Source organism: Nicotiana sylvestris, chromosome 7 (genome assembly GCF_000393655.2).
Source record: "Nicotiana sylvestris chromosome 7, ASM39365v2, whole genome shotgun sequence".
Lineage (NCBI taxonomy): Eukaryota > Viridiplantae > Streptophyta > Magnoliopsida > Solanales > Solanaceae > Nicotiana > Nicotiana sylvestris.
In genome coordinates this window covers 5,995,659-6,116,407 of record NC_091063.1, presented here as the reverse complement: position 1 = coordinate 6,116,407, position 120,749 = coordinate 5,995,659, and the positions used below count along the sequence as shown (strand labels likewise).

General features: G+C 36.8%; 7 protein-coding genes and 2 long non-coding RNA genes across 10 annotated transcripts; 4 read left to right on the top strand and 5 right to left on the bottom strand.

Annotated features, from left to right (window-relative positions):
* Nucleotides 1–17,018: 17,018 nt before the first annotated feature.
* LOC104232752 (small ribosomal subunit protein uS3z) lies at nucleotides 17,019–20,348 on the top strand. The gene is made up of 6 exons (XM_009786018.2): nucleotides 17,019–17,199; nucleotides 17,287–17,434; nucleotides 18,312–18,483; nucleotides 19,619–19,673; nucleotides 19,751–19,882; nucleotides 19,993–20,348. Exons 1-6 carry the CDS (start codon nucleotides 17,170–17,172, stop codon nucleotides 20,170–20,172), a joined length of 717 nt encoding a protein of 238 aa, XP_009784320.1. The 5' UTR covers nucleotides 17,019–17,169; the 3' UTR covers nucleotides 20,173–20,348.
* Nucleotides 20,349–27,714: 7,366 nt separating this feature from the next.
* On the top strand, nucleotides 27,715–32,478 carry LOC104232751 (thermospermine synthase ACAULIS5-like). The gene is made up of 10 exons (XM_009786017.2): nucleotides 27,715–27,848; nucleotides 28,186–28,252; nucleotides 28,358–28,452; nucleotides 28,779–28,881; nucleotides 29,302–29,390; nucleotides 29,606–29,762; nucleotides 30,668–30,743; nucleotides 31,233–31,291; nucleotides 31,383–31,519; nucleotides 32,325–32,478. Exons 1-10 carry the CDS (start codon nucleotides 27,715–27,717, stop codon nucleotides 32,407–32,409), a joined length of 1,002 nt encoding a protein of 333 aa, XP_009784319.1. The 3' UTR covers nucleotides 32,410–32,478.
* Nucleotides 32,479–35,485: 3,007 nt separating this feature from the next.
* LOC138872463 (uncharacterized) lies at nucleotides 35,486–42,799 on the bottom strand. The gene is made up of 2 exons (XR_011400845.1): nucleotides 41,967–42,799; nucleotides 35,486–41,753 (listed from the first exon to the last, which is right to left on the bottom strand). It is a non-coding gene; the product is annotated as an uncharacterized lncRNA (long non-coding RNA).
* A 674-nt stretch (nucleotides 42,800–43,473) lies between these two features.
* LOC138872704 (uncharacterized) lies at nucleotides 43,474–44,019 on the top strand. The gene has a single exon (XM_070151114.1). The coding sequence runs from the start codon at nucleotides 43,474–43,476 to the stop codon at nucleotides 44,017–44,019; it is 546 nt and encodes a 181-aa protein (XP_070007215.1).
* A 7,495-nt stretch (nucleotides 44,020–51,514) lies between these two features.
* LOC138872598 (uncharacterized) lies at nucleotides 51,515–51,987 on the bottom strand. The gene is made up of 2 exons (XR_011401039.1): nucleotides 51,876–51,987; nucleotides 51,515–51,635 (listed from the first exon to the last, which is right to left on the bottom strand). It is a non-coding gene; the product is annotated as an uncharacterized lncRNA (long non-coding RNA).
* Nucleotides 51,988–56,531, bottom strand: LOC104232749 (glycerophosphocholine acyltransferase 1). The gene is made up of 8 exons (XM_009786016.2): nucleotides 56,170–56,531; nucleotides 55,933–56,022; nucleotides 55,132–55,189; nucleotides 54,913–55,013; nucleotides 54,285–54,380; nucleotides 54,104–54,197; nucleotides 52,762–52,999; nucleotides 51,988–52,574 (listed from the first exon to the last, which is right to left on the bottom strand). Exons 1-8 carry the CDS (start codon nucleotides 56,251–56,253, stop codon nucleotides 52,208–52,210), a joined length of 1,128 nt encoding a protein of 375 aa, XP_009784318.1. The 5' UTR covers nucleotides 56,254–56,531; the 3' UTR covers nucleotides 51,988–52,207.
* Nucleotides 56,532–80,074: 23,543 nt separating this feature from the next.
* On the top strand, nucleotides 80,075–83,975 carry LOC104232748 (protein PLASTID MOVEMENT IMPAIRED 1-RELATED 1). 2 transcript variants are annotated; one of them, XM_070152740.1, is made up of 4 exons: nucleotides 80,075–80,123; nucleotides 80,222–80,330; nucleotides 80,450–82,629; nucleotides 82,737–83,975. In XM_070152740.1, the coding sequence occupies exons 3-4, from the start codon at nucleotides 80,465–80,467 to the stop codon at nucleotides 83,914–83,916; spliced, it is 3,345 nt and encodes a 1,114-aa protein (XP_070008841.1). In that variant the 5' UTR covers nucleotides 80,075–80,123; nucleotides 80,222–80,330; nucleotides 80,450–80,464; the 3' UTR covers nucleotides 83,917–83,975. The 2 variants fall into 2 exon arrangements, with proteins under 2 accessions (XP_070008841.1, XP_009784317.1); XM_009786015.2 differs by lacking the exon at nucleotides 80,222–80,330 and having other exon boundaries at nucleotides 80,076–80,123.
* A 1,090-nt stretch (nucleotides 83,976–85,065) lies between these two features.
* LOC104232747 (PHD finger protein ALFIN-LIKE 4) lies at nucleotides 85,066–89,347 on the bottom strand. The gene is made up of 5 exons (XM_009786014.2): nucleotides 89,029–89,347; nucleotides 88,833–88,865; nucleotides 87,443–87,671; nucleotides 86,842–86,977; nucleotides 85,066–85,562 (listed from the first exon to the last, which is right to left on the bottom strand). The coding sequence occupies exons 1-5, from the start codon at nucleotides 89,123–89,125 to the stop codon at nucleotides 85,317–85,319; spliced, it is 741 nt and encodes a 246-aa protein (XP_009784316.1). The 5' UTR covers nucleotides 89,126–89,347; the 3' UTR covers nucleotides 85,066–85,316.
* Nucleotides 89,348–90,226: 879 nt separating this feature from the next.
* On the bottom strand, nucleotides 90,227–94,967 carry LOC104232746 (alpha/beta hydrolase domain-containing protein WAV2). The gene is made up of 8 exons (XM_009786013.2): nucleotides 94,530–94,967; nucleotides 93,576–93,611; nucleotides 93,359–93,437; nucleotides 93,196–93,250; nucleotides 92,996–93,112; nucleotides 92,385–92,549; nucleotides 91,368–91,629; nucleotides 90,227–90,715 (listed from the first exon to the last, which is right to left on the bottom strand). The coding sequence occupies exons 1-8, from the start codon at nucleotides 94,765–94,767 to the stop codon at nucleotides 90,690–90,692; spliced, it is 978 nt and encodes a 325-aa protein (XP_009784315.1). The 5' UTR covers nucleotides 94,768–94,967; the 3' UTR covers nucleotides 90,227–90,689.
* Nucleotides 94,968–120,749: the final 25,782 nt, after the last annotated feature.

The window sequence follows — 120,749 nt, the reverse complement described above, 5'->3', positions numbered from 1 at the left end:
AGGGAAGTGTTGGTTATACCTCATAAACAACCGCTTGATTCCGTCTTACAATACTACAGAGGTCAATGGGCCCCGCGCTGCGTTGATTTGGTGCTTTGTAAATGGTCACGACTTCGACGTGGCCAAAGTGATGCATGAAGAGACATTCGTCCGCAACCAAGTCAAAAGGTATGGGTTCTTTTTCCCTTCTTTAGTTACTCAACTATGCAGGGATGCTCAGGTTCCCGAAAATCTAGCTGTGGATGGGTTGGTGAAAAAGGAAGGCCAATTCCGTGCTGATAAAGTGACCACGGGCAAGGAGCCGAAAGTAGTAGAGGAGGAGGCGAGAGGTGGCCGGTTTGCGAGTAATAGCTCTGATGATTCTCTTGATGGAGAGGATGTTGAGGAGAACATGGGGACAGCACCGTAGGCTTAGGAGAAAAATGTGGTAGCAGCAGGACCATCTGGGACGGCAACATCTTTAGGAGCTGCCCGGGTGTCCCGTTTTACTGCGATGGAGGCGGAGATGGCTGGTTTGCGAACCTCCATGACTGATTTGGGCACTCGAGTAGACGCGGTAGCTGACCGACAAGGGAAGTCGGAAAAGAAATTCATGGGCTGGCTGCGAGCTCTGGGTCGTGCGTGCCACGTCAACCCAGACACCGTCTCTGACCAGGAGTGAGCCTTCGGGGAAGTTCCTTTACCTCACTGATCTTTCAATTTTTAAGCTATGGGGACATGTCTTTATTTTTAAGTGTGGGGTGGGGATTCCTTCATTGTATGTATGTGATTGTATCAATTGACTGTTGGTTTTGTTTTGTTTCATTTTGCTTTGATAATTTTGATGTCGTTAAGTAGGAATCGTTAGTTTAAAATAGATATATGGCTCATCCCGACGATGGATCCCTATCGACGGAGTTCTTGAGGGACTGAGTCGAGAAAAAAAAAGGCAAATACGTAGACTCTTCCTGATGACGGATCTTTTAGACAATTTTCTTGAGGGAAGTTAGTTTAGAGAAACACCAAAAAGATTTTTTATTTTTTATTTTTTTCTTAGATAGTGTAGCAACTCCCCCTTGGTTTTTCTTTAGGCCACGGTTCTTTTCCAAGGGTTTAACTTGAACCAGGTATAGGTAGTTTTCTTTTTATTTTGTTTTCTTTTCGATTTGTAGATTATGTTAATGGGCTACGAGCTAGAGAATCAAAAGAGAACCCATAGAGTTGACACACCTGAACACGATAGACCCTAGAGTCTAACGCTTAGTCTTATTTGTTGAATCTCACTAAAGTGCCTTAATCTGTATGTTTGTTGCTGAATTGAATGCTCATAACGGAGCGTCTTGATGAGCTGATCTGGAATAAGTCCTATGCCATGTGTGGTGAGGTTTTTGTGTAGTCCATGTATTGTACTTGTGTCTAGAACTTGCCCAGTATGTGAGTTGAAGCGAAATTTTAGGTGATGCTCGGTTTGAAAAATGATTTTAGGCTTTCTTTGATCTTTTTAAGCTTAATTGCTTGTCACAAATAAAATTTGTCCCTAGTTAACCCTTTTGAGCCTATGGACTTTTGTTTGGCACCCGCATTACGAGCCTATACCCTTTTTGTTCTTAATTGACATTGTTTTGATCCTTTTACCTCTTAAAGCACTTTAATTGTAAGATGAGCGCTAAAAGGAGTAAGAAGGAACTAAGTGTGGGGTAGCTTTTGAGTGGAACCAATAAAAGGAAGAAAGGTGCACTTGTTCTGTAAACTAATACACCACTAGCGGAAATTGAGTGAAAAGAAGAATAAACCGGAAAAAAAAAAGAGGAATACATTGTGTCTTGTTTCAGCTAGTGGGTATGAATTAATATAGTGCTTAAAGAAGAAGGAAGTATTTGTAGGGTGATATTGTTTGTGGAAGTGAAGTGGGTTGAAGAATTTGCGCTAAAGTTGCTCATGTGATGTGTTAAAGTGCTTAGGAGGGTTAGTCAATATTCCTAAGTATATCCTACCCGTCCCTTAGCCCACATTACAACCATGAAAAAGTCCTAATTGATTTTGGGTCGAGCAAGCCTACATTAGTAGAGATTTACATTAAGGGCAAGCTTATGGTACCAATTGCATGCATGTGACTTCTTTTGTGAGCGTGCGTGATTTCTTTGAGTATATGATGCGAATGTGTGGATTGAATTCAATTTCCGTTGATGTGATTGTGAGGGCATATGATTCGTGACAGAAAAGCAAGTCTTGACTTCTGTGTAGAGTACGTTGAGGAAGTATGAATATTGCATGGCACTTGAAGAGTCGACTTTTGAGGCTAGGATTGTTCACTGCTAGGCGTAATGTATGTAAATTGTTCTGGTGTAGGGCGTTAGGGGAAATGGTTGAGTGAAGGAACCTTTAGAATGTATAGTTTGATTGCTCGAGGACTAGCAATGAAGTAAGTGTGGGGTGTTGATAATAGGTTAAATCTAGGTAATTTGGCGATTGTTTATGCCCCCACTTGATTATATTCCAATATCATAATATGGTTAATTGTTGAAAAATAGGCTCTAATTGTGAATTGTATACCTTGCAGGATGAGGAGCTTATGTGATGCCTTAAAAAGTTATGATTGGAACCATTTTGGAGTAAGAAAGACCCCTCAAAGCTGAGTACGCTTGAAGATGAGGAAAAGAAGTTATGAAACACAAAACTGGACATGCGCGCCCAGGTGTGCGACCACGCTCCTTTTAGCGTGTCCATGATAGAATCTCAGCCAACTAGCGTGGCCAGATGCGCGGCCAGGTGCGCGGTCGCACTAGTCCAAAATTCGGGAAGAGTTATTTAGGGGGAGAATTGGAAATCTGGAGGAAAACTCACTTAACCTATATAAAGTCAAGCTCGCCCAAGGAAGAAAAGGGAAGGTTTTCAAAGTCTAGTGCAAGAAATAGAGAGGCAAGAGGCAAGGAGGAGATTTGACCATCAAGTTCTTCTTTTCTTCTCTTGGTTCTTGCTATTTGTGATGAAATTGAACCTATTTGTGATGAACACTAGTATGAGTGGCTAAAACTCATTGTTCTAGGGTCATGGGTGAAACATGAATGTTGTTATTTGAAGTTTAATTTGACAAAGTTGGTTTATCATATTGGGTTATTTATTGAATTCTGCTTTTAATTATTTTGCTGAGTAGCTAACAGTGAAATACTATCTACAAATCTTTAGTTGAACTCGAAAGTGGGAACCTTAGATTGCATATAGAATTAAATAGAGCAAGTTCTTGAACCCGGGCCTCGGGGAACGGATTAGCAATTGGGATAGACATATACCCAATTGCCTTGCTTGGTGGAAATACAGGAATTGTAAATGCATTCTTGTTAATCTTAATTCCATAAACATATAGGCATTGAGTTAACTTGAATAGGCGAGTAAGAACTCGACAAATTCTTATGAGTAACATTAACCCTGTCAATCAACAATCCAGATAAATCGATTAGTCATTTTAAGCCAAGAACATAACACGATTGTTAACTAGCCTGTGACCCTGGAATATCCTCTCCTATTGTTTGTTACTTGTTATTTGTTTGGTTAATTGCTCTAGTTAGATTATTGCTTGGTAGTTTAGGTGGTAAAACAATTACATTTCTATTTTGTAAAAAATCTCTCGGATAGACAAATTAATTGAGTTTAAATTAGTCAACAGTTAATCATAAGTCTTCGTGGGAACGATACTCTACTCACTACTCTATTACTTGACGATCACGTGCACTTGCGTGAGTGTTTTTGGTTGCAACAATAATATAAGTCTAAATAAATATGTCAATTAGTATCACGATTCAAAAGTACTTTAATTAAAGAGATACAAAACAATATCATACAAATAATTAATAATAGGAGTTTTTACCATAAAGTCGCCAATGATAATGTTTATCAAATAATACTTTACAACAATTTAATCTTCTTGTATACTACATTTTTTACTTATTGACGATGACATGCGCATGCAAAGCACATACACAAAGGGTATAAAATTTAACGGCAAGCAATTTAGCAACGGATTAATGACTAAGTTCGTAATTAAGTCTAAATTTTTCTGTAGTATTTGTTGTCAAATGAGGTACGCATTTTAATCACGCGCAAAGCGCGTACACTTAAACTAATTCTATATTAAAAGCACGAAGGCCTTTAGCGAAATGTTGTTCGCCTTTTTTTACCCTTTAATAATAAGTTTCACATTAGATAAAGTTGGAATTTAATTAACTTCCCTAATATCTAGCACTTTAAAATCAACTAAAATTTTGACTATTAAATATTTTCTTATTGAACTAGGTAAAAAGTCCTAATATTTAGAAATTTAAAACCGAATAAGATTTTACTTAAGTAAATTCTTTCCAACTTCATAATTAATTTGTTTTCGTTTGATTTCTTACGTTTATGCTTATTTTTTATTTGCTTTATATAAAGTTTAGGTTTGGCTTATATAAAGTTGTAGATTCCCATTTAAATTCTACCATTAAATCTATCTTTTCCTTAATTTTTTTTCTCTTATTTTAAATTGTTAATATATTACGTCTTATTTTTACTTTGGGGGAAATTACTATTGCATCTCTTTAATTTCATATTCATAATGCTAAAGTCTTATATTTAATATTATATATTTTTTCTCAGTTCCTTTTAAAATTATAACGTTGAACATGAAAGTTTTTTCATAATATATTTAAATTCTAAAAAAAAGGTCTATAGCTCTCTTTTTTTTGTTTGATTGTGCATAAAAAATTTGTACACCTATACCGAGTTACTTGAACAAAAGGTCTCCATATCTTTTTTTTATTCTATTTACTGATTAGTTAAAAATAAAGTAAAGAATGTAGTATTATTCTATTGTATACCTTTTTTTTGTTATACCTATATGGGCATGAATATATACAATAAGTGTTATTATCTTCTTCTTCCATAAGCCGATTTGTATATTTTTATACTTATTTTTTTTTAGTGTGTAAGAAGCTATAAGTGATTATTAGAGTACATAAAAATTTATTTTTCATATTATGCTAGCTGGCATGAAGGACAAATATACAGTTATGGACGAAAGAGTGGCCTCATTTTGCCTTATCAATCGCATGGAAACTCTAAATACATGCCTAGATCATTTGTACAAACAGACATTTTGGGTACTAAAAATCCAAAGTCAAGAGGAAAACAACTCAGATCGTCCGCTAAGGTCCCTAAGAAATTACTTAGTGGAAAAGGAAGTGATCGAGCGATAACAACCAGGAGCTAAATAAAGACAATATTTTGTTGTCCATAAAACTCGATAATATAAATGTGTGACGACCCGGCCGGTCGTCTTAAGAATTAACGTTCTGATCCCCTATTAACTATTTTTCCCGAGTCTATTTCCGCTATTTTGATTGCCGGGATATTCGGTTTTAAGTTTCTGAGAGTTTTGTGACACTTAGTCCCTAAATGAGAGCTTAAGTGTTGGAAAGTTGACCGTAGTCGGAACAGTGTGAAGACGGCCTCGGAATGGAAATCTGATGGTTCTGTTAGCTCCGTTGGGTGATTTCGGGGTTAGGAGCATGTTCAAATTGTGTGTTGGAGGTCCGTAGCTAATTTAGGCTTGAAATGCCGAAAGTTGAATTTGGAAGTTTCCGGTTCGATAGTGAGATTTTGATCCAAGGGTCGGAACGGAATTCCGAGAGTTGCAGTAGTTCCGCCACGTCATTTGGGATGTGTGTACAAAATTTCAGGTCATTCGGACGAGGTTTGGTAGACTTTTTGATCGAAAGTGTGTTTTTATAGTTTTTGGAATTTTTAAGCTTGAATCCGATGAAAAATAGGTATTTTAATATTGTTTTGAGCGTTTCGAAGTTTAGAACAAGTTTGAATGATGTTTTAGGATTGGTTGACAGGTTTGGTTGAGGTCCTGGGGGCCTCGAGTGTGTTTCGGATGCTCAACGGGTCATTTTTGGAACTTAGGAAATTGCAGAAAATGTTGCAGCAGTCAGTTCTGGCTTCCTTCATCGCGTTCACGAGTGGGTTCTCGCGTTCGCGAAGAGGAGCTGGGACTAGGGGAAAACCTTGGCCTTCGCATTTGGGAGAGCGCCTCCGCGTTCACGAAGAGGCTGGATGGTTGTGTTATGCGTTCGCGATTGAGCTTCGCGTTCGCGGAAGAGGAATTGGCCCGGTGGAGTTTTGTGCATCGCGTTCGCGTGGTGCCCGTCGCGTTCGCGAAGGTTCGTCTGTGCAAGGCATCGCGTTCGCGGAGTGAGGGACGCGTTCGCAAAGAAGGAAAAATGGTCAAAGTTATTTTGTGCTTCACGAACGCGAGGCTTTGACCGCGTTCGCGAAGAAGGAATTTTCTGGGCAGATATAAGATTTCAAAATCGAGGGTTTTAGCCATTTTTATCAAAACTTAAGCTTGGGAGTTCGGATTGGAGCGAGATTTTGAGGGATTTTCAAAGATATCGATTGAGTAACGATTTGTAACTCATTTTTGCTTGTAACCCATTAATCTAAACATGAATTCATCCTTTAATTTCGAAATTTGTATGAAAATTGGGGAAAAGTTCTTTTGCCAAGAAATTGAGTTTTGATTGGGGATTTGACATCAGATTTGGATAATTTTGGAATGGTAAGACTCGTGAGAGTGTGAGGATTCTAAAACTATAAATTTTACCCGATTGCGAGACGTGGGTCCAAGGGGTGTTTTGGTCATTTTACATAATTTCGCGTATTAGCTTAGAATTTAATTGTAGAATCAGTTACTTGAAATGTTATTTACATTATGCGATTGAATTGAATAGATTTGGGCCATTTGGAGTCAAGTACTCGTGGCAAAGACGTGGTGTTGGGTTGAATTTGAGCCGGTTTGAGGTAAGTGACTTGTCTAACCTTGTGTGGGGGACCTTCCCCTTAGGATTGGTATATTTGGTAATTAAAATTCCCTGTACGTGAGGTGACGAGTGCGTACTTGTGCTAATTTTTGGAAATTCGGTTTTCTTTAAATACTTACTAGTATGTTTCCTTTCCTGTTTTTATTACTTGCACTATTAAGCGTGTTGTTAGCTTAGGAAAGCATGTTTAAGTGACTTAATTGCTTCATTTGATTTAACCGCCTTACTTGAATTCTGTGCAACATGCTAGGCTAGAATCACTTATTGCCTTAATATGAATTTTGCTATTTATGTTTATCTTCCTGCTGCTGCTGTGTATTTATTTTGGGACTACGGATGTGGGATTCCGGTAGTTTTCCCTTGTCTGTTTACTTTGGGACTACGAGTTAGATTCCCGGTAGATCCCCCTGTACATTTACTTTGGGACTATGGATTAGATTCCCGGTAGACCCCCTGCACAGTTATACGGAACTACGGGAATGCACCCGGTAGATTCCCCTAGTACTGGGTATTTATATTTGGGACTACGAAATGGGATTCCGGTAGATCCCCGCGCACTATGAGTTGGACTACGGGACGGGATCCCGGGAGATCCTTCGGACATATATATGATGGACTACAGGATGGTATCTCGGGAGATTCACTGGATATGTAAAGATGGGACTACAGGACGGTATCCTGGGAGATCCCCGATTGTTACTATTGGTGATGAGTTGTATTTCCTTTCCATGTTTACCGTGTTTTGTATAATTGTTGATGTTTTGTATATCCTGTGTTATTTTACTGTCGTACTTATTTATATTGTTCTGTCCTATATTGTTGACCTTCATATTTGTTTAACCTCAGTAGGGCACTGACCTTCCTTGTCACTACCCAACCGAGGTTAGGTTTGGCACTTACTGAGTACTGTTGTGGTGTACTCATGCCCCTTCTGCGCATGTTTTTCATGTGCAGATCCAGATACCGCTGATCATGCCTACTATCCTTGAGGGAGGCGACTACTCTAGAGACTTCGAGGTATAACTGCCGCGTCCGCAGACCGAGAAGTCCCTTTTTATTCCTGCTTTTAGTATTTAGCCCTTCTGTACTTTCTGTTCTTATTAGACAAATTCCGGAGTTAGAGCTGTGCAGTATTTCTTTTTCTTAGCTTGTGATTCGTGGGTTTCCGGGTCTTGGATTTAGATATTGGTTTTGAGATCTATATAAATATGGTGTATGCCGAGCGGCACATTTAACACTGTTATTGCCTTATTTCTATTTTTAAATTGTTTTACTTTTGCAAGTTTTGGTTATCTTCCGCAAGTTTAGGCTTATCTAATCGTAGAGACTAGGTGCCGTCATGATGGTTCACGGAAGGTGAACCGGGGTCGTGACAAAACGAAAAAGGCCTAAAAATGCCACTCAACTTTCAGAAATAGTCTATCCATGTCATCTGTTAAAAAAATGCTCATTTCATGCCACTGTCGTTACACATTTGGCCCATTCATGCCATTATTGACTAACGACTCAATTTTTATTTGGTCCATCCATGCCATTGCCATTAGTCAATAATGGCATGGATGGGCCAAATGTGTAACGACAGTGGCATGAAATGAGCATTTTTTTAACAGATGGCATGGATAGACCATTTCTGAAAGTTGAGTGGCATTTTTAGGTCTTTTCAGATAACATATGATGCATTCAGGTGTAGAATCTAGATGCATGATTATGGGGAAAAAAGAGTAGGTTAATGGATGCTATTTTGCGATAGTGATTTTTTTTAATATGTTGAAAATAATTTTTACAATATTTTTTATTGATTAACAAAAAACAGTTTGAATAGACCTCTTATATCAGTAAACTTGTGTCTTTTAGAATGAACTTGAGAATATATAACTTTCCAATTTCTTTTAGTTAACTCTTAAATATCCAAAGTTTATATGTTCTTATTGAAACTAAAAAGAAAGCAAGTAATAAAATTATAAAATTGGGAGAAATATTAAGTTGAACATATTAATTGAAATGTCGTCTTGAGTAATTGGCTAAATAGGATCAACAATTATTATTCTCAATAATTATTTTTTGTAAACTTTTATTTTTTTAACTCAAACATAATTTCATTATAAAAAATATATAATTCATTGACACAGGTTACACGCGCAAAGCGCGTACTCTAAGACTAGTATTAAGAATAATACTACGAGGATTAGATCATTAGAATTACTAATTTGTCCTACTATTACACATAAATATTAATTAACATACTAAGATAATTCCCAGAAAATGGGCTTATTCTAATTTTAATTAGTCAAACCTAGCAACTATTAGATGCCATCCGCTATAAAAAGTTCCTTTTATACTTCCCATATGCTCTTAAGGGTGTTCAAACCGAATCGAAAAATCGTATTAAAGCGAAAAATCAAACTAAACCGATTAAACGTTTGATTTTGATTTGGTATTGAGTAAAAAAAAATTCAAACCAAACCAGCACATAAATTGTCATAACCCAAGCCCATGACACGTATTGTCCACTTTGGGCCAAGGTCCGCACAAATTTGTCATTTTGGGTTGCGCCACCTCGAGCCCTAAAAACGCGCGTACCATGTGAATTTATGTCATACCTTATATAGTTCTTCATTTTCCTCTCACATTCCAATGTGGGATTCACCTAAGGTGACATGTGCAACCCTTCTTCAAAAGCTTGCCATCCTAGAAGACTGTCAGTACCGTTTGACCCGCCCTCATCGACCCATCCTCTATCATGGACATCACATTGACCCCCCTTAAGGCTCAGTGTCCTTGCTAGGGTTTGCCCTACCAGCTTCTCAAAGATGTGGGATTCATCTAAACTCAATTGACCGCTGAGGTTTGCCCCCCCCCCCCATCGTACCGAGAGTGATTCGGGTCTGATACCTTATTTGTCATGTCCCAATCCTATGTCACGTATTGTCCGCTTTGAGCTAGTTAGCTTATGAAGAAGAGATGCACATGTCACCTTAAGCGAATCCGACATCAGAATGGGAGAAGAAAGTGAATAGCTATGCAAGGCATGACACAAATTCATATGGTATGCGCGTTTTTGTGGCTCGAGGCGGCGTAGCCCAAAAAAACAAATTTGTGCGGGCATGGGCCCAAAGTGGACAATACGTACCATGGGCTTGAGATCGTGACATAGATAAATAATTTTTGTAGAATCTTTTGTTAAAAAAATGTTATAAATATTTGGGATATTCTCACATGATGAAATATTTAATTGAACGAAATAAGCATCCATTTTTATATACTTTAAATAATAGTTGATTTTGGCTTGTCTCATCACTTCTTATCAAGTATTATTTAAATGCGTTAAGCTCTTTGTTTGTTCATAATCATATATAAAGATCTAATAAACTCTTGTATTATTTTTTTTTGAATTTGAAATGATATTTTATCGTTAGTTTTTAAAATTAGACATAACATATCCTTATTTTGGTTTTATATTGATTTTTATGTTTAATTATTAAAATTCTATTAAAGTTGAAAGCATACATCAACAAAAAAATTATTATTACACAAAAAAATCTATCATGTGTCATTAAAAAAATTTGCCCACGAGAATATTTTAATAGATAATATATTTGTCAATTTGTTTATTTTTTACTAAACAAGTATTAACTTATCAAAACTTTATTTATGACCCTAATAAAGTAAGATTGAGATACTATTCATGCAAAATAAAATAAAAAATCAAAAAAATTGATAAAGTTGACAAAATCAAACCAACCCAAAATGTTATACTAGTTGGTTTGGTTTAATTCTGATAAAAACAGAACCAACCCGATTTATGTATAGCCCTAACCATGTTACCTTCTCTATTATTCATGAGCGCACACTCACTTTGAAAATTTGAAAAGATAAAAAGCAAAAGAAACAAACTTTTTAATATATCATATATAGCTCCTTGTACTATACCACCGTAATTTTAATATAATTAGTTTCTTTTAGAAAAAAAAAATAACAAACTTTTACTCTTTTATTTATCATATATAGAAAAAATTATATAATTACGGAAGAGATGGAAAGGAAATGTGGTGAAGAAAATCATAAGATGTTTTCATCTTCACTCGGAGCTAAAAGAGGAAGAAACTTAGTTCCACCTTTCTAATATCAAAATATGGTTTTAATTTACATTCGATACGACAACATAAAATAAAGGAGTATTATCAGCGATAACTTAGCATTAACGGATAAGTAAGACAAAAGACGAAGTCGACCATGATATAACGACTGAAGGTCATTCTCACAAAGTCCGATGTCAAAAACGGGCAGCCAAGATGAGCATATAACGGTAGCATAATTCAGAAGTACTGTACTTTTTAGGGTTTTTGGGGAATATCCCTTATAAATAAGAAGAGATAAAGAACAAAAAGGAATCTTCAAAACTTTTGGAGAAAGAACACAATGTAAAGGTTGACAAAAGAGAATATCCAAAAGTTGTCTTATTTCGTTGATAATATTGTTGAAGCACACGTTGTTCAAACTTTATCCATAAATCTAAAGATTCCATATCCATCCCGACTTCTCACTTTTTCGCATAACAGACAGAGAAAAGGGACATCCCAATCATATAATAATTTGGTGGTAGATCCTTCTCATTACACTCAATGCCATTATTTACATTTATATTACACATTTATTCTATCATATTTATTGTCATTCATAGTGTATTAAATCCGCTATTTAATGCTCTTGAGCGCTACTTGTTTTGTGACGACCCGGCCAGTCGTCTCATGAGTTACCACTCTGTTTCCCCTATTTCTGCTTCTTATTGCTTTGTCTATCGGTTCTATGTGTGATCAGGTTGGTTGGCTCGGGTTCGAAAATGATTTGATAAGGTTTGAGACACTTAGTCTCTTTTGAAGAAACTTATGTTGGAAAAGTCAACCGGATGTTGACTTATGTGCTATAGGGCTCGGATGTGAGTTCTGATAGTTCGATTAGCTTCGGGAGGTGATTTGGGACTTATGAGCATGATCGAAATGAGTTTTGGAGGTTCGGAGTAGATTTAGGCTTAAATTGACGAAGTTTATATTTTGGTGATTTCCGGTTGGTAGGTGAGATTTTGATATAGGGGTCAAAATGGAATTCCGAGAGTTGCAGTGGTTCCGTTGTGTCATTTGGGATGTGAGTGAAAAATTTCAGGTTATTCGGACGTGGTTTGGTTGAGTTTTTTATCAAAAGCGGAATTTAGAAGATTTTGGGAACTTAGGCTTGAATCCGATGTGTTTTGGTTGATTGATGTCGTTTGAGGTGTCTTGAAGATTGGTACAAGTTTGAATAAGATTTTGGGATATGTTGGTGCTTTTGGTTGAGGTCCCAGGGGCCTCGAGGTGATTTCAGATGGTTGACGGAGGAGTTTGAGAGTTGGTGAAATTGCAGATTTTTGCTGCTTCTGGTATTATCGCACCTGCGAATTGGGGACTGCAGGTGCTACGCCGCATGTACGGAAAAACGGTCGTAGAAGCGGAAGCTAGGAAGATGGCAGGAACCGCAGATGCGGTTATAGGACCGCACCTGCGAAGGCGCAAGTGCGGAGTATTGACCGCAGATGCGGAGTTGGCAGTTTAAGTGATTTCCATAGAAGCGGTTCAAGGACCGCAAGTACCGCAGAAGCGGGTATATGGCCGCATATGCAAAAATGCCTGGGCAGAAGGTATAAATTGTGTCCTTCGCGATTTTGAGCTATTTTCACCATTTCTAATTCGGCTTGGGAGCATTTTGGACGATTTTGAAAAGGGGTTTTAAGGAACTTTATTGAGGTAAGGATTTTGGACCTAAAACTTGTTTCTATGGTATTATTTCACGGATTAGGCTTGTAATTTATGGAATTTAAGGATCAAAGTTTGGGAAAACAAGGGCTTGGAAACTTAGACATTAGATTGAGGATTTAAAGGACCATTTGAGGTCAGATTTCAAAACTTTTGATATGTATGAACTCGTGGGGAGATAAGGAATATATTGATGTAAAAATTATCGAATTCCGAGACGTGGTCCCGGAGAGGTCGAGCTTTGATAATTTCGGCATTTGTGTTGTAAATTGATTACTTTCACTTGGGCTTCGTTCCCTTAGCATATTTTGACGCTATGATTCTGATTTTGGATAGATTCGACGCGAGTGGAGGCCGATTCGAGGGGTAAAGACATCGCGAACTAGAAATTTGACCGGATTGAGGTGAGTAATGATTGTAAATGATGTTCTGAGGGTATAAAACCCCGGATTTGCACATCGATGTGCTATATTGAGGTGACGCACACGCTAAATGACGAGCGTGGGGTCGTGCACTATTGGGGATTGTGACTTAGTTCATCCCGAATGACTATTTTGCCGTGTATTTGACTGAAATCAATTTGCTATCATCATTATTTGGGCTGAATATCATATTTGGGCTTCGTGCCAACTATTTGAACCCTTAGAGGACTTTTATTGATATTTCCTCACTGTTTTGACTTTATACTTGAAGTCAGTCATGTTATATTTTATTGTTTTCTTACTCAGCCATGTTTACTCTGTTTTAACACTTAAATGATCTTTTAAATGATATTTTGGGCCGAGAATCATGTTTTACTATTGCCCGAGTGGTTTGTGAGGATTTTTGACTGAGTAAGGCCGAGGGCCTATATTGTGAGGAAACATTTAATATTGATTATGAGGCCAATGGCCTAGTGATGATGCCACGAGATGGCTTGATATTGCGCTTGGGCCATAAGAGGCCCCTCCAGGAGTCTGCACACCACCGGTGAGCGCGAGTACTCATTATGATGTGAGATATAGCCCGGGCAAACCTTTATGTGTTTATTTTCCTTAATTGCATGTCATTTACCTGTTTAAATTGTTGAAAAGGTTTTCGTGAAGTTTAATTCGAGTTAAATGACTTTCACATATCTTTCAACGGTGTGCTTTACGTGATTTCTTGCTTTCAATCCTTATTTATGATTATTACTCACTGAGTTTGAGTACTTACTTTACTCCCTGCACCCCGTGTACATATTCAGGCGCATTTGGTCCCGCTCTCGAGTGTTGATCTTTCTAGCTCAGGCGGATCTTAGGAGTCTCTAGGTAGCTGTCGGCATTCGCAGCCCGGAGCTTCTTCCCTATCTTATTCTTCATGTTCTTAGTTACTGTATTAAACTCTGTAGATTTCTCTGAGTATTCCGGATTGTTTAGATGCTCATGACTAGTGACACCCCAGTATCGGGCTGTGCTGGGTTGTATTCCGCAAATTATGCTATTATCTGCTTAAACTTTGGATTATTTTATCATGCCTAGACTGTTTCTTACTGTTTAATTGTTAAGTACCGAAATGGGAAGTGTCGGCTGGCCTTGTCTTCACGAGAGGCGCCATCACGACCGGGTCCGGGTTTAGGGTGGTGACACGTTTCTCAAATGCTCTATTTTATTCGGTCTAGAATTTATTAAGTTCAACTAAGATTCGCCCTTTAATTCATCATTAATTCGTTTAGCACTCATTTTCTCAAACAGCCCGCGCTAGAAACTATTTACGTTTGGTAGACGAAAAGTGTATAAAATTTATATAATTTTTGTATATAGCATAAAGTATGTATATATATACAGACAATATACAAAAAATATACAGTTTTTCAATTTTATTTTGAAAGCGGATATACAGCGTCATTTTTCCTAAAATAAAACCACACAGAATTAAGAAGGATTAACTAACCGTTCACCCAATTGCTTAAATTAAAAATAGTCAACGATTGTATAAAATATATTTAAATCATATATAATATGTGGTTAATCATATATAATTAATGTATAATTTATGTATACTAAGCTAGAAAAAGTAAACAATAAATTCAACCGGCTATTTGTGTCAAGATCCCCAAAATCAATGGTAAGAGTGGCACCAAGTAGTCACCCTAAAGGACTGCTATTTATATATTAGCCGATGCGTTCTGAATTTCAGCTTTTCTGTTCAATTTTTCAGAACGAAAGTGTCCTGAAATTAAGATTTTTAGTTTAAAATTTCAGACAAAATAAGTACTGACTAATATCTAAATAGCACCCCCGAGAATGGCTATCAGTGCACTTGTCATTTTGAATGTGGATTGGGTCTTAATTGGCCCAACGTATACTTGGATCTCGATGTATGGGGATAATTTGGACAAAACAACATGTCATGATCCAGTTTGTCCAACATAAAAATATTCTTTATTTTTATTTTCTGTTTATATTCTATTTAATTACCAAACAAAGCTTGATTTTTCTTAAACCTTATCATGGTTATGTCAATTTGGACGACCTATATAGTCCAAATTGACTTAAAAGTGAGTTTATTTATGCTTTGGTAAAATTAAATTAAAATTAGACGAGCTATATTTCATGAATTAAATTTGATACCTTTAAATTAAGGGAAAACACATAGATACCCGACATCTAGGACCCTATTTTTCCACCCTATTGATATATTTATAAGTAAAAAAAATTATTTTATATCTTGCATAACTGACATTAATTGTGTGAGATTTTCTTTCTCTTACAAGTTGATTGACTTAAATGCCACACACAATTAGTAACAGTGCTACAGAATAAATTTGGGATTTTTTCATTTCTATACACTATTTGAAATCTTATTACGAAAAATGTCCATATTTTGGTATTTACCTGACCTAAACACATTTTAGTTACAAAATGCATACAATCCACCTTAAAAGACTCCATTTTCCTTTTTTTTTCTCTCATCTCTCCCCTCTTACAACAAACAAGATCAGTGAGCGCCCTCAATTTCTCCCGTGTCCTCGCCTCCTTTTTCAATCTCTCTCTCACTTCATCACTTTTAGATCTTCAACATTTTCCCCCACATTTTCATTACTCAAAATATCACCTCATTCCACATAGATCCTAATCGAAGTTTCAGCCTTTTTCAGTAGAAAACTAGAAATCCCAACAAGAACTGACTGATCTTCTTACGTGGAAGCTTTGGAAGAATTCATAGCATTGGACGAACACGAAGATTCACTGTAGCAAAACGCTGAATTTGAGTTTGTTATACAATAAATTGTAACTCACAATATACAATAAATTATTTATTATACCACACGAATAAATGGGTATGAATATGTCAATGGATAATAATGAAATATTCACTTGTCAGTTTGTTAACATATTATGAATTCGTTTATATGCACACAATTTATGTTATACAATTTATCTACAACTTTCACACATGATTTCTACCCAGTTAAATACAACTATAATAACATACAACTTAAATATAGATTTTTATACAAAATTTATACAATATATCTTTTGTATATTTTGCATCCGATTTATACATAGTAAAAATAAATTTTATACAACTAATTATATATTATACAATTTATCTACAATTTTTATATATTATTTCTACTCAGTTATATACAACTACAATATCATACAACTTAAATATATTTTTTATGCAATGTTGTTCAACTTTCATACAATAGTTAAATAAATAAAAGAAAAATATATAAACAACATACTATAGTTTTTCTACAATTTATAATATATATCATGTCTTCAGTCAAAACCAAGTCTAATCTTCATCAAAACCCCTTCAAATTGAGATATAAACTCCAAACCATATTCCCAATTGTTTGCAACAACACCTAATCCAAACAAATAATGATTTTTGAAAATCTAAATTCGAATTCAAAGCTTCAAAGCTTTTTAATGGTTGTCAATGGTGAAATCGCTGCTCTCTTTTCCTTTGCTTTATATTACTGAAATTAGGGTTTGAGAGATAGAGAGAGACGTAGATAGAATTCCCAATTCTTTGCAACAACATCCAATTCAAACAAATAATTTTTTTTGAAAACCCAAATTCAAATTCAAAGCTTTTTAATGATTGTTAATGGTGGAATCATGGGTGAGTGCAAGATACGCAGGGGACGGAGGTGGGATGTGGAGAGAAACGTGGGGAGTGGAAGATATGTTAGAGTAATTTTAGAACACTAATTATTATCATTAATTTCCTTAAAATGTATATAATTGGGTATATAAAATATAATTATAGTAAAAATTTGAGTAGGGAGGATAATATAGTTTCATATAGTATATAAGAATGTAAAAATTCAAATAAATTTTTTCCCCGTAAGTCGCATGTTTCAATACGAGGCACGAGTGCGTTTTATAGGCTGGGCCTTCAATTGTTCTGACCCAAAAGAAAGCCCAGTAACATAACCCTAGGTTTGCACCATATATATAAACATGCCACAGAAGGCGAAAAACCCTAGACCGCATATTTCTGGCAATCCAACGCCGAAGTAGAGCTTAGTAGTTCTCGTTTGCTAAAGCTCTCAAACTCCGAAGGCAAACATGGCTACTCAGATTAGCAAAAAGCGAAAGGTTTGTAACTTTTGTTTTCACCATATGTGTATAGATATCACATTTGTAATTTATTTGAAAAGTTACTAATACATTTGGCCGGTTCAGTTTGTTGCCGATGGCGTGTTCTTCGCGGAGCTGAACGAGGTGTTGACACGTGAGTTGGCTGAGGACGGATACTCTGGAGTGGAGGTTAGGGTTACTCCTATGAGGACTGAAATCATCATCAGAGCCACTCGTACCCAGAATGTTCTCGGTAGTCCCCTCTAACTTTCTTCGTTAAGAATTTATGTTGCAGTTGTTACTCATTTTTGACGTATACTGTTATTTATGTGGCAATTTGTGTTTGATTATTTTATTGCTAGTTGTAAAGTTCTTAGTTATAATTATCTGTGTGTTAACTTCCAGATCCAATTGATTGCGTATGTTTAAAATGAAGTTTTGGCCTTATGGCATCTCCAGGAGTATGCTTCTGTATTAGTGGTTTGATCGAATAATAATCCCTCCGTCCCATTTTAAGTGATATAGGCATTTGAGTGGCTAAAAATCATTTCTTTAAGGTAAAATGACTAGCGTAAAGTCAAATTGTTTTGCATTTTATATGATAGATGTTTGTGAGGCAAAAAATTATTTCGTTAAGTTAAAATGACAAATTTAAAGTTAAATTGTTTTGAATTTTATATGATGTAGACATTTGTGTGTCTATAATAAATCTTATTAAGGTAAAATGTCAAGTTTAAAGTTGAATTGTTTCTTAAGATAAAATATATCATTCTTTTTGTGGCATATTAAAATGTAAAAGTGTCACATAAATTGGGACTGATGGGAGTATACTTTTGAGAAGATTAAGAGAAGATTTTATAGGGTGAAAGAAAATGAATAATGCTACTTATATCCTTATTAGGAGTACCTTTTTTAATTTTCTAAGTAATGGAATAAGCAAGGAGGAAAAGTGATGAAGAAGTTGTTCTCTCATCATGTATTTGGTCATATATTTCCTTAGATTAATTCAGCCGTGCAATACTCCTTCCCTTTGACAAGTAGTGTGTATAGAATGGATCTAAGTCTTGTTGGTAGTAATCTGAATACATTTCGCTTGTGCGGTTGATTATTGGTACATTTGGTTTTATTAGGTGAGAAGGGAAGGCGGATCAGGGAGTTGACATCAGTTGTCCAGAAGAGATTCAACTTTAAAGAGGGCACTGTTGAGCTGTATGCTGAGAAGGTTAACAACAGAGGACTGTGTGCTGTTGCTCAGGCTGAGTCACTTCGATACAAGCTCCTTGGTGGTCTTGCTGTTAGGAGGTAATTTTCTCTCTCTGCCATATGTTACCTTTTGCTTTGTGCTAGTGACTTGTGCTTTTCCACTTTGTTTTTCTAACTTGTAAGGAGATAATTTCCTCTCTCTGCCATATGTTACCTTTTGCTTTGTGCTAGTGACTTGTGCTTTTCCACTTTGTTTTTCTAACTTGTAAAAAATAATGATATGCTTGTGCCTTTACTTTCTGCAATGCTTTCCCCTGCTAAAATGTTAGTCTCTACATGTCTTCAATTTTTGTTCATTAATTTATGGTCCTGACGAGCTAAGGTTAGTAATGTTTGTATAATAAGAGCAGTGTCTTGGATCTCTTAGAAGGTTCTATGTCATCCACAAAGCAAATTGGTTTTCTAATACCAATCATGTGTCGGATGATGACTAGAGTTATAGTCCTCCATGCCATCATTCTCATCATGTAATTTAGTCTTGTGCAGTAATCTTGGCGAGGACATATTTGTAAAGATTGTTCTGTTGTGTTAACTTGGAACTAGGTGCATTTAGATATTTATAGTTCAATCGTATCTTGATCGCCTGTGCTTGTCATCTATAAAGCAAATATGTTTACCTTGTACTAAATTTGTGTCGGAAGATGACTATATGAGCTGAAGCATGCTAAAGACTTTTTCTGAGTTGTAACTTCTTACACCTCTGACCTTGGTTTGCAACATGCCTAATTTGTTTCCACGTGTGTTTCTATGTTCAATTTAGTCCTCCATGCCTCCTGTCATCCATAAAGCAAATAGGTTTACCTTGTACTAAATTTGTGTCGGAAGATGACCATATCAGCTGAAGCAGGCTAATGACATTTTCTGAGTTGTAACTTCTTACATCTCTGACCTTGGTTTGCAACATGCCTAATTTGTTCCCATATGTGTTTCTATGTGCAATTTATTCCTCCATGCCTCCTGTCATCTATAAAGCAAATAGGGTTTACTTAGTACCAAATTTGTGTCGGAAGATGACTATATCAGCTGAAGCAGGCTAAAGACGCCTGAGTTGTAATTCTTACACCTCTGTCCTTTGTTTGCAACATGCTTAATTTGTTTCCATATGTATTTTTTTTGTCTGTCTAGTTTAATTATTATTTGTGTTGCTCTAACAAGTATCCTCAAATATTATCAGAGCATGCTATGGTGTCCTGAGATTTATCATGGAGAGTGGAGCCAAGGGATGTGAGGTATGCTTCTTCATTTCTCTATATGCTCACGACATGACTAATAGATTGTACTAGTTCCTCACAGATACTTTATTCAGGTGATTGTTAGTGGAAAATTGAGAGCTCAGCGTGCCAAGTCCATGAAGTTCAAAGATGGTTACATGATTTCTTCTGGGCAGCCTGTCAAAGAGTATATTGACTCTGCTGTTAGACACATTCTCATGAGACAGGTAAAGTTTAGATCACTTAGCTCTTTAATTTTGCTGTTCCTGGTGATTGCTTTTTATTTATTGTGTCATTCTGGTTTTGATGTGATTTTGATTTTACTTTTGTTCCGTAGGGAGTACTTGGCATCAAGGTCAAGATTATGCTTGATTGGGATCCCAAAGGAAAGCAAGGTCCAACAACACCCCTTCCAGATCTTGTCACAATCCATCCTCCCAAGGAGGAAGAAGAATACAACATCCCTCCACCACCAGTGGCGCCAGTTGACACTGAGGTTTCTGTTCCAATTATGTAGACAGCTAGCTTCAGTTTCATCATCCTATAACAATTTTCCAAATACTGTATTTTGTTTAAGTTGAGTGTTAGTTTTGTTTTATCAACGTTGGGTACTCTATATAGAGACATGTTTGGAGAATTGCTTTTTGTTACATCGACAATCGTACTGCTTGAATTAAACTTTTGCTCTATCAATTTTGCCCTTTTTCCGTGGTGCGTTCATTTGTCTTCACTGTTCAGCAGTGATTACATCTGCATTAACTCATGGAGTTTTTTGTATTTTACACCTAGTGTGTGCTTGCAGCAATTTGTACTCAGTGTTTGGTTATATATTAAACTGAATTTTGATAACGGGTTTCAAATTTTTTTGAAAAAGAGTTCAATTTTGTAGAGTAAAAAATTTATTGCCCAATTGCACTATTTTTTCAAGTGGCATGTTCCAATTTAATTTCAAATTTCAGTTATCAGATTTCAACTTAACTTCTAAGTATTTTTTTCTTCAAAAATCACAATTTTTACGAACAAATGCAGTAAATAAGAAGAGATAGAAAGAAGGAAGAAGTCTTTTTTTTTTCACGTTGGTGTATCTTTCCATTGCAATTATATAGCCTTTTATAGACATAAAAAGTAAAGATGATGACATAAAGTAGGAGATTTAATCTTTAAGTTATTCACAACATGAGCATCCATGTACAAACTATGTTATTCACAACATGGGCATACAATGTACAAACTATTTATATCACTCCCCTTTGGATGTCCATGAAGATAATATGCCTCATTAAGAACTTACAAAAAAAAAATATTGGGATGTACACAATTATTTATATATGCATTGCTTGCTGCCTCATTAAAAACCTTACTAGGAAAACCCAGTGGGACAAAATCTTGGTTAAGGAAAAGAGTGCAGCGTGTAGTTATTCCCCCTGATGAAAAATCACTTAATGTCTCGAAGACGACGCATTCCAATCTTATATATTAGCTTTTCAAATATTGAGGTTGGTAATGCCTTAGTAAACAGATCAACCAAATTATCACTTGAACGAACTTGTTGTACATCTATTTTACCATTCTTATGAAGATCATGAGTGAAAAAGAATTTCGGTGAAATGCGTTTTGTTCTATCTCCTTTGATATATCCTCCTTTCAATTGAGCTATGCATGCAACATTGTCTTCATACAATATTGTTGGAATATTCTCTTTCGAAGAAAGACCACATGTTTGTTGAATGTGTTGAGTTATCGATCTCAACCAAACGCATTCTCGACTTGCTTCGTGAATGACTATTATCTCTGCATAATTTGAAGAAATAACAACCATAGTTTGTTTTGTCGAACACCATGATATGGTTGTACCTCCACTTGTAAATAAATAGTCTGTCTGAGATCGACCTTTGTATGGATCAGACAAATATCCTCCATCTGCATAACCAATCAATAATGGCTTGGATTCATTTGAATAAAATAAACTCATATCAATGGTCCCTTGGAGGTATCTGAATATATGTTTAATACCATTTCAGTGTCTTTGTGTTGACGAAGAACTAAATCTTGCCAATAAGCTTACTGAGAAAGTTATATCTGGTCTAGAATTATTGGCAAGATACATTACTGCCTCAATTGCACTAAGATATGGTACTTCGGCACCAAGAAGCTCTTCATCATTTTCATGAGGTCGGAATGGATCTTTCTTTATATCAAGTGATCTCACAACCATCGGGGTACTCAATGGATGTGCTTTATCCATATAGAATCGCTTTAAAATCTTTTCGGTGTATGTTGATTGATGGACAAATATTCCATCTTTCATATACTCAATTTGTAGACCAAGACAGAATTTTGTTTTTCCAAGATCTTTTATTTCAAATTCTTTTTTCAAACAGTCTAGTGTTTTTGGAAGCTCCCCAGGAGTTCCAATGATATTTAAATCATCAACATACACGGCGATTATAACAAATTAAGATCCGGACCTTTTTATAAAGACGCAAGGACAAATTGGATCATTCTTGTACCATTCTTTCAACAGGTATTCACTCAAGCGATTGTACCACATACGACCTGATTGTTTCAATCCATATAAAGATTTCTGAAGTTTTATTGAACAAGTTTCTCGAAAACTTTTATATGCTTCTGGTACTTTAAATCCCTCAGGTACTTTCATAAAAATTTCGTTGTCTAATAATCCATACAAATAGGCTGGAACAACATCCATTAGATGCATATCAAGTTTTTCTTGCTCTGCCATATTTATGAGATATCTGAAGGTGATAACATCCACTACAGGATAATATGTCTCCATATAATCAATTCCAGGCCTTTGGGAAAACCCTTGTGCCACAAGTCGCGCTTTATATCTAACGACTTCATTTTTATCATTTCGTTTTCGCACAAAAACCCATTTATACCCTACTGGCTTTATGCCTTCAGGTGTTCGAACTATGGGTTCGAAGACTTCACGTTTTTCAAGTGAAGTTAACTCTGCCTGGATAGCGTCTTTCCATTTTGGCCAATCATTTCTTTGTCCACATTCATTGATAGCTTTTGGTTCAAGATCCTCATCTTATTGCATTATTTCAACAGCAACATTATAAGCAAAAATGTTATCGATAAAAATATTATTTCGATTCCATCTTTTCCCGGTTGAGGCGTAACTTATTGATATCTCTTCATTCTCATTATTTTCAGGTACCTGGACCTCCCCTAATGTCTTATCATTTGTTACGTCTTGGGGCTCTTCTTGAGCCATTACCTCTGTGTTATGTTCACTTTGATCACTTGCTCATTTTCTTCTTTGAAGATTTTTATCTTTAAAACCGGTTGGTCTACCACGTTTCAAGCATGGCTTAGACTCATTTCCTTTAATTAATTGTCCGGCCGGGATATCAACTCGAATTGGAGCATTAGCAGCTGGAATATGTGACTTAGTCACCCTTGGTAGGTCAGTGAATGCATCTGGCAATTGATTTGCAATATTTTCCAAATGAATAATCTTTTGAACCTCCTGTTCACATTGATTTGTTCGAGGATCTAAATGAGACAGTGATAATGCATTCCAATCTATCTTTTTTTCAGCTGTTTGTTTTCTCTCCCTAATGTTTGATATACTGATTCATCAAAATGGCAATCAGAAAATCTTGCCGTAAATAAATCTCCAGTCATCGACTCTAGATATTTTATAATAGAAGGAGATTCATATCCAACATATATCCCCAACCTTCTTTGAGGACCCATCTTTGTGCGTTGTGGTGGAGCAATTAGAACATATATCGCACAACCAAAGATCCTAAGATGAAAAATATTTGGCTCCTGACCAAAAGCCAATTGCAATGGGGAGACTTTATGATAACTTGTGGGCCTTATCCGCACAAGTGCTGCTGCGTGCAAAATAGCATGACCCCATACTGAAATGGGAAGTTTTGTTCTCATAAGCATTGGTCTAGCAATTAATTGGAGGCGTTTGATCAATGATTCTGCTAGACCATTTTGTGTATGAACATGAGCAACCGGATGCTCAATTGTTATCCCAGTTGAAATACAATAATCATTAAAGGCTTGGGATGTAAACTCACCAGCATTATCAAGACGAATTGTCTTAATTGCATAATCTGGAAATTGTGCTCTTAGCTTTATTATTTGAGCCAACAATCTCGCAAATGCCATATTGCGAGTTGATAGTAAGCACACATGTGACCATCTTGTAGATGCATCTACCAAAACCATATAATATTTGAATGGTCCACATGGAGGGTGAATGGGCCCACATATATCACCCTGTATACGTTCCAGAAATGCAGGGGATTCCATCCTAACTTTAATAGTTGATGGTCTAATAATTAATTTTCCTTGAGAACACGCAGCACAAGAGAATTCCTTAAATTGAAGAATCTTCTGATTCTTCATTGCATGTCCATGTGAATTCTCAATTATTTTACGCATCATATTAGAACCAGGATGGCCCAACCGGTCATGCCAAATAATAAAATTATCTTGATTAGTAAACTTCTCGTTTACTACGGCATGTGTTTCAATCCTGCTAATACTTGTGTAGTATAAGCCGGAGGAAAGAGCAGGTAACATTTCAAGCACATATTTCTTACCGGACATTATTGTAGTAATATAAAGATATTCAATCTTTTCATCATTTGTAGTCTCAATATGATAGCCATTTTGGCGAATATCTTTGAAACTTAATAAGTTTCTTTGAGATTTACTACAATATAGTGCTTCATCAATAGCCAAATTTGTTCCTCCTGATAGTAATAAATTGGCTCTTCCAGAACCTTCAATTAATCTTGTACTACCGGATATTGTATTAACATTTGCTTCTTTCATTACCAAATAAGAGAAATATCTCTTATCTTTTAAAATAGTGTGTGTTGTAGCACTATCCATAAGACATATATCATCTTTATTAATCTTGAGTCCAACTGAAGATTGGGGAATTTTCATATTCTTCATAAAAAAAACAAAAAATTCATCATAAGAAATATGAAAGATAAACAAAAAAAAATAATAATTAAGAAATACGTTAGGAATGTAGAAACTAGCAACACATGATGCATTAGGAAAATACACTCAAGAAAAATAAACTAGTTGCAAACATAAAAATAACAATTTTTATAGTTTCATTCCCCAGTAAGATGATTAGTTCTTCAGTCAATATCCTCAAAGAAGTCTCCAGCTTCTAAATGAGTAATATTTGTTAGGCCTCCAAAATCATCATCTTTATATGCAAGATGTGCCTTAGAATCATATTTGTTTGAGGGACCTGCTTCATCATCATTATTTTGAAAGGTCAAGTGTGCCTCCACATTATTTTCTTTTTTTTTTTTTCTGAGGGAGGCTTGATAAAGTTTGACAAAATGATCTGGCGTACGACAAATGCGTGCCCAATGACCATTCATACCACATCGGTGACACATACTAGTTTTACTTTTTGAATGATTAATTTGAGAACTCTTATTGTTCTCCAATTTATTTCCACCATAATGACGATAATTGTTTCGTCCCCTGCCACATCCACGTTTACGACCATGTCCACGACCACGGTAATTATTTTGTTTTCTTTCAAACTTATCATATGTTGTTATAGCATTCACTTCCGGAAATGGAGCTGACCCAGTGGGACGGGCTTCATGATTTTTCATTAATAGAGTATTATTCTGCTCTGCCACAAGTAGGCATGTGATTAACTCAGAATAAACCTTTTTCACGGTATTGTTGTTGTAGCACCACATTTGAAGCGTGAAAAGTAGAAAATGTTTTTTCCAATAAGTCCTCATTTGTGATAGTGTCTCCACATAATTTTAATGAGAACTTATTTTAAAGATAGCAGAATTATACTCACTTACGGTTTTAAAGTCTTGCAGCCTTAAATGTATCCACTCATACCGAGCTTTCGGTAATACCGTAAGTTTTAGGTGGTCATATCGATCATTCAAATTAATCCATAATTCAAGTGGATCTTTTACGGTTAAATATTCAGTTTTTAACCCTTCATATAGATGATGACGAAGGAAAATCACGGTCTTCGCTTTATCCTGATTCGATGCTTCATTTCCTTGTATAATAGTATTTCCAAGACCTTTAGCATCAAGGTGAATTTCAGCATCAAGGACTCATGATAAATAGTTCCTTCTGGTAATGTCAAGTGCCACAAATTCAAGTTTTGATAAATTTGACATAGTGAAAACTTAATAAAATATGGCTCAACTTAGCGGGAGTTAAGAATAAAATTAGAGCTTCATGCTGATAACGTGTTATAAAATAAAAGCAATGCAGTAAAATATAAATAAGAAGAGATAGAAACAAGGAAGAAGTCTTTTCTTCTTTCACTTTGGTGTATCTTTCCATTGCAATTACATAGCCTTTTATAGACATAAAAAGTAAAGATAATGGACATAAAGTAGGAAATTTAATTTTTAAGCTATTCACAACATGGGCATCCAATGTAGCATCCAATGTACAAACTATTTATAACACTACTTATTTTGTTCATTTTTTGCAAACTTGGGAAGACTTTGAAGGAAGTGTGGGGTAGCTTATACGAAATTTAAAATGCTTATATAAATTAGTAAAATTGAACAAGTCGACCCCTACACTTTTGATTGATTAAGAGTTTTGTATTACAAGCAGAAAAAACTGAAAATCGAATTATTTACTACTCTCTTTCCATTTTTATTTGGCATGTGAATATTTGTTTTCCTAGAATGTTATGCTTTTCCAGCTTTACTTAGACTTGAGTGCTTCTTACAAAGTTTCAGTTTTCTTATTTTTGTCACTTGTGCAACTAAAATTCAAGATGTTTGGTATGGAATAACTGGGCAGAAAATAATGTAAATGGATCATCAAATTGTATCTATTTGATCTATTTGTTTATTTGTTTATTGTAACGACTACCAAGATTATATTTTTGTGTACTTAATTTTTTTATGCTTTTCATTTTCTGAGTGAAAAATAGGGAGTGAAATTAAACATCCTGGATTATATTTTTGTTTATTATGTTTGTCATTTGAAAAGTGAAAGTGAAATTAAATATTCTGGTGATTTTATTTTCCTATATTAGTTTGCCATAACTGCGACAATTTCCTCACTTCGGAAGACACTATTTTGATCGACCAAGACAATCTTTTATCCTTTCCAAAATCGTAAATAACAGTTTATAAATTATGAAGAAAAAATTATGAACTACTAAAATTTGTTGGGAAAATGGCCAATTTAACATTACGAAGCTACCTCTATCTCTCCTCAAGCATATATCTTAATTAACACAGCTAATTAAAACAATGAGGATAGATTTGAAAGCAGCAAAAATTGACGTCTTATTTTTTAAAATGTTACTTCCTTCGGTCAGCTTTAATTGATTTTTTTGCTTTTTTTTTTTAGTGGTTCATAATATTTGATTTTTTTTAATATCAAGAAAGAATTAACTTCTTTTTTTTAAAAGTGCCCCTAAATAAAGAGACTAAGAGTATTTGTTGTATTTTCCATGAATAAATTAAAGTTATTACAGTCAATTACATTGTTAATTAATGCTAAAAAATGGATTCTTTAATATATGTGAAAATAACAAAAAAATTACTTAAAGTGGACCTAAGGGAGTATGTACTTTATTAAAAAAAAATAACAAAGTCAGTTTTGTGAGATAAAAAATAAATGTTATCGGAAAGAATATTTACAACATAAATTGATTTTTTCGAATGAGTTGATTGTTGACGAATAAAAAATGGATGATGCATTCAATTTATTTTTCCTCATATCCTCCAACCCAAGTCCCAACCACCTACTCTATAGTTGGATTACTCAAATCCATATATTGCAAGATTTAGGACAATTACGTAACGAAGAATAGATAAAATAAAAAGTAGTAACTAATTCATTATCCAAAAATTTGACTTGATTTTGAATGTTCACATGAAAAATGGGATCAAATTTATATAATCTTCAATCCAGAAATAAATTTGAAATGATGTACAAGTTTTGACATGTATATATCTTTATATATTAATCAAATTCCATATAAAGAGAACTTTCATTTTATTTTATTTTTTCTAATTGAAGAATGGAGCAAACAATTGAGAAAGAAATTGTTCACTCAAATGTCATTTCTGAAAATTGTGAGGAAAATGGGGAGAATATTCAATGGTTTGAAGAGTCTCTTCAAGCTGATCTCAAATGGTCATTAGCTATAAACAGGTAATGCAACACTTGAAAAATTCTCAATTCAAACAAGAAAAAACAATTTCTTGCTATGCCAACAAACAAATCTAATCAAGGACATTTACTCTATGTTATATATATATATATATATATATATATATATATATATATATATATATATATATATATATTAGCCACTAGGCAGACTGTCTAGTAGTATATTTGCTTTTAAAAAAAAGTTTAATCAAGGGCAGAGCTACATCCCTTAAAGGATGGTCAATTTAACATTCATCGCCGAAAAAGTATAATGTATATATATGTGAAATATTACTTTTTATACATATATGTTGAGTCTAACCATGAAATGTTGCAGTGTCCTGTACAAAGGTACCACCAAGTTTCAAGATGTGGCACTTTTAGACACAAAGCACTTTGGAAAGGTTGGCTATAACCACCCCCACCTCAAAATTTAAATTAAAATTAAAATTTTCTAAACCTCTTTTAGGATTTTAATATATGGATATGTATATATGAATGATATGCAGGTTTTGGTGATTGATGGAAAAATGCAGAGTGCTGAAAATGATGAGTTTATATACCATGAAAGCTTGATCCATCCTGCTCTCTTACTTCATGACAAGTACTTATTTTTTTCGAAGATCTATCTTTATGTTCGTACTGAGTATAATCTATTTTTCGCTTTATATTAATTTTCATTTTGTGTTACGGCATAGGATGGTTAAGATCCATTTACTCTTAACTAGATTTTTCAGGTTTATGTCCTGAAAATGGAAAAATTCTTGGTACAAAGCAATCTACCTCACCTAGTGGGCGTATTTGGCGCGACTTTAAATTAGAATTGTTCTGTTCTGAATGTTGTTCTTATTTATATATTTATTTATTTTTGTGGATTGATGATCAATTTTTTTTTTTTTTTTTTTTTTTTTTGTGTGGATTGATGATCAGTCCCAAAACAGTGTTTATTATGGGAGGTGGGGAAGGATCAGCTGCAAGAGAGGCTCTTAAACATTACAGTATTGAGAAAGTTGTCATGTCTGATATTGATCAAGTATGATTTATGACCATCCTCTTCTATTTCTTTTTTGTGTCTATCATTTTGTTAATTAATCAATGAAATCTCAGTTTGGATTATTACTTGGCGAATGCTTAAATTAATTTATATATTTATTTCTTTATACATTTATTTATTATTTATTTATGCAAATATCCAACCAGATTTACTGTTTACTTTTCCTAATCAATGTATATAAATTATGCCCGATTAAATACACATATTATACATCCATCGGCTATTTTTAGTTTAAACAGTTAAATGAAGGTTATTAAATTAATTTCTTAAAATATATTCAATTATTTTGTTATAAATCTCATCAACCGACTTCATTATATTATAGTTAATCACTATATTTCCTTGCAAGTCAAAATATATAACTTGTGGAAAGTGTGACAAAATTGTGTATATTTGCAGGAAGTTGTGAATATTTGCCGTAAACACCTTACGGCAAATCAAGAAGCCTTTGCTGATAGTAGGCTTTATGTCATCATCAATGACACTAAGTAAGTTTAAAATTATCATTCTCCACCAAAACGTTGAGGTCATTTAATAAATAACTATATATACGTAATTTCAAATATAGGTGAAACTAATATATATAAGATAAATAACTTGTCACAATAAATTGATTTATATTGATAATATACTAAATTATTTATAGCGCTAGTATATATAAGTTAAATTATTTGTGTTAACCACTAGCTTGTGCATGTAAAAGGGTGGAGTTGGAAAAGAGCGAGTGGAAGTATGATGTGATAGTGGGAGATCTATCTGATCCTCGGGAAGGAGGGCCTTGCAATCATCTCTACTTTAAATCTTTCTATGAATGTGTCATTAAGCCCAAACTCAATTACAATGGCATCTTTGTCACTCAGGTTCTTTCATTTCTCTTCACTCTTTTCTTTTTAAATATAATAATCGTAATGCTGAGTGTTGGCCGGTTAAGAACTCTCATATTTAGAGGATGAAAGTAGCAGAGATGCGAATGCTTAAGTGGATGTGCGGGCATACTAGGATAGACAAGATTAGGAATGAAGATATTCGGAGGAAGGAGGGCGTAGCCCCTGTGGATGACAAGATGCGGGAAGCGAGGGTCAGATGGTTCGGGCACGTGCAGAGGAGAAACCTTGATGCACCGGTAAGGAGGTGTGAGCAGTTGGCCGTGGTGGGTACGAGAAGAGGTAGAGGGAGACCTAAGAAATATTGGGGAAAGGTGATCAGGCAGGACATCGTACAACTGCAAATTTCCGAGGACATGACCCTTGATAGGAAGGTCTGGAGGTCAAGCATTAGGGTTGTAGGATAGGGGTAGTAAAGTTTTTCTTACTTCATACCGGGGGTGAGGCGAGGTTGGATTAGGGTTGATCTTAGATGGCTTGTAGTTTATGTTGAACCCACACTATTCTTGTTGTTTATCTTAGCCCCGAGCCTTAGATTCTGGTTAATGTTATTGCATGTCATTCATCTTTTGGTTTTTATACTTCTGTTACTATTACAGTTTCTACTGGAGTTACTAATGAATTCTCTTTTCTTGTTTTTTATTTTATTTTATTTTCGTCTTTCTGAGCCGAGGGTCTATCGGAAACAGCCTATCTGCCCCTATCGGGGCAGGGGTAAGGTCTGCCTACACATTACCCTCCCCAGACCCCACTATGTGAAATTTTACTGGGTAGTAATTGTTGTTGTTGTTGTTGTACCGATATAGGTATCGGATAAGTTTGAACTATACAGAACATGTTAATAAAACAAGCAAAACTTACCAGACTTGTGATTTTTGCAGGCTGGTTTTGCTGGAATTCTGTCACATAAGGGGTTGTTCTCATCAATTTACAACACTACTAAACAAGTCTTCAAGTGTAATTCTACCATTTTAACACTTCATTTGATCTTGTTATTGGATGACCAATGTTACAATTCCTCTCTGCTCTTTATTTCAAAATGAGAATTGATATTTTCAGGAGAACAATACCAAATTCATTTATTTACTTTTGACTAAGTTTTATAAGATAATCTTTCGTTATATTTTTGGATCAGTGAATCACCTATCATTTAAAAGTCGTCATCTCATATTTGTCCTTAACCCTACAGGGTGGATTGACCTAGCCCGATGCAGCGTCATGTGAGACTGCTTCGTTGATTTTTAATATACTAAATATATATGTATATATAAATAATAAGTAATATGAAGTTATTTAGTACAAATATAAAAAAGAATACTGCTTATTATTATTATTATTATTATATTAATTTATTTATTTGTTATTTTCTCCAATGCTAATATTGCTTATAACAAAATCATGCGTATTCCACAGTTAATGCTTAGCTTAATGATGTTAATATTGCAGATGTTATAGCTTACACTGCTCATGTACCATCTTTTGCTGATACACGTGGATGGGTTTTGGTATAGTCCCTTATTTATCTTTTATTCAAATTATTCTAACCCTTTTTAAATTTCATAATCAATATCTTAATTACAATTAATTTTCCTATAGGCTTCGGATCAACCATTTAAACTAGATGCTGAGGTTCTTGAGAGCAGGATTAAAGAGAGGATTAATGGAGAACTTCAGTATCTTGATGCTGCTTTCATGCTCTCTCGTACTGTTATGAACAAGACTGTTGATACATCGTAAGTCTAGATAATTATTTTCCGATGTTTGATTATCTGAAAATATTTTTCAAAAATAGTATATTTATTAGGAGGGGACAAATAATTTTCTAAAATTATATGTTTGCTCCAACTAACGCTTAAATATAATTATTAATCTCTAATACTCAAAATTTTCGTCAAATACTTTCCAAGGAAAAACATAAGGGAAGCATTACACTGTTATTGGTGTTAACAAAATTTATCATCATTGTAGACAACATTTTACAAATATTTGCGACAACTGATTTTTATTACTTTACTAATTTGTTTTACTTGGATATTTTAGTTGCAAAATTCCGATTGAAGGAATGTCGAAATTTTGCATATTATGATGCAAGAATTGGAAGTCGAAGGGAGCCTTGACGTAACTGGTAAAGTTGTTGTCATGTGACCAGGAGGTCACGGTTCGAGCCGTGGAAACAATCTCTTGCAAAAATGCAAAGCAAGGCTGCTACAATAGACCCTTTTGGTCCGACCATTTTTCGAATTTCGCGCATAGCGGAAGCTTAGTGCACCGGACTACCATTTTTTTTAATGATGCCAGAATAGAAAGTCGATATACTATTATCTTTTAGGTTCTATTAATAAAAAACAAAAATAGTAGACAGGGAATTAATTGTCATTCAACATATTATTTTATGATGATGATTTGCGTAAATAATTTGGCAATATAGATAATTCAAATAAAGAGTTTAGTCATTAATTTGGCTCATTCATATGTTTGACAACATCACGTTTATTTGTTTATTAAATGACTAAAATTTATTTATTTTCCTTGTTGTAGGCTCCAGAATGAGACAAATATTTTAACAGAAGAGAATGAGAAGTTCCTCTTTGAACATGGACTGCTTGCAGCTGATAGTGTCTGAACAAAGTCTGATCAAATCCAGTTTAATTTCTATGAATTATTTTGAGTGTTATTTAGTACTATGACTGCAATGGCGTAGCCAGGAATTCCGTTAAAAATATTTAAACTTTGAACAAGTCTATAATTTTCTTTTGTCGATGAATGGTATACCAAATTTTTTAAATCAAACTATGCAACATTTAATTAAACAATAATTTTTTTAATAGAATTATAATTTTATAAATCAGAATTAAAATAACAGAAAGACAATATTCGAAATTTTACTAATAAAAGCAGGCATAAAACAAGAGGAAAAAGAGAGTCGAGAGGATTTATAGTTTGTAGAAAACTTTTATTTAAGAGATTTTTATAGAGCTTAACTTTCAAATTATAAGACTTATTTAAGAAATAACTTTTAGGTAAAAAATTATTTTTAAGTTTAGTTGTTTATTTTTACATAACTTTTAAATTTTAAATGTTATTTTATTAAAAAAATTCTTAAATTGAAAAAGAATCAAATTGATTACACGTGGTGGTCTCTAATTAGTTTTGCAAAAGTATGAAACAAAAATACTGCAATGAAATAAACAAAACATATTACAGAATGTTTAATGCATATATCTATGGTCATCTTTTCCCCTTTTAGTCCAATGCAATCTTTAGAACTGGACCAACCATCACACCTGATGAACCATAAAAATGTCTAATAACTCTCAAACACAAAATTGAATAGTTACAAGTCGAAAATGATGGTCCTAAACAACGGCCAAAAATGAATATTGATATAATATGTTTGTCATATATAAGTATTTGGGTTTCCCAATATTCCAAGCACGACAAACAAGAGCTAACTTCCAGTTCTTACTTGATAATTTTAAATCTAGACAAGCGGGATGAAAAACTAATTTCTTAACTATGGCTGGTCGAGTTACTCTGATCAAATCTACATTAAATAATCTCCCAAATTATATTATGCAATATATTCAAATTCCTTCAAACATTCTCAGTAAAATGGAGCAATATCAATGCAATTTTCTATGGGAAGCAACAACCACAAAAAAGGAAACTGCACCTTTTAAAATGGAAACATATTACTACACCCCGAGAAATAGGGGGCCTAGGAATCCAAAACTTGCGCCAAAAGAATAATGCATTAATAGCAAGTCTTGCATGGAGAGTATTTCGTTCTCACCTAGACCTTTGGGCTAAGATATTAATTTATAAATTCCTTCATCTTTTACCATCTGTATATTACTCTACAACTTGGTGTAATGTATTACGGGGTTGGGATAGCTGCCAACTAGGACTACCATGGAAAATAGGAACAAGTGACAATATTAAATTTTGGCATGACTGCTGGATTAAAAATGGGTTAACTCTTCGTTCACTAATTTGTAGACCATTACCTTGCCAACATCACTTGATGAACATTAACTGTATTTATGATGTTAATGGTTGGAAATGGGATATTTTACCTTTTGACCTCCCTGATAATATACAGAACCTTATAAGAACTCCATATATCTCAACATATAATAAAAAGGGTGACAACATCTGTTGGGCGCTGACTCCCAATGATAAATTTACAGTTCATTCTATGTACAAAGCCCTAGAACATAGTTCCAACGATAATCACAACATAGTTTCTAAATTCCAATGGATATGAAAACTTTCAATACATCCAAAAATTAGGTACTTCATTTGGCTTCTTAATCATAACAAACTTCCTACTTTTCAATTTATAAATCATTTTAACATTATCATAAATGCGGAATGCTCTTATTGTCATAAAGCTGATGAATCGACGACTCACAGTTTCCTAACTTGTGAAAATGCTAAAGCATATTGGAATAAACTAGGAATTGGAGGATATGTCAGCACCCTAATCAACTTTGATATGCCTCAGGAATGGCTTACTCCTTTAATAAATTACAAACAGAAAAAATTCCCTCACAACATCAATCCGCATACTTATGTGCCATTAAGCCTTTGGAATATTTGGAACACAGGAATAAAAATATTTACAAGCACCTGCATAAACCCGTTAGCATCAACTTCACTACTTAGCAGGCCACTGAATTTTGCTATCTTACAGCTTCTACTCATAAAATACAACTGTCACACCTCCTTTTTACCACCCGGAAGGGGATATAAGGGAGTTTTTTCCAATTTAAGTGACAATCAAAACGGGATAATTCATATAAAAATCAGAGCCGCCACTTGGGATAGTTTGTTGGTGTCCCAAGTCACCGGTTTAAAATTCCGAATCGAGGAAGGTTGACTCTGTTTTACAGTCCGCGAAACACAGAAATTCGGGTAAGAAATTTTGTTAACCCGGGAGAAGGTGTTAGGCATTCTTGGGTTCCGTGGTTCTAGCACAATCGCTTAACTATTAATAATTAGCCTAATTATCTGATTTATTACATATTTTAAATCTATTGTGTATTTTTAACCTTATAACCACTTTTATTTATTTAACAACTTTTCGATTTATGGAAATTATTTGAACGAGTCACGATGTCGGCACTCGTTATTTTTGTACATATTGCGAATCATGTCACATAAAATGCACCCGCGATTTACAACATGTTTATTATTATCAATATTCAAAGTTATGGCCGGGTCACATGAAATGTATACCCGAATTTGGATTTATGTATCATGACTATGCCACAGGAACCGTACTCATAGTTACAATGATTTATTTAATCGCGCCTAAAGCAAGCTACGAATATTCATAATTATTTTTCTAAAGCTAATTTGAGATTATTGTGGGGCCATGAGTCCATGAAAGTCATTTGTGGATCATGTGATAGAATTGATTAGTGAAATTATTTACATGGTTGATTTTACTACTAGCATGCTTATAACTTACTAACATTTATTAATTTGATTTGGAATGCAAGTAAATACACCAAACTATGGTTGGTTAAGGAAATGGGTTCGAAATTTTTTTGTCCCATATACTTTCAAAACCAAGCAAATAACCTTAAGGTAAAATCTGATTTTAGTCTTCTGCCCGGTAACCCAAATGACCCAACTTCAAATTAAACCATCGATGCACTTCCATTTTACTAGACTATACGTTGACCCACCCATTGAACATCGAACCAACCTTCCTGAATTCTAAACCACATTCAATTACAATAAAACCTTGTCCAACTAATCTAACTAAGAGATAATTGAAACACACACATAGAATCTAAAGCCATAATGTAACAAGCAAAATTTATTGATGATAAACTGATCTCCAGACCACAAAGCGGGCCGGGATGACAATTTGGCTTGGGCCAAGTGTTTCTCTTCTTGCAAAAATGCCAGCCCAATGGCCTCGTTAAGATCCACCGGTCTAAACGACAACACATCTGCTTTAATATCTGGGTGAAGCCCAGATGTAAAACAATGTTTGAGCATCGGTGGCGACATCTCCATTGTTCGATTTGCAAGTTTTTCAAACTAAGAAAGATACTCACGGACAAAGGAAGTCATCTGTAATTTAGCCAACAAGCTCTCTGGAGATTCTAGTGACTTGGTCCCAAAGTGATACACAACAACTTTGAGAAAGTGAGCCAATCCGCACAACTGACGATTGTGATACATCCACTGCTACCACTCCCTTGCTTCACCTTCAAGAAAGAAGGAACAAAGGTCCAAGCGGTCCTCATCGGCAACATGATACCTGTCAAAATATTGAGTAGCTTGCAAAGTCCAACTCTCAGCGTTGAGACCATCGAACTTGGGCAAATCAATTGGTGCTGGTTTATCACGCCGAAAGGGCATAAATGGTTGTTAGGCTAAAGTAGGAGTAGAATTTGGTAGTTGGGTAAAAGTATGTGGTGAAGGTGTAGAAGAAAGACCTAGGGTAGAAGAAAGAGGGCTGGTGGTGGGCGGCAGCGGTGCCGACGACGATGGACGCATAGATGCCAACTGAGAAACAATGTCCTGAAGAACAGTGTTAATGGACTCCAGAGCATTGGTATGTGAAACAGAGTCAGCCTGCAGTTTCTTAACAGCTTCATCTAGTGATTTCAAACGGGTATTGTGAGCTCCATCACCCATTTGTAGAGGGAGGGTCAATGAAAGCACCAAATGTACAAGCAAAATTATATTGATGATAAATTGATCTCCAGACCACAAAGAGGGTCTGTTCCTCAACTTCTGGGAGTAACTAGAGCAAAAAAGAAAGGAAAAACCGAGAAAAGGGAGGTTCCGGATCTAATTTCTAAGCTAAAGAATTATAAGCAAGTTTATCCCTAGCATTTCTGGTTGATTCTTCTCCTATTTATGCAACTCGGTGCAAGACTGTCATTTGTCTTCTTCTATAATGGCTTGGCAGAGGTTTATTCTCTTGGGATCTGGGACCACATAATGGTCCATATATTTGGGTGGATGTTTCTCTCTGGTGCTTGGTGTTGCGCCTAGGGCCATGTGACGTGTCATGCTGATTTGTTACAATGCCGCTCCCGTGGAGACGAACCTTACCCTCAAGGTTCTGATCAGGAAACTTACGAAGGAGAGTTTGAGAATCTTCCCAGGTGGCATATGAAACTGGGAGGCCTAACCATTTGGTAAGACATTGGTGGATCTGTTGTCCCCCTCTAGAAATGGTTCTACATTGCAACACATCTTCTGGGAGGAGAACCAAGGAAGAAGATTGATCCAAAAGGTCTATTGGGGTGATCTGGTAAGATGGATTGCCTAAACATTTTCGCAAGACTGAAACGTGGAATACAGGGTGAATTTTGGATGAAGGAGGAAGTGCCAGTTTATAAGCAACTGCACCCACTCGCCGAACAATCTGGAAGGGACCAAAGAAGCATCTACTCAATTTGGTGTGGCGTTGTAGGCATATTGAGAGCTGACGATAGGGACGAAGGTGGACATACACCCAATCTCCCACATTAAATTGCACTTTTCTGCGACCTTTGTTAGCATTGGATTCATACGATCCTGGGCATGGAGTAAATTGGCTTTTAAAATAGCCAATACTTCATCCCATTATCGAAGGGAAGCAGCTACAACAGGGTTTGTAGAACTGTCCCGGATATACCGGGAAACGATTGGCGGAGGACGACCATACACCACCTCAAATGGAGTAAGTTTAGAACTGTGGTGGTATGAAGTATTATACCAAAATTCTGCCCACGACAACAGAGAAAGCCGAGTAGAAGGAGTGTCGGATGCAAAGCAGTGGAGATACATTTCCAAACACTTATTAAGTGCCTTTGTTTGACCATCCGACTAAGGATGGTATGCGGAACTCATGGCCAATTGAGTCCCTTGCAGCTGATGAAGTTCATTCCAAAATTTAGATAGGAAGAGAGGATCTCTGTCTGAAACAATTGTTGTCGGAAAGCCATGTAGACAGATGAACTCATGAACAAATACTTCAGCAACTTTTTGACTGGTGAAATTAGTTGGTAATGCAATAAAGTGGCCATATTTGGATAGACGATCCACAATCACCAATATAACAGTGCGACTTTGAGACGATGGAAGGCCAGTGATGAAATCCATCGAAATGTCATCAAAGATCACATCTGGAATTGGCAAAGGAGACAATAAACCATCCGGTTTTAAAGTAGAATCCTTCATTTGTTGACTAACCTGGCATTCCATGACAAACTTTTGAACATCAGCTATCATACTATCTCAGAAAAAATTGGAGGAAAGGCGATGAAATGTGCGCGAAACTCCAGCATGACCCCAATCTTAGATGGAATTCAGTGAGCAATAAAGAGCGAAGTTTTTCATCCTTAGGTACCACCAAGCGGTTGCGAAACAAAAGCAGACCCTCATGAAATGAAAAGTGAGGTAAGGAGGTTGGATCCTTTACCAACTGTTATTGTAAAGACCTCAAATCCTTATCTGTTTTGTTTAAAGCTCGTAATTGGTCTATCAAAGCCATTTTAGTGACCGCTAATGATAGATCATGAAGAGCAGGAACGCGAGATAAAGCATCAACTGCCAAATTTAATCTCCCTGGGCGATAGTGGGCCTCAAAGTCATACCCAATAACCTTACTGAGCCAGCGTTGTTGTTCTGGAGTTTGAATTACTTGACTGGTAAGTGATCAAAGGTTGCTGATTAGTGATGATAATGAATCGACGGCCCAATAAATATTATCGCCATTTATGCACCACTTGGGTGATGTCGAACATTTCTCTATTGTAAGTGGAAGCAACTTGCATCCTAGAAGACAACTTTTGACTGAAGAAGGCAATCGGATGACCCTCCTGGGAAAGCACTGCACCAATACCTGATCCAGAAGCATCTGTTTCCACGGTGAAGACCTTAGAAAAATTAGGCAAGGAGAGGACTGTAATTGAACTCAAAGCTTGTTTTAGTTTGGTGAAAGCAAGCAATGCCTCATCTGACCATATAAATGAATCTTTCTTTAGAAGATATATAAGAGGAGAGGCTAATTGTGCATAACTTTTGACGAATCGGCGGTAGTATCCAGTTAAACCCAAAAAGCCTCTCACATCCTTAACTGATGAAGGTATAGGCTATGAGAGTATTGCAACTATTTTTTCTGGATCAACCTGAAGACCCTCAACAGAAAGAATATGTCCCAAGTAAGCAATGGAAGTTTGGCCAAAGTGACACTTCGAACGCTTGACAACCAATGAATTTTGGCGCAAAATATCAAACACAGAACCAAGATGTGCCAAGTGAGCATCCCATGACTGACTATAAACAAGTATATCATCGAAAAAAACTAAAACAAACTGCCAAAAGAATAGTTTAAAAATAGAGTTCATGGTTTCTTGGAAGGTAGAAGGTGTATTTAAGAGCCCAAATGGCATGACGGAAAAACTCATAGTGCCCGTCATGAGTGCGGAATGTCGTCTTTTCAATATCTGGTGGGTGAAGTCGGATTTGATGATAATCGGCCAATAAATCCAATTTGGAGAAGAATCGAGCGTTATGCAACTCATCAAACAATTCATCCATAGTTGGGATGGGGAATCTATCCTTCACAATGATAGAATTTAAAGCCCGATAATCTACACAAAATCACCATGTGCCATATTTCGTTCGAACCAGTAGAACATGGGATGAATAAGGACTAGAGCTGGGGCGAATGACACCCGTTCTGAGCATTTTGGATACCTGGCGCTCAATTTCTGCCTTCTGAAAATGGGGGTAGCGATATGTGCGTACATTAATTGCGCTAGCTCCTGGTAAAAGTGGTATATGATGGTCTTGGGATCTGGATGGAGGAAGTGATGTAGGTGGCTGAAAAACATTAAGGTAAGACTCAAGGAGTGAAGACAAGTCAGGGGATACTCTGATAGATAGGTGGTATTGGTGGAGTGAAGGTCCAAACGCAAAACATAAGAAATGGAATTAGTCTGGGAAAAACGACGAAGGATGGAAACATTTATCTGAGCTAGGGAAGAAATAGGGTCACCCACCCAACGAATGTGCTGGCCAGAAATGGTAAATTCAAAAGTACATTTGATATAATCAGAGAGGCTTGGCCACAAAGTGGCCAACCAATACACCCCCAGGACCAAATCTAAATTGTGTAAATCAATAACAAAGAAAGTGGTGGAAAAAGAGTATCCTTGAATGGTGATACAAACCACATGGATCACTCCCAAACAACGTAATGTTTGGACATTTCCCACCATCACTGAAAACTCTGAAGCAGGTTCAATGGGTAGTTTGAGTTTTCTGGCTACCCTGGGATGGATGAAATTGTGGGTGCTCCCCCCCATCAATGAGAACCTGAACTGGATTTCCTTTGACAGTACCTGTAAATCGAAGGGTAGTCGGATGTAGACCTCCGGCAAGAGCGTGAAGACTAATGGTAAGGAGGGAAGGATTGTCTCAGAGATTATCTGGTGGAGATGCATCAGAAAGTGGGGGTGAGGTGTCTAAAGGAGTCTCATCGGTGGTATCTTCTTCTAGTAGGAGAAGAAAGAGTTAGGTTGAGATGAACAACGATGACCCTTCTGCCATTTTTCATCATAGTTAAAACAAAGATTGATGTCACATTTGCGTTGTAGTTTCGCTTGTATAAGTTTCTTGAAAGGTACGCGACCAACACCGGGCAAAGAAGCAGCTGGAGAAGGTGATGACTGGGAAAGGGGCTGGTTTGGTTTAGGGTGAGCTGCAGTGTGATGGGCGAAAGGGAGGGGAGTGGGTCTATGAAACGGAGTGGGCCGGGGTGACAATTTGGGTTGGGCCAAGTGTTTCTCTTCTTGCAAAAATGCCAGCCCAATGGCCTCGTTAAGATCCATCGGTCTAAAAGACAACACATCTGCTTTAATATCTGGGTGAAGCCTAGATGTAAAACAATGTTTGAGCATCGGTGGCGACATCTCCATTGTTCGATTTGCAAGTTTTTCAAACTAAGAAAGATACTCACGGACATAGGAAGTCATCTGTAATTTAGCCAACAAGCTTTCTGGAGATTCCAGTGACTTGGTCCCAAAGCGATACACAACAGCTTTGAGAAAGTGAGCCAATCCGCACAACTGACGATTTCGATACATCCACTGCTACCACTCCCTTGCTTCGCCTTCAAGAAAGAAGGAACAGAGGTCCAAGCGGTCCTCATTGGCAATATGATACCTGTCAAAATATTGAGTAGCTTGCAAAGTCCAACTCTCAGCGTTGAGACCGTCGAACTTGGGCAAATCAATTGGTGCTGGTTTATCACGCCGAAAGGGCATAAATGGTTGTTGGGTCATTGGATAAATCTATTGTTGTGGTTGTTGGGCTAAAGTAGGAGCAGAATTTGGTAGTTGGGTAAAAATATGTGGTGAAGGTGTAGAAGAAGGACCTGGGGTAGAAGAAAGAGGGCTGGTGGTGGGCGGCGGCGGTGCTGACGATGATGGACGCCTAGATGCCAACTGAGAAACAATGTCCTGAAGAACAGTGTTAATGGACTCCAAAGCATTGGTATGTGAAGCAGAGTCAGCCTACAGTTTCTTAACAGCTTCATCTAGTGATTTCAAACGGGTATTGTGAGCTCCATCACCCATTTGTAGAGGGAGGGTCAATGGAAGCACCAAATGTACAAGCAAAATTATATTGATGATAAATTGATCTTCAGACAACAAAGAGGGTTTGTTCCTCAACTTTTGGGAGTAACTAGAGCAAAAAAGAAAGGAAAAACCGAGAAAAGGGAGGTTCCAGATCTAATTTCTAAGCTAAAGAATTATAAGCAAGTTCATCCCTAGCATTTCTGGTTGATTCTTCTCCTATTTATGCTACTCGGTGCAAGACTGTCATTTGTCCTCTTCTATAACGGCTTGGCAGAGGTTTATTCTCTTGGGATCTGGGACCACATAATGATCCATATATTTGGGTAGATGTTTCTCTCTGGTGCTTGGTGCTGCGCCTAGGGCCCTGTGACGTATCATGTTGATTTGTTACACATAACTATTACTATTAAATTGCAGTTGTAAGCTAGTAAAGGGAAACTGAAAATCAGTAAGTAAAACCAAAGAAAACAGAGCAAACCAAACAAATCTGCAAAATTATCGAAGAGCACAATATTAACTACTCATGAGCAAGAATGAACTAATAGAAGAAAAGGGAGCTTTATTGATAAATTCTAACCTTTTGCTACGTGCGGAAAAGCCAACAATTTCAATTTTGGAAATGAAAAGCAATGACGACCGGAGCATCGAGAACTCAACCAAACCTCCAACTTCGACCTCTTCTAACTCGACCAAAATTGAGGTGACAGAGTCGGACCTTGCTGGATTTATAGATGAAAACAATTGGTTTTGAGCTATTTCGGGGCTGATTTTTGGAGCATTTCAATAGCAGATTTCAGCTGAGTTCCCAGCTGATTTTCAGCCGCGTTTTGGCCGATTTCCATGTTGGTTTCAAGTGGAATTTTGAGGAGTTTCTTGGCAGTGTTTTGAGTCATTTTTGCAGCTGTTTTGCTATTGTTGTTTTTTTTGGCTATTTATGAAGGAAGAATTGGGTGTTTTTGAGGTGAGATTTTGGACTGATTTTCAGCTGGGTTTGCGGCTGGATTTTGTCGTATATTTTAGGCGGTTTTGACGTGTTTTGAGGAGCTGATTCGAGGGAAGAAAGTTGCTGTATTTTTTGGGTGGAGATAGAAGAGAAGAAGATGAGTTTTATGTCCTTTTTTGGTGAAGTTATGAAGGAAGAATTTAAATGAAAGACCAAAAAAAAGTTCAAAAAAGAAAATTAACTTGGCAGATCTATCTCCTCCCCTCCTTTCTCTGCTTTTTCATTTTTTCTTTCTTGTCCGTCTCTTCTCTGGGGTCCTCTTGAGTGCTTTTGTGTGTGTACTTTACTTGTGAGAATGTATAGATGAGTGAGTATGGTGGGGAATTTTGACGGATAAGAATGGAGTGGGTTTGTATTTTGTCTTCTAGTGGTGAGTGGATTTCATCCCATAAAATGAGTACAAGTGTATTTTTGAACCTTGGAGAATAAGAACAAAATTGAATTTGATTTTTAGAAAAAGAAAAAGAAAAACTAAAACTGTTATGAATAGAATTCTATTTAGAGTGAATGTCTATCTTGTAGAGAGTTTTACTTTGTGGCTAAGTCATTTTTCCCTATAAATAGAGGGGTCTTACCCTATTGTAAATCATCCCAAAATATCAATAAGAATTCTCTCTCTCTTTCTCTGCAATATTGTTCTTCTACTTTTATTGTTTTATAACACGTTATCAGCACGAGACTCTACCGTCTCAAGAAGATTAAGGTACAACTTTTCTCCTCTTTTAATTATGACTGATATTATGAAAAGAAAGTTCGTTGCCCTTGAAATTTCGGGCAAGAACTATATGACATGGATGTTAGATGCTGAATCCGTTTAGATGCAATGGGTCTTGGAGACGCCATTAAAGACAAAACTAAATCATCCACCCAAGACTGTGCTAAGACCTTGATTTTCTTGCGTCATCACCTTGATGAAGGGTTGAAAATAGAATATCTCACAGTCAAAGATCCACTTGTTTTGTGGAATGGCTTAAAGGAAAGATATGACAACTTAAAGTTGGTCACTCTCCCACAAGCACGATATGATTGGGCTCATCTGAGGCTCCAAGACTTTAAGTCTGTTTCTGAATATAATTCTGCAATGTTCAGAATTACTTCTAAATTGAAACTCTGTGGAGATACTATCATTGATTATGATATGCTTGAAAAAACGTTCACAACGTTTCATGTCTCCAATATGGTCTTGCAACAACAATACAGAGAGAAAGGTTTCAAGAAGTACTCTGAGTTGATTTCTCTTCTCCTTGTGGCTGAGCGAAACAATGAATTGCTCATGAGAAATCACGAAAATCGACCCACTAGGTCTACATCATTGCCTGAGGTGTATTCTCATTATGCTAAGCGTGGAAAAGGCCGTGGCCCTATTCGTGGTCGTGGACAAGGAAGAAATTTTTCTAGTGTAAATCACCCCCCAAAGAAAAATAACCACCAAAAGTGGAAAGGGAAAGATGAGAAGCCAAAGGCAATTGTTCAGAAACCGAATGTTATCGTTGCGGTGGAAAAGGGCATTGGACAAATATTTTGTCGTGTACCAAGACATTTGGTTGAGCTTTATCAAGCATCTCTAAAGAATAAAGGCCTGAAGCCAATTTTGTCTCTGACAATGATTTTAACATCACCCACTTAGATGTGACAGACTTCTTTGAGCGCCCTGATGGAAAAATAGACCACTTGATCGGTGATGGATCCGTGGTTAAAGATGATTGAGTAGTTTAATTTTTATTTTTCAATTATTCTTAGTAACTAGTGAATAAACAGCATGTAACCATAGTTCTTTACATGAATAGTAGTCATTAGTATTATTTATTTTATAAAATAGTATTAGTTTTTCTCGCATGTTTCTACTTATATTAAGAAGACCAAAATCCCTTATCATGTGCTCAATAATATACTCCGGTACATTTATGTAATGTTATAATTAACGTATCAATGTCGCATTGGATATTACTATATAAGTATTGCGTGAATACATATAATGTTACTGTTATTGTACGTATGTCGTAGTGTGTGCAAAGCAAAAATCATTGTAATATGATGCAATTGATCAATATATTTTATGTTTTCATACACAGTTGCACATTTCATATGTGTCTCATCATTATATATCACATTATAAATTATTTATTTACTTACAATTATGCACTTCACTGTTCTCAAGTATTTACAAGTAGTTTATTTTGATTGAGCACCAAATTAAATATGACACAATGTACATTTTACGTGACATGTCACATTGCAGTATATATCTTTAACTATATGATCACTATGCATAATTACTATTCATATATTGAATCATAGATTTAACTTTATTTCTTTTCTTTTTCTCTGAAAATACTAATATTTATTCATATATTTCTTTTGTATGTCAAACAATGGGAAGCAAATATGGATATCTCACAAAACAAACTTGGATTAAAGTTCAATTGTAAAAATATTTGTTTAGTTGATTCATGTACGACACATATAATATTCAAAGAGAAGAAATATTTCTCTCATTTAAGTATGTGTAAGGCAGATGTTACTACAATTTCTGGTAGTAGTAAATTAATTGAAGGCTCTGGAAGAGCTAGTATAACTCTACCTAAAGGAAAAATACTTATCATAGAGAATGCAATGTTCTCCTCCAAGTCCAAGAGGAACTTGTTGAGTTTTAAAGATATCTGGCGAAATGGATATCATATTGAGACAATAGATGAGAATAATCTTGAATATCTCATCATTACCAAGAATGTCACTGGCCAAAAGAGGGTTATTGAGAAGTTCCCATCTTTATCTTGTGGCCTGTATTGGATAAGAATTAGTGCAGTTGAGGCACATTCTACCGTAAACCAAAAGGTTACTGATTTCAATATTTTTGTACTTTGGCATGATCGATTGGGACACCCTAGATCAATTATGATGAGATGAATTATAGAAAACTCAAATGGGCATTCATTAAAGAATTTAAAGATTCTTTTAAATAATGAATTTTCTTGCACTTATTGTTATCAAGGCAAGTTATTTATTAGACTATCACTAACAAAGGTTGGAATTGAGTCCCCTGCATTTTTGGAACGTATACAAGGGGACATTTGTGGACATATTCACCCACCTAGTGGGTCGTTTAGATATTTTATGGTCTTAATAGACGCATCTTCTAGATGGTCCCATATGTGCCTATTGTCATCTCGCAACCTCGCGTTTGCAAAATTAATGGCACAAATAATTCAATTACGGGAACAATTTTCCGATAATCCAATTAAGTCTATTAGACTTGATAATGCTGCTGAGTTTTCAACTCAAGCATTTAATGATTATTGTTTATCAATTGGGATAAAAGTGGAACATCATGTAGCTCATGTTCACACTCAAAATGGTCTTGCAGAGTCTTTAATTAAACGTCTGCAATTGATAGCAAGACCGTTACTCATGAAAACGAGGCTGCCCACTTCTGTTTGGGGTCACGCCATTTTGCATGCAGCAATGCTAGTTCATCTCAGAACGACAAATTATCATAAATATTCTCCATTGCAATTAGTTTTGGGTCATGAACCTAATATATCCCATTTAAGAATTTTTGGATGCGCAGTATATGTGCCTGTAGCACCGCCATATCGCACCAAAATGGGTCCGCAAAGAAGGTTAGGAATATATGTTGGGTTTGAATCGCCCTCCATCATTCGCTACCTCGAAACATTGACGGGAGATTTGTTTACTGCACGATTTGCAGACTGTCGATTCGATGAGACACTTTTCCCAAAATTAGGGAGAGAAGTTGGTGAAACCAAACAGGAAATTTTGTGAAAAAATCCATCATTATCTTATCTTGATCCACGTCCCTCTATTTGTAAAAAGGAGGTGCAAAAGATTCTTCATTTGCAAAGTATAGCAAATCAAATGCCTGACGCATTTACGGATCTGAAAAAAAAAAATCACATATCCCTGTAGAGAATGTTCCAATCCGTATTGATGTTCCTGTTGGACAATCTTCTAGTGTCATAGCTAATGAGTCAAAAACACGCCTAAAACGTGGCAGACTATTAGGTTCCAAAGATCGAAATCCAAGAAAAAGGAAAATAAATGATCAAAATGACACTACGAAAGAATCTCATGAAGAAATCCACAATTTAATAAATTCTGAGATTCATGAGGAATCCACTAAGCCCGAGACTCAAGAAAATAAGGAACTATCAATATATCCAATCGATATTGAGACAAATTTGAATCGAGTGGATATAGTGGTGGATTATATCTTTGCATATAATGTTGCATCTAGCATTATACAAGAAAGTGAGGATCTTGAATCCTCAATCTGTTGGAGAATGTCGACAAAGACTTGATTGGCCAAAATGGCAAGAAGCAATCCAATCAGAGTTGAATTCACTTGCAAAACGTGAAGTTTTTGGGCATGTAGTCCAAACACCTAATGGTGTTAAGCCTGTTGGTTATATTGGGTCTTTGTACGCAAGAAAAATGAGAAAACGAGGTACAAAGATATAAGGCATGCCTTGTTGCACAAGGATTTTCACAAAGGCCTGGTGTCGATTATGAAGAGACATATTCACCGGTTATGGATGCTATAACTTTCCGTTATCTCATTAGTTTTGCTTTCCATGAAAAGCTTGACATGCATTTAATGGATGTGGTTACCTCCTACCTTTATGGCTCATTTAATGAAAAGCTTGACATGCATTTAATGGATGTGGTTTCCATGTTGTTTTCTCGATGAATTTAAAATGCCAAACGCACATAATTCAAAGTACCGGGAAATATTTTCAATCAAATTGCAAAGATCTTTGTATGGTCTAAAGCAATCAAGACGAATGTGGTATAATCGTCTTAGTGAGTATTTATTAAAGGAAGGCTATATAAATGATGCTATTTGCCCATGTGTTTTTATAAAGAAAACAACATCGAAATTTGTTGTACTTGCCGTATATGTTGATGACATAAACCTTATTGGAACTCCTATAGAACTCCAAAAAGCAATTGATTATTTAAAGAAAGAATTCGAGATGAAAGATCTCGGAAAGACAAAATTATGTCTTGGTTTGCAAATTGAACATTTGGCAAACGGAATTTCTGTTCATCAATCTGCCTACATAGAAAAGGTATTGAAATAGTTTTACATGGATGGAGCACATCCATTAAGTACTCCGATGGTTGTTCGATCACTTGATGTGAATAAGGATCCATTCCGACCTCAAGAAGAGAATGAAGAGCTACTTGGTCCTGAAGTACGATATTTTAGTGCAATTGGTGCATTAATGTATCTTGCTAATACTACAAGGCCTGACATAACTTTTTCAGTTAATGTCTTAGCAAGATATAGCTCTACTCCTACAAGGAGACATTGGAATGGAATCAAACACATATTGCGGTATCTAAAAGGGACTACCTATATGGGCTTATTTTATGGCAATAATTGCAATTCCGATCTTGTTGGTTATGCTGATGCTGGGTATTTATCTGACCCACACAAGGCTCGGTCTCAAACAGGTTATGTATTTACCTATAGAGGCACTGTCATATCTTGGCGATCGACTAAGCAATCAATTGTGGCTACTTCATCTAATCATGCTGAGATAATTGCTATTCATGAAGCAAGTCGAGAGTGTGTGTGGTTGAGGTCTATAATACATCTTATTCGAGACAAATGTGGTTTGAAATGTGACAAGTTACCCACAATTTTGTATGAAGATAATGCAGCATGCATAGCTCAATTGAAGGGAGGATTCATAAAAGGAGATAGAATAAAGCACATTTCACCAAAGTTATTTTTCATACATGATCTTCAAAAGAATGGTGATATCAATGTGCAACAGATTCGTTCAAGTGATAATATGGCTGATTTGTTCACAAAATCTCTACCAACGTCAACCTTCAAGAAGCTAGTGTACAAGATCGGGATGTGAAGGCTCAAGGATGTGAAATGATGCTCTCATCAGGGGGAGTTAATGCGCGTTGTACTCTTTTTTCCTTACAAGGTTTTGTCCCACTGGGTTTTCCTTACAATTTTTTTTTAACGAGACAACCAAAAGGCGTATTGTTAGATATGTGTACTCTTTTTCCTTTTCTAGAATTTTTTTTCCCATTGAGTTTTATTTTAGTTAAGGTTTTAACGAGGCACATTACTTCTTGAGTAGACATTCAAGGGGGAGTGTTATGAATAGAATTCTATTTAGAGTGAATGTCTATCTTGTAGAGAGTTTTACTTTGTGGCTAAGTCATTTTTCCCCTATAAATAGAGGGGTCTTACCCCATTGTAAATCATCCCAAAATTCAATAAGAATTCTCTCTCTCTTTCTCTGCAATATTGTTCTTTTACTTTTATTGTTTTATAACAAAAACAAATTAATGCCTAAAAATGTCCAAAAACGTGAGTTTTCAAATTGTGTCAAATATGGAATGAAGTCTCACTTCTTTGGACGAGTTGGTCAGATTTTACTGGCCTTTCGTTTTCACTTTTTCTTTTGATTTTTTTTTTAAAGTTTATAATTATAACAAAAATACTAATTACTCAATATTCACTTATTAAAACCTCTAACTTGAAAATTAAACTAGACTAGATGAAAGAATATATATATATATATATATATATATATATATATATATATATATATATATATATATATATATATATTTTTATTTTGAAACTTTCTTTCTTTATGAATGAAGATAAAATTAATACTCTAAAAACGTAACTTTTTTTTCCGTTTTTAATTTTATCAAATAAACCTACTAAAAAGCTAAAATATGTAAATTAAACTTAAAATTATTTACATACTAAAAAGTGTTGAAAAAATCTCGAAGGTCAAAAATTAGATGCTCACAACAACGACACATAAGAACTCCTTTAAAATAGATACCACTAAAGCCTAACATATATAAACTAAACACGGATGGAGCTCATTCATCTACTCAGCATAAGAATGGTATTGGAGGAATAATTAGAAATCACAACGAAGATTGGATTATAGGGTTTTTGGGCAACATTCCATATCAATCTATTACTACAACTGAGATATATGCATTATTAAAGGGACTTACTTTGGCTAAGCTTCATAATCTAATACCAATTCAAGTGGAAGTTGATGCGAAAGAGGTAATTACACTACTACGTACTGATAACTTAACATTTGCTAACCTATTAAATGATTGCAGGTACCTCCTATGGATGCTCCATGATTCACTGGTAAACCATGCATACAGAGAACAAAATCGATTAACAAATAAATTAGCAACTTTGGGAAGTCTTTTGGAAGGGACCTATAAAATGGAAGTTTTGCATCAGCCACCACATTTTGCTCAAGAAATTGTTGAAGATGACAAGCAAGGACTGCAAAGGATCCGTTCAATACCACAAACTGCAACTAATTTTCAAGATGAACCTACAGTGCATGGAAGGAACACTTATAATATCAGTCCAAGCTATATTGGCGGCTTCAGTAATAGCTCAAATAGGAATATAACTACTACTAATAGCTTAGCTTGTAATATAGGACCTACTACTGCTACTAACTTAGTTTGCTCTATGCCAACTGCTACTACAAATAACTTAGTTTGTAATATGGTGCAATCTAAGCACCTACATCTCTCTACGCATGTTTAATTAATATATAATATTTATTTTTAGTACCAAAAAAAAAGTATTTTATCAGACAGCAAATATATCATTTTGATGATGGGAACAGAGCAAGAATTTGAACTTGTATTTATACTGTGTCGTTTATTCCCAGCAATTAATTTAACCATTGATTTCTGGTATAACATTTTACAAGACTACAAAAATATGCAAACCTCTAAGAAAAAGAAGGTAACTATAGGAGCAAAATTGAACTAAGGTAGACTATAGCCTGCAAAAATTCTCACTACAAAACACCCAAAAAAAAAAACGGTTATGCGAAGCGATGATTATTGTTCATAAGTTCGTTTACGATAGGCCCGCAAAATTTTAGGTAATTCGGGGTCGGTCATCTGAATTCATGCAGATGACGTGGACTATAGCACACGAAAATTTAGAAATCGTCCTGAATTCCTATTTTATAGCCCTAAAACGCCAAAAAACGAGGAACGGTCATGACGAAACAATAACTATTGTTCATTAGGTCGTTTCTAATGGGCTCTTAAAATTTTGGGCGATTCGAAGTCGATCACCCGAATTCATGCAGATGGCGTGGACTATAGCACATGAAAAATTGAAAATCATCCTAAATTCCTATTTTATGGCCCTAAAACGTCAAAAAACAAGGAACGGTCATGACAGAATCATGAATATTGTTCATTATGTCGTCTCTGATGCGCCCGCAAAATTTTAGGTGATTCAGAGCCGGTTGCCTGAATCCGCAAATAACAAATCGTCCTGAATTCCTGTTTTATGGCCCTAATATATCAAAAAACAAGGAAAGGTCGTGGCAAACCCATGATGATTATTCATTAGGTCGTTTCTGATGGGCTCGCAAAATTTTAGGCGATTCGGGGCCAGCCACCTAAATTCATACACGAAAAATTGGATATCGTCCTGAATTCTTGTTTTATGGCCCAAAAATGCCAAAAAATAAGGAACGGTCATGGCGAAGCAATGGCTATTGTTCATGAGGTCGTTTTTGATGGGCCCGCAAAATTTTAAGCGATTCGAGACCAGTCGCCCGAATTAATGTTTCGTGTTTTATGAAACTAAAACGCCAAAAAACGTGGAACGGTCATGGCGAACCCATGACTATTGTCCATTAGTTCTTTTCTGATGGGCTCGCAAAATTGTAGACCATTCAAGGCCGGTCGCCCAAATTCATGCAGATGACGGGAACTATAATACACAAAAAATTAAAAATTATCTTGAACTCCTGTTTTATGGCCCTAAAACACTAAACACGTGGAAATGGTCATGGCAAACCCATGACTATCGTTTATAAGGTTGTTTCTGATGGACCAGTAAAAATTTTAGGCGATTCGGGGCCGATGGCAACATAAACACAAGACTCCAGAATTCCTTGTTTCTTAACTATACATTTGAGCAGATGAATAAAATTTACGAACTCTATGTTGCTCCAGTTGAACATAATTATATTTAGTTTTCTTTCAGTGAAGAAAGGAAGTATTTCTAAAAACAAAAATTGGTATGGATATATTCAAGTCTTCAGAAGTGAAAAGAAGCAACTAGTCGTAGTTTAAAACGAAGCATCAAAGAAAGTACAGCTTGTCATAGTTAATTTCTTCCCTCATGAAGAAGAATTCTATGGCATTTGAACCCAACTACTTCGGTTTCTACAATAAAAGAAAAAGGAAGTGTTATATAAGTAAAGCTTGATATGGAGGGGCAGAAAGAAATACCTTAACTCACTCTTTGCCAATGAGAAAACCAAAAAGAAAAGCCTTTAAGCTCAGGAAAGGCCACCTAGGTACACAAACTGTGAGACCGTCTAAGGGCAGCCCGTGCACAAAGCGTCCCGTAATCACACAGGGTCTGGGGATCGCACCCTAAAGGGTGTAATATAGGCAACATACCTTGACGCAAGCATCAAAGGCTAATTTCATGGCTCGAACCTATGCTCCAAAGCTCCCCTTCAAACTGCTAGATCGTCTGTCTCATGTGATTCAACTGAAAATTCAGAAAAAGTTCACAACTAAACTAATCTTTCCTTCACCAAGTATACCAAAGCACAAACAACTATTCAGATTTAATTCACAACGGAATGAAGATGGTTCATTTTTTCCTTTCACCAAATCTACAACTTGGAGTTCACAGAACTTAAACCTTTCATTCATTTGTATGTAAAGCAGGCAGAAATGTTAACAACTAAGTGTGATGATGGGACACTCCAAATCAGATAGTTCCATTATTCAGACTGGACTGTTTCAGAAGCATTATTAGTATCCGTTGCGCTCTCCTGCAAAGAAGTCTGATCGTTCTGGTTGGGGACAGGTGGCATCTTTGATTTTTTCTTTTCCTCCTTGAGAATCACTTGCCTGGGCATCACATCTAACATAAAGTTTCCACCATTCCATATAGATGCTGAAACCTTGAGTACTTGGAATACAACATGCAACTTATATGACAAAAATATGGGCACGGTGAGTGCTGTAGTTGCTAGCGTAAATACGGCCTGGAGCAGAATATACATAAACAAGCGATTCTGATCTCCAAGCAAACCACTGACGCGCCACCATATGTTGTTTGCTTTCTTTGCTTTTTTTGAGAGCTCCCTACCAATTGACGAACATAATAGAATCAACACCAACCACAATACAACAGCCAGGAAAAAACTAAACACAATGACCCATGATGACGTCCATAGACTAGAACAAAAAGGGACAGATGGAGAAAGAAAGGTGCATACACCCAAAAAAGACTTCATCATAGGCTGCAAAAATTAGACACTAAAATGGCTACCTGTAAGATGTCATAACTTCAGGGTCTCGCAGAAATCTCTGTCGGCGTAGGACATCTACTATGAGATAATAGAGAACCTGCCAGAGAAAATATGCAGCTAATGGGACCCAAAATAGCCAAGTCCAAAGGTAGGATTGGTTTTCTTTGTAAGGCCATGATGCTCGTGCTGGAGTACCTTCAGGATGCATAGCTCCAAAAAACTCAGGATCCCACCAGCGAATTGTGAAGAAAACCAACCCTGCAAATCAGAATAGTTGGAGGTAATCAATTTAAACAAGCCAAGAGTTCTTTAAAAATAAATTGGGGAGAAGACAGGTACACTTTCTAACTCATTGGACAAAGTAAGAACGATGTCAATATGTAATACAATGTCACATAAATATCTTATGATATCTGAACCGAAAGCTTACTACTTCCGGTAATTCACACAGTGCAGCACTAAAAAGAGATTAATGTTTTATATGATTTGCTGCAGCAGAAGTAGACAACTAGATAATTACGATTAAGAATCTCTGACAGACTTTGAAGTATTAGCTTTACTTGTAAGTGATTCACAGAGTGCAGCACTAAAAGGCAATTAATTACCGAGTGTTTGACACGATGTGCTGCAGCAGAAATAGAACAACCCGACAATTACAATTAATAAACTCTCACAGACTTAGAAGTATTAGGTTTCAGAGGGATTAAACATCCTCAAAGCATGGCATCAGGCATCCAAAGAAAACTAGAAGTACCTTTGTAAACAATTGACCTAGTGTTGACCAATACTGTACAATGCAAATTAAACAAGAAATTAAGGGAAAGATAAATTGAAAAAATCAAATATCATTAGCAAAAGGCACGATCATAACAAAAATTATCACAAATGAAAAACATGATGCAAACAGAACAAACTCTTCAAGAGGGGAATATTAGTAAATATCATTTTCCCACATCACCTTTTATCCTTTTCATTTTCCTTTTAAGAAAAATCTTTTGCACAACTAAAACATGGAAGCAATTATACCTTGAGGCAAATACTTTGGTAATGAAACGAAAAATAGTCAACACTAAGCTATGTAATCAAATAGCAAATGGGCAACCCAATACGAAATCTACTTCTGGAAGTTATAAAGCAACTCTGAACTCAAAATCCAGATCCTTAGAATGAGATCACGACTAAAATATGGAGATATGGCAGGGCCTCAATGTATATATAAGCATGCATAATCAAGACAAGACATTCTTTTTTGTTTAGAATGGAAGTTGTTTAAGTCCATACCCCCACTGCACTGGTTTCTATGTTTGAGCGCAAAAACTTGCTATTGCCGGCAATAGGAGAACAGAAGAATGTCCTACTTACCAGGTAAAAGATGTATGAAGACACTGACAATTTTATCAACTGAACTAAAAACTAAGCTACAGCGCCAAACAATCAATGCCCATGCTAGAGGCCCCTGCAGTTATATGTAAGAGGATAAAAATTTAAGAGTAGATAAATCTTAAAGTTAGTATTAAGGACCTTTCAAATATAAGATGTTTACCTCTGCGAACGAGAAACAAACCATAAATAGCTTCTCATTTGTAGGAAACAACAGAAGCGTGACTACAAAAATATTGTTTGCATAATAGCAAAAGTCCTGCACAACAAGAAGCCCGCATCCAATCATTTGTCTAACAACTAGGAATTACTAGACACGGGAAGGAACAGAAACTTTATTCCTATGTTTTAAAGATTGAATTCCTCGTCTGAGAGGTTCACTTGAGTGGCAAGGGAAATAGTAGGACTTGAAATTAGGGATTAATATCATAAAACGTTTCACGAATGTTATTTTGGAAAACTCATAATGCCGAAACACCAAATTAATATGCTGGTCCATCAGTGATAATTGTTATTTGCCTTTCTCCTATAATCATTATGTTTAATCCCGTTTCATTTAAGATCTTGAGTTTGCACGGTCTAGTAAAATTAGAAAAAATAAATATATAGAGTTTAAGAGCGTGCAATTACAACAGCCAACAACTCAGAATTTCATACTGCAAACTATAACTACATGAAATCTTTTGCATAGCCATTCAACTACACTGTTTTGCTTATCCTACATGTTATGAAACTGCCACTTGAAATATTAAGTTAAAGAACACAAATTGTACAGGTGAAGCTGGGCTTACCAAAAGATAGTAATGCCATTTCTTGTATCTGTAGTAGATCCATCTCAGAGGAACGAAAATGACATAGAACAAACAGTAAACATATCGAACATCCTGTGGCCCTGATCATTGAATCAGCCATTGAATAGTCAAAAAGAAAGCTAAAACAAACTACTAAATTAAAATTCAAGAAGAAGCAATTAGATAAAGCGAATAGCTAAGACTAGACATTTCACTCACTTGCACCCAGTATAAAGCAAAATGCCCCAAACCCAAGAACACCCATCAGATGTGTCACCTGCAAACACCATGACTCCAATTAATACAACTTTAAAGAAAACCTGTGTAATACTGCAGACAAAGATTCAGCTCCCAAGGCTTTGATCTAGTGGTAAGAGCATAGCTTGTGATGTGTTGCTTAGGCGCATGTCACAGGTTCAAACCCTGCTGCTAAGATGTCCATAAGGAGTCAATTGGCACCCCTTCACAGAAAAATTACTCTGTGTAGATACGTCAATTTTTTTCTATGTATAAATAATATATGTTGAATCCCCTTGGACATTTCATGTGTTCACTTATATATTTTGCATTAGTAAATATCCTAGCACCGCCACTACCTATTACAAACAGAAGCCAATTGAGAAGCAAGGGCGGAGCTAGAGTGTCTATGGGCCGAACCTGGTAGTTTTGGTCCAATCTTGTATTTATCTTTGGAATCTATTGAATATATCCAAATTATTAATTTAGAACTCAGTAACTTAAAAAGAATTAGAAACCTAAACCATAAGTTAGGGATTACAACCCAGTAACCTATGGATTAAAATCCATAAGTTTCAAATTCTGGCTCCGCCGGAGAAAGGTAGGGCGGGCCCATTATCTACCGAGGGCCTCGGGATTTCTGGTGTATCAACCAATATTGTAGACAAATATTTGGTTTATGGTATTAACTCAAAACAGAGAAAAATTCACATAAAACGGCAGAAAAGCAGTATATGCATGTAACTGTAAATTGCGTGTGTAAATGAACTTTGATATACAAACCTTGTTAATAAATCGTTCATGTTCCTCAGCTCGTTTCGCGATCTTATCAGCTTGTTTTGACAAGATCTGTTTCGTCTTCTCCTTTGTTTTCTACAAACAACAAAAAAAAAAAAAAATACAGATAATATATATACCAACCCATTCAATAATTCCTTCAAACACGTAAACTGCAATAAAACCCACCACGAAAAAACACAAATTCACGCACAAAAACACAAAAATCTATAAAATACGTACCTGGGATCGATCTTTGAAACGTTGTTTGACCTTTCCAAATGACTGTCCATTGCTATCATCCATTGATTCTTCGTTGCTTGACATTTTTGTTCAAAATCTAAAAGCTGATGTTGAAGCTTGAATTGATGTGGTGCGCGCGGTTCAATATAAACACGGATTCGCTCTGCGTTATCTCAGTCTCGATTTCAGGAATGCTTTAATTGAATCAGAGAATTAATTAAACTTTGATGATTCATCATTTCTGTTGTTAATCAATCTGGGAGTGCCTTCTTTAGCAAAAACTGCTTATTCTATTCAATGCTTTGACCCCTTTATTTTGTTGATGATTTGCTTTTTTTCAGAGCACACAATCCCATGTACACACGTAAGGCATGATATCTTCATTTATTTATTTATTTATTTTGTTGGAATTTATTTTAAATAGGAAAAATGTCCAAATTCTGAAATTCATCCTTATAATGTTTGAAATTGCCCAATTTTGTTCTCGTTTATATTTTTAGTTCATTTATATTTTTGCCATTACTCCCTCTGGTCTACAATAAATGACTAATTTGTTTTTTTTTTGTCCAAAATAAGTGTCCATTTATATAATCAAGAATTTTATTTTATTTTTTTAAAAAAAACTTATGTATGTATCCCTAAAATGTCATTTAATCCTCACATTTGAGAAAAGAAGTAAGTGTTACTATAACTATGTTGCAATATTTAATTAAGGATAGTTTAGTTACAATATCTATTTTTATCTAGAATTTAGTATTTCGTTAATGGATGTGCCCAAAGTAAATTGATCACTTATTGTAGACCGGAGGGAACGTAAATTATCTTATATTTAGCATTATTGGAGCTCTAATATCGAACCGGTGGATTCTGAATATCCAAATTATTTAAGAAAAAAGATACAAATTTATAAGTTTTGACTATGATTTAAAATTATTTTCTGCTTGAAGCTCTATAAGGAGTCGAGGGTAAAAAAGAAATTATTTTTTGATGGTGAGAGCAATATTAAATAAAAGAATTGAACTAATAATAAAGTTGCTTAATTCAAAATATAAAAAAAAAAACAAATTTAGCCTTTTTAAATAAGTGTATTTACATTGAATCTCAAAGTTGCAAACTCAAAAACAAAGGCCAAATATCATTTCATTAAGTCACTTATCTGAGGACTAACGTTTGGTAGCTGAAAAGACTAGGAGCTTACATATAAGGTGTAGAAATCTTTCAATAATGTGAAGTTATTTGGGAAAAATCGTACAGATTCAGTCCAAAACGAATAAAATCACATCATGTTAAGAGTATCTATAAACCGTTTAGCTCATATCCCAAGTTCAGCGAGACGAGTATGATGGCGATGGCAGAGTGATGGTGCAAGACTATATTTGCTTACTCTCACGAGCTTGGAGACACGCTCATAAAAAGAAATTAGGTTGTAGGCTTCGATTGTCATAAATACTCTAACGATGTGGGTGACACATAGTGAATCTCTGAAATTGACTTATAGATCGTGGTAATGGCCATGTGGAACGTTGTTCGAGGGAAAGATTGTTGGGTGTACAAACAAAATCTCGCATTGAGCACTGAAAAGATTGGAAGCCTCCGTATAAAATGTAGAGATCTCTTAATGATAAGAGACCTTTTGAGAAAAACCGCCCGGACTTGATTCAAAACGAACAATATCACACATGTTAAGAGTGTCATTGTGCCGTGTTAGCCCAACATCTTAAGTGATTAATTATAAAAACCGACTTAATATTTGAATATAAAACTATGAAATTTCGTATATAATTATACTGTCCTTTTTTTTCTCCATTAAATTTCGTGTATTATTAAATTATCCCATCAAGGATAAGTCGTCTGTCTCGAACTAAAAAGGTTACACGTCAATTATGGACAGGTAGTCGTGGCCCCATAAGGGAGCAAAATGACAATGTAGAAATTGGTAGATGACTCGATTGATCTGTTTCCTATACAAAAGAATCTGATTAATTTATTCGAATATTTGATGTGAATATCTGACTAATGCTTCACTTCCATTTGAAAATAATACTATGCATTATCTATAAATAGTTAAAAACTAAGCAATTGTGCAAGCTAACTATTCATGCTCTAAATTTCTGCTGATAATCGGACTACAAATATTTGAGGAGTTTTTGACATGAAAAAAAAATGCATAACGAGTGAACATAAATGGAGTGCGTGGTTTCCTTATTGGCCAACCAAAAAACTTTGGAATGAAGAAAAAAAAAACACACACACACAAATAGTTGATCGAATTTGTTGTTTGCTTTTTTTAGTCAGTATACATAAATTATTGCATATGATTATATATATTATACATATTTTATATATACTGACGATTTTTGTTTAAGCAGTTAGGTGAAAGATTATTTAATGGAGAAATTCAAACATAGCCAGATTTACAAGTGGTCATTCAAAAAAAGCCACAGTTTCAAAGGTGACCGAAATTTAACTACTTTTCATGTAAAGATAAATCTGAAAGAAAAAACTATTCAAAATTCGGAAAAATAATCCAGTATAATATACTGGAACTCCAGTATAATGTGCTCCAATCTCTAGTATATTATACTGAAACTTTCTGCGTGTTGGAGTTCCAGCATAATATGCTGGAAGTTCATACACAGGTGCACCGATCTCCAGTATATTATGCTGGAAATTTTCGTGTTGCAACAAAATGGTGGTTATTTTTCAATGACTTTGCAAACGTTGACTATTTTTAAATGATCAGCCCGAAAACTAGTTAGCCCGTGCTATTTTTACTTATTTAAGTTAATAATTTAAAAAAAAAATAGAGTAGGGGATCTTCTAGATTTGAAGTTTCCACATTCCAAGGACAAATCTCTTTAATTTACTCTTTATCTAAATGAAAAGAAATACGAGGAGAAATTGGGTCCTGACTGACAACAATAACTTCTGATTTGTGTTTCTCCAAACCCCAACGAGACATTAAAAGCTCACAATCTGCTACAGTAGAATTCAATTCTCAATTAAATCGAAAATGGCTTTTCATCCTAGTAATAATAAATACCTTTAATGGGAAAACGACTTGCATTCATAAAAGGGAAATTTTCAGAGACAAATCCGGAGATCTCTAGAAGCTTTTTATCAAACTTGACTTCTATTGGATACAACAACAACAACAACCCAGGAAAATCTCACAAGTGGGGTTTGGGGTGGTTAATATGTACGTAGACCTTACCTCTACCCTAAAGGGATAGAGAGGCTGTTTCCGAAAGACCCTCGGCTCAAGATAATAAGAAAAATAAGAAAAACAAAAGGGGAGAATATTAGTTTCACCATAGAGATCATAGGAAAAATAGGAACCTAAAATGCATAAGAAAAATACAAGGCAGAAATGATGGCTAGTATATAGATCTAGCACCGAAAAGAGAAAATATTAAGACACGACAATGGTCCTAGTAATTTTCGATTAAAACCTTATCAGACTAGGCTCACAATGGAACAAAGTAACGCAAGACTCAACTAGCTCCTAGCCTACAACTGTAATTCCGCAAGACTTCTATTGGATAATGTCCACTTATTCAGTTGCATCGTACATTTGGATTACAATGTGCTAATTTGGCCTTTTGAATAAGCCCACTATTGCCATAGCCTCTATCAGATTCAAGCCCATATTAGTGTGCTAGAAGCAGCTTTTGAAGTAAAAATTGCACGGGCTAGCCAGTTTTCGGACTGGTTATTAAAAAATAGTCAATATTTGCAAAGTCATTAAAAAATAGCTAATATTTTGCTGCAACACGGAAAGTTCCAGCATAATATACTGGAGATCAGTGCACCTATGCATGAACTTCCTGCATATTATGCTGGAACTCCAACATACGAAAAGTTCCAGCATAATATACCGGAGATTGGAGCACCTGTGTATGAACTTCCAGCATTTTATGCTAGATCAGTATATTATACCAGAACTCCAATATATTATGCTGGAACTCCAGTATATCCAGTATTATATACTGGAGTTCCAGCATAAGTAAAAATATACTAGAATTTCAGTATATTATGCTGGAGTATTTTTCGGATTTTGAACAGTGTTTTCGTTCAAATTTATCTTTACATGAAAAGTGGCTAAATTTCGATTACTTTTGAAATTATGGCTATTTTTGAATGACCACTTGTAAATCTGGTTATTTTTATCATTTTCATAAACCGCTATAGTTTAGAACCTAATAACTATAATTTGCTTAATTACCATTCATAGCCTGTTCAATTGTTACTAACTTGTATCATTTGTATTCAAACGCACAACGTTATAGCGTGTGTCAACTGTCGTTTGCGTAATTATATTCATTCGTTCAACAAATACAATATGTATCAACTGTAACCAAGGCGAAATACAAAGGACTGTATCGACTGTATCTGTTCGTGCAACGAATACAACTAAGGCAAAATGCAGAAATATAGAAAATAAAATGTTCTTGTTGAGATTCGAACTCAAAACCTTCACTAGTTAAGCAAGCGCTCTAACCAACAAAGCTATGAGAGCTTGTTGCTATCTTGTTTCACTTCTAAGTAATTAATCTCTTATTTCATGAATTTGCTATAAAAATTTAAATAAAGCTACAAATGGTAAATTTGCAGAAAGTATATCAACAAATGATAAATACAGTGTAAATAGATAGATATACATTACTTATACATAGATAGAACAAAAGGAGGAGCCGACCATATTTATTGTTTATTTTATCTAGCCATATACATAGATATACATTACTTATACACATATAATACATAAATTATATATATATATATATATATATATATATATATATATATATATATATATATATTATATCTTCACTAACTATTGTTAGTTAAAGAGGTTGGTTGAGCGGCTATTTGGATTAATTCTTCTTTTTGAATCTTAAGAAGATAAATTTATATTATTATCGAATTTGAAAAGAAATTCATACTATTATAAAAAAAGGTAAAATACATCGACAACCACTTAAAGTTGTCCACACTTTTCACTTAGATACTTCATTTTAAGTTTGTTTCATTTGAACATTTCAATCACATCTCAAATGTGTCATTTAGAAATAAAATTTATAGGCAGTCAAACATAGTAGATGCGTGTAATTCACATGCCAGAATAGCCAATAAAATGGAGACACATGGGTTTATTAATAACTACTCCCTCTGTTCCAGTTTATGTGAACCTATTTCTATTTTGGTCCGTTCCAAAAAGAATGATCCCTTTCTAAATTTGATAACAATTTAGATTAAACTTACAATTCTACCCTTAATGAGAAGCTTTTATAATCACACAAATACTCTGGGACCCTTTTTACTTTGTTTAGGACCACAAATTCCAAAAGTCTTCATTTTTTCTTTTCTTAAAATCCATACTCAGTCAAATAGGTTCACATTAATTGGAAAGAAAGTAAAAAAAGCTTTTGAGAAAAGAAATAAAATAAAATAAAAACAAGAATCCCAACCCACCCCTCCCCTCTGTCATCTTTCCCAACGACCCCAACCCCTCTTCCTTTCCATCTTCTTCTACCAAACGAAAGAACAAAGTACTCCCATAACCATAGCTCGAGTCTTCCATCTTCCACCTCTTTTAAGTTTAACCACCACCTACTGTAGTTTTAGCCATAAAATCAGCCGTTAAGAACAATTCATGACAGATCCACGAGCATCACGCTAACCACAGTCAAACGATCCTAGCTTTTGTCCCTTATTGTTTTGCATTTTTATAAACAAAAACCTTGAAGCTCCACCATTCCTCTGTCACTGAAATAAATCAATTTTCTCTAACCACAATCACAAAAATACACTATTTCCAACAATTCTTGTTCTTAGCCGGATGTAAACTGAGGGAAAGGTGCCATACACTATTCCCACGTTGTTTCGTGCCATAGTTTGCGTTGAATTTTCTTGCTCAGTGGCTAGATTTTCAAATTCTCCGTCCCTATTTTCGTTTGAGCTTTTTTATACCCAAAATGCCCTTTCAGTAACCTTTTGAATATTTCTCTCCCACCATTAAATATTTTTCTTCCCAATACATGGAAGATTTCAAGGGTTCAAACCCTATTTTCCATAAAGCTTTTCATTTTTAACGTATTTCCATCCTTTGTTTGGTAGTATAAACCCATATAATTCGAAATAATTCATCTATATACATGTATTTAATTGTGTATTTCATATATGTTTAGTATTTGAGTGTGTATTTCATATATTTTTTAGTAGGTCTTAAAAGCCCTACTATTTAAACACATGATACCCTACTTAAACAAACCCTAAATGGCCGAAACCCATTCTTAAACAAACCTTCATTTAAACTCCTATGTTCTTCTAACTTTTAGTTAATAGATTAAGGATGCATTCGAAGAAGAATAGTGCTTCCAAAGTATATGTTGTATTTTCTGGTAAAAGACCAGGAATATACTACTCATGGAGTGAATGTTCTCCTATGGTTATCGGGGTTAAGCGTAGCATCTTCCAGTCTTTCTAGTCTCACGATGCGGCCATATCGGCGTTCGATGAATTTGAAAAATTTGCTGAAGGTAAACAAAAACTCAAATCTATGGTGTTTGTTGTTTTTTTGTGGTAAGAAGCCGGGAATATACAAAAGTTGGTCTGAGTGTGTTAAAATACTTGTTGGAGTCGAGGGTAGCTACTTTCATGCTTTCCAATATTATGATGAAGCCTTCAACAAATTTAAAAGAACAAGTTTTTCACAGGAAGAGTCATCTTCAAGCTCGGTTGTTGAAGAAAGTGAAGAAGTGGTAACAAATGAAAGAGCAGCAAGTGATATTTCATCTGCTATATTAGCGGGCATATTTATTGGGTTGAAGCTGTCTGAAAATGTTGGAAAGTAATTATGTCAATTTTAGTTCATATGTTATCTTGTGTTTGAAAAGTGTTTGTTATTTCTATTTGGTGTGCAAGAGTTGATGACTTTGTTTTTACTTTTGAATATCAAGTGTTGTAATGAAGTTGGGCATGATTATTTTATGTTTAATTTCTTCATTATTTCATTATCTAAGAAGTTTGAATTTTGTGACTTCTTTAGCATTTCGATCATATTTAACCTTTGGTGTGATCTTTGTCCGGTTAATATGTGGTTTATGAATTATGTAGATTTCAAAAATGTAATAATAAACAACATTTATGTATTAAATATTTGCAGCAATCAGCTTAGGTGACACTTGGAATCCTTGTTGATTAGCTTTCTGGATTAATTTTTTGAGAAAAAAAAAAATTGTTTTAGAATGAATTTTAGATAACATTATTTTAGTTTCACTAGAATTAAAATCGGACTTTGTGTTATTTAATTTTCTGATATATTTTGGTCTGATTTTTGTAAATAAACTTTGTATTAATTAAAACCAAATAATGCAAATAGTTCCAACTTGTTACTTGTAGAAATTTTGTACTGGTTCTAATTTTCTGAATTAAAGATTTTGAAACTGGTTAAATTCTTTGAGATCTACATATGTTGAGATCTACATAATTTACAGTGAAGCTGAATTATGCATCTTCTTTCATTTTGATTTTCTGAGATATGCCTTAATTTTTCCATTAATTTAGTGAAATAAGAATTTCACCTATACTATGTCAGTATTATTGTTATATCTATTCTTCCTTAAATTTATTCTTTTAATATTAGAGTGATAATTTTTATATTGTTATAGATAGGCAAAGCGACCATATTTTTACCTAAAAAGGGTATTTCTTTTAGTTCCATAATAACATTAACCATGGATTAAAAGAAGCAAAAATATTTTAAAATGTGTAGCAATAAAATAAGAATCAAAAGTATATGAAACAAAATAAATACTAAATAAGCATTTTCATTGATTAATTAATAATTTTCAACATATTCCAAATAATATTTGGAAAATACTTTTACCATACCATGCTAATAACATGGAATGCATCACAAAACAACAACAAAAAAAATACAAAATATTACTCTTCACTCTTTTGGTTAACAGACTTTGAAACCTCTGAAGCAGCTTCAGTATCACTACTTATAACAATCACAGGAGTATTAGGATCTTCATCTTGCTCGGCTAGAAGTTCCTCAAGCATGTCGTAGCAGGAAGTGAGCGGGTAAGAATCAAGGAGAAGACGTTTAACATAGTCTGCTTCAATTTCCCTTGTGAGACGTAGCATCAACAGGTTTGTCTCCATCTTCAAGTTCTTCAACTTGTTCCTAACATCCTGGTGCAGGATGTTATGGTTGACGGATGAACCATGTAGAGGTTCATCGACAATTTTTTTAGTAGGGGTTCTTTCCATTGTTATTTTCAGAGAAATTTGAATTAGAAAAGATAATTTGGATGAATGAGATTAATAATGTATAGAGTTATATTTATAGTATAATGTTTGAATATTTCTAGGATTAGGGTTAGGGTTTGTATCTTAAAATTTCAATCACAATCTTCAATGAACCCTTTACACTCTTCAAAAAAGACTTTACATTCTTCAATGCATCCATTTAGTTTACCCAAAATTCTTTTCATGAGCTCTTCATCTAACCGTGAGAATACCCGGTTGGATAATGTTTTCCAGTACTTTTTTTCTTGGAATTTTTTTTACTTAATTTCTATTAGAATATTTTTTTCCAGTAAATATTTTTATTAATTTTCTCTTATCGAACTTATTAGCATTCGAAATTTACTTTAAGATCCAACTAATATTTAATGAAGACTTATATAAAGGTAGATCAGTTCTTAAGAATAATAACTTAAACACATAATGATTCTTTTTTTCATTTGCTATGTTTTTGTAAATAAAATTATCCTATATTACATTAGGTGTGACATCCTAATATATATGTTTTTTGAATCCCTTTTTATGAATCTCCGGTTCTTCCACTTTTAATTTTCTTCGTTTTATATGACAATGTTTGCTTATCTGATACAAAAATTAAGAAAATATTTAAGTTGTAAATTATACTTATAAAATATTCTAATGAAAAATTCTAGTAAAATCACAAAAAAAATTCTCTTACCCATTCCAAAAAAATCCGATTGGTAGGTTACCATTGAGCTTCTCATGCCTACTATTTAGCTTCTCAATGCAGCATTTATTAGTCTCAAATATTTAGATTCTCAATGAAGCATTTATTATTCTCAACCGTTTTAGTAGTGTGTAGGTAGAATTATGTTGAATTTTAAGTCTACGATTTTATTCTCAACCGGTTGGAAATATGTTGTTACAAAAATAAAAATAAAAATAGTCTTTGAAATTTATTTCAAACGTAAGGATTGAAAATTGTTATAGCAAATCAAAAGCACAAGTAGCATAACTAAATCAACAATAAAATATTAAAGATAATAAAGGGATAGAAAAATACAAAACACATCCTAAAAACTAATCAATTTCAACCGGATTACGATCATGAGTTCCTTCTCCCTTCACTTCAACATTGAAGTCAACATATAATGATGAAACATCCACCAACGTAAATTTGACGACGAACCCTCGCTTGACATAATTATCCAAAACAAAAAGTTTTCAGGTTTTTTTGAACCTTCTTCGATCACCAACGCTCATAGATACAAACCACTCTTTGCTACGATAATGAAGAAGGGCGGTTTCAACTGTTGTAGGAAGATGCTTGTAGATATTTCTCGGAATATACTGGAAAAAAAAACAATTTTAGTAAATTTTCGGAAAATATAAAGCTTAAACACAAAAAAAAAATATACAACACTAATGCATAACCAGATCGTTGTAGTTGATGTATGAATCAGTTATAACTACTTCAAAAGTTGGAGGATTTCTCTTCTTCATCTTCACTAGTAGAAGAGTAAGTTAGGGATTGTTTGGTAGAGTGAGAGGCATCCGTAGTTAGTGTTTGTAGGAGAGTGTATTTTTAGGTCTTTAGTGTTTGAGTATATGAGAGTATGAGACTATATATTAATAATACACCAACCCATTTATCTTCCCCATGGTGCATTGAATGATAAATAATTAAATAATTTTAATTATTCTAGTAATTTAATTTTTTGAATGATAAATAATTCAAAAAAAAATATAATATTCTAGTAATATGAAGATTGAAATTATATAACATAACATTCAACATAAAAATGTACAACAACCATTACTAAAGGTTTGAATTTAATACAAACACATCCTAGTACCAAGTGAAAAATGGATTAGTACAAACAGGATATCCGTCTCCCTTCACGTCCACATTGAAGATATCACGAAGTGGTGAAACATCAACCAACGTAAATTTGACGACGAAACCTCGCCTGATAAAATTCTCCAACACAAAAAGTCTCCAGCCTACCTTGAACCTTTTTTGATCACCAACGCTCATGATTACATACCACTCTTTGCCACGATAGTGAAAATACGTGTGTTCTAATGTTGGAGGAAAATGCTTACAGATTTTTTTTGGAATACACTGAAAAAAGGAAGAAGAAAAAAACAATACTATTAGGTTTTTGGAAAATATAAAGCTTAAACACAAAAAAAAATACAATACTGATGCATAACCAGATCGTCATAGCCAATGCATGAATCAGTCATAATCACTTCAAAAGTCAGAGTCCATGAGCAACTTCATTTCAGGTATTATGACTTGTACGTGTGGTCGGAATTGAATTTCGGGAAGTCCGAAGTTGATTTGGAGAGAAAATTTTCATTTCGGAAGCTTTAAGTTGGAAGAATTAACTAAGATTGGATTTCAGAGTAAACGACATCGGAATCGGGATCTGAAGGTTCCAGCAGGTTCGTATGATGATTTCGAACTTGGGCGTATGCCCGGATCGGGTTTTGGATGACCCGGGAGCATTTTGGCGCATATTGTGGAAGTTAGCAATTTGGAAGAAATTTCATAAGTTTGACTTGAAGTGCATTTCAGTGTTATCGATGTCTGTTTGGGATTCCGAGTCTAGGAGTAGCTTCGTATGGTAATTCTGGAGTTTGGAGCGTGATCGGAAGTGAATTTGGAAGTCCGTAGGTCATTTTGAAGTCAGTTGGCTAAAGATAGAAATTTGAAGGTTTTTAAGAAGTTTGACCGGAAGTGGACTTTTTGATATCGGGGTCGGAATTCGATTCCGAAAGTTGGAATAGGTCCGTAATGTCAAATATGACTTGTGTGCAAAATTTGAAGTCAATCAGGCGTGAATTTATAGGTTTAAACATCGAAAGTTGAAGTTTGAAATTCTAAAGTTCATAAAGCTTGGATTGGAGGTCGATTCATGATGTTAGCGTTGTTTGAGATGATTTGAGGCCTCGAGCAAGTCCGTAATGTGTTTTGGGACTGGTAGGTATGATTGGTTGGAGTCCCGGGGGCCTCGGGTGGATTTCGGGTGGTTAACGGATCGAAAATAGAATTTTTGGAAGGCTAAAGTTGCTCGTTGCTGTCATAACTGCACCTACAAGAATTGGGCCCCAGGTGCGGAGCCGCAGATGCGGTTTGGACCAAAGTGAAGAGGACCGCAGATGCGGTGGGGAAGCCGCAGAAGCGGAACCGCACCTACGACGGTTGAATCGCAGAAGCGGAAGGGAGGGCCTGGTGAGGTATCCGCAGAAGCGGTAGAAGTGCCGCACCTGCAGAACTGCAGAAGCGATCAAGGGTCCGCAGGTGCAGAAGTCACTAGGCAGAATGTTTTTTTGAAAAGCAGGGTTGAGTTCATTTCACCCATTTTCTCTACTTTGGGGCGATTTTGGAGGGCTTCAAGAGGGGATTTTCATCATCAACGATAAGGTAAGCTATCCCCACCTATCTTGAGTTAAATACATTGATTATGCACGAATTCGAGCATGAAATTGTAGAAAACTTGGGGTTTGAGGGAAAACCTAAAAAATTGATATTTTTGGAATTTGACCACGATTTTGGGTATGAAATTGAGAGTAAATTATATATTTGAGTTCGTGGGGTTATGGGTAAAGTTTATCTTCGAAAATTTTGGAATCCGGACACGTGGGTCCGAGGGCGTATTTGTCAATTTTTCGATCGGGGTTAGGAATTGCTATAAATTGGATTGTAATGAGTAATTTAACATATGTTAATGGATTTGCTTAATTATTGACTACTTTTGGAGCATTGTGCATCGATTTGAGTCTTCAGAAGGGCGTGAAATGCCGGTTATAGATCTTCGGAGCGAGGTGAGTCTCCTTTCTAACCTTGTAAGAGGGAATTGTCCCCATAGGTGAGTTAATTGGTTATGTGCTCCTATTTGTGGGGGCTACGTACACACGAGGTGACGAGAGTCCGTGCGTAGCTACTATTATGCTATTGTCCGGGTAGTCTAGGACCCAAAAGCATGTTGTACTTGGATTATTTGTAAACTTATTGATAGCTTGAATTGCTTAAATCTCATCGAATTAGTAAATGAACTTCTAAAAAGATTAAACTTCATTTTTCTTAATTCATTAAAAGAGAACTGCTTTTATTGAAACAAACTATTAATTGGTTGTTTGACTGTGTATATCTATGTGTGCTCGCGTCGCATGTATGATTTACGAGTGGGGTATTTGTTTATTTAATGTTGACCACGTCGCATGTATGATGCGCGAGCGGGGTAATAGATGCATCTATGGTTCGTGCCGTTCGACCCTCGGCAATGCACATTTTACATTTCTGTTGGATCGGGCCGTACGATCTCGGCATGATTTGCGCATGCTTGTATTGATTGCCTTGAGATGATTTGAGATTGATACTTGCTCTCCCCGACTTGAGATAATTGGAAACTATTAGATTATGAATCCGGAGACTTTTATTATAAAAAGGAACTTTCACTTGTTCATGACTTACTTGAAATTACTGTCATTCTTAATAAATCCTTGATTATTCGCATTAATAATATATCATTTATTGGACCACTAGTAAGCGTCGAAGTCGACCATCTCGTCTCTATTTCTTCGAGATTAGACGAGATACTCATTAGGTACACGTTGATTTTGTACTCATACTACACTTCTGTACATTTTTGTTCCACAGGCATACGTCTCTAGTGGCCTACGGGGCATGACAACATGGTTGATATGGAGACTTAGGTGAGTTGCACTTCTCGAGGCGACCCGCAACCAGCAGAGTCTCTTTCAGTTTTCTTTATTTACTTTCTGTCCAATATTGTATTACGGACGGTTATTGTATTACATTATTTCCTAGAAATTGCTCATGCACTTGTGACACTGGGTTCTGGGAGGATTTTTGGATTATTCGATGTTAAGTTTATTAAAGACTTCATGGTTATTTCTGTAAATTTTATTATTCGTTGTTTAATGTGTAAAGAAAAAACGATTTTAAACAAATATTAAAATTGGAATTTAATTAAGTAATTTGGTTGGCTTGCCTGACAGCGGGGTCCGGCGCCATCACGACCCTTAGTGAATTTTGGGTCGTGACATATAAGGTAATAAAAATTCAATTGCTTTAAGGTTAATTTCATTATATATATCTTTATAGTTATATATATATATATATATATATATATATATATATATATATTTAATTTAGTAGCCGATACATAATTTTATTCATTACGGTCATACGTATCAGCCACTAATTATTCGTAGCAACTATATAATTCAATTGCTTTAAGGTTAATTTCATTATATATATATATATATATATATATATTTAATTTAATAGCCGATACATAATTTCATAACATTACGGTCATACGTATCGGCCACTAATTCTTCGTAGCAACTATATAATTCAATTGCTTTAAGGTTAATTTCATTATATATATCTTTATAGTTATATTGAACGTCTATATACGTCTATATATATATATAATTTAGTATATATATATATATATATATATATATTTAATTTAGTAGCCGATACATAATTTCATAATATTACAGTCATACGTATCGGCCACTAATTCTTCGTAGCAACTATATAATTCAATTGATTTAAGGTTAATTTCATTATATATATCTTTATAGTTACATTGAACATATATATATATATATATATATAAAATTTAGTAGCCGATACATAATTTCATTCTTTACGATCATACGTATCGGCTACTAATTATTCGTAGAAACTATATAATTCAATTGCTTTAAGGTTTTTCATGTACGCCTGTGTTCAACCCTTGTCATTAAAATATTTATGGATTAATATAATTTTCTTATACTTTTGTCTGTTATTTTTCCTTGTATTATTGTTATACTTATTAAAGGATAATGGAATTATCGTCAGTGATTTTTGCTTGTTATAGTTTTTTCATGTTTATGAAAATTATTTTATACATTTAGTATAAGAAAAAAAAATACACCTCCTCATCATACGACTAAAACCTAAACGACTAAAACCTCCTCAAAATACGACTAAAACCTAAACTACTGGGAAGAGGACTGGAAATTACACCTCCTCATCTACTTTCAGATGTAATAGAACCCAGAAAAAAATTTAAAAAATAACTCTTAACAATCTTAATACAATTTGGTCATAGAGAATTGGAAAAGTCATCACGAATAACAAAAAGTTGTATTAATTAGTGAATCAAAGTATTGGAGACCGAAATATTAAATGCAATTCAACCGCCTCTAGACTCTTCGGATGAAAACAAAAGGGAAAGAACAATATTAAAGCGGGGATTCGAACCTGCGTGTGTGAGTATGAACAGGAAAGAAATTGGAGATTTGGTCAACCAGCGGGTCTATGGACATTTCTGGTTGGATTCAATATTAGAAATAGTTTTATTAGTGAGTTGATAAAAAAAGAGAGAATAATTTATTAGTGGTTGTATTCAATATTACAAATACATCTCTTTGTTGAGTGCTATAGTTGACTAGTTGTTATATACAAATATAAATATGTGCTTTAGTATTGCAATTTTTTTTTTGCTGTTGAAACTTATTTATGAATCTAGGTGAACATGAACTCTTATCAGTAATAAATATTGTTGAGTATTGTCATTAGCCAAATTATTCAACAGAATCACAAAACAATACCTATGAAGATATCTACGCTTTGTCCTTATTGTATTCTCTAGTCATCTATATGAAGACAATTATATTAAGCTAAATTATCCACAACTCTAGTATTAGCATTTAATATTACAAATACCTCTCTTTGTTAGAATACAATGTAACTAATCCAAAATCGTGGGGAGAGATAGCAACAATCATGTAGTAGCTAATATGTCATTACAAACACTATATGTAACGATCCGACCGGTCGTTTTGAGCTCTAGCGCATCGTTCAGTAATTTGAGGCCGTGAGCAGCTTTACTTCAGGTATTATGACTTGTATGCATCGTCGGAATTGGATTTCAGGAAGTTCGGAGTTGATTTGGAAAGAGAATTCTTATTTCGGAAGCTTTAAGTTGGAAGAATTGACTAAGGTTGGATTTTTGAGTAAATGACATCGGAATCAGGATTCGAAGGTTCCAACAGGTTCGTATGATGATTTCGGACTTGGGCGTATGTCCGGACTGGGTTTTGGAAGACTCGGGAACGTTTCGACGCCTATTGTGGAATTTAGCATTTTTGGAAGAATCTCATAAGTTTGGATTGAAGTGCATTTCAGGGTTATCAATGTTCATTTGAGATTTCGAGTCTGGGAATAGCTCCGTATGGTGATTCTGGAATTGGAAGCGCGATCGGTAGTGAATTCCGAGGTCCGTAGGTCATTTTGGAGTCATTTGGCTAAAAATAGAAATTTGAAGGTTTTTTAGAAGTTTGACCGGAAGTGGACTTTTTGATATCGGGGTCGGTTTCCGATTTCGGAAGTTGAAGTAGGTCCGTAATGTCGAATATGACTTGTGTGCAAATTTTGAGGTCAATCGGACGTGATGTGATATGTTTTGGCATCAAAGGAAAAAGTTTGAAATTCTAAAGTTCATTAAGCTTGGATTGGAGGTCGATTCATGATTTTAGCGTTGTTGGACATGATTTGAGGCCTCGAGCAAGTCCATAATGTATTTTGGGACTGGTTGGTATGATTGGTTGGGGCCTCGGGGGCTTCGGGTGGATTCTGGGTGGTTAACGGATCGAAAATGAAATTTTGGAAAGGGCTGAAGTTGCTGGTTGCTGGTGTAACCGCACCTGCGAGACTAGGGTCGCAGGTGCAGAGCCGTAGAAGCGGCCTTCGTGCCGCAGAAGCGGAAATGAACGGCTAGGCTGGGACCGTAGATGCGGGACCGCATTTGCGGAGGAGAGGGTGCAGAAGTGTAATGGGCTGGGAGCCCTGGACCGCAGAAGCAACGTATGGTTCGCACCTGCGAGACCGCAGAAGCGGTCAAGAGACCACAGCTGCGGAAATGCTGGAGGTAGTGAGGTTCTTTTAAATCGGGGGTTGGGTTCATTTCAATCCCATTTCTTCCATTGGAGCCGATTTTGGAGCAACTTTGAGGTGCCATTTTCACCACCAAGCATGAGGTAAGTAATTTATGCTAGTTTTTAGTTAAATACATGATTATATACGGATTTGGACATAGAAATTGGTAGAAACTTGGGGTTTGAGGGGAAACCTAGAAAATTGATATTCTTGGAATTTGACCACGATTTTGGGTATGAAATTAGGAGAAAATCATATATTTGAGTTTGTGTGTTCATTAGTAAACTTTATCTTCGAAATTTTTTGGAATCCGGGCACGTGGGCCCAAGGGCAATTTTGTCAACTTTTCGATCGGGGTTAGGAATTGTTATAAATTGGATTGTAACGAGTAATTGAACATAATATATTAATGGATTTGCATAATTATTGGCTAGTTTTGGAGCATTGTGCTTCGATTCGAGTCTTCGAAAGAGCGTGGAATGTCGGTTATGGGTCTTCAAAGTGAGGTGAGTCTCCTTTCTAACCTTGTAAGAGGGAATTGTCCCCATAGGTGAGTTAATTGGTTATGTGCTCCTTTTGTGGGGGCTACGTACGCACGAGGTGACGAGAGTCCGTGCGTAGCTACTATTATGCTATTGTCCGGGTAGTCTAGGACCCAAAAGTATGTTGTACTTGGAAATATTTGTAATCCTATTGACAGTTTGAATTGCTTAAATCACATCGGATTAGTAAGTGAATTTCTAAAAAATTGAGCTTCATTTCTTGAATTGTAAAAAGAGAATTGGATTTCCTTGGATAGTTGTTCCCCGATGAAGTCTTGATTAACTGTTTGAATATGTGATTCTATGTGTACCTGCGTCGTATGTATGATTCGCGAGCAGGGTGTTTGTTTATTTTATGTTGACTGCGTCGCATGGATGATTCGCGAGCGGGGTAATAGATGCATCTATGGTTTGGGCCGCTCGACCCTCGATAGTGCACATTTTACATTTCTGTTGGATCGGGCCGTACGACCTTGACATGATTTGTGCATGCTTGTATTGCTTGCCTTGAGAGTTATTGAATTGATATTGATATTTGTTCTCCCCGAATTGAGATAATTTTAATTAATGGATTATGAATCCGGAGACTTTTAATAAAAAGGAACTCTTACCTGTTTTGTGACTTATTTGAATTTACTATTGCTTTTGATAAATCCATAATTTCTCGCATTAATAATATATTACTATTATTGGACTACTAGTAAATGTCGAAGTCGACTCTCCTCTCTACTTCTTCGAGATTAGAAGGAATATTCACTGGGTGCATGTTGTTTTCGTAACTATACTACACTTGCTGTGCATTTTTGTTGCACAGGTTTATATGGGGCTAGTGGCTCAGTGGCACAGTGGCATAGTTACTACGGAGACTTAGGTGAGCTGTATTTTCGAGACGCGCATGCAGTCGGTAGAGTCTCCTTCAGAGTATTGTATTGTATTTTTATTTCTGTCCATTTATATTTCGGACAGTCACTGTATTTTATTTCATTCACTGGTAGATGCTCATGCACTTGTGACACCGGGTTCTGGGATGATCACGGAATTTTTCAGTAGTTAAATTTTGTAAAGACATACTCATTTATTCAGTGGAGTTTATTATTTATTATTCATTTGTTTAAAGAAAATGATTTCAAAATAAACAAAATGAGAAATTGCTAGCAAATTGTTGTTGACTTGCCTGACAGTGGTGTCCGGCACCATCACGACCCTTATTGGATTTTGGGTCGTGAAACTATAAGAAAAAAATTTGATATGTTTAAGTTTCATAAATAATTTAAACACCAAAGTTTATACAAAACAAGCAAAATTTCTTCAAAATCAAAAAGTTCTACACTAAATAAAATAAGAATGCAATTAGGCCAACTGAGAACTCCAAGTTTCAGCAATATTCTTTATTATATTTCCAAGTCTGGTTCGGCATTGAGATCAAACAAGCTTGATTGCGATTGTGTAGCGTCAATTTGCTGCAATTAAAATCAAACAAACACTATAAGAAAACATGATATGTTTAAGTAATAAATCAAATGTAGTCGCAAAATTATACCTCATTCACACCTAGGGAACCATCATGCTCAACGTTTGTACCTCTGCCTTGCCCATTACCCCTACCCCTATGTCTACCATTTCTACCGGCACCTCTACCACCACGATTGCCACCAATCCTGCCACCACCCCTGCCACCCCCTCTAACACCAGTTCTTGTGCCATTACTCGCTCCAAATACACCATGCGGCTGTGAACTTGTAAAGTAGTATTCAATTCTTTCTGTATATCGATTCAAACGTGACCTGCCACTTGAATTAGTGTACTGGGGATCTCGTAGAGTTGTGCCTTCAGTTTCATCTGAGTCATCCTTGGTCTTGGTTTGGCACGATCATTTTGTCATCCCAGTTTTGAAGATCATGCACCATCTTCTTCAAATTATGCTTAACATATTGAACCTTCACGCTAGTGCTCAATGCTATATCACAAGCCATGTCAAAATACTTCAACATGCTCATGTATGTCTTATACTCATGCGTCATGGTTGGGTAACCAACCTGATGGAACCGATTCAAATATGGCCTAATAACATCGTTTCTCCACCTTGTCAGTATATACCTTTCATCAATTTTATCAATCTTCTTGTGCGACAAGATCTTGAGTATATGGCAACAAAGTATCCCTCTAGACTCGAACCATTTGCAGCTGCAACTAAAATAATCGCCGATAGGTATATATTCAACAGTGTACTCAACTGGATTTCCATCATTTTTTTATAACTGAATAATCACTAACGATGAATTTCTCAATACCAGGGACAACTTGATGATCGCCGGGGCTGCTAACTTCACAATGATAAAACTTCCTTAGTTGTGTCTTGAAAAATTCATACACTGTACGCGTATAACACTGAATTGCCTGCTCCTCCCACTTGAACATTGACTCACACACAATTTGAAAGCCCTTTGACCTGTATTCCGCTTCCAACTCTTTCTCATGCTTAGCTCTTATAGCTAACTCATACTGGTGAACAAACATCCTAAGAGTGCTTTGACGGGTAATATATCCATCAAACACATACATCCCCTTACTTCTTTACGTAGATAGCATACCATCCTAAAAATACACATCAAGGTACACATGAACCCATTTTTCCTTCTCAGAGTAAAGCTTGTTGAACCAATTCCTTGTATACAAATTATACCTTGCAATATATTCTGTCCATTTTCTCTCAAAAACTTCAACAGTAATGCTATCAAGGACCGTGTATTTAAATTCTCCACGTGCAATTTTAGAAGGACGAACACCACTTAAGTAAACAGGCAACTTTGAGAATATATGCCAAATACAATACCTATATACTGTATTTGGCATCACTTCAGCAGTGCTACCTTAATGCTCTGACACTGATCAGTTATGATCGCATTTGGATGAACATTTCCCATGGCATCAAGCCAAGTTCTAAAAACTAATTTGTAATTATCGATATCTTTATGAGACATGAGAGCACATCCTAGTAAGATGGACTGTCTATGGTGATTGATGCCAACAAATGAAGCACATGGCATATTATATCGATTCACAAGGTACATCGTATCAAAACATATCACATCATGGAATTGCTCATACGCTGCCTTACAGTGTGAATGCGCTCATACCACATTTCGCAGCCTACCAATATTATCAACGTCGATTGAATAGAAAAACTCCTTATCCTTTACCTGGATTTCACGAAAAAAGTTGAGCAGCGACTGTGCGTCCCCTTCTTGCATTTCCAAAATTCATACTCTTCAAAATATAATTTCTACAATCCAGTGCAACCCAAATTTTACGGTCCACCACGTTGAACCTCAACACGTCTAATATTTTTGGAGGGTCTAATGCCAAATCGATCGTGAGCTATAAGATCCCTCTTCAAAGAATCACAAACAGATCTATGTCCAGCCATCAGGTGTGATACGGATGAGAGCAAATCATGATTGTGATCATGAACGACCTTAGGGACGTGCCAACAACTAGAATCATCCAAAACAGCAGCTAGCCTAACTTTACAATTATTACTCTTGGTGGTAAACTTGCTTTTGCGAATCCTAGTCCTATCACAACAGTAGGTTATATACCTAACAGTGTCACCACCCTTCTTGTTGGAATTTCTTTTGATGACGGAGAATCCTCTCAGTCATGCATGTTCTTTGTAGAATGCAAACAAAATATCTTTATCTCTAAATCGCATTCCAGAGATTGGACCTACAACCACATCCTCTTCAGTGAATTCATTCTCTATTTCCCGATCAACATCACATAACTCTAACTCATTTCCTAAAACATGCTCCTGATCATCGTTAGCTTCTCCGTGATATTCTCCATCGGCTTCTTCTTCTTCATCATCATCTAAGTGCACAACATTGTTGAAACTGCCGTGAGAATCAACATCGACCCATTCGTATTCATTCAACAAACTATCGTCCGATGCCATCCCTAAAGATCTGTACAACTTGTCCCTAACTCGATCAAACCTATTATCTTGGTTGATATTCAAGGTTGTTGTATTTGTGTTATGTTCATTTGGATTCATATTTTGTTGCACCGCCAAATTTTCTTAGTTTGAATCCATTTTTAGAGAAGGAGAAAGTGTCCGCTGGTTTAGGGATAGGCAAGGAGGAAAGTGTCCGTTGGTTTAGGATTTGGTAAGGAGGAAGTATACAAAATCGTATACCGTATTTGTTTTTAAGAAAGGTAGAAAATACAATAATTTATTGAAAATTAAAAAACGTATAATTTGTATAAAATACACATAAATACAAGGGAAATACACAAGATTCTTCATCTCCCAACATTTAATTTTCGCATACTTCAAGACTTGAAATTTAATTTTGTGTTTTGGAGGGAAAAATATAGGCTAATTAATTAGAGGGTCATTTATGTATTTTCACTGATGTGGCCAAAGTTGGGTCACACCAGTGTGCTCGTTTAGCATCTCCCTAAAATAAAATAGGAATGTGTTTTTTTCCTTTGTTTCGAGCTCGTGATTGACAAATTAATAAGTCTCTTTAAATTTTGCTTTCTTTTCCAAAGTCATGTCTTAGGTCCAAAGAGCTTAGGTAAATCGAAAATTGATTTGAAACCATTGGCGCTGAAATTTGAATATATTGGCTGGGCTACGTTGGAAAAAGCAAAAGATATCTGTCCACGTTTGAGAAGCATAGGCTCCGCCTTGTTGAAAAAATGTTCATCATTGTCCAATCATAGGTGGGAAAGGAGCCAAAAAAATTAAACGTTACAAAAGCTAAAAATTTAAATTAAGAAGATTAGGAAATAGTATCGTGAGACATCTCTATAACAACATTCTTATATAATAGTCATTTCCTATAAAAGTTTAAAAAAATTCGAAACCGACTTTTATTTTGTTTCATAATATATCTTCTATAACAACATTTCACTACAGCAGTCAAAAAATACCAAAACAAACTAAGCTGTTATAAAGATGTTTGACTGTAATATACTTTGTCAATGCTTTTTACAATAGGATTTGTCAATGTTGTACACATATATTATGCATTATATATTGTTTTAGAAATTTTAATGTGTACTAAATATCATAAATTAATGATAAGTTTGGTAAAAAAAAAAAGCAATTAAAAATGGAAGGTAAGTCGGACAAGCATTTTCTAACTTCTAAGGGTCATTTAGTTGGAAAGAAGTATTCCAAGATTAATTGTCTCGAGATTAGTTATTTCGGGATTAATTATTCCACTTTTTCATGGGGATAAAAAAATACTATATTTCCGGGATAACTAATCCTGAAATTAATTATACCACAATTTTTTACCTACCAAACATGGGATAAACTCTTCTTAAATTTAGTTCCCGGATTAATTATTCTTTATCCTTCATACCAAACGAGCCCTAAAGAACAGACAAATTCGCTATTTTGCTTTTGTTTCCTTTCCCCCCTCATAGTTTGAACATATGTTCATAAGTTTCTTTATTTATATTTTGTGTTTTCTTTCCAAACTAAGTACCTTTTTTATTTTTTGTCTATTTTACTGTCTTTTTCGCTAAACAAAGTAAATTTTAATAAGAAAATACTACGATTTATGGTGATTAATAATAAAATATATAGATTCATTTGATTGATTGATGAAGTTGAGATAAATTCAAGTTGATAATTCCATATATAATTTGTTTGATCACATACGTAACATGAGAGTTAAATATTTTCCAAAGTTGTGCATCCATCAATAATGTTACAATTATTAATTAAACTAACTTATTTAGCTTTTCCTTTTTGATATTCTTAATAATTAATTGTTGAGAAAAGCTTAGCAAATTAATACGGTGTAAATAGTAATTAGTTCTCTATGTATATCTTGACAAGATTCTTTTTTTTGTTTCTCTTGATAAGATTGAGACACAACATTAACACAACCTGCAGTAGTAGTTGCACATTCGAGATTTCCACTTCTAAATCATGCAACGCCTGCAAATTAATTATAATCCAAATTAAGATAAATAAAAGATTATTTTGCATAAAAGTGGAGCCTCCAAACAACAATAAAAATGTTTCCATGTGATCTACATATCACGAGTTCGAACTGTGGAAGCAGTCATTAATGCTTGCATTAGGTAAGCTATCTACATCATACCCTTTGGGCCAGTGACGTATCCAACATTTTAAGGTAGTGGGTGCTCATTATTAATTCGTGCTAGCAAATGAGGAGTCGAATTGATATGGACGAATTGAATACGTTTTAGATAACATCGATAAAATTCCGAACCATTCATATTTAATAAGGATAAAACATAGATTGAATGACGAAAAATATGAATATCCATATTTTCTTGAATATTATCATTATTGTGAGGATTCCAAAACCACAATATAGGCTGTCAAATTTGGTGGTTGTAAATTGAATTTATTTCCTTTTTGTGCCACGATGAACTAAATGAATTGAAGAAAGAAAAAATGGCATAGTTAAGAACAAACGGAAAAGAGATGTAAAAGGGAGACGAAAAAGAAAGTCAAAGGGTGTACTACATAATAATCGAACTGCAGATCATACAGAGCGCATACTTTGATTTTATTAACCAATAGCACCCACCAATCTGTTTGAGTAATGGGTGCTCACCTAAATATATATCCATTTCATTCGAAATTGTCTATAAAATTATATGTTCGATATCATAGGCAATGGGTGCTTGAGCCCCACAATTCTCTATGTGGATCCGCCCATGCTTTGGGCTGCGACCCTTCCCAAGGATATCTTGTGCATCGAGATCCTTTAAAAGAGTATTTTGCAAACGATCCATATATCAAATCTAATGTATTCAATGTTGAGAGAAACATTGGTTTCAAACAAGTGAGTAAAGAGCCTTATTTTAACGACCGGAACAATGTGAATTGTTCCCAAGCCGATTGATCTGTAAACAGTCTATCTATCTTCACAAGATAGGAATTTAGAGCAACACTTAAAAAAATATTGGGTACATAACGTAAATAGACAAAATAGAGTGTACGGAGTCTTAAATACAATAGAAATAGAGGGGTTAGTATGATAATTTTCTCTGCGTTGCGCATAATTTATTGTTTGAACTTTTAAAATAAAACAGAGAGAGAGAGAGAGAGATGAAGCAGCAATCATAAGCAGAAACAATCGCCTAATATATCGCTAATTCAACTTGTAAGAAAATTCATTCCTAATTTTTCTTCGTCAAATTCATTTCTTTATGTTAAATATTGTACTTTTTTTTTTAAAAAAAAATATTCAAAATTTTGCAGTCGAATTTGATGCTCCATTATAAGATGAAATGGCGATCGAACCTATGAATTAATTAATTTTCCTCTATTAACCTCTCTTTTGCCTGAAGAAAGTTCTCTTTTTTCTAAGGTAAATGCTTTAGCAGGCAAATCTCTATTAAGCTGGAGCCATTTTGAAATTTGAATTTTGAATTGTATTATGTGATTTTGGTTTTTGTATAATTGTAAGATTGTGTTATTTTTTTGTAGCTTCCATTGACAAGAATGATGTCGAAATTGGATTCTAAGAAGAAAATTGGTGCAAATTCTGGAAATGAGAAATTGTTGAATGATATTGAGGTTATAAATAAAGCTATATATTTGGATAAAACCTATTTATTGGATTCAAAATTGAAGAATAAAGGAAATAGTAAAGATTCAATAGAGAAGGAGAGTAAGAAATCCATTTGGAGTTGGAAAGGCCTAAAATCTCTGGCTGTTAGGACCAAAAAGTTTAATTGTTGCTTTTCAGTTCAAGTCCATTGCATTGAAGGACTATCAACATTGTTTGATGATCTTTGTCTTGTTGTGCATTGGAAGAGGAGAGATGGCGAGTGGACGACTCGTCCAGTTGTGGTTTCTCAAGGGGTAGCTGAGTTTGAGGAACAGTTGACTCATACTTGTTCTATATCTGGTAGCAAGAATGGCCCCAATCAATCAGCAAAGTATGAGGCGAAACATTTCTTGTTGTATGCTTCGATATATGGTACTCCCGAGCTTGATTTGGGGAAGCATCGGGTTGATCTTACCAGGTTGCTTCCTCTTTCATTGGATGAATTGGAGGAGAATAGCTCGGGGAAGTGGACGACTAGTTTCAGGTTAGCAGGTAAGGCTAAAGGTGCAATCTTGTATGTCAGTTTTGAGTATCACATAGTTGGGAACACTTTCATGGTTCTTCCCAGTAACAGGGTTCTTCTTGAGGGGAAGAACTTGAGGCGCAATAGTGAAAATGCAGCAAAATTTTTGGAACAATGTGAGCAATGTGATGAGCTGAGTACAATAAGACGAACGGGAAGCCTTCCTGCTCGATCTTCTACTTCACAACGTTCAGCAGAGAATATAAAAGATCTTCATGAGGTTTTACCAGTTCCGTCATCTGAAGTTTCCGTATCTGTAAATGTGCTGTATCAGAAACTCGAGGAAGAGAAAGTGGAAGCTTCAGTTGATTGCAAACCACAGATTGATGTCTTCTGTAATGATGTGGAGACCCTCAAACCTGACTTAGCCTTGTTATCAGAGCCCGAGAAGGGAAATGTTGAAAATGTGGGTGGCGTAAGTGAGGTTTCTATAAGAGAGCAAGGTGTAGAAGTTGCCTCAAACGAATGGGAGGGAACAGAAGAAGATACCATGAAAACTGGTGATAGTCCTTTGGAAGAGAATGTTGAACCTGAGAATGAAGACCTTTCTCAGCTTGCACCGTTTGCCAAGGAAGTAGACACTGAGAATGAAGACCTTTCAGTGAGTGCCTGCAATTTCGTGACAGGTGAATCTGCCAAAGAGTCAATCATGAAAGAAGTGGAGTCTGCATTAAAGCGTGTCTCCGACTTGGCAGATGAGGGATTGGATTCTCAAGAAGATGAAAATGAAGTTAAAAATCATGACGGAGACTTGGAAGAATCCCTAAGCTTGGATCATGTTGCCGAATCTGTGGCTAGTGATTTTCTGGATATGCTAGGGATAGAGCGTAGTCCATTTTCCCCGAGTTCTGAAAGTGAGCCTGATTCCCCAAGAGAACGACTGTTGAGGCAATTTGAGAAGGACACTCTGGCCAGTGGGTGTTCCTTGTTTAACCTTGATATGGATATTGATCACCAAGAATTTGGTTGTGATGATTTAAGTGGACCTGATTGGAGGAGCATTTCTGAAGATTTTAACTATTCATCTAATATGGAGGAGATGCCCAAGATAGAACTCGAAGCAAGTAATAACAAAACAAGGGCCTCGATGTTGGAGGACTTGGAGACAGAGGCTTTGATGCGCGAATGGGGCTTGAACGAGAGGGCATTTCAATATTCCCCTCCTAAGAGCTCAAGCGGATTTGGGAGCCCAATTGATGTTCCTCCTGAGGACACTTACCAATTGCCTCCTCTTGGAGAAGGCTCAGGACCCTTCATTAAGACTAAAAATGGAGGATTGTTAAGGTCGATGAACCCCGCACTTTTCAAGAATTCCAGGAGTGGAGGGAGTTTAATAATGCAGGTATCAAGTCCAGTAGTAGTTCCTGCAGAAATGGGATCTGGTATAATGGACATACTGCAGCATTTAGCCTCCATTGGAATTGAAAAGCTATCTATGCAAGCAAGTAAACTTATGCCTTTGGAAGATATTACTGGACAGACAATGCAACATATAGCCTGGGAAACTGCACCAAGCTTAGACGGAACTGTGAGGTTTGATTTTTTTCCTTTCACATTTTGTTTTATATTTGAAAATGCACATATCTAGCACACACTATTTGTATTAAGAAGTTGTCTTATATGACTCTTACGTACTGCAGACAAGATCTGTTGCAGCATGAATTTGAGTTTGGACAAAATATGGCTGGTACTCAAAGTAAAAAGGGTAAATTGCACAGACCGAAGTCCAGTAAGTTGGAGTCAAATTCTGTTGGCGCGGACAGGGACTCAGAATATGTATCATTAGAGGACCTCGCTCCTTTGGCAATGGATAAAATTGAAGCCCTTTCAATTGAGGGTTTGAGAATACAGTCAGGCATGTCAGACGAGGACGCGCCTTCTAACTTAAGCCTGCAATCCATTGGTGAGTTTTCAGCCATTGAGGGAAAGAAGGTCAACTTTGGAGGAGCTGTAGGTTTGGGAGGAACAGGTGGATTGCGGCTACTGGACGTTAAAGACAACGGTGGTGGTGACATTGACGGGCTTATGGGCTTATCTCTCACACTTGAAGAATGGATGAGGTTGGACTCGGGAGAAATTGATGATGCAGATGAAATCAGCGAGCGTACCTCCAAACTGCTCGCAGCCCATCATGCTACTTGCACTGACTTGTTTCGTGGCAAGTCCAAGGGAGAGAAGAGACGTGGCAAGGGTAAGAAGTGTGGATTGTTGGGAAACAACTTCACGGTGGCACTAATGGTGCAGCTTCGTGATCCTTTAAGGAACTATGAGCCAGTTGGTACACCTATGCTTGCTCTTGTTCAGGTGGAGAGAGTGTTTGTAACACCTAAACCTAAGATATACAGCACAGTTTCTGAAGTTAGTAACAGCAATGAAGACGACGATGATGATGAATACAAGCCTCCCAAAACGGACTCTGTTGCAGAGGTCAAAGAAGTTAACATTCCTGAGGAAGAACAAATTCCTCAGTACAAAATCACTGAAGTGCATGTTGCTGGTTTAAAGACAGAGAAAGGTAAAAAGAAATTATGGGGTTCGTCAACTCAACAACAGTCTGGATCTCGTTGGTTGCTCGCGAATGGAATGGGAAAGAAGAATAAGCATCCATTACTGAAGTCTAAAGCTAGTAATAAATTTTCTGCACCAGCTGCTGCTCTAGCAACTACTACTACTACTACAGTGCAGCCTGGTGAAACATTATGGAGTATTTCTTCACGGGTCCATGGTACAGGGGCTAAATGGAAGGAATTAGCTGCATTAAATCCACATATTAGAAATCCAAATGTTATTTTTCCTAATGAAAAAATTAGATTGAGGTAGCAGTGTTGTAGAACATGATTTTTTATTTATATGATTGAAATTTTTCCTCCCTTCCCATGAAAAAAAGCATGATATACAGTGCAGCTTAATACATATTGAACATCCAGAAATGGTTGAATATATTAAAGGCAGTTCCAGGAATTGATAGGAAATGTATTACCTTTTTTCGTAAGTGAGAGGATTAAAATGAAAAAAGAGGAAATATATTTTCTTTGTGCTTCCTAATCATAAGATATATTTCCTCTTTCTGTATTCTTTTCAGGTGGCTTCTTAGTTTCAATTGAACTGGTTAGTGTACTTCAATTTCGACAAACGCAATACAACAACAACGACCCAGTAAAAGAAGAGGTCTATTCACGACATTGTTTTTAACCGCAATAGAAGAGGTCTATTCACGACATTGTTTTTTAACTGCAATTGATGATTCTTTTCCAAGCGAGAGTAGTGGTGTATATACATCAACAACAACAAACTCAGTAAAATCCTACAAGTAGGGTCTAAGGAGGATAGTGTATACGCAAACCTTACCCCTATCCTGGAAAGATAGTGAGAGCAGTGGTGTATATAGGACAGAAAACAAAGCATAGTTGAATACTCATGCTAATGGTCAAATATGCTAAAGAAGGTTTCAGTAAGAAACCTTAATGGGGGAAACAATAGGTTAGACATCATAAGTTCAAAACATGTAAGATTAAGCAGAAAATATATCTGTTCAATATATGAAGCTGACTATGAGACCAGCACAGGTCTCTCGTACTTCCCACAGCGCCCGCTAAGTTCATAACTCAATCTTTATTGGAATGTTTTATTCAAATCAGTAACTTGTCAACTAGATCGCAAGATGTAACCATAACAACAACAACAACAAACAACAAACAAACCCAGTGTAATCCCATAAATGGGGTCTGGGGAGGGTAATATGTACGCAGCCTTAACCCTACCTTGTGAAGATAGAAAGACTGATTCCGATAGACCCTTGGCTTAGGTGAAGCACAAGCTGTAACCATGAAGAGGCATATTGCTCATGGCAGTCATTTCTAAAACACATCATCAATTATTTGAGTTCAAAATCAATAAGCATACATCTTATGATCAAACAAGGAGAACCCATGTAATTGGAAAACAGAAACTATAGCTGCAACAACATACTGCACATGAACTGTATTAGTTAGCATTGATACTGAAAGATGCATCCCATAAGATTAAAATCCCTAAATATCCAATAGTTTAGAGTTGAATAGAAGAGTGCCTTAAGAGAACTAAACTAGTAAAAAGTATCCTGATAAACAAAGGTTAGAGACCAGAACTCTGAATACACATGCCTTGCTGATATGTGCAGTGAGCTGAGTTCTACATGAACAATTACAAGTTGTGGAACTCAGCACACATCCTACAGAATGTCAGGGGCGTGACCTCTTGTTGCTGCATGAAGGGCATTTGTACTGCTTTATATGCTCAGCCCTCGCCGGGGTGATCTTCACACACTTGCCATGGAACCACCTCTCACATATGTCACAGCAAATCCAGAATTCATCTGAAGCATAGTTTTCACCGCATGCACCACACAGAGTATCACCATGCTCCTCGTCTTCTTCCTCATCAAGTCTGTCATCCTCATCTTTTACATGGGCCTTTGAGTATTTACCCTGAGATTTAAAATAAAAAAATAAAAAAATCAATCTCTAGTGGTAAGATGATGGGCCACGCATGGAGAAAGCCAACGAAGCATGGATCTATAACTAAGATGTCATCACATCAGAGGCATAATGATACAGGTTACATGTGGCTGGATACTGAATTTAGTCTAAGAGGAGCATGGCCTAGTGCATTGAGCAGAGCCATAGTGATAGTGTGCCGAGACCAGAAGACAGAACTTAGCACAAGCAACTTCAACAAGGCACACGTTCATTTTTTACGAAGAGAAGGCTAATGGAGCCTTTTCAAGCAGTTTGACTGAATTTGCCGAACATAGGATAAAGAAATATACAGTGTGAGAATGTAGCACAATGCAAGTGCCAAAATCGCAAACTGGTTTTAGATTAAGAACCTACTATGCAAAAGGTCAGTTATCAAGCAGCTGCAAGAATTGAGATAGACATAAGAAACATTGGAAGAGATTACATGAGAGAAATTCAAAGAAGAAAGAAACAACACTAACGTTCATTAGGAGTATCATCCTTTACCTCACACTGTACCTCTTTCGAAAAACTCCAGCATTGTCTTTACCCTAATCACCCAAAAGCCTCTTCTAACAAACTTAAGCATAAAACGCAACTGTAATTACTTTAGTTCAAAGCACTTTAACTGACTACTAAGCATTCCTCAAACCAGAAGTGGGCAACCACTTCCAGACCTGCCCAGAATTGTATAAACCAAAGTCTATTCTGTTTCTAAATCAAACACCAAGGTAAACAATTCTACAAGAATATGATAAATCAACAATATATCAACTTACGAGGCCAGTTTTAACTCCTAAATACTATAACAGGTAAGAAAGATGGATTTTCCTCTATAGTAGAAAATTGGACAAATGCTTGACTCAGTTTCCAGCTTCATACCTCTCAATGTTATTAAAATGGCATGAAAATAGCAAGCTAGTCACTAGGACATCACTAATATATGCTACTTACTACCCTCGAGAGTCATCACAGACATTAATTGTTCAGAACTGTGTGGATGCTGGAAAAAGAACCATGGCTCAAATCACAGAAGACCTATTTGCTGATCAGTGGACTGTATCTTTCGTCCACAACCATAAACTTCAAGGCAAGTATTCACTGGCAATGTCCTAAGCTGAAGGATTTTCAATTAAACACTGTCCAAAGAATTGTTGTAAAGAGCATTGCACAACTACTGTTATCCAAGAAGAGCATCTTTTTGGGGTAAGGGAGAAGTATGGGGGGTAGAAGAGGTTTCCAACCATACCGCTTTAGAATTTGACTTCGACTTGTTGCTGCTGTGATTTGAAATTGTTGATCTATCCTTTACTTGCTTCTTGGCCACTCCAGTAACAACTTCATATATTGTTGGCAGATCATTTATCATGTTGAATAGACGTTTCCTAGATTAAAGAAATCACAAAGATTTAGCGAAGAGCTGAAACTTTTCATACTAAGTAGACTACTGCACCAAAGAAGTAAACTGTTTTTTTTTCATTACAAGTACACAGATGTCTCCTGGGACTATTCTCCTCCAAGATTTGACATCCGATAAGGTGTTTATAATTTATAAGCATACTTCCAGAATGCTTTACAAAGTGACACTGTTTAGTTAACAGAAAAAACATAGGCTTTGTATGCTGTTCACAACTATTTATGATTTGAAGCAAACTAATTATAGCAAGGAGAGGTAACTGGAAAGCTGACATTTGAACAAAAGAAACAAAGCTGATATCATTAAAAAGAAAATATACACAAGTAATTCACTTGAAAGGTGCCTACAAAAACAGCAAACCAGAAGGAAAGTGCAAACCAGAAGGAAATTACAAACCAACTGTTTTATTAAAGGTTGTCATAGAATAGTTTACCTGTCGGTTTTATCAAAGCCAAATCTGGCGCCAAAATAGAAGGCAACAGAGAGTAACCATGCATCACTATGGACAGCAACTAGAGCCAACCAGTCCTTTTCTTGCATCCCATCTCTAGCAAAGTTTATACCTAATGCTGGCTCTGGCAGCTCAGGAGGCACTTCCTCAGCGGGCAAATTGACTTCCCACTGCTCGCTTGGAAATCCATAAAGGCAGAGATTTTCCTTTTCTGCAAGGTTTCCGAGATAGAACAAATGTGAAACTTTTGAGAAGAAAAGAATTTGCATGATCTAATCTCAATCATAAAAACACTTGTTCAATAAGAAACAGGGACTTATGCAAGAAAGGCAGAACAAAACATTTGATCGCCCATATCTTTATTATGCAAAATGCATTTGAGGCTCTAAATCAGGCACTAACTTCAAAAAAAAATCATGAAATTTGTTAAATTTGATCAAGAAAAACTACGCGAGTTTACTGAAACCATAAATTAGACTACATAAAATGAACAATTTGAAACTTAAGTTGATAACAAGCTGCAACAAAAAGTTATCCAACAGAAAATAAGCCAAAAACGAAGCCCATATATGAAGTTGGACCAATATCTTCCAAGCTATGTAAACTTCAAAAATGAAAGATTGATTGCTAAGTCAAGTCGTAAGGGACAACGGGTATTAAGCAGAAACACTGTGGTTATCAATCACATCATCTCCAGGTGAAGACCAACCAACCAGTACATGGCAATTCCAAAGTGGGCAAAAAGCTTAATCAGTGCTCTAAAATAAGAGATTTTCCTCACAATAAATTCACATTGCACACAAACATAGAGACAAAAATGCTCTTGAAGTAATATGGATACCTCTAGAAGCAAGCAGAAAATACCATATCAAACTCTAAAATCTTGAATTGGATGTGAGATTAACCAGTAAAAAACTTTTTACTCAGTTAAAACCCAGTAAAACACATACCATATATACTAGTAATTGAAAAGAGAAAAGGAGCAATAAAGTTCTTCTTCTTCTGTCCTTAGACCCAATACCCAGACTCCCGAAATAGCAGAATAATAATGCCTTTTAATATGTAAAATAAAAATGTCTCGTTGGGGTCAGCATCACAAACAGTAGAAATTTACTAATCTGAACAATCTAATAAATGAACAGCACATGTTTCCACACGTTCACTCTTCGTAAAAGCAATTATTACTAAAAAAGAGCAGGCCAAAATGACATTAGAACCCAAAACCCACCAAAATTCAAAAGCAAATAAAACTAAGTACAACCACACAAAGCAAAAATAAACCCAACGGACGACAATCGCCGATCGCGTACACGATTTTTTACAGGAAAAAAAAATGTGCATAAAAAAGAACGTAAAAAGATCCATAACTAACCCGGGTCACACTGCTGATAAAATTCCTCGACATCTGCAAAAGCAAAAAAACAAACAGAATGATCAGAATGTAGCACAGCTCAAAACCCAAAAAAAAAAGCTCAATAATTAGAGCATAAAAACAAAGAAAGCTAGTCGGTTTAACGAAAAAAGAAAAATAAAAGGAATGTGTGTAAGTCCAAATAGTTGTACGTTACCAGTGGTAAGGGCTTTGATCATGCCAGCTCGACGGCCTTTAAAATCCCTAAAAACTTCCTCTACGGTACGGGGATTGTTCTGTGCGCCGCCCTCCATTGCCACACTGCTCAGTCGACTGTCACTTTGCTCTGTTTCAGTTCCGGTATTTTCAAGAACTTTTTAAGCACGAAAAGAATATAAAGGTGGTAGTACTAAGAAAGGAAGAAGGGTATTCTCGTAATATTACTGAATTTGGAGGGTGATTTTGGTAAAAATAAAAATAAAAAAACTCTGCGAAGGTACAACAGGTGGTAAATGAACCGAAGTGGAAATGGAAACAGAGACAAATTTGAATGAGGATTTCTTGTATGGAGCAGTGCTGTGGCGCTCCTGCTGACGTGGAATAATTTTATTGGCGGACGTGAGGATTCAATAGTTTAAATGGAATTCAGTTACGTAAGGATAAGATGAGAGTGAAGAAGGCCAAAAGAGAAATGCTAATGTAAACAATGGGGTAAGTTTAATCAGGTTAGTTATTAAATTTACTATATTACAGTTTAGTTTAGTGCTTATCATGAAAATTTACATATAATTATTTTAATAGGACCTAATTTTATATCTTTAGCGCCTTGAAAAAGGTCACCGATTAGGTTGACTTTGAAAAGACTACTAAGGACCGAATGAAGAATGAAAAACATCCTCTAAAGCCTACGAAATAAGGTTTGCAGATGCGATCATGAATCAAACTATATCGAAACAAGTTGATCCTAAGTAATCATTGTTGTTCATTGGATTCTCCCTGTCAAAACCTATGTTGCGCGAACTCTCCAAAACAATTGCAGCACCCATACACTATCAAAGCCTATGTAACACGAAGCTGCAACACCCATATCGAATCCTCCAAATATACACTACTTTTGGAAAATCCAACACACACCCAGTGACATTTTAAGGGAGTCGCAGCAACGTAGGTCAAAACATAAAATATTTGTCATACTTTAAATTTTTGATATTACACACTAATTAAATATTTGTGCCATTAATACTCTCGGGAAAATGTTTGTTCTTATATATCCAAGCCTCATTTGCATTCATCCACCAACGACGAGGTTTACTAGAATCAAAGAGACGAGGTTTCTCAATTCCATTCCGTTTCTATATGCTGATCAATCTGTTGAACGAAATAATTTCCCACTAAAAGCATTTTCATCTCAGCAATTTGACAGAAAAAAAGGTAATAACTAATAGAAGGATACAAACATATTGAATACTACAAGATATAGGCTGAAGTTCACCAATTACAACTCGGTTCGAAGAAAATACATCACACCAAAATAAGAGTCACCCATTTAGACGTCCTGTAACTGGGTGGTAGAGTTGGCATTTACGTTTTTGCAAACAACTGAAACGTTTGAATCTTTATTCATACAACACGAGTCAGCCGGACCTATATCTGAAGACGCTAGTATTGTTAGTGAGATGCAGTAGAAATTAAGACCATTCACATCTTTCTGCCTTCTGAAAATAGGATTGTAAAAATATTTTCAGAAGAATAAATTTGAACGGATGCACTTCTCGTTCCTTGATATCACAAAGCGCTCTTGGTCACCGCAACATCAAAAGAAATGTATTTGAATCCTGGAATCCAAAGTCACATCTGAACTGCCTGAAACTCAAGATTTCAGCTTGCGACAAATTCTGAAGATACTGCAAATTATATACAAACCAAAAGGTCGCAATTAGTCTACATAAGAATGTTCGCAAAGATTGTAAGTTTTCAACGTGCAAATTCAACGCACTGATAAACAATGATCCACAAGGTAAAGATAAATGACTAGGCGAGGAAACAAGCATTTCTCCTATAAAAGGTACTTCTCCGATAATCTTATAGGTATAGAAACTAGAAAGGAGACATAACAGGAGCTTCATTGGAAGAAATAATAGGATTTACTCTTCTATGAATTTATAGATACCCGTCAGATATAGTTGCTCCCGAAGTCCTTTCCAAATTTACTTTATCTAGATCTTCGAGACAGTAGATTTTGGACATTACAAGGTGGTACAGAGATATTCCTTAGGCTCAAAAGATAGGAGACTTACCTTTCAGATGTTGGGAGGAATCAATTATACTCAAGCCCTTTCTTTAAGGGAGAAAACTTTATCCAGGAGAGTTTCAAAGGAGTTTGTGGTTCAGGTATCTTTAAGAAGCTTGCAGCCTATACAACTCTAACTTAACATAACCCTCACAAGAAGGTTTATCAACCATGTCTATGCAGAAAAATTGCCTAGAGAAAAGTTGAGATGCCCAAAACCCTACAGAGAAGATAGCAGAATAGTAGCAGGTGAATCTGCAACTAACCATTTTGCTTAGAGGACAATTCCTCATCTTCCTTTGATTCATCATCCTCCTTCTTTCGAACAGTTTCTTCCAAAAATTGCTGAATTGTCCTCCAATAGTGATCACCACCTGCCAACCAGGTATCCATGTGCATCCCGTTAGGAAATTCCACAAATAAGCATTGCCTGTTGCGTGCAGCTGCCTTTGCATATAACATCTGCATGTGGACTGGTGGAACCATCTCATCTTGTAATCCAGATAGAAAGAGGATTGGTTGCCTGATCTGCACTCAAAAGCATCAGCAAGTATGAGCCTGAAGTCTGAGTGAACTTGTGAACATAACGAGGAAAACAAAGGCAGAAACACAATTTCAGCCGCTTCTAGCAACTCAATAATAATGATAAATAAAAGGCAAGCAGACGAAAAGTTATTTCACAAGTTCAAAAAAAAATCCAAGATGGTTCAGGCTACTATAATACACAGATTCATGGTCAATAAGAACCGCAAAATGCATTGTTATCAACACATGCCATTGGAAAGGATGGTAACTAGATCTCTGAACAGCTACGTCATTTGCATCACATCAATGAAAAATAAAAATATGACTGACATGCGATTCACGTGCATTTCATAGCAAACAAATATGTCGGAAGATAAAGTTCTTTTTCAAAGAAATTAATCATATAGAGAAAAAAGCATCTGAAATGTCTTATCAAGGTTGTCACATTAAAAAAGTCTGCTATTAGATAAACCATGAAATCTCTCCAATTTAGATTACTTAGTTCTGTTTCAGATAATCTTAAAAGTGATAAACTATTTGCTAAAACGTAATTTTTATCCCTCCAAGAATTTAACTTATATAAACTTCGCAAACTTGAGTGACATCTTCACAACTTTCTCTACCTCTAGTAAGCTCAATAGAATAATAAATTCAAAGATTTTACTTCTATGGAAAACCAACTCAAGCCAATTATAATTTTGGGGGGGGGGGGGAGGGAGAGAGAGAGAGAGAGAGAGCTTTTAAAGATGCACCCTCACCTCACCAATGACATCAATGGTATTCCATGGAGATCGAACAACAAAGTTAAGAAGTTTGAGACCCTTTGAACCACTTCCCCCAATGACCCACTTCAAGAATGGCAAGAGAACTCCAGCCATATCCAGGATAGAGGTGAAAGTATTCTCCAATATGAGCCCAGCAACCTACAATAGTAAAAGACAACTAGGACATAAATGTCAAAAACATGTACAAGTTATAAACACCTTCAGCAGTTTAAACTATGGAATAAAACTCAGACAGAAGAAAGTAACAAAAAGGTGGCGCATAGAGATTCCACAAAACAAAATGACGAGGATTCTATTCTTAAGCACAGCTTGATCAAGATACATGCTTAATCAACTATACATAATCGGCAGCAAAAACACCTCAAAAATTAATCGTCTAAGAAACTGGATCAACTGAAGAATAACAATAGAATTACCAGAATCTAGATGTGTTATTCACATCAGACCATGAAGCTATATTAAGGAAAGGGAAATTTTGTGCCACACCCCAAAATAACGTTACTTGGCATGTGGAGGTAATGTGATTTCTAATACCGATAAAGATTCAGTAGAAGAGTAGACTACTATTTCTTTTGCTACAATACCTTGTCAGGATTGTTTTTGGTAAGAACAGATCCAACAGCTCCTCCAAGTGACCTTCCAAAGACTACTATTCTTGATGTGTCAATATCAGTCCTCTGAACTAAATGATCCAGTGCAGCCTTTTGAAAGAGACAAGCATAACTATGTAATTTCATCTATAGATCTTAGGTAAAAATCTATGGATGTGGGGAAACTAACAAACCTGAGCATCCTTTATGATCCCGTGTTGAGAAGGGTATCCATCACTGGCTCCATAACTTTGTTACAACAAAAATATTAGAAATTAAAAAAGAAAAAAAGGACACCAGCATTGTCAAAGCAAAGCACAGACAGGAAACTGATAAATACAGGGAAGTGACTAGTACCCTCGATATGAAAGCATAAAAACATTGCATTGAAGACGTTGTAACATTATGCGAACCATTTCAAGACGGTGTGCGATATCTGCAATTAACTAGTAAAGGATAACCAAACGAGATAGGGTTGACTTATACGACATAAAGTGCAAAAGGTCAATCAAGAAAAGGAATATGGAAACAAAGTCGGTAAATCATTCAATAAGACCTTATAACAAAAGGATACTTCCTGCATTTTCTTGGAAAAAGATGATAGTTGGACCTGCATATGCGAAATGCTATCTCAGCTTAAATTGAATCAGCAATCAAAAACTAATAACGAGTAGACAACACATCCAGATAATGCAAAATGCTTACAACATCGCTTCCTTTATCAGAAAGCGGGAACATCTCCAACTAGGTTGCTAAAAGTACTGTAGATATTTTAGTTTGAATGCACAAATGAGCTACTGATTTATGGAGTTCGAAGGTGAATGTTGTATCGTATATTTGTATTTAGGTTATTTTATTCCAGTGACAAATGGCTAACTAGCACATCCTGTCATCACATCCATACTTCCTGGCTTGGCAACAGAATAACACTATCATACACACTAATTTACAATGAGGATTTTTAACTTTAGGTAGTAGATGACTAGATGTTGCTGTCCATCTGTAGCAGTATTCTAGCCGTTCGCCACCACTACATTTTAGCAGAACTATATGCAGCCATAGATAACTAAAATTCTTTACTCTTGGACACAGAAATAATCATTTTATATGGAAATTTTAGCTCATTTGCATAATCAAATTATCCAAAGAGTTAATCACTAAGCAAAACCCTCCAATATGAAGTCTCGCCACAGAAATTGACGAGCAAATCAAACAATCACATCAACCATGCTTATTTGGTCAAAGTAACTCCCAGATCAGTTTAACAAAGTTCTCGCACAACAATTCAGGTCAAAACCTTTAAAAAATGGTTGTATAACTGAAATTAGGTATTAAAAAAAATCACCAAATTCAGAAGCAATTTCGATTTTTTTTTTTCGTATAATCCACCAGCACTTACTTCAAAATCACAAATTCAAGCTAAATAACGCCCTATTCCTCGAATATTTCAGTATAATTAGATCGAATGCAAATCTCACTAAACCTATACATCGCAAAAGCCGAAAAATGATTTTAAAAGAGAGCGGACCTCTACAGTCAGGGAAAAGCTTAATGAACCAAGCATGAAGGCGAACTCCATCAGAAGATCTGAGCCATACATCTTCGTAAAGCAGCCGAAGCCTAGCCGGAGTAATTGGATATGACTTTGTGAGTCCAGGCAACACCGGCACGTACACAAGTTTTTCCTGAAATGCAACCAGTATTGCCATCCCCGCCACCACTATCCCTCCCACTCCGTACAGCAACAAGCTTACGTACGACACCATTTCTTTTTCGCCTCTGATTCCTCAAGCTTTTGGTTTTCTCCAAAATTGACTGTAGATACAGATGTGTATGTGCGTAATCGAAACAATAGTACAGTAACAGAGAGCGAATTGGAGGAGGAAAATGGCGAGGATGAGAGAGTTAAGAGTTAAATTCTTCACAATTCCTACTTGAACCAAAGACGGTTTACTCGTATGTACCGTACACTATACACCTCATAAAAAAAATGCGCCTATAGTTTTCTACAGCGAAACGACGTCGCCGTCTCTTCCTTGTACGAGTGCTTGATTTTATTTTACTTTGGGTTAATACATATAACAAAAATCTATTATAAATAGAATTTTATTTAAGCTAAATATCTATATTTTAGAGATATTTTAAGGTTTGCTACTTGGTGGCTTAGTCACTTTTCCTCTATTAGGGGTTCTATTCCATTGTAAATCATCCCAAATCAAGAAGAATTCTCTCTCTACTTTTCTCTGCAATATTCTTCTTTTATTGTTTTATAACACGTTATCAGCACGAGTCTTTAACTAATTGAGTAGAAGCTTTGGGATTGAGCATAATGATTGTCAACTGTTTCATGAACTTCCTTCGGGATTAAATTCTAGATTTAAGGTATGTATTTTACCTTATTTTCTCTTTTAAATTCTTGAAATTATATAATTTGATTTTTAATACAAGCAAAGACAATAAATTTTGATTATAACACTAATAGAGTTTGCAAGAAATTATAACCACTTGAAGTGGTAAAATTTCTATATCTTGTCATGATCAAATTTACGTATGATTGTGGGCAAAGAATTGGAAACTCGTCCCAATGAATTTACTTCATTCTCGTTTCCTTAAGAGAATGTAGTAGCAATATGTAATAAGTCTGAAAGAAGACAAAATTATTACAGTGAAAGTATCAATAGATGTGGACGTGACAATAGACAAAATTATATGTCATCATTATGGTAATGAGAACAATAAGGATTCTCAAAATAATCTCACTATGTGAAAGTAATGTTTGTCATCAATTTGACATGAGATTTCGTAAAGCACAAATAGATGATTATTATCCATTCATGATGTGAATGTGACAACATGTGATTTATGAATACATATTCAGTCTTGAAAGAATATGAACGTACTAGTGGTAGTGAATATACCACACTCACCTCTAGAAGGAGGTTTGAGATGAATAAGAAAATACTGACATTATTATGGCATGAAAGGTCATTGGTCACGTACCTATTATACGCCAAAATACTTTGGTAATGAGATTATCAAAGGATGCTGGTGAATATGTGGTAGTACCAAATTAATTGAGAGTTCTAGAAGAGCCAACTATTACTATTTTGGAGGAATACAATTGATTATCATGTCAATTTGTTGTGTCGTAGTAAGCCTCAAAGAAACTTATTCAGTTTCCAAAGTTTACGCGAAAGCGGATGATTATATTGAGACTATAAATAAAGGAAAGATTTAATATATTCTATTACTACTACTTGTGGTGGGGTAATATATATGTGAAAAGCTACCCGCTTTATTTTCCAGTTTGTACTATACAAACAAAAAATGTCACAATAAAGTAAAAATTTATTAATATAAAAACCCATATCATAATAAACTTGGAGTTTATTCATAATTGCACACGTCATGGTGTAAACCTGAAATTTATCAATATTGATAATTTATTCAGTTGGCATAATTGGTTTAGCCATGTTAATTTAAGTATGATGTACAAAAATAAAAGAGAATTCACATAGGTAAATATTAAAGAACTAGAAAGTTCTTTACGAATTCTCTTATGTTACTTGTTCTTATTAATTAATAGACCAACTAAAATTGGCATTGAATCCCATGAATACTGGAAATATCAAAGGTGAATATAGGTCCACTCACCTACCATGTATACCACATAAGATGCATCTATGAGATAGATATATGTGTGTCACACCTCCTTTTTACCCGCGCCCGTAGGGGCGCAGAGGAGTTTTTTCCAATTAAAGGACAATCGAAACGGAATTTTATTTAAAGATTCAGAGTCGTCACTTGAGAGATTAATGGTGTCCCAAGTCACCGGTTGAATCCCGAATCGAGGAAATGATTGACTCTGTATTACAGTCCGCGAACCAGAAATCCGAGTAAGGAATTTTGTTAACCCGGGAGAAGGTGTTAGGCATTCCCGAGTTCCGTGGTTCTAGCACGGTCGCTCAATTGTCATATTTGGCTTATTTATCTGATTTTAATACACGTTGAACCTATGTGCAAATTTTAACTGTTTACCGCTTTTATTATTATTATTTTTAACGAGAATTGCAACATCGTGAAAATACATCTCGAACCACGTCACATCAATGCACCCGTGGTTATTGACACATTTCAACTCTGTTGAGATTTGGATTTGGGTCACGTAAATGTGCACCCGAGTTTAAGAAAGTAAATCATTAAAGGCGCGCCTAAAGTGACTAGCGCATCATTATTTTGGGTAAGGCTGTGAAATTTTGCTAAACGGCTCATCCCGAAGTCTAAGTAATTTTACCAACACGTATAGAGGGCCCCGCAACATGTGTATTTTTGTTTGTCGAGGCTCGTCTCATTCATTATTTTAAAAAAAAGAATTTGCAACGTCGTGGAAATGCATCTCGAACCACGTCACAATCAATGTACCCGTGATTAGCGACACATTTCGACTTCGTTGAGATTTGGATTTGGGTCACATAAATGCGCACCCGAGTTTAGGGAGGTAATGTTATTAAAATACGCGCCTAAAGAGACTAACGCGTTATTATTTTGAGGAAAGCCGTGAAATTCATTAGACGGTCCGTCCCGCAATCTAAGTGTTTTAATATATACATTTAATGAGGGCCATGCGATCTTTGTATTTTTTATTTGGCGAGGCTCGTCTCGTTTTTATTATTTTAAAGGTCCATCCTAAAACAATCTATAATTTTCTATTTAATTCGTCTCTAAAATGAAAGCAGTCCTAGTTAATTAATGTACGTGAAAGATCCGAAATTACCTAACTCGATTTCAAACAGTTAAGCCCCAGAGTTGAATAAAGAGAGCAGGACATTTTCAGTACACGACCAAAGTTTCATTTCACAGAAAATGGGCCGCCTGAGCCCGCAATGGTTCATACGCCTAGTATCCTATCAATTGAACTTCCATAGTCAGGGCAGGAATTATTTAGGCCTCAGGGATCATGACAGTCCAACTTGATCAATGGGTGTAGGGGGGAGCTAATTTACAGAATTATTCATATTCATAATTTCTAATTTTTTGCACTCGAGATTGACATCATTTCTAAGCTATTGTAGCACTGATTTTAACACATAGCTCAATTCTCATTTGGTTTAGCACATAACTCACAATTGTTTGCTCATCCCTATTAGAGTAGGAATGGTCTTACCTATAACTCACTCTAACGAATCACTTATCGAATAATGACTTAAATCACACATGGAGTCATGGATAATTTCCAATTCGAAACTAAGCATATGTGACCTGGACCAACGTGAATATGCACCTATTTGCTGTGATTTGCCTTTGATTTTTGGTGTGGCGAGCAATTAACCCGAACAGTGAAACTATTTGACACTATGGACTTGATTTCATCGAGAAATGAGTTACATATTAGAGTTCACAGTCCCTCACAATTCAAAACAACTCAAATCGGTTTAACAACCATCCTAATTATACAAGTACCTATTGTCCACAAGTTACAAAACAGTACATAGCATGTTAATAATCCAACTAGTCCCTTATGTCACACCTCCTTTTTACCTACACCCCCGTGAAGGGACGTAAAGAGAGTTTTTCCAATTAAAGGACAATCGAAATGAGATTTATTATTTAATTCAGAGTCGCCACTTGGGAGATTTATGGTGTCCCAAGTTACCGGTTGAATCCCGAATCGAGGAAAAGGTTAACTCTGTATTACAGTCCGTGAACCAGAATTCCGGGTAAGGAATTCTGTTAACCCGGGAGAAGGTGTTAGGCATTCCTAAGTTCTGTGGTTCTAGCACGGTCGCTCAACTATCATATTCGGCTTATTTATCTGATTTTAATTCATATTGAACCTATGTGCAAATTTAAACTTTTTACTGCTTTTATTATTGTTATTTTTTTCAACGAGAATTGCAACGTCGTGAAAACGCATCTCGAACCACGTCACATCAATGCACCCGTAGTTGTTGACACATCTCGACTCTGTTGAGATTTGGATTTGGGTCACATAAGTGTGCACCCGAGTTTAAGAAAGTAAATTATTAAAGGCGCGCCTAAAGCGACTAGCGTATCATTATTTTTGGGTAAGGCCGTGAAATTTTGCTATACGGCCCATACCGAAGTCTAAGTAATTTTACTAACACGTATAGAGGGCCTCGTAGCTTGTGTATTTTTGTTTGTCGAGGCTCGTCTCACTCATTATTTTTAAAAGAATTTACAACGTCGTGGAAATGCATCTCGAACCACATCACAATCAATGTACCCGTGATTAGCGACACATTTCGACTTCATTGAGATTTGGATTTGGGTCACATAAATGCGCACCCGAGTTTAGGGAGGTAATGTTATTAAAATACGCGCCTAAAGAGACTAACGCATTATTATTTTGAGGAAAGCCGTGAAATTCATTAGACGGTCCGTCCCGCAATCTAAGTGTTTTAATATATACATTTAATGAGGGCCATGCGATCTTTGTATTTTTTATTTGGCGAGGCTCGTCTCGTTTTTATTATTTTAAAGGTCCATCCTAAAACAATCTATAATTTTCTATTTAATTCGTCTCTAAAATGAAAGCAGTCCTAGTTAATTAATGTACGTGAAAGATCCGAAATTACCTAACTCGATTTCAAACAGTTAAGCCCCAGAGTTGAACAAAGAGAGCAGGACATTTTCAGTACACGACCAAAGTTTCATTTCACAGAAAATGGGCTGCCTGAGCCCGCAATGGTTCATACGCCTGGTATCCTATCAATTGAACTTCCATAGTCAGGGCAGGAATTATTTAGGCCTCAGGGATCATGACAGTCCAACTTGATCAATGGGTGTAGGGGGAGCTAATTTACAGAATTAATCATATTCATAATTTCTAATTTTTTGCACTCGAGATTGACATCATTTCTAAGCTATTGTAGCACTGATTTTAACACATAGCTCAATTCTCATTTGGTTTAGCACATAACTCACAATTGTTTGCTCATCCCTATTAGAGTAGGAATGGTCTTACCTATAACTCACTCTAACGAATCACTTATCGAATAATGACTTAAATCACACATGGAGTCATGGATAATTTCCAATTCGAAACTAAGCATACGTGACCTGGACCAACGTGAATATGCACCTATTTGCTGTGATTTGCCTTTGATTTTTGGTGTGGCGAGCAATTAACCCGAACAGTGAAACTATTTGACACTATGGACTTGATTTCATCGAGAAATGAGTTACATATTAGAGTTCACAGTCCCTCACAATTCAAAACAACTCAAATCGGTTTAACAACCATCCTAATTATACAAGTACCTATTGTCCACAAGTTACAAAACAGTACATAGCATGTTAATAATCCAACTAGTCCCTTATGTCACACCTCCTTTTTACCTACACCCCCGTGAAGGGACGTAAAGAGAGTTTTTCCAATTAAAGGACAATCGAAATGAGATTTATTATTTAATTCAGAGTCGCCACTTGGGAGATTTATGGTGTCCCAAGTCACCGGTTGAATCCCGAATCGAGGAAAAGATTAACTCTGTATTACAGTCCGTGAACCAGAATTCCGGGTAAGGAATTCTGTTAACCCGGGAGAAGGTGTTAGGCATTCCTAAGTTCTGTGGTTCTAGCACGGTCGCTCAACTGTCATATTCGGCTTATTTATCTGATTTTAATTCATATTAAACCTATGTGCAAATTTAAACTTTTTACTGCTTTTATTATTGTTATTTTTTTCAACGAGAATTGCAACGTCGTGAAAACGCATCTCGAACCACGTCACATCAATGCACCCGTAGTTGTTGACACATCTCGACTCTGTTGAGATTTGGATTTGGGTCACATAAGTGTGCACCCGAGTTTAAGAAAGTAAATTATTAAAGGCGCGCCTAAAGCGACTAGCGTACATTATTTTTGGGTAAGGCCGTGAAATTTTGCTATACGGCCCATACCGAAGTCTAAGTAATTTTACTAACACGTATAGAGGGCCTCGTAGCTTGTGTATTTTTGTTTGTCGAGGCTCGTCTCACTCATTATTTTTAAAAGAATTTACAACGTCGTGGAAATGCATCTCGAACCACGTCACAATCAATGTACCCATGATTAGAGATACATTTTGACTTTGTTGAGATTTGGATTTGGGTCACATAAATGTGCACCCGGGTTTAAGAAGGTAATGTTATTAAAGTACGCGCCTAAAGAGACTAACGCGTGGTTATTTTGGGGAAGACCGTGAAATTCGCTAAACGGCTCGCCTCAGAATTTAAGTATTTCAAATATACATTTGATGAGGGCCCCGCGACTTATGTGTTCTATTTAGCGAGGCTCGTCTCATTTCATTTATAGGTCTATCCTAAAGTGAACTAAGATTTTCTAATTAATTTGTCTCTAAAAATAAAGAAAAATCCTAATCGATTTTGTCAAGGGCCTAAAACAATAATTGTAAACCAAATATGTCTCAGGGCTCAAGGATAAGCCCGAAAAATGTGAATTGGCACAACCAAAAGCCGGCCCAACGTAGTATTTGGCCCAGGCCCATGCGAGTATACAAATAAGGTAAAACCCGGGCCATTCGTTAAAGCGCTAAAGCTCAGATGGCCTGGAATTAGGCTGACCACTAGACCGACGCAGCTTCAGTTGAATCAAATCAAGTACCCATCGAAATTACTGCGTCCTTTTACTAAAATGAACAAAACATGGTTTGAAGATTAGATTATTTTAACTACCGGTCCGTTTTTACTAAAGGTGAAAGAGCAAATTAAGAGGTAGCTTTGAGTTCGACAATAAGATTGCATATCATGCCTTCAAAGATTAGACTATTGGTCATACACTTCTACCAACGCTAGTTAACACCTATATATTAAGAACTAATCTGCATGATATGAGTTACTGCAATACAATACATGCTCAACTGGACATCAAACTCGATTTCAAATCCAACTGTTTCCGACTTTTCTTTTTAAACATAAATGAACACTAAACTACACGTACACCCATTGTACTGAATTGCAACTAGATAGTCACGAATTTGAATTGGTTCGAAGCAGTTCAAAGGCAATTTATTACAAGCTGTAGATTCAGCCATTCCAAATACTTAAACAAATAGTCCTAATTACAATTCAAACCATTACATTCAATTATAAGGAAGATATAGTAGCTACTGAAGTTTTCCAATGAAGTTAAGTTTCCATTTCATTTTATTTCAACCAAACTCTACATGATGTGGAGATTCAACATGTACTTGGATTGGAAAACAGGACAAGAAGAAGGAGAAGTCAGTAGCAGGTAAGCAGCAGATAATACAACAACAATGGGATTCAGAACAACTCCAAAAACCAGTTTTAAAACCAGAATAACACTCAACCACAACCCAGAATGAGTTTGTCAACCAACAGCAATACAGACACCCAAAACAGAACAAACTGAGCTCGGATAAGTTTAGAAACAGAATCAATAGACTGCCAAATAGATTCAACAATCAAAAGGGGCAAGAACCAGTGCTTGGAATCTAAATTCTGCCTAGAACTCAATGGAACAATATCCTTTCTCTTAAACTCTCTCTTAGAACTGATTCAATAGTAAAAACTGTTCTCTCAGATTGACTTTTCCTCTCTCCTGGTTTCTCCTCTAATTTTCAGAATCTCATTTTTTTCAATGTCTCTACTAATCTCTATATTTATACTAAAACCTTAAACCCTTTCCAGCCCCTTTTTTTTTACAGTTGTAAAACAAAACCTTTTATTATTACCCCCTACTCCTTTTTACTTTCCAGCCTTAAATATTCTTCTACTATGTGAACACTTTTAACCTTTTATCATTACTTACTGTTTCTGATTTCCAATTTAGTAAAAAGCATTAAACATATTATTACTCTCATAACCCATTAGAGCCCTACTTATTACTTAGTGGCCCCACTATTAATAAACTAAAGCATTAGTTTAATGGTACATCAGGACCCTACTGGGCGGACTACCCAGTTAAACCCATTTTCAAACCTTTGAACTCCCAAATTACCCCCAGAAAACTCCTATGATTTACCCTAGAATCTTCTACTGTAAACCCTTTAATCTATATTATATCTTTCAACTATAACCAATTCAATTCGAATTCAAATAACCGTTCAAACTAGAATTTAAATCAGATCAAATGGCATCAACATAAGAACAATGATTCAGGACGAACTCCTATTGAACTATCAAGGTTACGGATACATAGAAATAAATTACATGCTAACTCCATGAAGCTTAAGCAGATAAATAATAACAAAAATAGAAAGAAAAAAGGAAGAAGAAAAATACCTCAAAATTACATGCTAACTCCAAACAGTTCCCATTTTAGACTTCGACTCGAACTTTTGAGGTCCAAACAGACCTTAATCGAGTGTTCTCGACTGAAAACACTCGACTAAAGTCGATTAAGAACCTCAAATTTCCTCTTTACTCGGACAGGTTCCAGGTTTTGGCTCTCTAGGGTTCTTCAATTGATTTGAAACTCGACCAGTTCTAGCAAGATTCGAGCCAGACCAAGGGCGTTTTAGGCACGAGGGAGGTCAGGTGGATAGCTGGTGTGAGTTTGGGGTTCATTAGATGAACTAGGGTTTTGGGTCCTGAGCTTCGATCGAAGATTCGAAAAGGCCGGGGATGATTCGAGGACAACGGAGTGGGGATTCAGGTTGAGGGTGGTTAGGAGGCTCAGGGGTGTTAATTTGAGGGTCATCGTAGAAGGTGAGGTTTTAGGTTGATTCTGTGATTGAAGATTCGAGAAGTTGTGGCGTGATTCGAGGTTAATAGAGTATGGAATCGTGTTGAGGGAGGTTAGGAGGTTCAGGGGTGTTATTTGGGTGGCCGGCGACATCGTTGCCGCCGGGTTTCAAGCAAAGACATGGGGTGGTGGCTCTAGGGTTTCGAGAGGTCATTTGGTCTGTGGTTTGGGAGACGAAGAAGAGGGGTCGGGAAATGGGGGGGGGGGGGTAAGGGGTTTAGGAGTTTGGTATATTGAGATGGTGAGATTAATGTGGTCCATTGGATCAATGAAGATTGACGGCATGGATCAATTCCCTTAATGGGAACGGCGTCGTTTGGTGGTAACGGGGTCGGGGTGGGTATAGGAACAGGTAAGGGAAATGTTTTTGGACCGTTGATCAATTTAAATCAACGGCCCTGATTAGGGCTTCCCCAAAACGATGGCGTTTGGGGTGTCTTTGAGATGGACTGAACCTGGGTCGTTTGGGCCTGTTTGAACGGGCAAAACGGGGTGGGTCTAGGCCCAATCCGACTTTTTTTCTTTTTCTTGTTTTATTTGTTTCTTTTTCTTCTTAAACTAATTTTCCAAATTAAAAACCAAAATCCAACATTGATTTATAAATCAAATTAACTTATAAAAATGCTAATTAATTATCACACATAATTGACTAACAAATGAGAAAACAAAATCGCGCAATCGGACATCAAATGTTAAAAATGCACAGTACAACATTTTTGTGATTTTCGTTCTCGCAAAGCCAAAATTATTTTAATTAATTCCTAATTGTAACATTAAATCCTAAATGCACAGGCAACACATATTTTGGTATTTTTCATTAATTCAAATAGAATAAACATTGACAGACAAAAATGCGAATAATTATCCAAAAATGCCACGCAAATCCTCAAAATTGCACACAAAGGAAAATTATTTTATCTTGAATTTTTGGGAGTAATTTGCGTAGGGCAAAAATCACGTGCTCACAGCTGCCCCTCTTTGTCCGGAAACACGAAGAGTTTTCGTGCAAAGATAAAGTGAGCGGATACGAGCGATTTTTGCCCATTCGGTTACTCCGTGTGAAGCATTTTTTGAAAGATTTGACCGAACCTCTGCTTCAAAGGTTTCCTACATATCCCTGGCTAAAAGGGAATCAGGTCAATGTAGTTCGGGAAGTTTCGGTAGCTGGGACTACCATGGAGTTATGGATTTACTGTTACTGTTGTTGCTGCTGCTGCTATTGCTTACTGACCTCCTTATTACACCTTGATTAAAATAAAGAAGTTATACTAAGCTATGATCTATGCATTACAAAGATTTATTCTCAAACTTGGTCGTGTGACTGGTGTTTCCTTGTTGCCTTGTGTTTCCTCTGATGTTGCTTTTACTTCTGACTTGACTTGTATTCTCCCTCGATTGCCGACCTCGAACTGCTTATTCCCTTCTTGTGAGATTCGAATCATTTTTCCTCGAAGATTGAACTGCCTTCTTCTGACCACTGTTGCCTTCCTTCTGATTTCCGAACTTGAATTGATGCTGGGGATTTTTGTTGTATTCCTCTGCTTTACTGACTTCAACAACTTCTTAAAAATATAACACCTCTATTCTCCAGGCGGGCTCCTGACTTCAACAATTTCTTAAAAATACAACACCTTTATTCTCTAGGCGGGCTCCTGACTTCAACAACTTCTTAAAAATATAGCACCTCTATTCTCCAGGCGGGCTCCTGACTCCAACTTAAAATTCAACAACCTCCATTCTCCAGGCGGGCTCCTGACTTCTTCAACTTAAAATTATAACAATCTCCGTTCTACAGGCGGGTTCCTGACTTCATCAACTTAAAATTTAACAACCTCTGTTCTACAGGCGGGTTCCTGACTTCTCCAACTTAAAATATAACAACATCCGTTCTACATGCGGGTTCCTGACTTCTTCGACTTAAAATTATAACAACCTCCGTTCTACAGGCGGGCTCCTGACTTCATCAACTTAAAATTTAACAATCTCCATTCTACAGGCGGGCTCCTGACTTCATCAACTTAAAATTTAACAACCTCCATTCTACAGGCGGGCTCCTGACTTCTTCAACTTAAAATTTAACAACCTCCATTCTACAGGCGAGTTCCTGACTTCTTCAACTTAAAATATAACTACCTCCATTCTACAAGCGGGCTCCTGACTTCTTCGACTTAAAATTATAACAACCTCCATTCTACAGGCGGGCTCCTGACTTCATCAACTTAAAATTTAACAACCTTCATTCTACAGGCGGGCTCCTGACTTCATCAACTTAAAATATAACAACCTCCATTCTACAGGCGGGCTCCTGACTTCTTCGACTTAAAATTATAACAACCTCCGTTCTACAGGCGGGCTCCTGACTTCATCAACTTAAAATTTAACAACCTCCATTCTACAGGCGGGCTCCTGACTTCATCAACTTAAAATTTAACAACCTCCATTCTACAGGCGGGCTCCTGACTTCATCAACTTAAAATTTAACAACCTCCATTCTACAGGCGGGCTCCTGACTTCTTCGACTTAAAATATAACAACCTCCATTCTTCAGGCGGGCTCCTTACTTCTTCAGCAATTACTTCCCTCAAACTGGTGTTTTCACTTCTCTGAAACCTGCCGGGGATAACACTGCTGGGGAATTATCTTCCTTCTTTAAGACTAGTTACTTTCCTCCTTTTAACAATGGTGGGGATGATACTGATTCAAAGACCACTACCCTTAAAACTTGGGTTATCTTGCTTCTTCCAAGATTGCTTTCTTTAAAACTTGTATTGCCTTCTCCCGTAAACTGCTGGAGATTCCACTTCCTTCAAAACTTGTGTTATCTTCCATCTTCTCCAAGTGGGTATCTGATTTCAAGAAAATTTTCGCAATGAGAGAAAATTTTCTGCCCCAGTTTGATAATCTTCTTTGTGGCCATGTCTTCCCGCTGTCAATAACATTTCCTTTCTCTGCTTCAAATCAAAGAAAAATTTGTTAGTTTAAAACGTGGTGAGTGGTCGTGCCACTCCTGCTGAGGATGGTTTTTCCCTTTTTCCTTTCCATGCTTTTCGTTTTGTTACAAAACTTGCTTGGGATGATATTCCTACCGGGGATGGTTTTTCTTTTCTCTTCCTTCCCCGCTCTGTGTTGTCCGACCATCACGGAACTTGGTCGATAATCTGTCGGAGTTGTTCCTGCATCTCGCAGATCTGCTGGGGATCCTCTTGTAATTTGATCCATAACTTTTCAACTGTTGCTTTTTCTGTTTTTCTCCAACTTCCCCTGGAAATTTGGTCCTCTTGGAATCTAGACCCATTCATCATTTGGTCTTGCGACAAACTTCTTTTCGCTTTGTCGCCTTATCTTTGGCCTGTCCTATTCGCATTTTGCTTTGCACCGTTTTGGCAACTGGTAGTAAGCTCTAAAAATCCTTTTCAAAAACAAACTGCTGGAGAGGTAAAGTCTCTAAACCAAGAAATAAAAACGTGATGATTTCAAAAGATAGAAAAAAGAAGAAGTCTTTCTGAACAAATGCTGGGGAAAAGGAAAGAAAAGAACTTATCTGAATGATATAACTGATCCCAACGATCATGTCGTGCATTCCAGATTAATCAACCCAGTCTATTTGTATCAATCAATCTTTCGGACGACCTCATCTTGCTGGGGATAAACAGGCACTCAACTCTTTGCCAACTACGGATCCTTTCCGCCAATCTTGTCTTGTCGCCTCATAGTGCCCTTCGAGGGTTTTTCACTAATAAAACTCTCTCATTTATCTCAACTCCCATCGCCTTATGGTGCCTGTGAAGGTTTTCACCGATAAGACTCTCTCATTTTATTTTTCTCAACTTCCGTCGCCTTATGGTGCCTGTGGAGGTTTTCACCGATAAGACTCTCTCATTTTATTTTATTTTTTCAGCTGGGGATTTGAGTGTTACCGATATGACTCTCTCTACTGGGGATTCTTTCGGCTATCAATTCATTTCTAGTTTATGATCCTCTTCTCTGCTGGGGATCAGAGTGTTATTCCCGACTTCCGTTTGCATGACTTGGCACTTCTCAGATACTGATCGGGAGGTCTTTTTTGGACATCAATATGGATTTTTGTGTATGGCTAAAAGGAAAAGGGTAAAAGATTCAAAATAATTTTGATGGGTAAAACATTACAACCCTTGGAATCAACTTTCTTTCCCAAAATTATAAACATAACTTCTGCCCCAGTTTTTCTTGCTTGGGGATTTTTTTTGTTACACCATGACCGAGCCGTGAGGCGCCTACGTATCCTTCTTGAGGAATCAGGTCAAACGTAGTTCCCAATTCCTTTCTTTCTTGTAACTTTCTTTTGTCTTTATTATTTTTCTCTTCTCTTTTTCTTTCATTCTCATTACTGATTCCAAAAGAGGGGTAGGAAAGAATAAATAAGGCTCAAAAGGGGAAGCAAAGGTTAAAGTGTTTGGATAGAAGAAGGAATTGCCTCCGTCATTTCATTCTCCGATAAATGCCAAGTACAAACAAACAACAATTACAATCAAAAGAAATCATACATAATATCTCTTAACTGCGCCAGAATTGATAGCCATGTCGACGCATTTCCCTTCGATATCTGTTAAACATAAATCGCCAGTGGACAACACTCTGGTTACGATGAATGGCCCTTGCCAATTCGGGGCGAACTTGCCCTTTGCCTCAGCCTGATGTGGGAGGATGCGTTTCAGCACTTGCTGGCCCACTTCAAACTTCCGAGGACACACCTTTTTGTTGTATGCTCTTGCCATTCTCCTTTGATACAATTGGCCATGGCATACTGTTGCCAATCTCTTTTCATCAATCAAGTTCAACTGCTCCAATCGGGCTTTGACCCATTCATCGTCATCAATCTCAGCTTCAGCGACAATCCGAAGGGATGGAATTTCAACTTCCGCCGGTATTACTGCTTCAGTTTCATATACCAACAAATAAGGAGTTGCCCCTACTGAAGTACAGACAGTAGTGCGATAACCCAACAATGCAAATGGTAATTTTTCATGCCATTGCCTCGAACCTTCTACCATCTTCCGAAATATATTCTTTATGTTTTTGTTGGCTGCCTCAACTTCTCCATTCGCCTTGGGACGATATGGGGTGGAATTGCGGTGTGTAATCTTAAACTGTTGACATACTTCTTTCATTAAACCGCTGTTAAGATTAGCACCATTGTCCGTGATGATCACCTTGGGGATCCCAAATCTACAGATGATATGGGAATGAACAAAATCTACCATTGCCTTCTTGGTTACCGACTTGAAAGTTTTAGCTTCAACCCACTTAGTAAAATAATCGATGGTTACCAGAATGAACCTATGACCGTTGGTAGCTGCCGGCTCAACAGGTCCAATGACATCCATGCCCCATGCAACAAATGGTCATGTTGTTGACATTGTATGCAATTCTGTTGGCGGAGAATGAATCAAATCTCCGTGTATCTGACACTGATGGCATTTCCGCACGAAATTGATATAATCACGCTCCACAGTGAGCCAATAGTACCCTGCTCGAAGAATCTTCTTCGCCAATACATATCCGCTCATATGTGGCCCACAAACTCTAGCATGTACCTCTGTCATCACTGTCGTGGCTTGACTAGCATCTATACATCTCAGCAATCCCAAATCTGGTGTTCTTTTGTATAACTCTCCTCCACTGAGGAAAAATCCATTTGCCAATCGCCGAATGGCTCTCTTTTGATCTCCGGTGGCCTGCTCCGGGTATATCCCCATCTTGAGGTATTCCTTGACATCATAAAACCATGGCTCGCCATCCATTTTTTCCTCTATCCTGTTGCAATAAGCATGCTGATCACGAACTTGGATATGCAACGGGTCAAAATGAATTTTGTCTGGGTGGTGCAACATCGATGCTAAAGTGGCCAAAGCATCGGCAACCTCATTGTGAACTCTTGGGATGTGTCTGAACTCCACTGATCGAAATCGCTTGCTCAGATCGTGCAAACATTGTCGATATGGTATGAGCTTCAAATCCCTTGTTTCCCATTCACCCTGAATTTGATGCACCAGGAGGTCCGAGTCTCCCAAGACCAAGACGTCCTGGACATCCATGTCTGCAGCTAACTGTAAGCCCAAAATACATGCCTCATATTCAGCCATGTTATTGGTACAATAGAAATGTAGTTGTGCCGTAACAGGATAATGATGTCCTGTTTCAGAAATAAGTACCGCTCCTATTCCAACTCCCTTCGCATTTGCGGCTCCATCAAAGAAGAGCTTCCAACCTGGTTCCTTGGTCATTTCCAACTCATCTATATGCATCACTTCTTCATCAGGAAAATACGTCCTCAATGGCTCGTATTCTTCATCAATAGGATTCTCAGCCAAGTGATCGGCCAATGCTTGGGCCTTCATGGTCGTCCTCGTCACATAGACGATGTCAAATTCTGTGAGTAATATCTGCCAATTCGCCAATCTCCCTGTGGGCATAGGCTTCTGGAAAATATACTTTAGCGGATCCAAGCGTGAAATGAGATAAGTAGTATATGATGACAGATAATGCTTCAATTTCTGGGCCACCCAAGTTAGGGCGCAACATGTTTTCTCGAGTTGAGTGTACTTAACCTCATAGCCTGTAAACTTCTTGCTGAGATAGTAGATAGCTTGCTCCTTCCTTCCTGTAATGTCGTGTTGCCCCAGTACGCAGCCAAACGAATTCTCCAGGACCGTTAGATAAAGAATTAACGGTCTTCCCGGCTCAGGTGGAACCAACACAGGTGGATTTGATAAATATCCTTTGATTTGGTCAAATGCTTCCTGACATTCTGCCGTTCATTCTACCGCAACATCTTTCTTCAGTAGCCAAAAAATGGGTTCACAAATTGCTGTGAGTTGTGCAATAAACCTGCTGATATAATTCAACCTTCCTAACAGACTCATTACTTCTGTCTTGTTCTTCGGCGGTGGCAAATCTTGGATGGATTTGATCCTTGACGGGTCCAACTCAATGCCTCGTCGACTGACGATGAATCCCAACAGCTTTCCAGATGGAACACCAAATGCACATTTGGTCGGGTTGAGCTTAATATCGTACCTTCGAAGTCTTTGAAAAAACTCCCTTAGGTCGGCTACGTGGTCTTCCTGATGCTTGGATTTTATGATCACATCGTCTACGTATACCTCAATCTCTTTTTGTGTATCATGTCATGAAACACAGTAGTCATTGCTCTCATGTACGTTGCCCCAGCATTCTTCAAACCAAATGGCATTACCCGGTAGCAATAAGTCCCCCATGGCGTAATGAAAGCCGTCTTTTTCGCATCTTCTTCATCCATCAGAATCTGATGATACCCAGCATAGCAATCCATAAAAGACCCGATCTCACATCCGGCACAATTATCGATCAAGATATGGATGTTGGGTAATGGAAAGTTATCCTTTGGGCTTGCCCTGTTCAGATTGCAGTAATTGACACACACCCTGATCTTCCCATCTTTCTTCGGCACTGACACAACATTAGCCAACCAATCAGGATATCGAGTGACCCGAATAACCTTTGCTTGCAGCTGCTTGGTTACTTCCTCTTTAATCTTCACACTCATGTCTGTTTTGAACTTCCTCAATTTCTGCTTGACGGGAGGGCATGCCGGGTTAATGGGCAATTTGTGAACCACTAAATCTGTGCTTAACCCCGGCATGTCATCATATGACCATGCAAAAACATCTTTGAACTCAATAAGTGCTTTGATTAGTTCTTCCCTGATATTTGGTGCAATGTGGATGCTTATTTTAGTTTCCCTGATATAAACTGCATCCCCTAAATTGATGACTTCTGTGTCATTTAAGTTGGGCTTGGATTTCTCTTCAAACTGGCTTAACTCTCTGTTTATCTCTTCGAAGGCCTCATCCTCATCGTATTCCGATTCGTCATCATAATCGACCTCTTGTACAATTAGTTCGGAATCAAATTGATTTTTTAGACTGGGTTGAAAATCCGTTGTGCATGCCATGTCATTAGAACCAATATAAAGAGAACTGTTCAGAAAGAGAAAAGAAGAAAACAAAATTAGAACAAAATAAGAAGAAAAGTTTTCACTTTATTAAAATACGGGATAACAGAGGTTCACACTTTGCCGAACACAAAACAAAACTGGATTACAACCTTGGAATAATCCAAAACAAGAAAGAAAAATCAGAGCCCACTACCACGACTCCCTCCGGGTAGGAAGAGGAGTAACTGCCCAATTGTTGATATTGGCCCTAGGTCCCACAAACTGTATATCTGCCCTACTGGACCCTTCTCCAGCTTCTATCATGTTGACATCGGCGAACAACCTTTCAAAGCCCTCATTCAAATCTCCGTCTGGCCCAATCAGAGGTCTGAGAATTTTGGGGACTGACAACCTTCTGCTACCTGCTCTGACAAAGGATCTGAAAAGACATGGAACTGGCTTGGGAAGAATCCAAACTTTCTTCTTCAACTTTCGGGCCCGCCTTACATCTGCTACCGTAGGCTTGAATCCTAGCCCGAAAGTTTCCAGGTTCTTGGGCAAAGAAACTGGCTGGACCATACCTTGCAGATCAACCCCCAAACCTTTTCCTGGTACAAACCCGCTGTTTAGCATTTCCGAGGCTACCATAAAGATCGCAGCTGCGATCCTGGGTAGTGGAAGGTCCTCGCCTTCAGAAATTTTATCCACTGAAACCGCATCAAAAACTTGGTACACCCATGGACCTTTGTCGTCATCAGTTTCTATGAATGGCACAATGGCATCACTCACAATGCATGTACCGTCATCCCCGTGCACCACTATCTCCTGCATGTCCCACTCAAATTTCACCATCTGGTGCAATGTAGAAGGCACTGCTTTGGCGGCATGGATCCAGGGTCGCCCCAATAGAAGGTTGTATGATACTGCCACGTCTACCACTTGGAATTCCATGGTGAATTCGACTGGACCAATGGTTAATTCTAGTATGATATCACCCACTGTGTCGGTACCGGCCCCATCAAAACCTCGGACGCAGACGCTGTTCCTGTGAATTCGGTCATGATCAACCTTCAGCTTGTTCAGAGTAATCAAAGTACAGATGTTGGCGCTTGACCCATTATCAATCAATACTCGGGTGACCATCGAGTCTTCGCATTTCACTGTCAAGTAGAGGGCTTTGTTGTGTTATGTACCTTCTGTCGGCAATTCATCATCAGAAAACGCCACTCGGTTTACCTCGAAGATTTTGTGCACTATCCTCTCCAAGTGGTTTATAGAGATTTTATCCGGAACATGGGCCTCGTTCAGGATTTTCATCAGTGCCTAACAATGATCGCTGGAATGGATTAACAAGGATAGCAACGAAATCTGTGCCGGGGTCTTTCTTAACTGCTCCACAATGGAGTAGTCTTGTGCCTTCGTTTTCTTCAAAAACTCCTTAGCCTCTTCCTCCGTCACTGGCATTTTTACCACCGCTGGTTGGACCTTCTTAACTCTACCGGAGCAAAGTACCTTCCCAAACGAGTTAAACATTGGGCCTCACATACTTCTTCCACAACCTCATTCCTCTTGTACATTACCATCGCTTTACCGTAGTTCCATGGCACGACTTTCTTGATGATTATCAGCGTCTGCATTACTGGACTGATAATAACTGACCCTATGCATGCTCCCTTCACGGCTATTGGCTTGCTTGATATCCCTTGTACCATTACTTTGACCGGCTCTGGATTCTTGGCAACATCAGACGAATTCTTCCCCATCACCACCACTGGCTTGCCTTCTACCTTTTCCAATTGTACCACCTCTTCTCCACCTGTCGACTTTTCTTTTGGACTGGCACGGATCATCATCACTGTCTGTGAGGGTTTCTTTAGCTCCCCTCCTTCGTGCACGAGTTCGATCATATGGGTTTCATGGTGTGCTGGCAAAGGGTTCTGATTGATGTTGGGTGCCTCTAGCTCCTGGACCTCGATCCTATTTGTGTCAATAAGATCTTGTATGACAGTCTTCAACTTCCAACACTTCTCAGTATCATGCCCGGGAGCCCCCGAACAATATTCATAGCTTACTGAGTGGTCCAGATTTTGGGAAGGGGATTTGGCAATTTGGGATCCACAGGACTCAATAGGCCTAACTGCCTCAATTTGTGGAACAAAGTAGTATAGATTTCTCCCAGTGGAGTGAATGTTCTCGGCCTCTGCACCCTTTCATTCCTGAAAGTCTGATTCCCACAGAAACCTGGTCCCAAAGGATTCCTGTAGGCCCTTGGTGGTGGATATGTGTTTTGTGGAGGTGGATATGTGTTTTGTGGAGGTGGATATGTATTTTGGGTAGCCAGCGCACGCCATTGCGAGCGAGCCGGAGGCTGGGTATATGTCTGGGCTTGATGGACGGAAAAATGGGGTTCTTGTGGTGGGTAGTAGGGTTGTGGAGGGTAATTTGGAGTGTGTGGGTAATTTGGGTGATGGGGTCTAGATTGGTAATGGGGGGAAGGATCTCTCGATCTGGACCAAGTACCTGCCTCGACTGTTGCAACATCTTCCCTTTTCTTCTTTCTGAGCGCACCTCCCGTGCCGCTCTGGATGGCCTGAGTGGTTGCTTTAATAGCCGAATAGCTCAGGATTTTGTTGGACTTAAGTCCCTCTTCGATCATACCGCCCATTTTTACTACTTCGTTGAAAGATTTGCCAACTGACGTCACCAAGTGACCAAAATAAGTTGGCTCTAGAGTCTGCAGAAAGTAGTCCATCATTTCCCCCTCTCTCATCGGAGGATCAACTCTTGCTGCCTGTTCTCTCCACCGGAACCCAAATTCTCTAAAGCTCTCTCCCGGCTTCTTCTCAAGTTTCAACAATGTGAGACGGTCAGATACGATCTCAAGGTTATACTGTAAGTGACCTACGAATGCTTGTGCTAGATCGTCCCAGGTGTACCACCTGCTCGGATCATGTCTTGTGTACCATTCCAGTGCAGACCCACTTAGACTTTGACCAAATTAAGCTATTAACAGCTCATCTTTACCACCTGCCCCTCTCATCTTACTACAGAAACCTCGCAGATGTGCCATGTGATCACCATGTCCCTCATACAGATCAAACTTTGGCATCTTAAAACCTGCCAGCAATTGAACATCGGGGAAGAGACACAGATCTTTGTAGGCCACACTGACTTGGCTGCTCAATCCATACATATTTCTGAAGGATTGCTCCAGGCTTTTCACTTTGTGAAGCACTTCATCCTGCTCCGGATTCTTAGCTGGCCTTTCAGTTTCCGTCGGGATCTCAAAGTGAGGGGTGTAAATGTATGGCTCGGGTGCTTTGAAGGTGAGTTCGCGAGGATAGTATTGGTTGTCGTGAACCTGAAACACTAGTTCACTAGAAGATCTTTGCAATGTGGCGGGTGGAGGTGCCACGAAAATAGGAACAATTGGTGGAGGAGGGTTCTGTTTGGGTGGTGGAGCTTGGGGATTATAGGCAGTTTCCCCCTGATAGTGTTGGGAAATGGGGAAGCTCGTCGATGGACCAGTGGGAGCATGTTCTGGAGTCCGAGCCGGTGAGAGGGTAGGAGTAGGGGGAGGGATTGGTGATGGTTGTCCCCTAGCCCAGGCTAGGGGCATCCCAGCTATCTCTTGCCTCAACCTGTCTACTTCCTCCTTCATCATTTGCATTTCCGTCTTTTCCTCCTCAACACTTTTGTCCGAACCAGACATGCTTTTCGGAATGGGCCCTTTAGACCCTGTGTGGTAATGGTAATCTGCCGGAATGTTTTAACGAGCTAACTGTTTCGAAATCTGGATTCAACAAACTTTGTTAGCGTTAGAGTTTAACAAATATTGCAATTGCACGTTGGGGATGCAATGTTCCTAAGCAGTTTAACCATTTCTATCATGTCTTTGTTCTGACTGCATGCGTCATTCCAGCTTCTTTTATGTGCCTCCAAACTTTCCTTTATTTGTTTCTTTTTTTTTTCTTTCTACTCTTCTCCCTTTCCTTTTTTAGTGGTGGTCGAATCTTATGTGGATTGCCTACATATCATGTCCCCGCATGAATCAGACTGTGCGTAGTTCTGACTCATAAATGCGAAAGCAAATTTTGGGAATTTTCCATTTTCCTTACTGAAACATTATAATACAAACTAAACATTTTTTGGAAAGGAGAACAAACCCGAAGTAAAACCAAGTACGGACTAAAAAAAACTACTGACACATTTTGATGTAAAAGAGAACATACAGACAGACAACAGACTCTAAAAATAAAAATACTGACTCGAACTATGAATACATTAAAGCTCCAAAAGTTGGTGCCCGCGAGGCATCGTTCGGCCTTGCCGCGGGCTTAGGTGCGAGATCCCTTTCAAGTTGCTCCAGTTCGTACATTGTCCGCTTGACAAAAATCATTACTGCTGACAAGAAGGTAGTGCGGGTCATGTCTTCACACATTCGGCATCTCCTAATGATGGCATGGGCAATAGTCCGAATCTTGTTCCTGGTTCGACCTTTTTCTATGAGCAGGCTCCTTATCTGATCACTACGACCCCCCAAAACCTGAGAATCCTGGAGATGCTGCCTTTGCAGCTGCCGTATTTCATCTTCCATTCGAGCCAGTAAATCATAACAGTGTCCACTTTCGATTTCATAAGCTTCGGCTTGCTTAGCTGTCTTGTCCTCAAGGGTGGTCGTTTTTCTCTTTAGTTTGGCAATGGTTTTTTCATATTCCTTCTTCACCTGCTGCAAGTACTGTGTGCGCTCTTTTGTTCTTTTTGCCCATTGTGCCCGAAGCTGTGCTAGGACACCCTCGGATTTCTTCAGGTCATCCCGGCGCTTAATGATTTCCTTCTTTAGTCCGTTAATCAATCTTTCATCCGATCGACTCCTTTGCTGGTTGTCAACGTCTATTCTCATTTGTCGGATCTGAGCCTTGAAAGCCTCATTTTCTTGGGCTAATTTGTTCTTCTCTCCTTCATCGGCACCAACTTGTAACCTGTTCTCAAATTTCAGATCCTTAATCTGTTGTTTCAGCTTGCCTACTGTAACCCTTTACTCGTGTTCTTTAGCCAACCAATCCCACTGTTTTTGCGACGCCTTGATGAACTCCTGGAGATGGGGTCTTTTAGCCGGCCTTTCGTGCTCAAGTTCTCTCCTGTACCAAGCAAGGTATTTTGGCACCACTTCGCCTTTGGCCCGATTCTGCATGCAAGTATCTGCTTTTAAATATTGGCATTCACCCCAGATCTGACGGACTCTTGCTTCAGGAAACTGTCCGTCAGGGCTAATCTCAATTACTTGAGCACTAAGATCTTCCTCCTGTGGCACTGTTTGGTATCTCCCGAGTTGTCTCAAAACCCGATATGGCGCGTAGGGCTGAATGCTCTTGAGCCCCATCAATAGAAAGTGGGTCCTAGCTGCCGGCATATATATGACCTCATCGACGGGCAACCATCCTAGCGTCCACTGTATTTTGCTGGCGGTGAGGGTCCGAAAGAATGATGTCCACGCCGTAACTCCCTTAGGTAGACCGACCCCCTTGATTCTTGTGTAGAATTCTTCTATGCAAGTTTTCTTCGAGGAACCATAACTCAAGAGTTGGGAACGGTGGCTGAGATGCTCAGTCATCCATATTTGTAGCAACAAGTTACACCCCTCGAAAAAGTTCCCCCTGGCTTTGCAGGCTGTGAGAGCTCGGAAGATATCAGATACTATCATAGGCGCAAGAGTGCTTTCATCTTGAGTGAGCAAGGTACTGACGACCCCGGCTATTTTCAGATCAATGTTTCCGTCTTTCCTTGGAAACACCAAAAGGACCAAAAAGGTTATCATAAAAGCCACTCGCCTATGCTCATCCCATTTTTGACGGTTACTTTTGTTGCATAACTTGTTACCCGGATTGTTGAATCCTCCGACATAACCGTATCTGTTGTATATGAAGCGCGGATTACAAAATCCTGCGGTCAAATCTGGGTTATGGACTGTCCTGGGTATCTTTAATAAATCTAAAAACTGATGCGCAGTGACAGCTCTTGGACCAACCAGGTATTTTTGCCTTAACGGAACTTCAGCATTTCCGATGTACCCGGCTATTTCCTCCAAAGTTGGGGTGAGTTCAAAATCGGAGAAGTGGAAGACATTGTGTGCTGGGTCCCAGCAGGTGACCAAAGCTCTTATGATATCCCCCCGAGGCTGGATTTCCAATAAACCCGTAAGACCTTTTAGATATTTCTTGACCTCATCTTGCCCTTCACCACCTAAATCATCCCACCATAGCCGCAACTCGAAAGAGATTTTAGTCATTATTGAAAAAGGTTCATTTTGCATCGTGCTCATCCTGCACATTTATTAAGGTGATTAAAATAAAATTTTATTTGACTCAACAAATTGACTATTTTAAATTTTTCACAGATTAAAGGAAAGATCCGGTTCTGAACACGGCCTTTCAGCACTTCGGGAACGAAGATTTTAAGGCTGGGTGAGTCAACCGGTCAAAAATCCAAAAAATGACTAAAAGTGGTCGTTTATGCAAAATCAGCCTTCCGACGTCCTTTTCGGGAACATTCGGCTATTTTTGCCAAAAAACGACATTACTCAATTTATTTATGACTCTTTTCTTGTTTTTTTTTTCAAATTGAAATAAAAAGACCCGGTTGAAAACACGGCCTTTCAGCGCTTCCGGGAGGAAGATTTTAAGGCTGTGCCCGCAAACCATTTAAAAATGACTCAGGGTGGTTGTTCTTGCGAAAACAGCCTTCCGGTGTCCTTTTGGGGACATTCGAATTATTTTAAGCAAGAATGGCGTCACCCGACTTATTTATGACAAAAATTAAAATTTTGACATTTTTGTAAAAGGGAGGTTGGACCCGATGAGGGTTGCCTACGTATCCCGCACCCTGTGAGAATCAAACCGGCGTAGTTCGGGAAAATAAACTATTTTTGAAAACAAGACCCTTTTTCCTTTTTTTTTTGAGTGAAACAAACTATAAAAATATTTATTTCTTTTTTCTTAAACTTTCGGCAGAGTTTCGACAGCGTTCAGGCGTTGGTTTCCTAAAACTAGGCAGTCAACTCTCTATACTGTTATTTTTCTCTCTTTTTTTCTTTTTTTTTCAATTTTCCTGATATTCAGAAACCGATCAGCACGCAGGCCCGAAACAAATAAATGCGCGGAAAACAAATAAGATGCATCAGGATGGTCTTTTTCATTTTAGGTTGCTAGTCCTAGACGGACCCAACCCCTGTGTTGAGTCCCCTAAGTCAAATGCAACATGATGCAAATAATCGTTCCTACTAGGGATCCGGCATGAAGTCACGTTATTCTAGGTTCAAAGCCTAGGTATTTGTTATAGACTGTGTACCCGAGCGGACAACTCGAGTCGAGGAGGGGGCTACGTACCGGGGACCCGCGAGATCGTCCGGCTTTGTAACTTGTCCGGCCTATTTCTTATTTCAAGGTATGACACTAACAGAATAGGGAGTCTCAACCAGCAAGCGCATCCCCGGAGGTAAGAAGAGAAAGGTTTCAGCAGAGTTTATATACAGTTCAGATAATATCAAAGCGGTAAAAGCAGCATTTAGCACATTAGGACCAAACATGTAACAAAATCAGATAAAGCCAAATATAACAATTTATCTAAGCTCGAATTCTGAACCCTGAACCAGAGATTCTGGGTTCGTGTCCCCAGCAGAGTCGCCAGAGCTGTCACACCTCCTTTTTACCTACACCCTCATGAAGGGACGTAAAAGGAGTTTTTCCAATTAAAGGACAATTGAAATGGTATTTATTATTTAATTCAGAGTCGCCACTTGGGAGATTTATGGTGTCCCAAGTCACCGGTTGAATCCCGAATCGAGGAAACGATTAACTCTATATTACAGTCCACGAACCAAAAATCCGGGTAAGGAATTCTGTTAACCCGGGAGAAGGTGTTAGGCATTCCCGAGTTCCGTGGTTCTAATACGGTCGCTCAACTGTCATATTCGGCTTATTTATCTGATTTTAATTCATATTGAACCTATGTGCAAATTTAAACTTTTTACCGCTTTTATTATTGTTATTTTCTTCAACGAGAACTGCAACGTCGTGAAAACTCATCTCGAACCACGTCACATCAATGCACCCGTGGTTGTTGACACATCTCGACTCCGTTGAGATTTGGATTTGGGTCACATAAGTGTGCACCCGAGTTTAAGAAAGTAAATTATTAAAGGCGCGCCTAAAGCGACTAGCATATCATTATTTTTGGGTAAGGCCGTGAAATTTTGCTATATGGCCCATCCCAAAATCTAAGTAATTTTACCAACACGTATAGAGGGCCGCAGCTTGTGTATTTTTGTTTGTCGAGGCTCGTCTCACTCATTATTTTTAAAAGAATTTACAACGTCGTGGAAATGCATCTCGAACCACGTCACAATCAATGTACCCGTGATTAGAGACACATTTCGACTTTGTTGAGATTTGGATTTGGGTCATATAAATGTGCACCCGGGTTTAAGAAGGTAATGTTATTAAAGTACGCGCCTAAAGAGACTAACGCGTGGTTATTTTGGGGAAAACCGTGAAATTCGCTAAACGGCTCGCCTCGGAATCTAAGTATTTCAAATATACATTTGATGAGGGCCCCGCGACTTATGTGTTCTATTTAGTGAGGCTCGTCTCATTTCATTTATAGGTCCATCCTAAAGTGAACTAAGATTTTCTAATTAATTTGTCTCTAAAAATAAAGAAAAATCCTAATCGATTTTGTCAAGGGCCTAAAACAATAATTGTAAACCAAATATGTCTCAGGGCTCAAGGATAAGCCCGAAAAATGTGAATTGGCACAACCAAAAGCCGTCCCAACTTAGTCTTTGGACCAGGCCCATGCGAGTATACAAATAAGGTAAAACCCGGGCCATTCGTTAAAGCGCTAAAGCTCAAATGGCCTGGAATTAGGCTGACCACTAGACCGACGCAGCTTCAGTTGAATCAAATCAAGTACCCATCGAAATTACTACGTCCTTTTACTCAAATGAATAGAACATGGTTTGAAGATTAGATTATTTTAACTACTGGTCCGTTTTTACTAAAGGTGAAA

Coding starts and splice junctions, on each gene's coding strand:
- LOC104232752 (XM_009786018.2), top strand. CDS start 17,170: ATGGCTACTCAGATTAGCAAAAAGCGAAAG. Junction 17,435..18,311: donor TCGTACCCAGAATGTTCTCG/GTAGTCCCCTCT, acceptor TGGTTTTATTAG/GTGAGAAGGGAAGGCGGATC. Junction 19,674..19,750: donor GTGGAGCCAAGGGATGTGAG/GTATGCTTCTTC, acceptor TACTTTATTCAG/GTGATTGTTAGTGGAAAATT.
- LOC104232751 (XM_009786017.2), top strand. CDS start 27,715: ATGGAGCAAACAATTGAGAAAGAAATTGTTCACTCAAATGTCATTTCT. Junction 27,849..28,185: donor TGGTCATTAGCTATAAACAG/GTAATGCAACAC, acceptor GAAATGTTGCAG/TGTCCTGTACAAAGGTACCA. Junction 30,744..31,232: donor TACTAAACAAGTCTTCAAGT/GTAATTCTACCA, acceptor TTAATATTGCAG/ATGTTATAGCTTACACTGCT.
- LOC138872704 (XM_070151114.1), top strand. CDS start 43,474: ATGTTCAGAATTACTTCTAAATTGAAACTCTGTGGAGATACTATCATT.
- LOC104232749 (XM_009786016.2), bottom strand. CDS start 56,253: ATGTCAAGCAACGAAGAATCAATGGATGATAGCAATGGACAGTCATTT. Junction 56,023..56,169: donor GTTTCAAAGATCGATCCCAG/GTACGTATTTTA, acceptor TGTTGTTTGTAG/AAAACAAAGGAGAAGACGAA. Junction 53,000..54,103: donor CTTCATACATCTTTTACCTG/GTAAGTAGGACA, acceptor TCTGATTTGCAG/GGTTGGTTTTCTTCACAATT.
- LOC104232748 (XM_070152740.1), top strand. CDS start 80,465: ATGATGTCGAAATTGGATTCTAAGAAGAAAATTGGTGCAAATTCTGGA. Junction 82,630..82,736: donor AGCTTAGACGGAACTGTGAG/GTTTGATTTTTT, acceptor TACGTACTGCAG/ACAAGATCTGTTGCAGCATG.
- LOC104232747 (XM_009786014.2), bottom strand. CDS start 89,125: ATGGAGGGCGGCGCACAGAACAATCCCCGTACCGTAGAGGAAGTTTTT. Junction 88,866..89,028: donor GATCAAAGCCCTTACCACTG/GTAACGTACAAC, acceptor TTGCTTTTGCAG/ATGTCGAGGAATTTTATCAG. Junction 85,563..86,841: donor CGAAGTCAAATTCTAAAGCG/GTATGGTTGGAA, acceptor TTTAAATCTCAG/GGTAAATACTCAAAGGCCCA.
- LOC104232746 (XM_009786013.2), bottom strand. CDS start 94,767: ATGGTGTCGTACGTAAGCTTGTTGCTGTACGGAGTGGGAGGGATAGTG. Junction 93,438..93,575: donor TTTCCAAGAAAATGCAGGAA/GTATCCTTTTGT, acceptor AGTTAATTGCAG/ATATCGCACACCGTCTTGAA. Junction 93,251..93,358: donor TTTATGCTTTCATATCGAGG/GTACTAGTCACT, acceptor GTTGTAACAAAG/TTATGGAGCCAGTGATGGAT.